The 130,891-nt window shown below is 35.5% G+C and overlaps 4 protein-coding genes, 1 long non-coding RNA gene and 1 other non-coding gene across 16 annotated transcripts; 3 read left to right on the plus strand and 3 right to left on the minus strand.

The window, feature by feature from the left end:
* The first annotated feature begins 18,063 nt into the window (after positions 1-18,063).
* On the plus strand, positions 18,064-52,355 carry TTN1 (ARM repeat superfamily protein). 4 transcript variants are annotated; one of them, XM_020673342.2, is made up of 18 exons: positions 18,064-18,676; positions 25,019-25,566; positions 26,375-26,477; positions 28,525-28,701; positions 28,944-29,114; positions 30,030-30,146; positions 30,299-30,403; positions 42,498-42,668; positions 42,769-42,984; positions 44,434-44,632; positions 45,425-45,622; positions 46,106-46,311; positions 46,531-46,752; positions 46,895-47,464; positions 47,601-47,870; positions 48,548-48,592; positions 48,845-49,018; positions 51,622-52,355. In XM_020673342.2, the coding sequence occupies exons 1-18, from the start codon at positions 18,503-18,505 to the stop codon at positions 51,907-51,909; spliced, it is 3,954 nt and encodes a 1,317-aa protein (XP_020529001.1). In that variant the 5' UTR covers positions 18,064-18,502; the 3' UTR covers positions 51,910-52,355. The 4 variants fall into 4 exon arrangements, with proteins under 4 accessions (XP_020529001.1, XP_006854194.1, XP_020529004.1 ...); XM_006854132.4 differs by lacking the exon at positions 45,425-45,622; XM_020673345.2 differs by lacking the exons at positions 18,064-18,676; positions 25,019-25,566; positions 26,375-26,477 and adding an exon at positions 26,799-26,888.
* A 7,142-nt stretch (positions 52,356-59,497) lies between these two features.
* On the plus strand, positions 59,498-63,896 carry LOC18443952 (uncharacterized protein At4g15970). Of its 8 annotated transcripts, none has more exons than XM_088860851.1 (5): positions 59,498-59,587; positions 59,868-59,947; positions 60,906-61,517; positions 62,392-62,760; positions 63,304-63,896. In XM_088860851.1, exons 3-5 carry the CDS (start codon positions 60,963-60,965, stop codon positions 63,793-63,795), a joined length of 1,416 nt encoding a protein of 471 aa, XP_088716977.1. In that variant the 5' UTR covers positions 59,498-59,587; positions 59,868-59,947; positions 60,906-60,962; the 3' UTR covers positions 63,796-63,896. The 8 variants fall into 8 exon arrangements, with proteins under 8 accessions (XP_088716977.1, XP_088716981.1, XP_011626965.2 ...); XM_088860855.1 differs by having other exon boundaries at positions 59,522-59,587; positions 59,868-59,979; XM_011628663.3 differs by having other exon boundaries at positions 59,559-59,701.
* A 12,262-nt stretch (positions 63,897-76,158) lies between these two features.
* On the minus strand, positions 76,159-93,298 carry LOC18443951 (mechanosensitive ion channel protein 10). The gene is made up of 5 exons (XM_006854130.4): positions 91,846-93,298; positions 88,806-88,929; positions 78,066-78,359; positions 77,017-77,219; positions 76,159-76,720 (listed from the first exon to the last, which is right to left on the minus strand). The coding sequence occupies exons 1-5, from the start codon at positions 93,207-93,209 to the stop codon at positions 76,450-76,452; spliced, it is 2,256 nt and encodes a 751-aa protein (XP_006854192.3). The 5' UTR covers positions 93,210-93,298; the 3' UTR covers positions 76,159-76,449.
* A 12,367-nt stretch (positions 93,299-105,665) lies between these two features.
* On the minus strand, positions 105,666-107,854 carry LOC148782898 (uncharacterized). The gene is made up of 2 exons (XR_016051292.1): positions 107,796-107,854; positions 105,666-106,059 (listed from the first exon to the last, which is right to left on the minus strand). It is a non-coding gene; the product is annotated as an uncharacterized LOC148782898 (long non-coding RNA).
* Positions 107,791-107,875, plus strand: TRNAC-GCA (transfer RNA cysteine (anticodon GCA)). The gene is given in 2 exon segments: positions 107,791-107,827; positions 107,840-107,875. It is a non-coding gene; the product is annotated as a tRNA-Cys (tRNA).
* A 3,890-nt stretch (positions 107,876-111,765) lies between these two features.
* LOC18443948 (putative methyltransferase PMT21) lies at positions 111,766-119,996 on the minus strand. Its single transcript, XM_088860857.1, has 8 exons — positions 119,567-119,996; positions 116,555-116,857; positions 115,612-115,760; positions 115,238-115,433; positions 114,835-115,045; positions 113,414-114,089; positions 113,081-113,158; positions 111,766-112,400 (listed from the first exon to the last, which is right to left on the minus strand). The coding sequence occupies exons 2-8, from the start codon at positions 116,822-116,824 to the stop codon at positions 112,181-112,183; spliced, it is 1,800 nt and encodes a 599-aa protein (XP_088716983.1). The 5' UTR covers positions 116,825-116,857; positions 119,567-119,996; the 3' UTR covers positions 111,766-112,180.
* Between the last annotated feature and the right edge of the window lie 10,895 nt (positions 119,997-130,891).

The following is a 130,891-nucleotide window of genomic DNA, read 5'->3' on the forward strand; positions in this document are numbered from 1 at the left end:
ATAAGATATTGTTTTTATGCTGAAAAACTCTCAATTCAATCATCTCGATCTTATGATGTATTGACATGAGAAAAAATAAGTTCCAAGTCGTGCGTCTTGTAATGTATCATCCATACCATCAATTTTTAAGATTTTCAAGTTCTCATAGATCTGTTTGATCTACACTGTTTTTTAATCCTTAAATTTTTATAATTAGAGAAAAAATTTCATACCATCATTGACATTTCTTATACTGAAATAATATATTTCCGCATTATTTAAAAGTGCGACATATTTTGATTGGTTAGGGCCTCGGTCTTATACAAACCACACCCCTCAATTATATTCGTTCGATGATCGGCTTATTTCGTTGCGTTTGAAAGGTGAGGATGTTTTAGTAATTGAGCTTAAAGGTTGGGATATATCTTGGATATTTTAGAAATTACGACAGCGAAGGCTAGCATGATTAGATAAACTGTTAGCTTGTCGCCACGATGCATATCTTCGTTAGTTGTGTAGACCTGCCGTTCCCCGATATTGTGGGCGAAATTTCGGGACGAAATCACTACGAAATTTGCTCCATCTTTAACTTCGTTTCCAAGTTTCGTGTCAGCTTCATCATTTTGTTGCTATTTGGGAAGTGTAATTTGTATTATTTTTCGGTTTTTTTCTTTTTGGCTTGTTACTGATATTGTTAACTTCGTTTGGAATGCTTTTTATCAACTTCTAGGTAAAAGTTAAATGTAAATTCCAAATCTCTGTGACCTGAAAAACGCGTTGGGCTTGTCATTATTGACCATTTGGTGGTGTTCTTGGGGTAAATATCTGGCTAACCGTGTCCAAGCCCATGGCATCAAGTCCAAGTCCAAGTCCCACCATGGCTCGAGCAAGGCCAGGCCAGCCTCCTACACACCATACAGGAAGAAAGATCAAACACACACAAGGGTTGCCTAGAAAGAATCGTAGTTCATTCTTATTACAAAAGTTCATGTTGGGATAGTTACATAATTTATACCTACTCATGATTGTTACAGCCTGTATACCTACTAAGTCAGGTATATGGGCAGCTCGCCTCTTGCACATGGTTTATGCCTACGCCCGATTGGGTCAAGTAATCTATCGTCCAGCCAACTAAGCCACAACCTGAGTCAGCCTCAATCATTTGTCTACACTACCTTGTTTAAAGTCTCACACTAAAGGCTTTTAGCTGCTAGCCGACATGTGCATACACCACGCATCAATGTTGCACCGTCCACACTTCACACCGAGTCAAGACTGAAATGGCTTGACCTCCATTATACAGATTTGTTGATATAAAGAACTAGCTTACCAACATAGATAGCTAACGCTACTTAAGTAGCATCGTATAGGACTAGCAATGGACTAGTCGGCCCAATCATGCCCTAAAAAACTTGGGCCTGACATGCGGGCTAAGGCCAGTGCCGGCCCAGCCTTACCCACTTTTCACTTATTTTTTCTTTTATTTTTCTTCATTCATCTTGGCTTGCCCAGGCCCTAACGAGTCTAGGGCCAACTCTATGGGGACAAGGGCTAGGCCAAGGCCAACATTGGCCCGGCTCAGTTCTATAACCTTGCCACTTTTAGTAGCACGAGTCTACTTAGGACTAGCGGGACCTCTATAATTGTTATGTTGCTAAGGGGAACCATACATCCCATTTGGCCATACACATTATGCAAAAGGGCTTAATAGCTAGGGCCTCCATGTGGGTCTACCATTGGGGGGTGGCAATGGGTCGGGTCCGGCCGGTCCTGGACTTGGACCTGGACCCAGATCCGAATATTATTTAGGTCCAAATTTTGGACTCATACCCAAACCTGTTAAGTCTCAGGTTTGGTCGGATCTATTGCCACCCTATGACTACGAGCCTTTTTTTTTGTCCTTTTTTATACCATCGTATACCCTATGATTATGAGCTTCATTTTTTGTCAATACCCAATATTGTGACAATATGAACACCTAGTGTGCACATAAAGATACATGATTGCTATCATATACCCTATGACTATGGGTGGACTTAGACCCGAATAGTATTCAAGTCCAAAATTTAGACCCATGCTCGTACCCGAGGTCCGGTATACCCATCGGGTCTCGGGTCTAATCGGGTCTATTTCCACCCCTATCTACCATACTCAACTAGATGTGCCCCCTTATGGGCAATGGAAGGATAACATGTTGACGTGTATACTACCCAATACTTTTTTTTTTGTTGAGTCAGTGGGGAGAGGGCTCTTACGCTTACGTAGCGTTACAGACGGTAAAGCGCTAACCAATTAAGCCTGGGTTCTTTTCCTAAATATACTACCCAATACTTTAAAACACAAAACATGCGAGTGGATCTGTCTGGTTGGTCAATCAACCATCCAACTAAAATTGAAAAAAAATAATAATAATAATAGATAAAAAAGAAGAAGAAGCACAAGAAAAAAAATTACACGGATCCATCTTCCTCATCCTATGATGAGTTTGTTGAATGATTTATTTAAACCAATAAACAATCAAGCAAACATAACATGCATGTAGAATAATTTCGCAACGGGATCGATCTAGTGAGTCATCAAATCTCATATGAATCGATGATTCGCAATTTTTTAGACTCAGTGCCACCCAATTTTCTCTTTCAAATATGGAGTTTTTTATTGTTCTAGTAATTTTGTGAATTTTTTCTCTCTATAAAATAGGCAACTTTGCGGCCTAGATCTCTTAATACTCATATTGGTGAGATATTATACACAATCATCTAATTATTTGTATCCCGAGGAAAAATTTGTTTGGAGAACTTAAATGTATTCATATCAGCAAAGAGCAAATATGAAATTGTGAAAGGAAATTATTCGTTCTGAAAATTATAGAATGGAGTTTTTGTTTAGTGTTCATCACAAAGTTTCATCCCTTTCATCATTTTGTCCGGTTTCACCCCACTTATTTCCAACACAGAAAAAATCAATGTTAAATGTGTAGTGGTGTGAACTTATCATGATGATCTTTGGATTCATAGATAGCAATGCACAAGGGAGGGGGGCTATCACCCTGCCCAACAAGTAGTTAAATTTAGAAAAGTTTATATAGAGTCAGGCTCCAAACAATCAAATTAGAGCTTACCTCAAAAATTTCACTAGAAGAGGTTATTTTGATGCTCAATTATCCTCAAATTGATCATCTCAACATCAATATGCATGGACATATGAAAAAACTAAATTCCAAGTTTTGGAAATAGTGCATCTCGCGGTGCATTTTTTTATCGTCAATTTCCCAATTTTTTAAGGTTTTCATGGATCTGCTTGATTTACACTATTTTTTAAGTTTGAAAGTTTATAATTAGATATGAAAATATATTTTAGGGTATCACAAATATTTGCAGTATTGAAACCATATTTCTCGACAGTCTATGAAGTGTTTTACTTTGATTGTTTAGAACCTCGGCTCTATACAAACCGCACCCTTTAACAAACTTAATATTTTTTATAACAAAAAGAAAGCAAGACAGAAGTATATGTTGTATAAGTTTATTGAAAGGAAATAAAATCTTCAAAAAGTTATAAAGAGAGAGAGAGAGAAAAATGTACTTACTGAGAAAATTATTCTAAGAAATACTTTAGATTTTATTTTGCGAGTTGGACAAGTGATTTGGAGAGCCAAAAATAATGATGGAAATGTTTCCCGCATGTGGGAGAGAAAATATTGAGCGAAGTGTTTTAGTATGACATTGTTTATCTCGCGGACATGACAACGATGAAGTAGGGTGGCAATGGACCCAGACCCTACCTGTACATGCATGGGGTACTTTGAACCCATCGGGTCTGGGTCCGGGTCCGGGTCCGATTATGGGGTCCAGGTCAAGCAGAACATTGTTAGAAAATATCTCCAAGTTGTGGTCTAACAATGGTTACATAAAGGTAACTCCATAAGTGAGTCGATTATCCAATATTAAGTTACGGATAAGTGATAATCATCTTCTCCACTCTCTCTTGAAGATAACTAGATGGGATAGGATAAATGAAATAAATATAATAAATAAAAGATATAAGGTGACGGTCCTCATTTTCCATAATAAAAGTTTCCCATCTAGCTTTGAGGAGAAAAGAGGTGAAGGCCGATCCACTTCTTCAGAGATCAGAACATGAAGTCATTTTTTTATTGTTGGATCATGGAAGGTATGTTTACCCGTCTTGTTTTATTATTGTTTTTCGATAATCATGAACAACGATCCAAGAAAGATTTACATTTCTGTTTCATTATTGGTTTTCGATAATCATGAGAAATGATCCAATTAAGATTTACATGTTTTTTAAGTTCTTAAATCTATAAATTTATAATTTATTTTTACCCGCACCCAACCCGTTGCCACCCCTAGTAGGATGTTATCACATGGATTTAAGAAGTGAGATATTTTCATATTTCAAGTATAGACCACATGGATCACGATTGAAGATAAATGTTTCTCAAGATGTGGAAACCACGTCCTATCACTGTCTTCTACCAAGAAATGAGAAACATAACATTTTCCATGCCTATTAACGAGAAGGACATTCGTACGTCCATAATCACATTTTCTTAAAACAAATCCACGTGATATAATAATAGAGACAAAGTCCATGAAAGCTATGAAATAAATAAGACTATATGCTCATGGAGGAGCAAAATGTGCATTTACTCTCTTTGGTGTAACCCTAACTGGGATTATATTTGGGCAAGGGCCTAGTCAACCTGCCAGCTAACTTTGCAAATCTAATAAATAAAAAACTACTCTAAATTATTTTCTTTTATTTTTATTTATTTATTTTTGCAAGCTTGATTTATAATTTAGTGGTATTTACGATCATTGTATTTGCATCACGATCTTCTTTGTTTTGCAAAATTTTTCAATGCTTTGGCTTATTTAAGTGAGTAAAATTCATGATCTTTATTTTGTGAATCACTTTTATTTATTGTGTTATGCCATATTTTGTTGAGTACGGTACATATTGTAAACAAACAACAATAGACCCTCTCTCTAAAGCTAAACCATATTTATATATTTTTGAAAACCAGTATTGTGTTATGTTGCTTCTTCTCTCCCTAGAATGTTAAGCTTTACGAAGCATGAACTTGTATAAAATAGTTTTCTGCCTCATTTTTCTCTAGGTTTTAGCATCACAACAATGCACACAAAAACTATTCAAGAGAAGTCTTTATTGGGATCCCAACCTATAAAGAATGACAACCTATTGATTTGACGACCAGACAATACTTTTTAAAACACGTTTTAATTGAATTTTGTAGCTCAATTTGTGTGCATTTTAAAACTTGAAACCTAAATGACATCTAAGCTAGAGATTACAAAACTATACAAGCTAGAAAAACTCAATAGAACACATTTTCCAATGTGGAAGAGAAATAATTCTCATCATCTTCCAATATAGATTCAAGCCAACCAATTTTAGAGTCTAATGCTAATGGTCAAGCTAGAAGGCGATTAGATATATGGTCAGAAGATGATAAGATAGCTAGACCACAATGTGAAGTTTTATAGAAGATGACTTGATCAGGGTATTTGCGACTACACTACAGCTCGAAGCATGCTACTACTTATACTGTTTGGATTAGATGTTTATAAAGGATTTGAAGTTGGATATAGCCGGCGGATAAATTAATTTTTTTGTGATAATCAAGTTACTATACTATTAATTAGAAATGTAGATTGGGCAAATACGTTGAAATTAACTATCATTTTATTCATAATATTATTAAAAAGAATGAAATAAATATAACTCATTTCATTCTTTTCAATATGTTGATATGATTGCAAAACCTTCGACAAAGGCATTGAGTGTTCAAATATTTTCAAAGTCATGTGACTTTGATGGGACTTAGGACCATCCACGTTAAAAATCCCAAAGGGGGTTTCTTTTTTGTGCGTTGGCCATGAAAAGAAGAGTCACATTTGTGCAAAAAATCCCATGACGAGACTATGAATGATTTTTTGTTTATGAGATATATAACCACCCTAGCGTAACAAGTCTCTTGACAAGGGTATGCTTGCAAATGCTAAATCTGTCAAGATACACACTTTTTAAGGTATATCAATTTATTCAGCCCTCATGGTTAATTGGGAGATGTTATTACGTGTGCAGCCACAGGGCCTCACATGTGTCATATATTTTTTGATATATCTTAATTGATATCTTTAAAAATGTTTATAAGAATATTCTTTACTATAGAGAATTCCAATGGTTAGTGGATAACTCCCCTGTCTCTTAGATTTGAGAGCTGCTTCTCAAAGATTCCAAGAAGAGTGTTGGAGAACGGCCTATATAAAGTAGGGTTTCATGCCATGAGAAAAATAATATAGAAAGTTATTCTCAATCATTATAGAGAAACTTTCCTTATCGGGGTCTGGTCTGAGTCCATGGGTCCAGGTCCAAAACCCTAGACTCGAGTCAGATCCTGGTCCAAGTCGACCCAACCCAAACATATTTTTACACACACACATATAGGATTGCCTATCAAGAGACAATTTATATTTTATACTTGGAGGTCATAATCATTCTTATCCCTTAAATTTCAAAATAGGTGGTGGTAAGAGTACCATTGAATAGTTCAAAGTTCAAAAAAAAAAAAATTCTTGGACTTCGTGACCCACCCCAAGCCATCAAATTTGATATCTAATGAGTGAGAACGATTGTGACATCCATGCATGATGTGTATGTACATATATTTGAAATATATATTTTTGAATTTTTTCAAAAAAATTTTGTTTGGTTCTAGATTCGCACCTAAAACGGGTTGGGCCCGGGTCCAAGTTTTGGACCCAACAGTTCGGGTTTGGGCCCAAAACCTTGGACCCAAGTTGAGTCCAGGTCTAAGCCAACTGGACCGGACCCGACCCATAGCCACCCGAAGAGAAACCTTGGGCTCTATGTGATATACACTCCACCGACAATGCCTTAAAAAATTGGGAGCCTACCAATCTTTTCCCATCACAGCAGCCAAGCTTTCAGCCATTAGGCCATCTCTCAAGTAAATTTAAGAGTTTTAACCCTTTGAATACCAAATTTTGACACATGGGCGAGTATACATGCTCAAACGGGAGGACATTTTGTAGAAACGAAAAGCAATCCATGAAAACAAGAAAGAAGAAACAAACACAAAAGAAAGAGACAACCAACCACGACGCAAAGATATACGTGGTTCGGCAACGTGCCTACGTCCACGGGAGATTAGAGCTTCTTTATTGACAATGGAGAATAGGGTTACAATTCGCACTCTTCTTCACACCTCTCTGTTTTTTATCTAATTAGAAAGAGATCTGCGTTTTTCCCTTAACCGTAGATGAACCTCCAATCGCAACAATATATATTTGGGACTTGATGTATATCCGTATAAGGGTATTTCGATAATTTATACCATCTATCTGAGACTCGATATCAATCCTCACCACATTTTACAATTACTCCTTTTGGTAAAAAACGTACTCCCCAATATTTCCTAGATATAGAAATTATGGGATCCAAAATATTTTATGGATGTAACGTCTTTGGGATCCACTTCACCAGATTTGTGGAGATTTAAAATTAGATTTTACCAGATTTGCAGAGATTTAAAATTAGATTTGAGTTTTTAAAGACTTGGATATGATGATCCTGAGATTAGATGGTCTCCTTTCAAATCTTCGGATGTTGTTCTTGTCAAGCACATATAAAATGCCCCAAATTTCCCATTTTACTTTTATTGAGATCGATAGACATTATCAAAATTTATAATGCTAAGCCTACTCCCAAGTAAGGCTGAGAATTTAGCTGATTTGAATCCAAAACCTGAATTTGGAACACTATTTGGGTTCGGGTATGGATCTAAGATTTGGATCCGATGGTTCAGATATGGAATCAGGATTTGGATCCAAATAATAACTCATATCGGATATGGGTACAAGTGGATCCGGTTTCTGATCCAACCCAGGTATTCAAATATTATTTATTGTTTTATATAGATACATATATGTTATACAAATTTTTTTTTTTTTTTTATTTTCTAGCTATGAAATAATATATATAATAATTTGTTAGATCTGAATCTGGATCTCATGTATACTTTTATGATATAAATTTGGATCCAATTGGCTTTGGACCTGGATCCAGATCCCATGAATACTTTTTGGATCCGAAACCAGATCTCGGTTGATCTAGACCCGATCTGACCCATTTTCAACCTTACTCCCAAGATCGGGTTATTACCAATTGAGCATATACTAGCAAGAACATGCAATCTTTTGGCCTAACACTATCCATTGTTTGGGCCTATGTACCTTCCGCCTTTATTCTTGTTTCATTTCTTCTAGGTGTGGGCTCCAAATATTAGAACGTTGTGAGGAAGCTTTACTTCCTTATCACCAAGCCAAGATATAGATGCCAAACATCAACTGGTCAACTATGCATACGTTCACACTGAAATCAATGGAATATCTATTTAGTTAGCTTTATCTTTACATGGACCTTTATGCATCTTTTCGAGATATTTCTTGTCGAAAAGATATTCCACAAATAAATTTTTTTCTACGGAATATCTCTTTGTCGAGCTTTTTATCTGTTTAATGTAAAATACGAAAGATAAAAAACTGACTGTTTCTATGAACTTTCATTCAAGTTGCTGTTTGAGATTGGTGCACAGTAATCCTTGGAAGCCATGGTTTACCTTGTGGGAAATTCCTGGAGTTTTGAGTTTTGCAGCAGAACTTTGTTTGCTAGTGAAATTCATACATCAACATTCAAAAAGGAAAAGAAAAAGGGGCACTTTTGAAGTGGAGACTATCTTTAAATTTTAGATGGTTGAAGGCCTTTGATGAACCAATCCTTGGATGGTTGCAGGCCAATGATGAACCTGATCCTCAAATGGCTGCAGTGGATTTAGGTACCTTTTTTTTTTTCAAGAACAAGTACTTACTTTTTATTCACTACTAAATGGGGAACGTACATCGCTTAGAAAATAATAGAAGAAACTTTCAAGGAATCCATAAGTACTCCTTTTTAGCTAAATCATCTAGTATCTCATTCGCCTCGCTGAAAATTAACCATCATTAGAGGCAACAAGTCCATCACCTGCAGCCAAATAGATCTTAACCGTCAATGCGGTTTAGATATATTAAAGCCTCAATTAATGATATTACGAGAGTCCCCTTCAATGGTTAGCGTATTCCCTAAACCTTTCTCCCTCCAAATTAAAAGGCCTAACAACTTGGCAGACAATTCGACATGATTGATTGATACTGTTCCACATGATCCCATCAAAAAAAAATTATTGCACCCACGAATCCCTACACATTGCCCCAAAAAATCAACCTTAGAGACCCTTTGTCATTCCCTAATAATACTAAACCAGCTCCAAACAGTATGAAATTTTCTATTTTTAGTCCTTGAACCTCCATGGATACACCATCAAAAGTCCTTCGATTTCTCTCAAGGCATAACTCCCACATAAAAGCCCCTTAAGATATCCCATATCAACACACCAATTGTTGAGAAGCCGGTCAACGTTAAATGTTTCAGCAAATTAATCAAAGAACCTGGCATAACAGATTTACAATACTTTTACCCAACATCTATTCATGGGTGATTGAGTTAACTATTGTTCTCGTAAAAAAAATTGAGCTATTGGAAAGTGGGGAATGAATCTGAAGGCCAAACGTGCTATTCCGCATAGACGGAAAATTTTTGAAAAGAAGATACCGCAGTCATCTTCGCTATCCACAATGAAATACTGAAAATCCTCCCCATGCACTTACATTGGATGGACACTTATAAAAGATTGTACAGAAGGCAGTAACTCATCTGCTACTGTTTTTTGATCAACATAAACTTTGATGATGTTGGGTTTGAGTACCCTATTTCATACTCCATAGGTTGGATCATGGAATATTTTCCCATAAGATAAATAGTATAGCTCCATCACCTTGCCTAGGGGGCTAATGGTCTACGCAGTAAATAAAGCCACTGTGACATAACCAGCTAACACCCTCAATACAAGTTCCAATTTTATTAATCAAATAATGCCCCAAAACCGAAATAATGGACACCATTTTTAAAAGGGTGAGGTTTGTATAAGGTGGACGCCTTAAATAATCAAAGTATGGCACAACTTGAATTGATATCGACAGATGCAGCTCGAGTATTAAAAATCTCTACGATGGTCTTCTAATCTATTCTCGTATCTAATTATGAAATTTAAAGTTTAAAAAATAGTGTATGTCGAAATGGATAACATTTGAAAATATTAGAAATGGATGGCCTAGATAATACATTACAAGATGCACAGTTTTGAAGACTTCAAATCTTTTTTATATATATATTCATACCAGGGTCGAGATGATCAATTAGAGATTTTTTTTTTATGTAAGTTATTGGAGGATTTTTCAGCTTCAAAAGAACCTCTTTCTATGAGTTTTTGAGGTGCCTCTAATATCTATAGAGGACTTATATAAACTTTTCTAAAATAATAGAAGTAATAATAGTTATTTGGGAAAATATCTTTGAACCTTTTATTTTTGTGTTTCATATCTTCATAGACCTAAAGTTTCAAAATATATCTTGAAGCATAAAAATCCAAAGTTTTATATCTTTTAACTTTTTGAACTAACCTTACTCACTTTAATTCAATTTTTAGCCCAAATAAATCTTAAAAACACAACTTTTTCTAAACCCCTTCTCCCTCTATCTCTCTCTCATGTCTTTCTCCAAACCCCTGTCTCTCTCTTTCCAATTGGGTTGGGTATTTTGTTGGGTGAGTGTGGTCATTAAAGGCCTTATGAGTGCTTGTAAAATGAAATGATATAGTGAACCATGAACTCAGTAGGAGTGTGGTCCCTCGTGAACCATACTAAGCAAATAATGTTTGTTGATACCGGATTGAGCTGATGAGCTAGGCCAGTTGGTTGGGAAAACCTTGTTACTTGGATATAGAAAACTATATGATGAGGGCTTTAATAGGTCATCCCTTGATGAGGTCAGAGTATGCACAGATGAGTGAGTCGAGAGACTGTGTGACCTATGTGTGTGATGATGGCCTCAATGACGAGAGCCAAAGCCTCATCCGCGACTCATCACACGACATACATAATGATAGCCGTTTCAGGAAAATGAACCACCTTTTAGGGTGAAGCTTATGCATGTTCGAGACATACCCATATGCGCCATAAGTGATGTGGTCGCATCAGGTCTACGTGACCTTAGTACGTCTATAAGAGTGAACCTGAAATCCACAAATTGAGATTACGATCCCTTTGCTTATTGATCAGACTTTGGTGACCCTTTAATGAGCCACTGCATAGGCTGTGGGTCATGAGAAACACTGGATCGGTTTGATAAAACAAGTGTAGATCGTGGTCCACAGTTAAAGGTGGAGTGCCCCAGCGTTTATTTATTTAATTCTTAGACCATGTAGAGTATTTTCCCATCTAATGAATTTAGATATTTTTTTTAAATGGTATATGATTTTTAGAAATTTTATAGATCTATGAATATTTTATTTATCAAATTTGGATTTATAAAAATATAAATATTTATTTTAGATTGATTTAGATATTCAAATTTGATTTCATTGGGCCCACCATTGCATGTGGGTGGGGCCCGTGAAGTACCACCTATGGTGGCACAACCCACCCTAATAAAACTTTCCTTGTATTAGTTCAAGCTCTGGCTTGAAGATAAAGCCTTAAAGTGCTTTGGAAATATTTTGCCTTGAAGAAGCTTTCAAAGGATTTTTTGAAAGCATGAGAAGGACTGTGCATAATTTTGATAAGCACTATATTATGAATGTAATTATTTTAATTAATTTCAATTGGTGGGAAAATAGTTTAGGAATGAGGGATAAAGGTTCTAGTACCTTCCATAATGTTGGTGACCCATATATAGAATGAAGGGCTCAAATCTCTCACCCCACAATGTTGAAGGTTGATCGTTGATCCCGTATCATCAGATGGTGGTGATTCGATGTGGAGTGTAATAAGCCTAGTTGAGGTAGCTCTTTTTATTTTTTATCATATTTAATTATGTTGTCTTTATATTCCCAAGCACAATAATTGTAGTTATTTTTTTTGTTTAAAATCAATTGGTTTAGTGGCATAAAGGTTTTTAAGATTTTGGATTTATTAGTTTTATTTTCTTTGAAACAAGAGTTATTGTAATAAGACTACTTGTAAGTGATATTTGCCAAAAAATAAAAATAAAAAATAAAAGCAGAGGCGTGAAAATAAGAAAAAAAAAATAAAAAAATTCCCCCGGCAATATCGCGTTAATTTTTATATCATTGGTATCAGAGCTATTGATATTTGATGTCATTAGTTGTCTTTTATCTTTATTGAGTCTAGATCAAGTTTGAAAATGAGATACAAGAAATAACATTTGTTGTCAAGTAATACACCCACGGTTAAGGATTATTGGAATATTCAAACACCGAAAATGACACTACGCATAATAGGTATTCTGAACTATTTTGAAGCAGTAATATGAATAAGATAATGATGTATTTTTCCATTGCATACCTCAGTTATACTATGTGTCTTTGCTAGTAGGATCTACCTGCAAAATTTTAGTGGGAGATTCAAAGGGAATTGAGAGTTATTGACTCATCAATGAAGGGTGTCAATTTTGACCTTGCAAAATCCATGAATTGTTCATTGAGTTTCACGATTTTTCTTAGCAACTATATGATTTTATTTCCAGCTAAAATTTGACTATTACTCGTAAAATCAAGTATACTTTCAAACATAAATAGTTTCATCAATAAATTCTGGTTTGAAAGATATGGTCTATTTATTGAAGGGTGTGCATTTGCTGTTTTCTGTAACGAAAATTATTTCAATGACTTTGAAGTCATAATTTTATTTTCATTCTTAACATAATGTTTTATGATCCACACTAAGTTTTTAGACTTCTATTATGAGTTTATTATCTAATAAAATTTATTCGAGATATAAATATCTATGGGAAGAGATCAATAAACATTTTGGATTGAAGAGAAGTCATCTTGAATATTTTACAATTTGGTATGTTATTCATTGAGACATGAATAACTATATTTATCAAGCTTACTTAACGAAGTGATATGAGGCTTGTGAAAACATATGTATTACTATTATGTAGCTACTTTCAAATAAAATTGGTTTGAAAGGGAAATTCCATGAGAGTAGAGAGAAAAAATAATTAAATGGTATGATTTAGGGATGGAACTGAGCACTATTTTATATTTTTGAGTCTATTATAAAATAGTTCGGAGATTAATTCTTTATCAGTTGAGAGATATCATATTTTTATCATGGGATGCTCATGTTATATTCTGCCGTAACTTAAAAGATGTGACATGTTAAAGCACATCTTTTGAGTCCTAATTATGGAGACCTTTTTAAGGCTCATTTAAAAATGTTTTATAGTGTATCATGGGTATGGTTTATTCTAGTAAAACTTCAGAAGGATGTAATACAGAAATGGGTAGATGTGACACTCTATATGAAAAGTATTCGATCTGAAAATAATAGAAAGAAAAAAAAACACTAAACCTATAAAAATATATTGGTTTATTCGGGATGAAGAGATACATAGAGAGACTTGGTGGTAATAAATAAACGCTGAAGATCAATGGGATAATTGAATTTGTGATATTTGAAATGATGAGATGAAAAAGATTATTTCTTCACGATGTGAGAAATGGAGAATCCTAGTGCTGAAGAGATGGGTAAAATGATTTATGAAGGCTAAGAATGTCTTTTAAAATTAAATTAGATGATTTGAGAAAAACCTAAGTCTATGAACATGGTTTTGAGAAAACCACATCGTCATGCAAAGTCCACTATGTCTTTATAAAAATCATTTTAAAATGTCTTACTATTATTTAACTATCGCTTGTGAATGCATATATATATATATATATATATATATATATATATATATATATATATATATATATATATATATATATATATATATATATACCGAGTCAATTGTTTTTTTTTATTAAAGAGAAAAACATTGTGTCATGAAGGCATTAATAAAAGTGAGAGAAAAATTATCATGCACTGGTTTTTAAATACCCGTATGCCTTGAGCCATGTTTCTAATTATTTAGAATTCTCGATTACCTAAGACCTTAAACCATAGGGAATGTTGTAAGAATGTCATATTGCTAGGCTTCCTTGACACATGTTGTGTTACTTAAATAACTTGGTTTGTATAAATTTACTACAAAGATTATTAGTATGGTTGAACCTTTGTGGTTTGTGAAGGTTTTGCATATTGTGAAACCAACGGGTATTGAATTACTTATTATACAAGAATGATAATAATGTATATGTTGTATGTGTAATAATTGAGTGAGAATTGCTACAGTCTCACGTTTCTTTTAGCTGCATGGATATTCAGATATATAGATGCAAACTATCTCGTGTATTCAGATGATGCGAAATCTACATTTGCATATTGTTCATGCTTGGAGGTGGTAGAGTTTATTGAAAATAAAAAAGCTGGATGTGGTAGAATTGTCCATCGTGGAGGCAGAGTACGTGGCGTGTTGTTTGGCAGCAATGACGTTGTATGGATTAAGAAATTTCTTAATCAACTTGATTTTTACCCCGAACGTTGTGAGGCAGAAAGGATTTTTTGTGACAACATGGTGGCGATATGCGTGTCAAATGAGCAACGATTCCATAAGAACTCTAAGTATATAAAATATGTTTTTATCATATGAGGAATGAGGTGAAATTGAGAAAGATCCAAATAAACTAAATATTCCTGTGGGAGCACCTGCTAGTATTTGACAGGCCAGTTGTAATAACATACTATAATATTGTTCACCCATGGAACTCAAATGTGTGACGCTGGTTGTATGGCTACAGAAGGAAGCAGCTTGTTTGAAGAACCTACTTGAGCCCATGAACATACGACCCCATGTGATGAGGGTACATAACGAGATTATGCGACAACAGGTCCATGATTCACGATGCGATGTGAAAGATGGACTATAACTACTTTTGGGATGAGATGTGTGCAACAAAGAGAAAAAGGCGTTGCCTCTATAAGTCATTTTGTACAGAGATTGATGACAAAAGTCATGATTAATGTATTGAGAGAGAATAAATGAAAAATACTTGAGAAATATTATAATTGGGAGAGAGAGATAAGGATGAGAGAAAGTGAATAAGAGATAATGTAAGGCCTTCAAAGGGCAAACAGGAAATGTTGAGTGAGTGTGGCCATTAAAAGCCTTATGAGTTCTTGTAACATTAACTCAATGGGAATGTGGTCCCTCATGGACCATACTAAAAAAACAATGTTTGCTGATACTGGACTGTGCTTGATGAGCTAGATCAGTCAATTGGGAAAAACCTATGTTACATGGGCATAGAAAACTATCTGATAAGGGTTCTTATAAGTTATTCATTGATGAGGTAGGAGTATACCCGGATGAGTGAGCGGATGACTGTGGGACTCTTGTGTGTGATGGTGGCTTTCAAAGATGGAGGCCAAAGCTTCATCCACGAGCCATCACACGGCATGCATAATGATAGCTGTTTCGGGAAAGAGAATCACCTTTTAGGGTAATGCTTATGCACATGCGAGAGATACCCTATGCACCGTATGAGCTGTGGTTGTATCAGGTCTATGTGACTTTGGTACGTCTCTAGGGGAGAAACTGAAATCTACAAATAGGTATTACGACCATTTTGCTAATTAGCCAGACTTTGGTGACCCTTTGACGAAGCCCTGCATTGACTTTGGGTCATGATAAATGCTTGATCGGTTTGATAAAGCAAGTGTGGATCGTGGTCCACAGTTGAAGGTGGTGCCCCAATGTTTATTTATTTAATTCTTATACCATATGGATCATTTTCTAATCTAATGAATTTATTTGTGTTTGTTTTAATGATATATGATTTTTATAATTATTATTTTAAATTTTCTAGATATTTGGATATTTTATTTATCAAATTTAGGTTTATAAAAACATATATATATAAAAATATTGATTTTAGATTGATTTAAATATATATTTATTTTAGATTGATTTAAATATTCAAATTTGATTTTATGAATTTTTAAAAATCATATAATTAATTTTAATATTGTATGGGAAACCCAATATGTTAATGAGCCCACCATTGCATATGGGTGGAGCCCATGAAGTACCACCTAGGGTGGCACACCCCACCTTAATGAAACTTTCAATGTGTTAGTTCAAGCTTTGACTTGAAGAGACAACTTTGAAGTGTTTTGGAAATATTTTGCCATGAGGAAGCTTTCAAATGATTTTTGGAAATGATGAGAAGGTTTGGGTGTAATTTAGGTAAGCCCTATAGTATGAATGACATTATTTTATTTAATTGAATGACATTATTTTATTTAATTTGTATTGATGGAAAAATGGTTTAGGAATGATGAATAAAAATTTTAACACCTTCAATGATGTTGATGGCCCATCTATAGAACGCAAGATCAAATATTCATATTTAATCTCACAAGAAGAGGCAAACTAAAGAAAATCCTAAAAAACCCTAATCTTGTTCAAGCACTATAAAAAGTGAGATTGATCCCTACCCAAATATCTACACCTTATATCTTACACTTAATTCCCATCTCTTTCTCATATCCCATAAGGGGGGTTCGCCCCACTTAGAATATCTCTATCTCTCTATTAAGAAAGTTCATCTCTCTCCCTCAAGAGATCAAATGGGGCACACCCTACTCACTCATATATTGATATCTATCTCATGGTGGTTATCTCAACACTCTCATGGTTTCTCATCTCTCATTGGAGTTTTAGACTATAGTTGGAGTTTTAGACTATAGGATTGTGGTAGAAATATAAGTATTTTTCTTAAACTTAGTTGCTAAGGGGATTCACCTAAGGGTTTGAGATTTGTGATAAAGAAGTTCATAGTTTCACTAGAGGGCTTGGCCTAAACTTGCTTTCTTGGTTGAGGTTGAAGGTTAATCGTTGATCACGCGCCATCGGATGATGGTGACTCGGTGTGAGATATAATAAGCTCGGTTGACGTAATCTCCGATACTCTTTTTTTATTTCTTGCCATATTTAATTATATTGTCTTTATATTCTCAAGCACTAGAATTGTGATTATTATTTTTGTTTAAAAAAAATTAGCTTAGTGGCATCGATGTTTTCAAGATGTTAGATTTGTTAGTTTTATTTTATTTGAAGCAAGAGTTATTGCAATAAAAGTACTTGTAAGTGATATTTGGCAAATTAAAAGAAAATAAAGAGTAAAGGGTTGAAAAGAAGAAAAAAAAAAAAAAAAATATCCCTCGGTAAGATCGTATTAGTCATTATTTCACATTTCTCAATCTAAAAAATAGCCCACCCCATCCCAAAAAGCCCATTTTCTAAGAGGCTATAATTTTAGAAAAATATAGGTGAAAGTCGTCGAGGGGGAGCCCAAAAACTTGGCATGTCCTTTAATGATGGATTATTATTGGGTAACCAATAGATCAGAGAGTGATGAGAGAGATATAGTGTAGAGTTTAGTGGGGGGATGAAGCTTTTGGCTTCCCCGTTGGACGAGGTTAGGGAAATGGAGTGGCCAGTACTAGAGGAGGACATTGCTTGTTTCTTCAAGCTCAAGAAGGTTTTCATGCTGGCGAAGCAGCTGTTGAGGATGGGAGCAAGGTTTATCTGGAAAGAGTTCTAATGGTTGTGCATAGCAGCGTTGAGAACATGGTCTCTCTTTTCATAACAGCATTGAGAGAACATAAAATTGAAATTATCTTTGAGTTTTAGGGAACCTTAGTAGAGAGAGAGAAGAGTTTGGGGAAACATAGAAGGGAGAGAGAGCGTGAGAGATAAGGGATAAGGGAGAGAGAGAGAAAAGGGGTTTGGGGAGTCCCTGGGGATAGAGAAAGAGAGAGTGAGAGACATGGCGAAGGGAGAGAGAGAGAGAGGGGGTTCGGGGAGTCGCATGAGAAAGATAAAAGAATAGATGGGTTTAAAAATAGTTGTCTTTTTAATATTTGTTTGGACTAAAATAATAGGGTTAAAATGAGTAAAGTTAATCAGATGGGTTAAAATATATAAAAATTAGAATTTTTACGTGGCTCAAGATATATTTTGAAAGACTAATGTAATAAGAAACCTAACACTCGAGGGTACGAGATCCTCGTTATTTTGATCGGCACTTTTTTTTTTAATGTTATTTTGGTTAGCTCTTCTTTATTTTCCATAAATTGACTAAATACTCGTAAAGTACCTTTCCTGCGTTAATTTCCCTGTTTTTAATTAATTATTTTCCATTATTTTATTTATTTTTTGATTTCAAGTACTTGAAAGAATATTTGTTTTGGAGTCGTCAAATTTTGACTCCTTTACTTGGTACAATTCCTTCGCAAGACAAATTATTTTGAGCGCGGGAAAGAGCCCTTTTTATTTATCCCTCACCCTCAGCTTCACCTCCCCAATGCATATGATATACGCCCATTTTCTCCGCCAAATTTAGAAGTGTTCGAGTCATTATAGTCACTGAAACCAGTCCGCCATGGCTGAAGATCCCCAGATCGTTGCAGAGGAAGATGACGAGCATGAATCAAAGGAGATTGTGGTTCGAAAGTATTTTTTGCAGGAGTGGATAGTACTGAAATCCATTATTGATGATATCATTGAGAATGGGGGATCAACTGATCCTGCTTCAATCAATAAAGCTCGGTCAATTGTGAGTCAAGCTATTAATTTCGCTTTCAGTTATCTTGATTAGTTTTTTGCGAAATGGGATGTCATATTGATTTTGAAGTTACTCCAATCTGAAAGAGAAATGGTCTTGCTTTGATTTCTTTTCATAGTTTAGGGTTTATGCTTGGCAATCTTATTTCTCACCATGTTTCTCCTTGATTACTGCAATGTGAAGTAGGATTTGTTTTGTTCAAATTTTTGGTAATTTAGAGTTTACATGATGTGATACTGGATTTAGTTGCTTGTTTTCTAGATTACTGTAATCGGAGAAAGAAACAGCTGAACTTCAATTTTTTGGCCTTTTAAGGTTTATGTTCAACGCCATGAACAAATTAGGTCACTGTCGAGTATAAGTAAGTTGGAAAGCATATCTGATGTTAAATTAAACTGTAATTCTGGATTTCTCATGGCTCTGATACCACTTGTAGGAAATTTTCCGGGCTCATGGTGGAAAATTTTATGAGCTCTGATACCCCTCAGAATTTTTGAAAAACAATCACTTTGCACTATACAGTACAGAGAGTATGTAATGCATCTTACTTTAATTATACTCTTTACAACATAATCATCATTTATTACACTAATTTATTTTAACATTCATTACCCACTTTAATGCAGTACTCATTCTCTCACTTAACACTCTCTCCAACCACTTCCCACATGTTATTTGACCCACAACTCCTCTTTCTCACCCTACACTTTTTTTTGTTTGGGTAAGTAACTCACCCTACGCTCACTCCAATACTTCATTGCATACTCTCTCAGTACACTCCATTTCTCTCTTTCTCTTTCAGTACACTCCATTTCTCTCTTACTCTCTCACACCGCTCGATGCTCACTTCACTTGATGCCTTACTTCCTAGCACACCCCCTATCATAGGCTGCAAGCATCACCTTTGGCATCTAATAGGTGGACACAATTGTGCCACACAGTGTTTTTAGATTCGACTCTGGCCGAGGACTGGGGTATAGCCAGAGCTGAGTTACTCTAGCGAGTTCGAATGACTCACCCAAGTAGTTATAATCTTTTAAATAGAAAAAAAAAAAGTCTAAAAGAAGAGATAAGGAGGGGGGGCGTTGCCCATGTGCCCAAGAGAGGGAAGGCACATGTCCAAAAGGAGGCCACATCTCTCCTTCCTATTTCTTACGCATTTGAGCCCCCATCTCGTCCCTTCTCTCTCTTCGATCTCCCACTCTCTCTCTTCGATTTTTACCTCAATGTTCTATTTCTCAAATCTCCCTCTCTCTCTCTCACGGAGTAAAAGATGCTTAAGAACTTGACCTCTTTTGAGGCCCGTTGCCTGATTTCTTGGAATTTGCAGAGCTCCGGTGGCTTTAACCTCTCTGACTACAAGAGAGAGGGAGAAGAGAGAGAGAATGAGGGAGAAAGAAGTGAAGGAGAGGGGAGGGGAGGGGAGAGGGGAGGGGAGGGAGGGAGAGTGAGGAAGAGAGAGAGGGAGAAAAAGAGAGAAAGAGAGGGAGAAAGAGAGACAAGGAGGGAGAGATGGAGAGAGATAAGAGGGAGGGAGGGAGGGAGAGAGCTCTTGGCAGAGAGATGGAAGAGGGATGATGCCCCCATTGAGAGAGAGAGAGAGAGATGTTGGATTGAGATAAGGGTCCCTTGGATACAACTCGGCTTTGCAGAAGGCAACCTTGGCCGAGTCTGAGTGGACAAGGCCGAGTCTTAAAACATTGGTGGTGCCACATAATGTGTGTGTCCCTCTTCTAAACTCCCACTAGCTATCAAGGGAGGGAGGTAGTGGCAAAGCTTTTAGAGAGAGGCAGGGGCCAAGCCACGTGTTGGCACCTACTATTCTCAACCTTAACATTGGCTTTCCTTGATAGTCAATATTTTTCAGTCTTTGCTTTTTCTCCTCCTTTTCAACCTTTTCTTGTCCTTTTTTTCTTTGAATTCTACCTCAACCTTCGCCTTCTCTCTATGGTTCTTTTATGGTGCTGTGATTTTCTCCTTCACGGCCTTTTGCCATTTTGCACTTTAATGTGCCTCTTCATATGAGGCCGGTTAATTTACCACGGCCAGTGCAACATCCATGCATCTAGGGTTCGGTCTTCTTATCCTATTTGAGCGTCGTAGTTGTGGCTCTTCAACGACCTCCTTTAGCTAGCTTAGTCGAGCTTCCTCAAGAGTCCTTAGTTGATGGACACACTATCTTTCCATGGGCTGGTGGGTCCTCTCGACGAGGTTAGTAGACTATTATGCATTTATGATTCCTGGCTAGGTTCAACTGCCTCACTGGGCGAGTGGCATCTTCATCTTGAGTCTCTTCGGTTCTTTGGTCTTTGCTCGTCTCCGGTATTTGGTATTTTTGTGGTTTCTGGAGTCCATTAGGATGATGCTGCATCCAACGACTACGTCTCATGATGTATACCATCGGTTGATTGTCAGGGCGCAACACCTCCACCACTTACGTTTGGTGTCATATCATACGCATATGCACCATAACACCTTCTTCTTGAGCTTTCTGTGTAGTTTTTTGGGAATAAGTACATAACATACACAATCGAATAGTTTAAAGTGACTTATAGTGGGTTTGATGTTCTAGAGCTTCTCATATAGTGAGATGAATCCCATCATCGGCTGTGGTAGTCGATTGATGATGTGTGCCATACACTTGGCCTAAAATCTGCTCGGTACATTTTTCTCATGCCAGCCTTCTTCGCATAATTCAATCGATGTGTGTTCTCCTCCATTATCTGTTCATAGACACCAAACCTTTTGGTTGATCTCCCGTCGACTTTTGTTTGCAATTCTTTGAACTTTGGTAAGACCTCTGACTTTTCCTTTCAGTAGGTACACACACACGTACCTCGGATAGTTAAACGTAAGCATCTATCTCATGCCTCTAATCGACGGTTTCTTTACTGGGCCAAATACATTTAAGTGAATAATCTCCAGCAACTTCTTAGCTTGGTACTTTGATTATATGCATGGCTGTCAATAAGCCTATGGAATTGACAGCCTATTGAGGCCCACATGTCCTAGCTCAGCATGTCAAAGATCAGGACTCTTACTTTGTCGGGTCTTTTGTACTTAGGCTAATTCGGCTGCCATTATGTAAACACGCTCCAGTCATCGGCCCTCCATAATAGGCTGGTCCGACAACTTCAAACTTTGGTATTTTCGTCTCATTTGGGCCAAACACAACCAAGTTGCGTGTTGCTATCAATTGTGATATTGACAAAAAGTTCTATTTCATCCTTGGCACATGGTATATGTCTCGTAACTGAGCTTCTCTTGTACTGAATCTAGGTGTACACACAGCCTTGCCAATGTGGGGCAATCGGAAGCCTTGCATTATTGGCAGTAACAACAACTTTTCCTCCCTTGCACTCAGTGTCGAGGAACTTAGCCTTGTCTCCTGTTATATGGTTTGAACACCTTGAATTAACAATTCAATCTCGATTGTAATCGATGATTTCAAATTTGGAGACTGTACTAAGAGCTAGCTCCTGAGGTTCCTCCAATTGCCTTAGTTCAATTGTTTCGATGACTAGTGTCGGCCCTCTTGTAAAGCTTCTTGGATCAGTCGATGAACTTGTTAGTTTGATCTCGTTGGTTATTGCGAAGGATGCCTAAGCATCCCATTCTTCCTCGATCTCACTCTGGAGACTTGTCGCAATCACCGAGTTTCCTTTGGCAGTCCTCTTTTTCTTTGACTAGCAGTTGCGACCGAAGAGGCCCTGTTTGCCCTAATTGTAACACTCGATATCTCTTCAGGATCTCTTTGATCGCTGGTTAGTGTTGATGTTGCTACTCTAGCTCCCCCTTGCTTGGAGCCCTCTCTCCATTGACTGTTCTTCGTGGAATCTCCTTTCTTCTTGATCTATCTGCTCTTCAGAGTGAAGAGCACCTCATCCTCATCTTTCATTAATACACTGGCCATCTGTCTGGCCAAGGCCTCCTGATTCACAGTAGACTTTCTAATTCCAGGAAAGATGGCTGTGTCAACCATCCTCTGATGGCTCTCATGAACCCATTCTATGCGGGTCTCATCCTGGTATTGCTGATCAGTGGTTCCGGATTAAGCTTGGAGATCTCGTTGTAGAGAGATTTTACTTTTGTGAAGTATTGGCTGATTATCATCATCCCTTGGGACAACGATTCTAGTTCATTCTTCAGGATTTGGAGTCAAGCATCATTGGTTTTGGCAAGCAATGTTGCTAATGCATCTCAAGCTTCTTTTGGAGTGGTGGTTTTTTAGAAGTGGTCCAACAATTCCTTTTGAGCTATTGTCTTGAGCATGAACATGGCCTTTCCAGCCTTAATGCACCACCATCGCAACGCTTCTACATTTTTTCTTATGAGTGGGGCAGTATCGCTGCTGCCGACAACCTCCCAGAGGTCTTGTCTTTGTAGGTATAATTCTAGGTACGAATATCAGTCGTTGTAGTTGTGATCATTCAACTTCTTGAGCCCTGAAGTTGCGTTTGCTAGGTCTGCCATCGTGATTGGTGTGGTCGCTCGTCGATCTCTTGCACTAAGAAGCTTGGTCCCTCACCAATTGGTTTCATAGCATCTCATGGCTCACATAAATGGCCCTGATTGAAGCCGCTTTGATACCAAATGTGGGATTTCCCGTCTTAAATACCACTTGTAGGAATTATCCTGGGGCACTGATAACTCATATGGTGAATTTTTTGGGCTCTGATGCCTCCCAAAATTCCTGAAAAATAATCACTTTGCACTACACGCTAGAGAAAGAGAGAAATACATAAAACATCTCACTGTAATTTCACTTATTACGACATAATCAGTACTTTATTTATTACACTCATTTATTACAACATTCATTATCCAAATTAATGCACCACTTATTAATTACACACTCTCTCACTTAACACTCACTCCCTCACCACTTCCCACACATTATTTCACCCACCACTCCTCTTTCACACTCTACACACTCCAACACCTCACTATATACTCTCTCACTACACTCTCTCTATATCTCTTTTACTCTCTCGTGCCGCTTGATGCTCACTTCACTTGATACCTAAATCTCCTAGCACACCCCCTATTTATAGGCTACAAGCACCACCTACGGCATCCAATATGTGGAGACAATTGTGCCCCATAGTGTGTATATAGGTCCCTCTTTCAAAAGCCCACATAGCTCTCAAGGGAGAGAGGCAGTGGTGAAGCTTTTAGAGAGAGGGAGGGGGAAAGCCACATATTGGTTCCTTCATTAGAAAACTGATTGAGAGGTAGTATGTGCTTCGATCTCTCTCAGTAATTTAACGTTACGTTCTTTGCCATGAAAATGCAGCTTTTGATAGATTACCGAGTAGTTTTTTATTCCATTTCCTACTGATGTAATAAATGTAATCAAAACAGTTAAGCAGAAACTAGCTTATGCAGTTTTCAACTACATTTCCTACTACCACAGTGGCTATAATCTGAAGTTGAAATGGCCTTCACTTTTTACTTTTTCCTTTTTATTTTTATTTTGGTAGTCTAGAGTTTATATTTTGTGCTGTGAATAGTTTAACTTATATTTTATCATAAGTAGTTTTTTGATTCCATTTCTGCTATTGATTATAAATTCTCTCATATTCCATTTCATGCCACTATACTAAATCTGAAATTTTTTGGATCTTAAACCTTTTATAATGATAAGGCACGGCATAAGAACAATTGTAAGCTGATTGTTAATTTCATTGTCTGTTACTGAAAGCACTGCAACATGAGATATCCATTGTTGTATAGTCCATTGCTCTAATCGTTTCGTTGTTTGCATAAAGTTTTTATTTGTTAACAGGCTTTGACTGCACAATATCTCCATATCAATTTTGATGTTCAAGGAATGTGTACACATTACTGTACTCAGGCTGATGAATAGACTGAACTTAGTTCTTTAAGTGACAAGGGTTTACCTTCCTTCCTAATTAGGTTATTGTATAATGAACTTACATATTTTTGTAATGAGGTTATATCTCAGTTCTAATTTAGCTTACTATCATTTGTAAGTAGCTTTTTGATTACATTCCTTTTCATTTGTAAGTAGCTTTTTGATTACATTCCCTTCCAATGAAATTACTATTGTCTGAAAAATTTCTGCTGTTATATTCAACTTCCTCCTTTAATTTACACATTGCCTTACAAAAACAATAACTTGGTTATTAATCTTGTTCTCTGTTGCCATCTGTTATGGAATGCAAACCATTCAGTATTTCTTATTCCCATGCTATGATAATGAGGGTTCTCTTATACTTTATTCTATATCTCTGACAGATGTGTATTTATTCCTGTTCTATGAAAATCTTAAGAACAATTTGTAATTTCCTTCTCTCCTTGATCTTGCAGATGGATAAATACCAAGAGCAGGGTCAGCTTTTGGAACCTTATTTGGAGAGAATAGTGTCTCCATTAATGCATATAATCAGGCTCAAAACTCTGGACTTGGGGGCTGCCTCTGATCAAAACCTAGAATTAGTCAAGCCCCTATGCATCATTTTATATACTCTTGTGAATGTTTGTGGATACAAGGCTGTTACCAAATTCTTTCCACACCAGGTCTCTGATCTGGAGCTCGCTGTTTCTCTTCTCGAGAAGTGTCATCATGACACTGCAGCAACTTCTTTACGACAAGAAAGCACAGGAGAAATGGAGACAAAATGTATAATACTACTGTGGCTTTCAATTCTTGTCCTAATTCCTTTTGATATTTCATCTGTGGATACAAGTCTTGCTGAATGTCCCCATAATGGAGATCTTGGACCCTCACCTTTGGTACAGAAAATGTTTGGCTTCTCTAAGGATTATCTCTCAAATGCTGGACCCATGCGTAAGATAGCTGGGTTGCTTCTTTCCAGGCTTCTGACCCGCCCCGACATGCCTAAGATTTTCAATAGGTTTATAACACTTTTTGAATTACTTTTTTTGTTTTTTTGAATTTCAATTTTACTAGTAATTTTTGTTGGGTTCTCTTTCTGAATTTGAGTCACACTTCTCCATCTCAATGCTACTACTTAGAATCAGTTAAACTTTCTCAGTGGCTTAGTTGGATATGAATTCATTTCAAATGAAATGCATGGTTAATTGCTATGTGAAGGTCCACGAGTACATATGTAATGCTATACAACTTTTCCCCATTCTTCATTTCTGCTTTATAATTTATTTTTTACCGTTTCTTGTTTATCAAAAACTATGTGAAAATTTGATGTCCCCATTCCTTACCTAATATGCATTGGGAAGTCACTAATTTTCAAAAGGGATTGTATATTATAAGACCTTTCATTTTTGGTACAAGGGGATCACAATCACTCTTAGTCATTGGATGTAAAATCCGACAGGTGGAAGTGCATCACAACATTCAAGAAATCTTACTTTGGACTTTATGCCCTCCTTAACCACCAGATTTCACTCTAATGGTCAATGATGATTGTGACCTCCTTATATCAAAAGTAAATGGTCTTATTATATACATTTATTTTTCAAAATGCTGAGGGATCTTTCCCTTGTTTTCCTTTTTTTTTTCTTTTCTATCCCTCTTATTAAAGTTGATGTTCTGTCCTTTAAATCACATTGCCTGTAACACAAGAAGTTCCCTTTTTCCTTGATTTACTAGCCAATGTCTTTCTTCTCCATCTGTGTATCCTGCAGAATGGAAGCTGTAATGGATTAATGCAGAAATTGACATGCTTTATTTTGAATTTTCAGTTTCATTCAATGGACAGACGAAGTCCTGTCATCTTTCTCAGATGATGTTGCTGATATATTCATACTCCTTGGTATTCTGGAAGCATTAGCAGCTATTTTCAAGGTTCGATTGTTAGGGTTTTTACTCCATGCCATTTTGATAGTCTAGATTAATTCGAGGAAAAACAAGGGGTGATTTTTGAGAAAGACTAAATATTATCACTTGTATTTAGGTTCCTTTCTTTGCACTATTAAGGCTCCTCAAACAAACCTAAAAACATCATTTAGCTTAAATCTCCTACTTTTCGGTTCAGAGTTGAAAATGGTAGCCACTGTTTTGGCTCAAACTGAAGCATGGCCTCTCCCTTTTGATATCTTGTGCTTCCACTTTTTCTTTTCCATGTTTCATCTTCCTGCTCTGCTGATATTTGATCACATTGTGAAGTTTTCAGCCATGGACCTGTGGTACAATTCAAAAGCCAAGGGCTCCATTGGACTAGACAATTCTTCCAGTCAATAAATTCTTCACTCAATGGTAACATCGTAATCCTGTTTCCATGTGTCTGAGAGGCATCTTTGTCACTTCAGTGTCAATACATACTACTCCATTGCTTTAATTGGGACTCAGTTGTGATGCTTAAAAACTTATTATTCCATGATTTAAACCCTTCAAACTCCCGTAAGATCTTATGAAAATTCTTCACTTATTCCACAGAATCTTGCATGGCGAAATCTCCTCCACGTCTTCTCAATAAGTTGATTCCATAGTCTGGGAACCATGTGGGGGATATAGTGAGCATTGACTGAGTGAAGGGGAACCTGGTGCTACATTTTTATTAGTGGATTGAGTGAAGGGGAACCTAGTGTTACATTTTTATTAGTGGTTGTTTTGGAATCTTTTTGAATGTTTCTGAATCCTGTACCATCAGATTGGAAGCAAAATAAACATTTGGGGCAAAAATTATCACATAATTGGAAGCGTTTGCAGTACAAAGTAATTGAAATATTTCAATTACTCTCAAAAGAGAAGTAATTTGCATTTTTTTTTTCTGAAGTTTATTCTCTTGAAGGGTCTAGGAAACTTATGGATCAATCATTTTGAATGGCGATTTTTTACAATATTTCAAATGTATTTAAAAGATTAGCACATACTGCTTTCATATATTATTATAAACTTGCTAATGGAAATGCAATTTCATTACAGCAGCCATAACTTCTTTTTTATACATACCTGTGCTGTAGTTCCACGTATGATAGTTTTGAAGAATTTTGTTCCCTTCTTGGGATATTTCTGTTTGTTTTCCTGTTTTTTTTTTCTTCTGTTTCTATTTGTTTTGAAAGGAAAACGTCAATGGGAATTTGACTAGAATCAAGAAATTGTAAAAGAGGAACCATGCCTTAATTATCCTACTAGGAGAGCGTGCCTCTTGGATGTGCAGATCCTTGAGGCGCAATCCTGGAGTTAAACAATGTATCCACGATTTAGTTCTTCTCGTCATTTTCAGCATCACATATGCTAAGATGGAGAAATTCAATCTCATAATACCATCCTTTCATAGTTTCCTTATCCTCTTTGAGTGCCTGTCTTTTTATTTTATTTACCTGTGGTCCTTACTCAGATTTCAAATGGTTGCTGATTTATTCTTAGCATTGTGTCGCAAACCTTAACATGCTGTGCTGATTTATTTCTAGCATTAATTTGCGCCTTAATCCTGCACCATTAGTGCTTTTTTCTTTTTTATAAATAATTTGACTGTATAACTTGTGAGCGTATATACTATGCTCTTGCTGGAGCATAGTGTTCATATACTCCTGCGGGCATATGACTTTAGGATTTTTTGAATCTAAAATTTTGAAACGACACGAGCATCATTAGATGATTATTTTCAAAAGAGAAAGTTTGAACTTTAAGTTTTCTAATCCTTAGATCTCACCCTCGAAAATTTGGATGGTCTTTGATCTATCTTGAGACATTCAAGTGGATAGAGAGTGCAATTTGGACTTTTTCCTTTTGAGGTTATTCTATGGGTTGAAGAGGTTACATCCCCAAAATTTGGGATTCTAAAATTGCTGCCATGGGAGCATGAAAACTTTCGGCATCTGTGTTATGATCTTTTCCTCTTACATTTGTTGATGCTTTAGTTTTTAAAGGCATAATACGTCATATGCAGGTTGGTAGTAAGAAGCTTTTACTTGACACTGTTCCCATTATTTGGAAAAACATCTCCATCCTGGTTAAATCTTCAATTGGAGCACGAAGTTCTTTGCTGCGGAAATTCCTGATGAAATTGACACAGCGTTTGGGGCTTGCTTGCTTGCCTCATCGGGCCATATCAAGGCGCTATGTGGTTAGATACTCACTTTCTTCTCTTGTGCATTATCTATTAGGACTGTTTTAATTTTGTTGACATTCACGTTTTCTCCTTAACTTTTATCAGGCAGCTCTATTGCCCTTAATCTCCATTTTCTTTTTGAATTATTTAGCTTTGATAGCAAAGTAAATAATCTGCTAAAGTGATTAGGAATTTGAGCAATTCGAGACCCTAGTCTATGGTTTTATTTTGCATAATGTATTTTTATCTCTGTGCAGGGGAGACACAGTTCTTTGGGGAAAAATCTCTCCTTGAATGTGGATGACGAAAGGGATTCATATGGGTCTGCTCAAGTTAAAAAAGATGAATGCATTGAAGAGGAAGAAATGGATGTTCCAGAAGTTGTTGAGGAAATAATTGAGCAATTGCTGACTGGTTTGAGGGATACGGTAGGGATGAATTGCTGGCCTATTGCTTCTTGTTCTTTTTTTTGAAATAGGATGGAAAAATCAAGTTAGTGGTTGATGTGTTGATTCCTTACAAAATTGTTTGGAATCACAGCTGCAGCACTGGGTCTGGATATGAACTTACCCACTGACGAAGAATGATACTTTTCTATGTTAGCTTCTATGCAATAGAACATAGTTTCGGGTAATAAATACTCCAGACTTGATCATATGTGCAGTTCCAGACTGGCAAGCAGCACATGCATAGGGAGGGATGGAGGGAGGGGGGGATGTTGCATTCTTTATTGACATTTATATAAAGAAGATCGTTATCTAAATCATACCATTGAAATACACATTAATTAATATCTAAGTTCTAATTTTATTCTTTAAATACACGTACAAAATATTTTAATCTAAATTAGATTAGTTTTTTCTATTTTTAGGATATTGACCCCAAAATGGGCTAGTTTTGAACGAGAAATGGGATATTATTTCATAGGACTAATTTTAAACAAAGGTATTTATGAAATAAACATTATGAAATAGGGTTAGTTTTAACCTGAAAGGGGGTCACCCTCCATATCCTAATTTACTATGTCGTACAGATTCCCAAAATATGCATCAATGCGACCTATAGACTTAAATATCATTCATTTGGAACTAGACCGTTAAAACTAATCTGCTAGTAGACAATGCAAAATTTGGTTAAAGAAATGTTGGTTAAGTTTGATTCGAGGTATTTTGTTTGGCTCTGTAATAATATACTTATATTGATACAATGGTAGAAGACTAAAAGGTGACATCAAATATATGGCATAAAAATCGTCGTATGGTTTGGACTGCAATGAATCTCTTATCTGGCTGAGGATCCATCTTACTATGCTATAAGAGTTGCAAAATTGTTTGGTTTTACAGGACACAGTTGTCCGTTGGTCTGCAGCAAAAGGTATTGGGCGCATTACAGGACGCCTAACAGCTGCCCTCTCAGATGAAGTCCTTTCCTCTATATTGGAACTTTTTTCTCCAGGAGAGGTTTACTTCCTAATCGTGCCAGTCCATTGTCGTTTGGTTTTCTAGTCATGGAAATGATGGTCCTTTTACTTCCAAAATTCATTTTCCTTCACTAGAATTGGTTATTTTGTAAGGACAATGCTGGGGATCTTGAATATGTAGTGATGTTGCAGGGTGATGGTTCATGGCATGGAGGCTGCTTGGCATTGGCTGAACTGGCTCGTAGGGGCTTGCTTTTACCAGTCAGTCTTCCTAGAGTGGTTCCTGTTATTGTCAAGGTAACAAAGCTATGTGCTGAGATCTTTGTAGTTAAGTATAGGGAGAGTATGGCATAAGCATGATGTGTATGCCTGTTGATATATATATTTATACATACATACAGAGGCCAGGGTGGTTTTGGCAGGGGTAGGGAGGTGGCATCAAACAGGTGTTGGAGATGACTTTTAATTTGGGGATGGCACATTTATTTGGAACTATGGTTCATCTCGACCGTCTGTCTTGAATACAGACTGTGGATGCCGGACTGTGTACTATGCAGCACACCTATGATGTGTATGCTACAGTTTTCGATTTAATGGTGTTTAACACGTTACTTGTGTAATTGTTTTATTTTCAGTTATTAATGAGTTGTGCATTTTTGTTTTGAATGTATTCAGTTGTTTAAATTCAAATTGCCTGTAAACTATAGTAAACTAAGGTTTGGATGATTTTGTAGTATGCTATATATTCATAAAACTCCTTGGCTGCCTAATAGGCACAACTTTTACCAAATGAGCTGCTGGCCTTGTTGGAGTTTGCATAGAGAGAATATCTTGCTAAACGTTACATGAGTTACTGCAATGACCATCTTGCATGCGCTGGTGTATGCAGTTAGCGTTTGCTTGATGGTAGAACCTTAGGGTCTTTTTCATTTGGAAGCTTGGAGGGAAAATGTGTAAACATTAGTGAACTATCACACTTTGTTTTGAAAATTCTTAAAATTTGACTTGTTGACAGATGGCCATTGGAGACCTCCTTTGCTATGGGCAACCACCAAATTAGATTCAATGAATCATTTTATGAGAGTCCTTGACATATTCTCAATTAGACTTTAGGGGTGGAAAGTAATTTACTCCCGAGCTTGACAAACTAATGAATCATGACTTGCTAACTTGTAAAGATATGTATACATGTACGGATTTGATACTCCCTAGTTTGTGCGTGCTCTAGACTTTGGTGTTGATCTCCACAGGAGCTTTAACCCTTACTCCTTGGTTTTGGTTGCCATTCATACTAATAAAGGAAGTCATATATGGAATTCTGGTGAACTTTCCAGCTCTAGCTTAAGATAATGAAGGTGAATTATTTTATAAATAACTTACTCTGTGTGAAATACTCTATCTAATAGATCACTTTGAAAATCCATGATGTGAGAATGAAGAAATGATTGCTCATAATTTTGGAATATTGCCTGATATTACATGCTTTTGTGTCACATGGACCTGGAAGATCATAAACTTGAAGACTGGAACTACTTGTATGTGGGGGCATCTAACATAGAACTTGTTCTGCTAGATTATAGCTGTAAGACCAGGGGATCATGGTGATGCAGCGAGGAAAGATAAATAAAATTAAAGAATAAGAAAACACGTAACATCATAGAAAATATCCTCTTTTTGGTCTGCATGGGAGTCCACCCAAAAGGTTGAGACTTGAGACATTTGACCATCTCTCTAGGACTGCAAATAAGTCCATCTTAAAAGATCTTGACCTAAATTCAACTCAACTTCTCCATACAGAACAATCACATCTATTCACAATACAAAAAAGCCTAATAGCAAACTGACTTTTAAGAGACCTAAATCTGACTCCTAAGAGACCTAACTTCTAATTTCTTTAGTTTCCCATTGTACCCCTGAATCTCTACAAACAAAAATGACTAAAATGACGCTATGAATAAAAAAACCTAACTCCTAAGTATATCATTCTTTGGGGTTTGAAGAAACTTGATCGTGCTTGTTGTAGTCTTTCATCCTTTAAAGGGCTCTCAAATAATTAGTGGTGTAGTCCCACCTTTTGTCTAGCTATTTTCTTCTATTTAGTCAACCAACTAATAAAACAATTAATGTGGAGCTTGAAGTGGAACTCTAGGAGTTAAAGCTGAATCCTAATTTCTCTTTTGCGCTCAACCACTTCTTCATGCTTTACACCAGGATTGGCTATCGGAATACTTTGTGGTGTTTGATTCATGCTCGGATTAGAGGTCGGATGTTAGACATATTCATTGCATTCTTCTTCCATGCCCTGCTTGAATATGTCAAATGTTTTTAGTATGCTTTCTTGTAAATATTAAAAATTTGATCCACTTACTCCAAAATTGGACCTGTCTTGTCTGCATATGCTTTTGATTGCATCATACTGTATGGATCCTGAGGCTTTGATACCAAATGATGGAGGGAGGAAAGAGAGAGAAAATAATATCAGCAATTAAATAAAAACTGAGAGAAACTACCCTCCCTTGTATCTGCAGGTGAGTCCAGCTTGAAGGTTGTGAGATTTCACCCTCTCTAGTCTTTTAAGGGAGCTCATCCTAAGAATCTTTTTGCAAAAAGTAAACTCAATTCAACTTCACTGTATAAAACAACATAGGAAATGAAAAACCTCAATCGATAGCTCGGCTCCTAAGAAACCTAAATCCTGAATTTTTGATTTCCTATTTTGCACCTGAAGTCTCTACAAACACAAATTACTGAGATAACCCTATAAAAAATATATTAGTTGGTGAGCATGTATCTCAACCTCATGAATTTTGACTCCATGACAACCAATTAGATCCTCATTGTGGAGGCAATTGTTATCACCAAGGTCTTACAATCCTCCTAGACAATACTTTAGCTCCAAATGAATTTTGACAAGTTAGGGCTGAATTTATCCATGGTTGTATTTTAGTTGACTCATGAATTACTGATTATGTGTATGCTTGAATTTCTGAATTTGTTTGTGAATGCGTGGTATTATGATTTGAAATGTATGTCAGTTCCACTTACGGGTAGAGGTTACCATGCCATCACCCATTCGAGTTGCTTCGCTGGTCCAGTCACACAACATTCAAGCATGTTGGTGGTTGTTAATGGGCAATTTACGGCAGTGACATGTTGATCCTATACTTGTGCTATATTTGTTGATGAGTTTGAGGAAAGAGTCACCTTTTCCTTCAACTTCAATGTGATTTGCAGGGTGAGATTATCCAGGCTTGAGTAGCGAGTAGCTTGACATGTAATGGGTCATACGTCATTCAGGGTATTTGGCTCTAGCGTGTGGTCTAATGGTCTCATTCCCTCCCAAGGGGCGCATATCTTTAGGAGGCTGAATGCCCTTGTGATCCTTTGGGGGCTGTGGAGAGTGTTCAATTGTAGGATTATTAGGGTATTGTTGATTAGCCCCTTTGGTAAGAGTCAAAGTCAAAGGCCATTTCATGGGTGATATTGAAGAAATCAATTTCATTGTTAGGACAAGGAATCTTATTGGGAGTTGGAGGGCCTTTGCCCATAGCATGACGATTACTTTGAGACGTTGGCCCAGTGAAAATGACAAACCATATTTGTCATTATGCCAAAAAATTTAGTGTGCTTATTTGGCAATCCCTGCCTAGTGGGAGTTGGATTGTTCTGCTACTGCAAAGGAGTTTCCTCATGGCATACCCTTAGTACATTTGACACACCTGACAGAGATATGAATGTTACAGGAATGAAAATTTGAGCACTTTTTTTTTTGAAGCCTCTTGTGTGGAAGGCTATTCCCTCAAGGTTGTTAGATGGCTAGGCACGACTCTCCCACCTCACGGTGTTAGGCGGGTTTGCTTGCAAAGGCCTGTATTCTGTATCTGCCTTTCCTTTCCTCTGCTTCCCAGAGGCCATTGAGGCAGCAAACGCACTAGCCAAGGGGGGCATTTTCTGTTGTTCATTTATCATAGGACTCTTGCTGTAGTTGCTTCTATTGCTAGCATCCTTTTTGGGCGGCTTGTGTTCTCAACATTGGATGCTGAGAAAGAGAGTTGCGAGTCCTGTTGTGCGACTGTGATCCCAACTGAAAACAGGAGAAGTTTTAACTGAATAACCGTCTACTCCTCACCATTCGTATCTGTCCTTGTGTTCTTGGAATGGATCTTTGAGGCCCATTTGGATGCACAATATGTCATATCAATGAAAACCTTTCTTGCATATGGGGGCAATCATCGCCATGCTAGACGGCCTAAAGCAAGTGACCACCTTCACTGGAAGCACCCAAACCCTTTTAGTGGAGGGAGACTGTAACCATGTCATCTCTTGGCTACCAGGAAAACTCAATCCCCTTGACGGCTAGCTCATTAGTTTGATCGCATTTACTCTCTTTGCTGGGGATTTCGGGTCACATTCAACCTTATTCCAAGGGAGGCCAACACCGTAGCTGACAGTTTGGCCAAATAAGGAGCTTCCATAGTGGCTCAGCCAGCACAGTTTACATCCTAGATCACTCTCATTTCTCTCTCTCATGTCTCCAGCTCTTTTATCTCCTCTCTCGTTTTTCTTTCTTTCTGTCAGTCTAATGAACAGCCTACCTCTCGAGGCAATGTTTTCGTTTTTGGTTTCCTTTACTTTCTCTCTTTACCCCATTATGTAACAGAGAACCTGAGCTTGTAGGTCGCCTTAAAGGGGTATCGTTGGTACTACGCTAATATATTTAATGCTGCAGTTAACTTTTTCCCCGAAAAAAAAACTTTATGGCCAATCCTTTAAAACTCTATTGGTTTTAAGAAAATAGAAGACAAATTGTATGTTTTTCAGTCTTACAGGCGTTTAGGCTGTGTTTATAGAAGAGAAGGGTAAACAAATAGGCTTCTTTGTGTATAGTGTGGTGCACCATGCTGGAACATTAATCGCTCTTTAATGGGTCGATGAAAAAACAGAATTATTCCTAAAATCTCATGCGGCCAAATGGAGCTGAAGCATATCCTTGGGATGCTTGAGTAGTCTTCTGGCTTAGTGTCTTATGTTGATGTGGATCTTTGTGATCCTTGTGGTGGGGCCCCGTCCCAGATTTTGAGCAATGCCTTTACAAGGAACTCCAATAATAACAAGATCAGGAAGTTTGCCACTTGATGATTTGGTTCTTTGCTTTCTGGTGAGTGTACCATTGGACTGGCTATCTGTGTACAACAATTAGAACCTTTTGTTTTGCTTCCATGCCCTAAATCTCATTGTGTACATCGTGCTCTAGTTTGGTTTACTAGAAATTTTACATACACATAACAAGTTCTCTATCTTCATTTTGTGTGAGTTTAGAGAAGGGTTCTGGGCTGAACTCAACACCATAGCCTCCTGCTCTTCCCTCCCCTCTCCTCTTCCCAAGTGATTGCATGGGGATTTCAATATCACCAGATGAGAATTTAAGAAAAAGAAGAGTAGCAAGTGAACCAAGTATTCCTCTCCCGCCGCTGTACCGAACATATGCCCATCTCCTCAGGCCTTTTCCTCCACCTCCTTCTCCTCTACCCTTATCCATTGCCTCCTCACAATCCCCCCCCCGCTCCCACATCTCCTCCGACCCTCCCAGCTTTTTACCCCCTGGCAGAAGTACCCAACCTCCACCGCATTTTCAGCAAAGTCAATTCACCTCTTGCCCAGTCGCTCAAGCATTCCTTCGTCGGAAGCTTTCAACCTCTGAGAGGAGATGTGGGCGGCATCAAACAACAGGATGAAGTTTGTGGGGAGAACCCAACCTCTATTGCTGCAAACTTTTTGGCGGCCTCATCCTTTTCTCTTTCACCTCCGACTCTGCAGCTTCAAGAGCTCTCCAATGGCCTCCGCCAATTGCAAAGGAGCAAATACTTTTGTGCATACACCAAAGAGAAGGTTTGGCTTAGAGCCTTCAACATCGCTCTCCATGCCTGGCCCGTGGATATCTTCAAAATCATTGGGGATGCTTGTGGTGGCTTCATCTCTGTGCATTGGAGGTCCTCCTACAACCTACCTCTCAGCTTTGTCCAGACCGTTGTAGAAACCTTCAACCCCCTTCTCATTTCTTCATCCATCTGGTTAAATCGATGGTCGGTTTTACATCATCCACCGGGCCTGGGTGTCGGCTTCTCCTCCCTTGCCCTGCCACTTTCCGACAGAGCCTCGGACTCACCCTGTGCCCCTCAGGGCTACTCAGCACAATTGGACCACGATTACCTGAGGCCATCATACAAAACCCTATCTCGGCCGTCTAATGAACCATCTTGGGTCACAACCCACGAGACCAGCCTTGGTCTTGACTTCTGTGGTCCAACCTTCTCTTCCTGTAATCCTCACCCATCCTGACACCTCCTCTGCCTTCCCTTCACTTGTGCCACCCTTGTTGGCTCCCACATTCCATTGTGTATGTCAAATCTTTTGCCCTCTCGTGCTCTGCAAGTTCACGTGCCTCTAATCCGCCTGGGCGGCCATGTGGTTCCCTCAGGTACTTCTCGTTATGAAGCCCCTGACTGCCTGTATCCACCTGACGCCCTCCGCTTGTCATGCGTCCTCCCCACCCTTTGATGACCTTCGTCAGGATATCACATCCCATTACTGCCCATGTGGCCCCTTTGTGCACCTAGAAGGATCCTTTCCCCACCCTCATCTTCATCATTCACTGTCTCCCTCTCCTCTTGATCCTCTCTATCCGTTTACTCCTCCCACCCTTAGCCTTTCCTGTTCCTCCCCCCCACCCACTCTTCCACCTCTTATATCTTTTTCCTCGCCTTTGGTGCCTCTCTTGGGCTCGCTTAGCCGCCATTCATCCCAGCCTTCTCCCCTTACAATTGACTCCGAGCCACTAGCGAAAAATTCATCCCTCGAGAAGGTGGGTCTTTCCCTCATCCTCTTCCTCTTCCTCAACCCTCTCTCTCCAAGTAATCCTTCAGCTCCTCCTTCCTAAGGTGACCCTCTCAGTGACTCACCCCTCGAAGAACCTCGTCAGTTAGCGTTGGCCAACGACTTACCCCTTGAAGAACCTTGCATGCCAGCCCCAGGTTTGTTCTTGGTCGACCCCAACCCTTCTTGGGCACGATGTGAATCTCCTCTCCTTCTTATCTCGGCCCCATTCCCCAACTCCCCTCTGCCGTCTCTTTCATGGCCGTCCCCACTTCTCCCTTTGTGGCTGAACCCCTCCCTCCCGACCCCTTCTTCCATCACCTAGGACTGCCTCTCTCCCCCCCACCCCTCTACCCACTTTTTTCTCTCGGCACCTTTGGAACCCCAATCTTCTCCCCACCCCATTCCTATCGTGCACTGTATCCATCTTGTACCTTTGGTGGCAGCAAACTACTACCCGCTTGCACCCCCCCACCCCCAGCTATCTCTTTAGCCTCCTTCCTTCATCCGTCCTTCCCTTTACCCTTCCCCCTTCCTCCGCCTTTGCCTTTGACCTACCTCCCTTCTCTCTCCTTTCCTTTCCCCCTCCCAATCCATGGGCTTACTCCTTACTCCCTCGAGGGGGCTTGCCTCTTGTGTCCCCATTCCTGAGTCTGCTATCTGTGCTCCCCCTTCCCACCCTGACTTCTTTAACCCTCCTCTATCTCCCATCCCTCGTCCCTCCAACCACCACCGACCATCCCTCGCCTCCCCCTTTTCTCTTGCCCTCTCCTCTGTTACCTTGGAAGCCACTCCCTCGACTGCCCTGTTTGGCTTGACTCCTATCCCCGATCCTAGGGGATGCTCTCCCACACCCCCTCTGCTTTGCTACAACTTGTCGACCTCGACAGTCAGCTCCCATTTGGCACCTACGGCTTTGGTGAACTCAACGTTCATTGACAACTGGGATTGGGCACAAGGCAACCTACTCCAGAGGCCATATGAGCTTTCATCACCGTGGATGTAAAGACTAGGTTCAAAGTGAGTAAAAAGGATTGCAAGGAACTATCCAATCTCAAATGTAGCATTAATTATGATCAGGCTAACCCCTTCCTTCTCCTACCACCTCTGTTGCCCAGCCCCACTGGTGCTCTTCGAGAAGGGTGCCTCCCTCCACACCTTTGTCTGCATGAAAGTCCTGACCTGGAACATCTGGGGTCTCGATGACACAGTCAAGCAAAGAATTGTGCATGATTTTTTTTCATAAACAACTTGCCATCTCATTTGGCCCCCATTGAAGCTTGTCGATGGTTAGACAAGTTCGGGCCTCCCCCCTGTCAGTGGGCATCTCTCAATGCTAGAGGGGCCTCGGGAAGGATCTGGGTCATCTAGGACCTCTCTACCCACTCTCATATTCTCTCCCAAACTAGAGCCTTCTCCATTTCGGTGGTCTTCTCAAGAATCTCCAACGACCTTCACTAAAAATTCACAGCTGTATGGCCCAAATTCTAACGCCCTCCATGGCAGCATTTGGGAGGAACTCAATTCTGTAGCCTCGATACCCACCCCTCTCTGGTGCATAGGTGACGATTTTAACGTCACTAGGTGGTCTTTCAAGCGGAACTCTAACCCAGTATCTTTCATGCAATGCTGACCTTTTCAGACTTCATTTCCATGAACTATAACATTGATATTCCTCTTCAAGGCACCCAATTCACTTGGTCGGACCACTTGGCCACCAATATCTCCAAACTCGACTGATATCTCCTCTCTCTCGAATGGGACTTAACCTTTTCGGGGCCCCACTTAAACCCACCTTTGACCATCGTCCCATACTGTTGGATATCATCCCCTCCTTGGGCGCACTAGACCATTCGAGATTTGAATTGTCTTGATTCGAGTTGTCCTCCTTTAAATGCCTTTTCCACTCCTAGTGGTTCTCAGCTTCCACTTGGTCCAAAGCTGGGTTGGCTTCTGCCTTCAGAGGAAACTTCAACACCTAAGGCCCTCCTTAAAGATTGGGCACGCCACCTTCTTGGGAACTTCCGAGAGCAGAAAGAAGCCCTTCTGAAGTCCATACGGTCCTGGGACTCATTGGAAGAGACCCGACCCCTCAACCCTACCGAAAGCACCTTTGGGGAACATGCCAAGTTCGACTACCAGTGTATTCTCTGCAAGGAGGAGATCTTCTGTTGCTAGCGAGCTGCTTAAGTTTAGGGACTCTAACATGGCTTTCTTTCACAAGATTGCCAATTACCCAAGGTAAGACAAATGTATCTCCCAATTAAATGTGGGAAATAAGCTATTCGACCAACCCTCTCAGGTTGAGGAGGCCATCATCAATTACTTCAAGACTCTCTTCTCGGCCGATCAGGGACCTTAGACCTCACATGGCCAACGTTTCTTTCAATTTTATTCTCCCAAACCTAGCCACCTAGCTCAAAAGAGCCCTCTTAGAAGAGGAGATCCTCTCGGCTGTCAAAGTCCTTTGTTACTCGGTAACCATATTCAATCAATTCTGGGAGACCATGCATCCTGACATTACTGCAATGTTCAATGAATTCTCGGAGAGAGGGATTATCCACAAGGCCATGAATACCATTTTTATCGCCCTAATCCCTAAAAAAGAAGGGGCTGAGGAACTCAAGGATTTCAGGCCCATTAGTCTCATTAACCTATAAGATTATGTCCAAGGTCCTCATTTCCAGGTTGAGAAGTGTACTAGGTTGGGTCATTTCCCCTACAGAAGGTGCTTTTGGGACCGACAAATCCTTGATGGTGCCCTCTTGGCACATGAGTATATCCACTCCCATCATCTGGCCAAAATACCTAGGGTGATAATAAAAGCGGATTGAGAAAAGGCATATGATCATGTAGACTGGAACATTGTAGAAGCTATCCTTTCCAGAATGGGGTTCGGTCTTTGCTGGAGATCTTGGATTACAGCTTGCGTCTCCAACCCGTCCTTCTCAGTGATCATCAACGGTACCCCAAAGGGTTTCTTTTCCTCCTCTTGGGGTCTTGGATAAGGCAACCCACTGCCCCTCTTCCTCTTTTCTATAGTCGTTGAGGTATTCGGCAAATCAATCTCGCGAATGTACCAAGGTGGCCTTCTCATTTGGTTCAAGGTTGGCAGACAAGGACGTAAGATCTCTCACCTTCAATGCACCGACAACACCCTCATCTTTTGCGACACCAACCTCTCCAGATCGATGACTTGAGGCTTTTCCTCAAATGCTTCGAGATGGGGGTGGGATTTAGGGTTAATATGGCTAAAACCAAGATGATGGGTATCGACCTATCTTCGAAAACTCTTTCCTCCCCTTTAGACAGATTGGGCTGCACAATAGAAGAGTTGCCCTTCAATTATTTAGGTCTTCCTCTCTGCATTGGACAACCTAAAACTTACCTATGGAGCATATTGTTGACAGAGTCAAGCGAAGGCTCGCTGGCTAGAAGGGAAGATATCTTTCTTCAGCCGGGCGTCTTACCCTCATTAAAGCTACCCTCTCAAACATCCCTATTTTTCAGATGTCTCTGTTTCTCATGCCTGCCTCGGTTGTGGGCCAGCTAGAAGAACTCATGAGGAATTTCCTTTGGGCAAGTGATGGGGGCACTTGATCTCTTGAGCTAGAGTGTGCTCCCCCAACTCTCAAGGGGGCTTGGGCATCCGAAACCTCAGAGCCAACATCCTAGCCCTCTCGGTAAATGGTGGTGGTAGTTTGCCGTGCAGGAGAATCACCTCTGGAAGGAGGTAGTTCGAGACAAATGCCTCTGTCAGACTGACGCTTGGCTACTAGTTGGCAGGGGTGGGTCAAACTGTTCGGGTGCATGGAAGTCCCCTTGTTCAATTGGATCACATTCTCTAAAGAACTTTGACTGTTGACCAGCTTCAAAGAAGAGGTCTCTAGTTACCTAATAGGAGCAATATGTGCATAGAAGAAGAGGAGACTAATGCCCATTTGTTCATCCATTGCTCTATAGCCAGCTCTTTGTGGGGGTACCTACTTCAACCCTGTGGCTGGTCCTGGGTGACTCCATCATCTATTCCTCAACTGGTTGAGGCCTTTCTCTCTCCACCATGAACCAGACAGGGGAGGTTCCTTTGGCATGCAGCGGTCGCGGCTACACTTTGGGTGATCTGGTTGAAGCGCAATAATTGCACATTTAGAGGTGAGAAGTCACACCCACGAGCACTATTTGATAAAGTCAATCTCTCCTCATATTCTGGGCTAAGAACCACAGGCTCTTCAAGCATTGCCCATTCTCGGACTTCCAACTCAATTTGAGGAACTTACTCTTCCTCAGATCAGTTCGTAGATCTCTTTCCTCTCTTTGTAGACTATTGAAACAAGGCCAAGTCAAACTTAACTTTGAGGGTTGCTCTCTCGGCTACCCAGGCCCTGCAGGTATTGCGGACATCTTCAGAGATTCCAGGGGCACTACACTACTTTCTTTCTCCCACTTTGCAGGATTTATGGAATCCATGGTAGCCAAAGCCTTAGTCCTTCTGTGGGACTCTGCTTCTTCAACCCGACATGGGGTGCAACTCTGATAGTTGAGGGGGTTCAAAGAATGTCATAGCTTGGGCTTCTAGATCTTCTCTTTGCCCATGGAGATTGGAGCTTATCTTTGATGAGATTCTCCACCTTTGCAAGGCTATGCACGTGGTTTGGCGGCATACTTCGAGGGAGGCCAATGCTGCAGAAGACACCCTTGCTAAGGAAGGCGCCTCACAGCAGAACTCGCAGGAGACCTTCGAGCATCTTTTTGAGCTCTAGACATCACATTTTGCTTTACTTTATGTACTTGAGCTTCTATAGCATTTTTTGGACCTTGTAAGGGGTTTTTGATACATGAACACCAGTCTGTGTGTGGTTCATTCTTTTTGTACACCTCCCATATCAATACAGTTAACAGTTTCAAAATAGAAAAGAAGAGTAGTCAAATTACCTCCAGCATGGTTGATTTTTCTGATTTTGTGTTTAGAAGCAAACTCGATCGGCCTTCCCCAAATTGTTCATGCCTTACTTGGTCAAATCACAGGGCCAGCCCTACCCTTACCACACTTGAGGTTCCTCATTTCCCTCGAGTGGAAGGGATTCTCAGGAGTCCATTCCAGAACCCTTCCAAACCTACTTGGGATTTCCCATCTTATTAGACGATGAACCTGTCGTTAGTGGTTTAAGACCTTTCAAATTCAAGATGATGCGGCTCGAGTACCATGTGCTTAATTTTCAAACTGTCACATCTAACAAATCTTTTGTAAGTAATTGAAAGAATCAATTTCCTCAAAAAAAGAAAAAAAAAAGTTTGCTCATGGTTTCTTGCAAGTGGTTACTATTTGCCACTGCACTATCTTGGCGAATCAATGCACGAGTCTTCTTCATCGTGAGATTGAGTAATATGGATCAACTTTCATCTTTTCACTTCGATTGAGACTTGGTGCTAAATTAAGAGTTTGATGGCCAAAGATGGTATCCTTTGGGCTTTATATGATTTTATATGGCATCTGACTGCAATTATCTTTGTTCCACAGGCACTACATTATGATGTGAGAAGAGGACCTCATAGTGTTGGGTCGCATGTACGAGATGCGGCTGCCTATGTATGTTGGGCTTTTGGCCGTGCATACTATCATGCTGACATGAAAAGCATCTTGGAACAACTTGCTCCACACCTTTTGACAGTAGCCTGCTATGATCGCGAGGTCTGCCCACTCCTGTTTCTTTTTGTTCATGGTTCCACATTATAGAAACTTGTGCAATTATTCTGAAGAACATAGTTTTCTTTGTTGGACTTATGGTTAGGTTAACTGTAGAAGAGCTGCTGCAGCTGCTTTCCAGGAGAATGTTGGAAGGCAAGGAAGTTTCCCACATGGAATTGACATAGTGAACGCAGCAGATTACTTTTCTCTGTCATCCCGTGTCAACTCCTATCTTCAGGTTGCAGTGTTTATTGCTCAATATACGGAGTATCTCCATGTATTCGTCGATGAACTATTGACCTACAAAATCTGTCATTGGGTATGTTAAACTGCTGCATATTGTTTTTTGTAATCTTGTTATTTGTTACATGCAAACTCATGCTTATGTTATGGATAAAAATTACTCCCTTGCCTACCTGTATTCTATATAATCTTTGTGTAGGAAAAGTTTGTCTCTGCAAATAGCAAATCCCATAAGGCAAGGGCTAACTTTGTGTCAAAATCGTGCTTAGCACTCACTTATTGCTCTGTCACATTCTGAGCGTAATTTGACACAAGTTCAGCCCTTTGTGTATGGCATATTTTTCATTGTTGGTGCCAAATGTCAAGAGCTACCAACGTTAGTGAGAAATAAATAAGAGGAAGACTAGAGCTGCCAACTTTAGCAATCAATGTTACGTGATCTATTGAGATCCAGTGAGAGACAGTACTTGGATTACTTCCTAAGTGTGTAACTTCAAGATCTAGAGTAGAGGCATTCCTTGAGGACCAAAAAATCCTCAAGGAGAGTATGGCATGCCACCTCGGAATGCATGAGAAGTGAGGCATGGCTTCCTTGGACTTTAAAGGCTGGAATTGTATACACTGAATGGATTTGATACCTGTCACATAAGCTAGAATTGCTAATAATTAATCTCATGGACAGCAAATAAAAACGATGCGCCTCAGTACTAATAGTTAAAAGCAAAAGCCACCCATGCATGCTATATTGTGTTAAAGTTGTGTGCAAATGGTATTCTCTCAACACTTTTACTCCCTTACAAGCAAAAGGGATGCACCTCAGTAGTAACAGTAAAAAGCAAAAGCCACCCAAACATGCTATATTGTGTTAAAGGTGTGTGCAAATGGTATGCTCTGAACATTTTTAGTCCCTTACAAGCAGAAGATCCCTAATTGAACTTGCCCAGGTCAGCATTCTGTGATGATCCAGTTCCTTGGATGATGGTGCATATTGGAAGAAATTTCAGAGTTTAGTTTCCGTGGTATGTGTCCCGTCATACATCCTTAGGAGGCTACGGAGACTTGATTCTTTGGTTAGGAAGTTATATAGGAAGCCAATGAAGCTTTTGACTCTTGGTTAGGCTGACAATTTAGGAATACCGTCCCAATCCTTCTCTCTCTCTCTCTCTCTCTCTCTCAATACAAGACCTATCGCTCATGGAATGTGCTATGTGACCCGCCATAGATGTGTTTCTTAAAAATTTTTGAGTGTGCTATACTATATATCTAAACTTGAGAACCATGCAAGAACTCCTTTCTCTTTTCTGTTATATTGTCTCTTATATATTAGTCATGCATTATCTCATACTGTTTACCTTATGCATGCATATGGTATTGAATACAAGATATATGCTTTGTAACATGAACAACAATTCTCATCTGATCCATAGTTTAGTACTGGGTTTGTGGTATTAAGTCAAGTGTTTATATATACTACCATTTCTATTTATTCGGTAAATTAGTATGTTATTTGCATTTTGTTTTGTAGGATAAAGGATTGAGAGAGCTGGCTGCAGCAGCTCTTTCTGCCCTTGTGAAGTATGAACCTGGGTATTTCTGTGATTTTGTTCTTGATAAATTGATCCCTTGCACTCTTTCACTGGATCTAAATATGCGTCATGGTGCAACTCTTGCTGTTGCTGAAATTGTGCTGGCCCTACATCAGTGTGGTGCCATGCTATCTATTGGTGAGTACAATCTATTAAGCTCAGGTAGGGCGGCATACTTTTAAAGTCTTCAAATGGCCCATGTTGGATTGAAGTTGAGTGTAGAATGTACATTACATGCTATAATTAAAGATAGCTATGGCTATTAACCACATGGATTTTCTGCTTCATATCTATAACGATATTTTAGTTTAATATTTGTTTCTTGATATCACAGTTTCATAAAATTTACAAAAAGTTTATGTTTATCTTCTAAGTTCGTTCATTACAACCCTGTAGGATGGTAATGTTTTAGTATCATATATTACCCATTAATTATAAATTCCCGTGAGATATGAGTAGGACCTGTCTCCCCTAGAGTAGTTTTTGTTACACTGACTTATTGATAGCTATAAAAATGCATTATTTATTTGAATGTAAAACTAAGCAATATTTTTACTGCCCTTTACGTCATATCTACTTATTCTGTATAAACTCTTTGCACATTTCAATTTTAAATTCAGCTTGTGCCGCGAATCATTTTTTTTATTGCAATGAAAAAAATACTGTCAGGCTGCTGGAAAACAGATCTGGCTACTAATTGCATCGACTGTAATCTAAAGATTGCCATAATGTGTGACTTATCGTGCTGCTCAGTTGATAACTGATCAAACTATAAGCCAGTGCATCTGCATTTCTCCATGTACATGTGGGACTGTATCATGTGATCAGCTGTTAGCATTTGTTTCACAATATGCATGTTTGTCAATGTCTTCGCCTCAAGGTGTGTACATGTATTTGTGTATACTAATGGTTGTTTGTGTGCTTATGTAGGCACTAGCAAATTTGCCTGCATTTCTCCATGTGCATGGGGGACTGTATCATGTGATCAGGTGTTAGCATTTGTTTCACAATGTGCATGTTTGTCAATGTCTTTGCCTCAGGGCACGTTCATGTATTTGTGTATACTAATGGTTGTTTGTGTGCTTATGTACGCACTAGCAAATTTGCCTCATATATTGGGCTTGACAGGTATGTTATTGTGTTGATGTTGGTACTTTTTGTTGGATGCATTCTTGTGTTGATTTTAGAGGGTGTTTTCATGCATATTTGCATATTATTAGTTTACATGGCCGTATTCTTCTGTTTTCTTCAATCTTGAGGCTAGATTTTGATGTTGTATCAACTAATCTGGCCATCATCTAATACAATTATTCTTGAATCTAAATCTAATTTGGCATGTTGTGTAAAACTAATGTAGCAGCTCTCTTTCACCCGAAAAATACTTTATTGTCATGCTATATGTGCCAGAGTTTTGTGAATGTGGCTTCTGTTTCTGGATTCTTGCTTGTGTCGTTATATCATTTAGGGCCCCTTTTGGCAGACCAATTTGGAAATGGAGGTCTGCTTGGTCCACTCTATTATTCTAGGTTGCTATGGTGTGGGCAATTGTGCTGTTACATTGGGAAAAAGAATTCTATAAATATCCTTATTTTGTTTCTGTCTTCTTTTCAGAAAAACAGAACCGAATTTCAGGCATAGTTCCTGCCATTGAGAAAGCTCGTCTTTATCGTGGAAAGGGTGGAGAGATCATGCGTTCATGCGTTTCCAGGCTCATTGAGTGTACCTCTCTGTCAAATGCATCTTTACCTGAAAAGACAAAAAGAACCTTGCTCGAAACTCTCAACGAGAACTTGAAGCATCCAAATGCACAAATACAGGTATATGGATCTATCTGTTTGTTTGTATCACTCAGATATTTCTTCACTTTTCTGTGTACTCCAAGAGTAGCACCCCCGAGCTCAGAGTGTTGAGTCTGCCTTAATGTTTTGCTTCTTCATACACCTTCTTATGGCAAATGAAAGTTAGTATCCCCCGAGCTCGTATTTACTCTTTAAAAAGTTAGTGCTTAAATTATTCTAGTTCAACCGTATTTGCAGGGTTCTGCCGCTCAAGCATTGAAGTATTTTATTAAAGCCTACATTAGCATGAGTGATAAACTGGGCCAAGATCTAATGTCAAAGTACCTAGCATTATTGGATGATCCTAATATGGCTGCAAGAAGAGGAGCAGCATTGGCTATAAGTGTTTTTCCGTATGAGCTTTTGGTTCGAAATTGGGCAGTTGTGTTGGATAAACTTTGCCCCTCTTGTATGATTCAGGTTTTACTTTCAACATGAAATCTCTTATCTCTTACCGCAAAAAATGAAGATATCCCTTATCTCTTTGTTTCATTGAAGCCTACAATAAGTCTCCCATCAATGTTAGTTTATTTTATTTGAATTTTGTTGCTCCTGTTTGCAGGAAAATCCAGATGACCGAGATGCGGAAGCATGTGTGAATGCTGTTCGAGGATTGGTTTCAGTTTGTGAGACATTGACAGGCACAGGAAGGTCTCCTGTTCTTGATGGTATAGAGGGAGCTAAATCCCTAGATAGATTTATCAAGAATCAAGTGTTCGACACTTTATTTAAGGCTCTTGATGACTATTCTGTAGACAACCGAGGTGATGTAGGTTCTTGGGTGAGGGAGGCTGCGATGGAGGGCCTGGAAAAATGCACTTACATACTTTGTGAGATGCAATCTATGGGTGTTGGGAGTTTAATAGCAGATGTGGCTGAGAGTACTCCAGCGCTATGTGATAGTTCGTTGGGTTCAAATAATGAGGATCATCCTCTTTTTGATGCAAATATTGCAACTATGTTGATTGGTGGCATTGTGAAGCAAGCAGTGGAAAAAATTGATAAGATAAGAGAAACAGCTGGAAAGATTCTCCAAAGGATCCTCTACAGTAAAGAACCTTTTGTGCCATGCATTGTACATAGGGACAAACTGGAAGCAATCATACCAAACAGTGAAAATTTGAACTGGGGGGTGAGCATACTGAACTTTTTTACCACAATCCTTGCATATTTATGGCTATGGTTGAAAATAGACATCTTCACCTTTGTCATTTCACTTTTGAGTAGCTTCACCCTCTTATTTGAACTTGCCTTCCAATTCATTGTAGGCACCTAATGTTTCATATCCACGCATGGTACACCTACTTCAGTTTCCTTGTTACAGCAAAGCCTTTCTTTCTGGTCTAGTTATTTCAGTTGGGGGCTTGGCAGATTCATTACGAAAGGCATCACTTGCTGCCTTGCTCGAGTATCTTGAGGTTTCGGAACTAGATAATTGTGAGAGGAAAATTGAAAAGGATCACATGTTGTGCAATGATTTACTTTGGGTTCTTCAGCAATACAGGAAATGTGACAGGGTGATCATACCCACTCTAAAGGTGAAGTTATCTTTTGTACCAAAATTTGTTTTGGTTTTAAATAAGGGAAAGTATACCCTAGGCAGCCTTTATATACGGTGCTGGTACAAGGGTGTCCATTGTCTACACTCAATAATGGATGGTGGAGATTAATTGTGATGTTTAGTGTTCATCAATCTTCACCTTCTGCAATTGGGAACTCATGGTGGATGTCCCAGCTGTGCACCATATACGATAAACAACCTCTGTTTATAAATATTCCTTCCCTTGGAACATAAAAATGGTTGAACTTTAGAATTTTATCAAATTATCAGCATAAAAATTATCAATTTCGGATAATTAATATATATATATATATATATATATATATATATATATATATATATATATATATATATATATTATTACTATTATTATTATTATTATTTATTTATTTTAATAGCTTTTCTTTTTTTGTATAGCTTCTCAAGATAGTTATATAGACTTTATATGACTATTTGAAAGTCATATTGACTGTCAACATGGTCATTCAAATATTTATTGGATAGCTTCTCAACATATGACTATCGACTTTCATGTATGGTTTCTAAAATTACATGGTTGTCTGCTTTTCTTCGTGATGCTTTTAGTGTTGCTTTTGCTTGTCTCTTCATCTCTTCTATCTATGTAATATTTATGCCCACAAAATTCTTTTTCAGACTATTGAAATTCTCCTCAACAAAATGAGCTTCCTTCAAGTTGAGGTGAGTTTACCATTTAAATTAGTTTATTTTTCCATTGAATTCTATGGTTGATTTTGTGTCATCTCGTAAGTCTGGTTGGAAATGTTTCCTTACATGTAATAATAATAAAAATCTTGCACATTGGTTATAAAATCAATCGTGGGGGATCTGAGGATGATCTAAAAAATTAGAACAATCTATTTCTGCTATACTCCCATTACATTTCATTTCTGCTTTTTGGCTTAAATGCTGACAACTGGTTGCCATGCCCAGGGTTTTCTGGCTGGTGTTTTGGATTCTTTGGCAGTTGAGTTGAAGGGAACAAAAGACTTTACAAAACTATACACAGGAATTTCAATTCTTGGATGCATTGCTTCTCTGGAGGATTCCATAAACTCACATGCATTCTCTCAACTTGCATCCTTTCTTGTCCATCGCTATCCAAAGGTACAAACAATCTGTCTTATTTCTATAGATATTAGTAACATGTCCAGCTAATCGTATATCCTTCTCTCTCTCTATCTAATGTTTATTGGTCATGGTTTTGGTGAGTCAGCCGACTCACCTATTGCTGTGCTGTCCTTTGTCTATCTAACGTCCATCTCTAAGATGGATGTCAAAAACTGTTACATCCACTAAAAGTTAAATTGGATAGTGAAGAAAGGAATTCAAAAAATAACATTTATGTTTATCGAAAGAGAAAAATTCTAAATATAGATCATTGTCATGGTTGAGATTATCGAACCCTAAATTCTTGGATTGAAAATACATCTTTGAGATATATTTTATAGGGAGACCGCAAATAAATACCAACTCACCAAACACTTTTCCATGTTTATTTTTCTTAAAAAATTGTATTGCCACTCTGCCATTCTCTCTTTCTCTCTCTCTCTCTCTCCCCACACCCACACGCACATATACACAGTTTTTAATATTTTTTGGGTAAATAAATTGCTTTTTTTTTTTCGAAAAAAGTGTATAGTGACAACTAATATTCTTAAGATCGGACCGGCCATCGAACCGGTGAGGGCTTTGGTCTAGTTAAAATTGGTCCAACCACTGGTCGAACCCGTTGTACCGATTTTAAAAAAAAGAAAGAAATGTTGATATAATAATATAATATATAAAATGTATTAAAAAATTTTCCCACCCTTATTTAGCTGGTCTGATTGGCCAATACCAATCAAATATTGGTTTTGACCGGTTCTCGATCAAATCCAATTTTTACCTTTGACTAAACCGACCAAGGCTGGTTGGCGTTCTGATCAGTCGGAGCACCAGTTTGGTTTGGTTTTGATAACTATGATGAGAACCTTTAGTACAAAAAGTCACAAACACCCCAAGTCATTAGATGTGAAGTTGGGTGGCTCAGGTTTCAGCTTTGACTGCTGGTCAAAGTATAAGAAAGTTGTACCTCTCTCTTTCTGTAACTCTTAACTGGTGTGTCCTCTCCCTCTGAGTGTCATTTTTGTTTGCTGAACTTCTTTTTCAACATCTGAATGCATATTCCTACAAAAATCTAAAGCATTTGTTTCCTTCTCACTGTTTTGTTATACAGGCTCATTGGTAGGTTATATAAACCATAGCAGTTATGTTAAACTTCTATTGTTAATTTTGCTTTTGTCAAATTTGGAAATATCCTCAAGATTCAATTTACTCCGCTTAGGCTTGGGACTAGGCCATGCCTCAGCTGATTAATTCCGGCGAGTCCAAGTGGATTTGCCCAAGTAGTGTATGAGCCCAAAAAGGAGCTAGAATATCTATCTATCTATCTATCTATATATATATATATATATATATATATATATATATATATATATATATATATATATATAAATTGTTTACAAATAAAGAAACAATAAAAAGCACACCTAGCTATAAACAACATCAAAAGTCCAAAAATGTTATAAAAAAAAGATGGAATTTGGAAAGAATTGATTTATAGCTGGAAACAATTAAAAAAAATTTAGAAAAGAGGAATAGCAAAATATATCATATGATAAGAAGAGAAATGACACTATGAGACCCTCCCACACCCACGTGAGTAGGATCCCAAAGGATCACCATTAAGTTTGACACAGATATCTATAAAAGTTATCACATGGGAGTGGGACTTGACTTTTCTAGTGATCTATGCCAAATTTGATGGTGATCATTTGGGGTCCTACTGACATGGGTATGGGAGGGTCTCATAGGATCATTACTCTGATAAAAATATTCACAATTTATCATAAAAAATGAAAAATATATATAAAGCATTTTTACATTGATTTTGAAGAAAATGTAGTTTTTATGATTTTTTTAATGAGTACTTTTAATACTTGAGAACTCGCTCGGCAAGGTGCCATGTACGGTCTACTCAGCCGAGATTTAAAACCATAATTATCTTATGGATGAGTCATCTAGTTAAGTTTTTCATCTTGTCCTTTCTTTGGTCTGACTTGTGAGACGTTTAACTGGTGCCACACTCATCTCAAAAATACCTGAAAAATTGGTTCCAATATTCAATTATAACAGTGAAACTCAAAAGAACTCTCTCTCTCTGTCTCTCTCCATGGCAAGGCCAGTAATGCTAGGTAGATAACTTAGGATCTTAGTTCCAACTCACAGGATGGTTAGACCCCAATATGACTCTGGCATTTCCCCTGAGTAAGTTATATATGCCATGAGAGAGAGAGAGAGAGAGAGAGAGATTAGTGTATGTTTATAATTAGAACAATTGTTTCATGCTGGCTGGACTGCATTTCTACAATGTGCGGTTCAGAGGTATAAAGCATTCATCTTAAAGATGGATGCAAATAGGTGGTCCATCTAAAAACAATTGTAACTAACGGTCCAAGTGTTTTTTTAATATAATTATTATTTTTAGTTTTTAAAATTTATTTTATTTTTTATAATCATGATCTCCATGTTAAAGATTACATATTCTCTAAAAATTAGGATCAAATTATATTTAAAAAATATATTTATTGTCAAGCCCGCATTTCAACAATATGTGGTGCTGCCCGCATGCTAACCATGTCCGTATAATTATACGGTTAATTATTCAGATAAGGAAGGCTTGCGCAGACCAGGTATACCTCTTACTGCTCCAAAATGGATCACAAATGATGGAGGAAGACAAGTTAGATGAGGCCCTTACTATCATCCTTGAAACTTGTTGGGAGGGTGGGCTTGAAGAAGCCAAGCTTCAACGGCTAAGATTCTCCGAGATCGCCCATTTACAGGATCAGACTGTCGAGGTTGAACCCAGGAAGAAAGTGGACAAGGCTGAGAAAATGGCGATGCTGGATGAGAATGAGTCATATTCTTCTTTAGTTGGCTCTACTGGGTTCTAAATCTGCACATTGTGCCAGTTGGAAGGATCGACGGTATTGATTTTCCGATGGTCAGCAGCCTTAAGATTTGGGTCGTCTGTCTGGTAGGTCTGATGAATGATGGGCCTGTTGTTTCTGATGGGTAATGTGGTTTTTGATCCTAGGCTATGAAACTCTCCTTTTGTTGTTTGTGTTTGTTTAATTCTTTTTATTGACTTTGTATTATGGAGTGCGGGTGGAAGATTGGATGAACGGATGGAGGATGCAGATATTTCTCTGTTGTCATCCCTTCTTGATTCAGAAACCTGTAAGGTAAGATGAGAGAGAGAGAGAGAGAGAGAGAGAGAGAGAGAGAGAGAGAGTTAGTTGCTGCTACCTCATGAAAACAGAGGCGCTTTGCATGCATTTTGTGGCTTACTGCCTGTATCACGTCTTAATTTTATAAGGGAAATTAATCAAACTAACTGTAACATATGGACTATACATTTTATCCTACTCCATCTTATTGTCAACCGCCATGTCTTGATTTGTTTTTTGGAAATTTATCAAATCACTCGATAGCGATTGACAAACAGACCATTTACTTGTTGATATTCAATGCTAATTATTGGGAAAGCATACAAAGAGCCCATTTTTTAAAAAAAAACGGCTTGTTGACTGGATCATCCATCTTGAAAATTAGGTGGTGGATTGACGATTTGGATCGGAAAATTAGCTGATCGGCAGGATTCAGCCTTGAAACAATTTACAAAAAAAACCAATTTTTTTTTTAAATCTTTCTTTTTTGGGGTTTTTTCAAAAAAATAATAGTATTGAATTATAGTTTTAATTGTTTTATGGAAAATACGTAAATATTGAAAATTTCTCTTGTCAGATTATTCGTGGTTCATTAATATCTCCTCAGTCAATAATTCATTTCGCTATCAATAAATATGTGACACCCCGTTCGACTCTAGAATTATTTCTTGTGCAATCTGAATCAATTCAAAATATATAAAGAATATATTCTTGTGATATTTTATATTTGGGCATGTTACTATTCTCCTTTGGGAGAGTAGTTTACTTCTACTCACACGGCTAAACTACTTATTTGGGAGGATTTTTTCAATCTGAAATTTTATAGAAAATCATTCTTAAAAAAAAAAATTTAATTTTTTTTAGCACTTGGATGGTTTCTATTTTTATAATTGCATGGATAGTACAATTAGAAATTTTTTATTGATTTTAATCTATGAAGAAGTCATATTCCAAAAAGTTGAGGTTCTAAAATTAACCTTAGGTAGGGGCTTAAGCACACAGGAATGGGTGCCTCAACCATAAGAGGACGGGTGTGCACCCCACGGTGGCATTAAATTATATAATAAAAAATGAGGAAAAGAGTTAGAAAGTAATTTTTAGGGCGATGGCCCATCGCTATTACGGTTGACGAAAAAAAGTTTAATGTTTTTTTAATTCCTCTTCTTACAGAAAAGTTTTAATTTATTTTTTAAATCATCTCAACCAATAAAATTTAATTTATTTATTTTTTAAAAATTGGTTGGTTCACATAGAACCATCTGATTTTTTGATAGAATCAGGCATTCGTTTGTCATAGAATTCGTTGGTCAATAGGGAGAATCGGTCAGTTCGACATATTTTAAAGGATCCAGATCAACTTAACTGATTTCTGATTTGGATAAGTCGGTTTCGATATAAATTACTTATTTTTTAAACACTCATTTTAATACATTGGTCACAATTATTTTTGTCTATCATATTTTAAATAAGATGGTTGTGAGTGTACCATTAATTAAGCCCAAGTTCAAATGTTTTTTTTCTAGAACTATGACACACTCAAGCCATCCACTTTGATATCTAATGGCTGGTGTCAATTGTGACATCCTTGTATAAAAAATAAATAACTTTATATTATACAATATTATATTAAATAATACCAAAAAAAGAGAAAAAATGGTTGATTTGATCAATGTAAAAAAACACATTTGTCTCTTTCAGAAAGGGGTTGAGGTGGTGGTGGTAGCATCCTACCCAATCACCACATTATGGGTTCCATTCTTTCCACTAACAAACCATATTCCTTCCACTAACACCATGTTATTAACACCTTCAAAAATCAAATTCCTAATCTATTTAGAAACAAAAAACAGGTAGGGCCTGAATTGCCTCAAAAAAAACAAAAAAACCCCTTAATGCTCATGCAACAAAAAAAACCCCTTGGCCTATTTGGCGGTGTCATATGAGTTCCCCAACACTTTTTTCTTGTGAATCAGATATTTCCCTCTTTCTAAAACCATAATCCTAAATAACCCATCAGATTTTATAGGAAGAAAATGGATGTTTGCCTCTATTACCTTGGCAATGAAGTTCATCAGATGAGAGAGACAACGAGGGTTCAAGGTAGGGGGAAAGAGAGGGGAGTGGATGAGGTGAAGAAGAGAAAAAAAAGTGGGGAAGATTTTCTTGGGTTTCGATCAAGGGATTATTAGAAGAAATAAAAATGATAAACATCATCATCATCATTAGAACTTTATCCAAAATGTTTGGGGTCGGCTACATGAATCATGTTATGTCATTATGCTATAGCAAGAGTCATACCCTCAATACGACCATAAATCCTCTTATCTTTTGAGAATAATTTTGGCAATAAAAAAAGTGTAAAAGGGGTTAAATATCTTTTTTTTTTTTTACTTAGCGGGGGATCTTCCATAAACTAGAGGAATATTTGGGATTATGATTTTAGAGATGGGGCATACATATTTTTTTTCCTTTTTTGGCCAATGAGAAACCAAATTGTTAATTTAAGGCTAGTTGGGATGAAAATGCCCAACAAGGTAGAAGACTCAATTCAAAACATACCAAATGACAAACTTGTTTCTCACTTACTAAAAAAACCCCAAATCCATCCCCTCTTTTTACCATTCAATATGATATCAAGACCTAGTTTTCTCCATAGTAAAAAAACATGTCAAAACAAACATTTGATAAGTTTTGTTCAGTTTTGATGGGTTCAACCAATCAAATAAACTAGGTAACCTTTTTTTTTTCCTAAAATATTACTTATTTTTGAATAATTGTATATGTTTTTCATGTATATTTTTGAAATCGCATCCAATCGATTCGACTAACAATCTGATCAGTTTTAATTGGATCAAACATTTCATTGGTTTTGTGGGCTGCTCCACCATGTTAGCATCTTCCGAAAGCTTGTATGATTCCTTTGTTTGGTTTTTTCCGTAGGCTTACTTCAATTGGGGGTAGGAAGGTTGGCTTCTCCTTTCATGAACCCGTTCTTGGCCTAACCGCCAATTTTTCCCCTTGATACGTCCGTTTAACATTTAGGAAAATGTTTTGATAGGCTGCAGCTCTATCAAAATAAGTAAAGACTCACCTAAAACTCAATGAAAATTGCAATTCTAATGTCATAAAACCTTCAAATCGATCATCTCGGCCTTGACTATTATAGTTATGAGAAAAATCAAGATTTCAGGCCCTAAAATTAATGTACATTGTAACCAGTGATTTAAGAAATATAGAGTCGACATGGAATTGCCTGATCCGACTCAGGAATCGGTCGCCCCAATCTGGTTCTGCATATATTTAGGAAAACGATTGATTCTAGAAGGGAACCGATGGTTCTAATATAGTAAAACAACAATTCTCTACAGTAAAACGGTGATCAGGAATGCCGATTCACCAATCCGGACTGGTTTTTTGGACAATTAAGTGGTTTTTCGCGTTTTTCGCCGGTTCACTATTTTTTCTGTACAGTAAAACAACAATCAGATAGACGATTCACCGATCTAGATTAGTTTTTGAGGTGCCCTATTCAAGCCACTGATCTGTTTTTTAAATTACTGATTGTAACACCTTATCTAGAATATCCATTTTGCCCTGAAAATAAGTGTTTATGGATCAACAAGGTCTGTACTAATTTTTTAGCTTTAAATTTTATAGTTCGCAATTGATTTTAGGACCATAAAGGACATTTCAAATGTGCAAAGTGCTTTAGAGACGAGAATTTGACTTTGATAAAGCTCCGACCTTATGGACCGCATTCTAACACTGATTGCCATTATGAAAACGCAGTGTACGATATGGTTTTTAAAGTTTCGATAGCTCTGCATGCGGTCGTACTTGGGTGTATAGATAGATGCACTTTGAATGTGAACTGAAAAACTGCAAGAGGGGATTTACCAAGTGGGAGAGATAACCAGGAAGAGGGGTTAAAGGGGGACCATTATTGATTATCAGGGTTCACAGATCCTATTTAATATGGAGAGAGACATAGTGGGGGAGTAATACTGATTGTTAATGGCTTCTGTGATAGCTAAGAGAGAAGGCTTTTTCTATTTAATGTGCGTGAGAAGGGAGAGGAAGGGGGGAGAGCATTTTATATAAGGAATATAGAAAAGGTTAGAATCGGTTGTGATGGGTCTCTTTATAAAAAAATTTTTATTATTTTTTATATATAAAGATTATTTTAATAGGTAGTGTAATTATTAAGTAAAGATAAATTAATTTTTTATTTTAAAAGTACATTGATATGAAACAGTATTTGTAAAATACCTTTATTATTTGGTAGGAATTTAAACTTTCTTTCTTTATGCAAATGATAAAAAGTATGGTATTTAGTACATTTTAACTTGAAGAACAAGATACCACAAAAAACAAATTTTTTTAATAAAAAACCATATAATTAGCAAATCTACAGTTCGCAACTCATTTTATCATTAACCTATGTATTATGAAGGGTTGTGAATTGTAGATTATCCCTTTTTTGGTTTGTGAAAAAATCATGTACACCATTCTCTCAATTTAAGACTATTTCTTAGGCTTCCAAATAGGCTATGTGACCGATTCATCCCGGGGGATCAATCTTTGAGAACAGAAAATTTTCCTTTGAATAAATATAACTAATTGCATAGAGATCAGATAGTCATGTATAAGTATTTAAGAATTATTTTTTTGAAATAGTCATTTGGTAATTAACCAGTGGATCCGAACTTTCATATCTAAAAAGCCCCCCTTAAAAACATGTTATGCGGACCCCTTTTTCTATTGAATGTGTACTACAAGAGAAACCAGAAGTTTTGAATAATATGGTTCTTATTGCAAACTTATATCCAAAAAAAAAAAAAGGTATTTATTGCAAGAGGATAAAATTCCACAACTCCTTTTGGAAATTAGGTGCCTATGGCTATAAATAGATCAGCATTTTAGATCCATCAATCATAGGACTAAACACCTATAAACATTTATGGCTTGTACATTTTGTGATACTTTATTTTAGTGCCCAAAAATAATATTCCAAATCTATCATATGTTTTCCATTGCGTGTTGGATAAGTCCTATATTTTAGAGTGTATGACTTTGATCCATTATAATGTTTTTATGAGTCGACCAACTCATCTATTTATACGAATCCTCCCTCTGAAAATTCGTTTTAAAGATAGATTTTGAATCATCCGAAAATTCTAGGGATTGACAATCTATACCATAGCGAAACATAAATATATTAAAAAAAAATGTAACTTTAACAAGAAATAATAGTATTTTTTATACATTTTTTTAGGTTGTTGATTTGTGGGTTTTGGTGGGATGGCTACCTTTCTGCATCCATCTCTAAGATGGATGTTAGATGCATAAAAGGGAATCATGTACAAAAATGAATCAATTATTTAAGTGGGACAAAAATCTAATTTTTCACTTGATTATTCATTTATATGTTAAAAATATGGGTGTGGTTTGTAGAAGGTTGCAACCTTAAACAATTAAAGGAAGGTGCACCTTCAAACCTTGTCATGAGATGTAATTTTGACGTCGAAAATTCTTAAAAGGGTGCAAGAATCTATTTTTATCTTTAATTATAAAAATTTAAACTCTAAAAATGGTTCAAATCAATCAGATCTATAAACACATAAATTTTTTGAAAATAGATGGTCTAATAATATATTGCAAGATATACTATTTTAAACAATTAAAATATCTTTTCTTCTACATATTTACACATCTTGACGTCGAGATGATCAATTGAACATTTTACCAACATCAAAACAACCTTTTTTCTTCTTTTTTTTGAGAATTTTAAAAGTACACTTTATTTTATATTTTAAAGTGGTCAACCTTATACAAAGTATTTCCTAGAAAGACAGTATGGTGATGCCGACCTGCCACTAATATGGCCTAGCCCCCAATAAAACATTGCCAGGGGGATCATTTTTATCAGCAAATTTCTCTCCTGCTTCACTTATAAACAATTTTCTTTTTTAAAGAAACACGTCTTTTAATACTTAAATAGACAATGGTTTAGAGTTATTGACCTTGAGGGAAATGGACTTGGATCATTACTTCATTAAAAATTCAAATTATATATATATATATATACATTTTTTTTTTTGATAGAATTGATCTTGAGGAGGTTAAGGAATCTGGAGATTTTATTTGTAAAAAAAAGAATGTGGTGTTTTTCAAATATCTATATAGAAATTCATCACCTAACAATAACACCAATACGTGGCCCTTTGTAATACTTAATATGAATTATTAATCTGGTGTTTTTCAAATTTCTATATAGAAATTCATCACCTAACAGTAACATTAACACGTGGCCGTTTGCCAATATCAAATTATAAATTATTAATAGCGACCACCAAAACCACGTCGTTAAGTCTCGAGCCTTGAATAAAAAACCATTCGGACAATACGGCTTAATATGAGACAACAACAAATGCCAAAATATATTTTACTCCCGTGGGAGTATAGTGCTCATTTACTCCCTCAACTAAATCTCTATCTTGAGGTTCTCAAATCTTGGGGATGTAACCTTTTCATCGAGGGATTAACCTCAATAATTTTTTTGACTAAGGGTGCGGTTTGTATTAGACTGAGACTTTAAACAATTAAAATAAGGCGCACCTTTAAATAGTATCGACGAATATAGTTTCAATACTGGAAATCTTTGTAATAGCTTTAAATTTTATTTTCATCTATAATTATAAAATTTAAAGCTTCAAAAAATTATATAGATCTAACATATCTATAAAAACTTAGAAATATCGAAAATTGACAGTCAAAAATTACATTACAAGATGCTCTATTTTCAAAAACTTGAAATCTATTTTTACTTAATGTCTACTCATCTTGAGGTCGAGATGATCAATTTGAGGATTTTTGAGCATCAAAACAACCTCTTCTAGTGAAATTTTTTCGGTGTGCCTTAATTTGATTGTTTAGAGCCTCGTACTTATATAAACGTTTTTTTTTGTTTTTAATTGTACCCTCTATACACATAAAAAAAAACAAAAAAAAATTTGAGATTGAATTGATACAATCCAATTTTTAGATGGTGAGATCTCCAGGTTAGACCTCAAATTTCAAATTGTTTTGACGAGAATAATAATCGAGTGGTTTTTAAGTGGTTCCCAAAATTTCAAATTGAAAAAATCATCCGAGATCTTTCAAACCAAGGAAGTAGAAGTAAACTGTGCTCCCGAGGGAGCATAGTTGCGCGACAGAGGGGTGTTATCGTTATTCCATGAGAAACCAGGGGCATAGTACACTCATACGTTCCCAAAAAGTAGGGGCATATCAGGAAATTTGGACCCGTAAATTATGGAGCGTTCACTTGCAAACCGACAACTATTTAAACGACCGAAATTCACATCGTTTTCTGCAAAAATGAAATAAATGTGAAGACACGGTGATTTAAAACTTTAAACCCCAAAAGAACCCTAGATTTATATTCAAAAGTTCTTTTCTAAGAGTATTTGAAGGGTTTTGATCTGGTTTTATTTTATAAGCTTGCCATTGTGAGGTCTATATAAAGCTTTTATCTTCTAAAACTGTCCACCACAAACTTTTTAAACTTTACCTTTGATTTTAGGATTCATATGCCCAGCATTGGAAGATTTTGTGTTTTTTTTGGTTTGAAATCTTACGATTAGAACGTATTTGAAACTTTTCTTTGGTTTTGTTTTCAGAGGCTTTCTGTTGCAGTGGTGATTGATGCTTTTCTCTGTATATTTGGGAGCTCGTACTGTGAGGCGTTTGAAGTTTTGAGGTGGTTTAACTTCGTTATCTATCCTTGATCTAGTATGTGAAGCTTTAATCTGGTTTGTTAGCTTTGGAATAGAAGGTGTTTAAAGCTCACATCTTGTTTTATCTTCAGTAGCTCTGTACTGTAAGGAATTGAATCAGATTATGAAATGTTCACTGTTTATTGAACAATGGGAGTTCCTTGACTGCTTTGCCACAAATGTTTTTTGAAAGAAACATTGGAAGCAACAAAAATGTAGAAGGCTTGTTTGATTCCCTTTTAAGAGTTCATGTTATTGTTGGGTGACATGACTTTTCAAGAATCTAATTTAGGAATGAAGGATATGTCAAGAAACAATGAAACTTTATAATAATGTTAGCAACAATAGAAAAAATGAATTGTCTGTAATGAGTTTACAAGAATTTTGAAGCGTTTATGGTTATGCAGTTTTTTGCTGAACGTTAAGTTGCATGTAGCTAGGGAATTTTCATGTCATTTTAGTTGTTATTCTGATCTAAAGGTCTCATTAAACCGGGCCTTTTTGGAAACTACTGCAACAAAAGCCATCTGGTACTTTCTTCACCTTCCAATATTTTTTCCAAACAAGAAAAGATGGTTTTTCTTAGTTTAAAGCTTATTAGAAGCTTCATTGTTTCTTTGATGTTCTGAGCAAATTGCTTGATTATTCTTCCTGTTTTACCAATATTTTTGTCAGCAGCTTGTTTAATCATATGTTCTTTTCTTCACATTTGCAATTTATGTACTTACAGATCAAAACAAATACCCCTGTACTTTATTTGTGATATGTGTGGAGTGATCACTTTATGTAGTTCTCTATTTTTCAGACATATATGAGAAAATTTCAAATTTCCGTTTTTTTTGTGCGTGTGTGTGTTCTTTGTTCAAGAAAAGCATTCCTTTCCATTGAAAATTCAAAGTCCTTGGATCTTCTTTATTCTCATATATTCTTATTTTGACACAGAGATGATTCTATGCACCATTAGTGAATTGCCAATGCCCTAAGAGCCTTTCTATCATTATGAAGTCTTCTCGTATAAATCAGACGTACAATTTGAGAGATGTATATACTGTTCTATTATGGGTGGGTATTCTGGTTTTTGCTCTGGGCACCATTTTGAGCCAATACTTTTCTACATTCAACCAGTTTACTTCAGAAGCAGGCAAACTTGGCAAACCTACTGGAAATTTCTCCACCGAAGTTTCAGTGCAAAACATTTCAGGGGACACTATGCTTAAGAATGAGCTCCCGAGTGAAGCAATTGACATTGATACACCAGTAATTCGACCACATAATTTGAACCAGACAATTGAACCTCTTGTTTTGGCACCAGTTGTTGCATCAAATGAATCGGAAGGATCTGAATCAAAAGATTCACATGGCAAAGGGGCAGGGATGGTTTTGCCTCTTATTGCAAGTACTACGGCTAAAAATAACCCAGTTACTGATGCTTCAGCACCGTATGCAAAGGACCCAGCTCTGGCGCCTTCTTTCTTATCAGATAAGAAAGAGTTTCTTTCTTATCAGATAAATATCTCTAGCCCTGCTCCGGCGCCTGCTTTAGTTAGAAAACAAGTATGTTTTAAAATCCTTACCTCCTCTCAATAGGGTGTACTGTTTTGATATATTTTGCTTTCTTGCTGGTTTACCAGTAATATGAATGTGCACAAACATGAATCTAATCATAGTACAAAATAACATATTTTGTGCAGTGGGAAAGTGTACTATAGTCCATCGGAATCATTGTTGTCCGATAAAATAAAGAATGGTGATGGAGAGAACAAGTTACCCTCACCATTTGGGTCCATTTCTGGTTATGCCCACTCTCTCACCATTACCCTATGAACCATTGCATTGGATGGTGATGTTCCAGATGGACAATGGTTTTTTATAGTCTATTGGATTATAATATACATTCCATAGAATAATTTTTATCTGTTTCGGTCACACCAGCTTCATATCAGTGAATGCGTGCTCCTTCCCTATGGTAAAAGAAAAATATTAATGTATACGTGCTCTTATCCTATGGTTACAGTAAACATATAGAGGCTTGGCTTGCTATTAGTCGTTAATTATGAATGTTTCTGAGAAGCTCTTCTTTACTTATTACAATTAGCTCTTAAACCCCCCCCCCCCCCCCATTTTCTTCCATTTTCTTTAGTATAGGTCATCCATGTGCCATAGAGTCGGACCCTAGGTTTTCTTAAGCCTCTTATGTTGTTCATGCTAGTCTAGGGTCCTTGGGTTAACCCTCAAGGTCATTGCGATGGAAACATGTACAAATAAATTTTTCTCCTAATTTTTCAAGGTGCTCATTTCTTATTTTTAAAATAAGAAAATAAGAGTTTTTATATTTTCTAATTTAGATTTTTTTGTTGGAAATAGCCTGCAAAGTTGCTTATTTCCTTGTGACAAAAAACTTTCTAATTTCTTTTTTTGGACTTTGTAGGAAACCAAAGTGCTTGACAAACTGGACACTGTTCTGGAGAGAACTGCAGATAAGAACAAAACAGTGATCATCACTGCTCTAAATGGGGCCTGGGCAGAAGAGAATACCATGATTGATCTCTTTTTGGAGAGCTTTCATATTGGTGAGGGTACAGAGATACTTTTAAATCATCTTCTTATTGTTGCTTTGGATGCAAAGGCATATAAACGTTGCTTGAAGATCCATCATAACTGTTACACTTTGAGAACCCGGGGTATTGATTTCACGGCTGAGAAAGTATACATGAGTGAAGATTATCTTAAAATGATGTGGAGGAGATTAGGATTCCTTGGGGATATATTACGCCGTGGTTATAGCTTTGTTTTCTCTGTAAGTTATAGCATTTAGTATCTTTTTCTCTGCATCAGTGCACCATTTTTGCCAGAATTCTTAAATTTAAAGGTTTAGACAATAAAAAAGGTAAATTTTTCAAAAGACCCAGTAGAGATGAACTATTTAACATGTTGCCCATTTGTAACTATTCCAACTCACGACCACCTTTATTTTTTATGGGTATTTTGAAATTTAATCAAAAGATACTGGTAAAGTGTTAAATTAGGTCTCCAAAGTGTACACACCTTGCTAAAAGTGTTAAATTAAGTCTATGATAGGATAATTCGATAAATTTTCCAAAAAAAAAAATAATTCTTATTGAACTTTTCCTTCTGCCCTTTTCCATCTCTCCTGTACACACCTTGCTAGAAGCACTGGACCAACTCCAGTTGTACCAGACAGAAGATTTCATCTCTACATCTCTTTATACAGTTCAAGATTTTTTTTTTAAAGTATCAAAATAAAAGGAGTCCTTTTCTTAATCGATTAGCAGAAGTAAATGGGGAATTAAGAATTGTGTTCTTTCGTTTCAATTTACAGGATGCTGATATCATGTGGCTACGAAACCCATTTTGGAGATTCTCTCCAGATGCCGACATCCAAATTGCTAGTGATATGTTTAATGGCAACCCTGAGGACGTCTCCAACTTGCCCAATGGTGGATTCAAATTTGTGCGCTCGAATGAACGTACCATCGCCTTCTATAAGTATTGGTATATGTCTAGATACCTTTACCCAGGCGAAAATGAACAAACGGTTCTTAATATAGTTAAGATGAAGAGTAGCTTTGGGAGGAGAAACATGAAGTTTTTGTTCATGGATACTAAGTATTTTGGTGGGTATTGTGAGAGGAGTCAATACTTGGCTGATGTTTATACCATGCATGCTAACTGTTGCAAAGGCCTTAGAGCAAAGCTTGTTGATCTCAGGGTGACTTTGGATGAGTGGAAGGCATATAAGAGTAACTTTACTGAGGGTGCAAGTTGGTCCCCCCCAAAGGCTTGCCCTCTGTCATGGTCAGTCCCTCCTTAAGGCCTGCCGCACGCATGGTAAGCCTTGTGGTTGTATTTTTATATATTTTAACTATTTGTATTGCTCGTCTTTAAAATAAGAAAAGCAGTTTTCTTTTTGTTGATTTTGTACTTTATGCCCTGTTAGATGGAAAATTTGGAATGTCTCATTGAAATAGATTTTTTTATTTCAGGCCAGTCTTGCATCTAGCTTTTAAAATCTCACTGACAAATATCTCAAATAAATTGTCGACTTATTCCAAAGAAAAAAAAACTCCAATAAATTTATTTTAACCTAATGTTGTCACGATCAGTTTCAGACTGGTTTTAATCCTAGCACTAACTATTAAAAAAAAAAAAATGTGTAAAAGCTACTACATTGGATTGTGCACTTTGTTATTTTAAATTTCAATCATATTAACTTATTTTAATAAGAAATTATTCCATAATAACAATATGAGTCCCAGTGGATATCCTATAATTTCCCAATAAATGAGATAAATTCTGTAATATTACTATAGTACTCCCTCCAATAATATCGTGATAATGATAATGTGTCACTAAGGTTAAAACTTGTCTTTCATACCAGATAAATATTGACTGACCATGCAATTATTTGTGTTGTGAGTTTTCGAACTATTAACGAGTTTTGGACATATTACCAAGACTCTGGATCGTTCATTGATTTCTTGATTGAGTTAAGTCAGCCACATTTTAAGAAACTTTGGATTATATTTGAGCTTTTATATTCACCTCATTCGAAACGTTTGGCTTTTTGGTTATTTAGTATTAGAAAGAAGCATTATGATTTTTCGATTTCCTATGTTCCCAAAATTGGAATTTACATATCATGATGTGCTTGGGTGGGAATAACAGTGTCTTATGGGCACTCGATTGGGGTAAAGACCTCGTCATTTTTTGTGTTAGAGAAACCAAGAAATGGGAAGGCATGCTGTAATCCTGATGATCATGCTAATAATCTATTTGATGTCTTCATTGTCTAATCAATGGGTTGGGCGGTGGAGCGAGACTGGGACATACAATTTAGTCGGTAACATAGATAGGACCTACTCTCTGTTCACCAGCCAGCCCATATGGAGATGAGCCCTACGAAGAGGGTTTCGAGGGTAAAATATTGGAAATAGCCACCATTTAACATACCCGTTACGGCTATTCAATATAGTTAAAAACGTTTGACAATCATATATCATTGATTTTGAGGTTTATAGTAGCTGATATATTTCACACTGGTGCTATGAATTCTGTTATATCCATTTTGTATTTTCTTAAATGTACATTACAACTTATTTCTGGAATATATTAGTGAATAGCATCACTACTTTATCTATTTATTAACTTTTATTATATCTGATACTTTTTAAATAATGCCCATTAAACTATTCTGGTAAAAAACCTAATTACCTTATATTTTCCCATTGTGAACCCTGAAATATCGGCCACATATTCTGCTGGTTTGTTCCCCAACCCCCAGCCCACGTGCCGATATTTTGAATCATACCTATTATTTATTATTTAGTTTTTGAAATTTTGATTATCTAGTTCTTAATCATGAGTGAAGTACCCCTTCCCCTTAAAAATAGTATGGTGCCATTGATGATTTAGTTGTCATCAGCTAACAAAACACTGCTGGGTATTTGTGTTTTATGATATTAATTAATAGATTAATCAAATATAGTATGTGGTCATAAAGCGCTAGTTTTCTTTATGGGAGGGCTTAAGATTGATTCTCTGGGGGAGGGATCATTGTGTGAGTCTCATTTGTGGCCTACAAATATGGGGTTGTGTGGTGCCTACTGTACCAATGCACGATGTAGGTACATGGCATTGTATTTCTGAGTAGAGGGCTCACATTAAAAATGTACACTTTTTGCACTTTGGGGACCCCACTTCCAAATTTTCTAATTTTTCTTGAGATCCTGCTCAACTCGAATGAGCTGTTTGTTGCTTAGGGTGTCCAGGCTGTCCTGCTCAAATCATAAATGTATTCTTGTTGCATCAAATAATAAATTAAAGGGAAAATATTATTTCAGGGATCAAAACCCTTTACAAAATTGTTAAGGGGGACAAACGATCTCAATCGATGTTGGGGGGTTTACTTTGTAACTTTAACTTAGATTTGCTTTATAATTTTAACTTACTTAGGTTCCTCTTCAAAAAAAAATTTAACTTACATATGCTTTATAATTTGAACTTACTTAGACTCCTCTTCAAAAAAATAATTTTAAAAAGCTGAAATTATCTTCAGGGTTGCAAATTTGAGAATAACAGCAATTCAGTAATTTGCCCCCCACCTTGCACAAAGAAGGATACTGCTGTCATTTGGTTGGAGCCTTTTAAGTGCGCCAAATTATAAAAACGCGCTTGCGTGTTTAGGGTTTCCAACTTTGATACATCGTAATATGAGCATTTAAGGATTTTTGTTTTTTGGACGCACTTGTGTGAAATGAAATTTAAATAAACCTTCTAATGTTAATTGAGATGTTTGGAAGTATAAAGAAATGTATACCATAAAGACCATTAATTTTTGGCACAATCATTAACCTTCGTTATATATGAAATTGGGTTGATTGGGGTAATATCATTCCCTCAGCATAAAGTCTAAAATAATGTTTCTCGAATTATGTGACATGTTTTAAGCTATCAGATTGGGTGCAGTTGCAGTTGGCACACGGGCGCCCCCGTAGGTGTACAGGTATGGTGCCCTTCAAATTTTATCATGATATATAATTTTGATGTAAAATGTTATTAGGATTATCTCAAAATCTATTTTTATATCTAATTATAAAATTTTAAATTTCAAAAATGGTTAAAATCAAGTTGATCTATAAACATATGAAAATCTTGAAAATGGATGGTGTAGATAATATGTTGTAAAATGCACTATTTTTTAGACTTAAAATCTTTTTATTTTTCATAGTCATATCAATCAAAGGGTTTTCCAACATTAAAACTACTTTTTCCGATGGATTTTTGAGGGGCATCCGTTGTTCTACATTATAAGGTAGCATCATTATATAAACTTTTTCCTACTAGATTTCACATCTGAGGGCTAGAGCCATAGTGATCTCTATGTACAAAAAATGTATAATCCATACAATCCTCAATAATTTTTCAATCAACAATTGTTTAAATCAATGGTTTAAAAAGCGGATCGATGACTCCGATCGGGCACCTCAAAAATCGATTCGGATCGGTGAATCGGTAATTCGGATCGGGAATCGGCTAAATCGATCAGATTAAAGCTTCAAAAAAATCCAAAAAAATTATTAAAATTCATTATAAATATTGTTTTTTAGGAATTCCATAAGAAATGAGAGTACTCCATTAAGAATTTTTATTTCTTTGTATGAATATGCGAATATTGATATGTTCTTTCCCTGCATGAACTACTATTTACAATTTAATTTACATCACACAAAAGGATAAACATAGAATTATCATGGAATAAGTATATCAACATGCATTGACTACAATAAAGCATACAATTAGTAACATATGATCTAAAAATAAAATGACAGACGACGTCGTTCTTCTTCTTGGTCACGCTGGTGTCATTGATTGAATTCGTTTGACAATTCATTGATTCAATCTAAAAACGAATCATCGATATTAGCAGGCGTTTGACTATACCCAAATCCCTGAGTGTTAGTGTTCTGTTGTGTTCCCAATCCAAAATCCCCAAAGCTTGTCCATCTTTCATGCTCACCTACATTGTCGTGCTCATCCTTACCATGTTGCTGTTGAGACTCGATATGTGAATAATATGGTTGGGATAGGGTGGCCTCAGAATCATCATCTCTCTCATTTTCCCTTAGACCTCCTTCCCACTCTCCCTCATTAGGTGCAATATCACTGACATCTCAGACAAATTATGGATACGTTGGCCGACTGCTTCTTTTTTCATGCTGTTCATCACGTTCTTCAAGATCTTCCTCACCGATAGCTTCAAGAAACGCTCTCTTGTGCAACACTGGCTTCTCCTCTTCTACTACCTATTGGTCTGCTGTGTCTGTGACAAATATTGTGTCTAAGTCTATCGGCCCATAGTCTTCAAGCTTCCTTCTTATTTATCGCTCTCGGAGGTTTAAGTTGTAATGAACGTAGACTAGTTCATGAAGCTTCTCTGAAGCGAGTCGATTTCTCCTAATAGTGTGCAACCATTGGAACGTACTCTAGTTGCGCTCACAGCCAGTAGCAGAACATTTCTGGGAGAGCACCTTGATTGATATCCTCTTTAGGTGAGGTGCATCAATACCATATATCTCTCACCATTCAGCTGGATTAAAATACAAAAAGCATTGTAAGGACAATAACAATTCATAAGATTAAATATATGAATGAAAAAAATATTAGCTAGGGGATAACCTGGATCCATCTTAGTTCGAGAATTCCTAGCAAGTCTAGTTCCGAAGGATCCTATAGCATCCCTATACATAGCAAGCTAAAACAAATATATTTCGTTTTAGTGCATTATTTCTTACAAATATAACAACTCAATGAAGTTCTTACCCAAACATTAAATAATACCTCTTGTATTGCTGTTACTTGGTTTCGATGGCTTCTCTCCAACCTTGCAATAATGTATCTAATCCCTTCTATAATCTTGTAGGGATGTTCAGGTGTCAAATAGAAAAATTTTGGGTTGAAATACTAACCTAGAAAATATATAGATAGAAAAATGTCATTTACAATTTCATAAAAAAATGATTTAAAATGAAACATTCTAATGATATAAATATATATTTACCAGCATAATGAATTGGACGTCCAAATTTGGTGTTCCACCTCTTTTTTATAATCTTGATCACTTTGCTAGCAAAACTACACTTCTCCCCATTAGCTGATTTCGCCCTCTCGATACTTTGATGCCCATGGTAGCTTTCTTGTCAGCATCCACCATTCTTAACACCGTGACCAAAGGGGCAGTGGCCTCTACGGCACTGGAACATCGAGACCAGAACCTCCTATTTGAGACTATGTCATCCACTTTTATACCGGTACTGGACTTCGAGAGGCTATCATTTAACCACTCTTCACAGGTAAACAATCTCTTTAATGCATCTTCAGATTCTTGAATGGAGTCTACAACTAAGTAATTAGTCGCAAAGCGAGTTATGGCAGGCCTGATTATCTTTTTTTCTTAGAGTGTTCTCTAAACAGAAATAAAATTTTAGAGTGGTTGTATATATATCATAACACCAACCTTACTTCCTCTAGAGTCTCCTTCACAATTTTGATCTCATCGATCTCCTCTAACATAAGATCGATGCTGTGTACAGCATACAGGTCCATACTAGATGCTTCCTCTTATCCATCAACTTGCTGCTTGCATAAACACATGCATGCGCATTGTCCATAATAAACTGGACTACATGATCTCCCACCTCCTCCACTATCTGATTATATAGTTGTACGTAGAAGTTTGCTTCTTTTTTCGTCCTGATACGTCTTTGCTAGACAAAAAAGCTGTACCTTTTGGGGAATAGGCCAATAAGCTTAAAAACTCATTTTTGCTAACTTTATTCAACTAACCATCACTCATGAGAATAATGCCTGTCCTTGGCCAACTCTGTTTATATTCTTCAATTTACTTTGTAACTTCCTCCACCTCTTCATCTAATATTGGCCCACTGAGCTCATATGCCGTCGGGGGTTTTACCCTGGGCCCGACTCTCTGGATTGCACTGACCATAGGTGGAAAATATGGGCTATTGGTTGCATGAAAAGTAATCCCTTTATCGTAGAACCATTTACCAACATATCTCCCCAACATGTTTCTTGTACCTTTAACAATGCCTTCTAGGGTCATATGTTGTGACTTAGGCTTTGAGAGAAATAGGTCTATACGACTATAACCTGCAATACTGGCACTCCTAGATAAGATAAGAACTATTTCTTCAACGTTTGATTCTTATTGACACATACTACCACCCACCCCTCTACATGCTCGACCTGGACCCGCCATGTATGTCTAAGCTGGGCTCGCTATACATGTCTGAGCTAGACCCACCATGCATATCTGAGCTAGACCCACCATGCATGCCTATGTCAAAACCACCGGGCATTCTAAACCCACGTTCCCTCTGATATTGTTCATGTAAACTCATTTTTGTGGCCATCTTCAGGTCATTATTATATTGCTCTTCTAGGTCATTATTATATTGCTCTTCTGGATCATTCATGTTTGATGGCGTATATAAACTAGCTCTCTCCTCATTCATCTTATGTTTGACAATTTTTTTACATTTGTTAGCCTTAAGAAATATCGCCATCTATTTTTTTACATTATTAGGGACACTACTGCATGCAAAAACATCTCCTTTAACCCCTGCCAAGTCTTGCTTGAACCTCTGTACCCCACTACTTATCACTCTTTGACAGTAATTACAAATAATTTTATCTTTTTTGTTGGGATCAAGTCTGACCCCATGTTGTCATGCAGGGTCTTCTGCAGATATTGACATGATTTAATTGTTTTAATATGTAAAAAGTTAAAAATCAACCTGACAGTTCAACAAGAAAAATAATCACCATGTGTAGTGATAATATGTTGGGGTAGTTCATGTAGTTGTATTTGTTGTTATTTGTTATTGCAAAATACTTCTATTGACAATAATATTTTCGTACATATCAATTACAAACATACAAGATAATAAAATACAAAATGCAAGTTCCAAACATGGCTACAACTCAATTATCAAGAGCATACATTTTTTGCATTAAAAAATTAATAATAAAATTGAAAAAATGTAAGACAATATAATTGTCATATATGCCACGATTTTTTTACAATGATATTCACTTTAATTCCTCACGATAATACAATCTAACAACATGTATTTTTTGCGTTCAAATTTAAAAAATTGAAAATACATTTTTAATGCAAAACTACATTAAAAATATAATACAGTTTTGCATTAGAAATATAATAACTTGTTTGTTTTTGCATAAATATTCTATCAACATGCATTTTTTTCAACAAAAACTTTAACAATAAAAATTAAAAATATGGTTTAATACCTCATGATAATCAAAACCTGATCACTATTTTCACATCTTTTCGGAAAATCACGATTTTTCAAAAAAAATTGATCATGTCCTTAAAAAAAACATTTTTTCACAGAACCACCTAACATCAGTCATTCCAACTCAAAAATGCATTAATAACAAATTAAAAAAATACAGTTTTGTATTAGAAATATAATAACATGTATGTTTTTTGCATAAATATTCTATCAACATGCAATTTTTTCAACAAAAACTTTAACAATAAAAATTTAAAAATATGGTTTAATACCTCATGATAATCAAAACCTAGTCACTATTTTTACATCTTTTCGGAAAATCACGATTTTTCAAAAAAAATCGATCATGTACTAAAAAAAAAACAACAATTCTTCATAGAGCCACCTAACATCAGTCATTCCAACTCAAAAATGCATTAACAACAAATTTAAAAAAAAACAGTTTTGCATTAAAATATAATAACATGCATTTTTTTGCATAAATAATCTATCAACATACAATTTTTTCAACAAAAACTTTAACAATAAAAATTAAAAATGTGGTTTAATACCTCATGATAATCAATACCTGGTCACTATTTTCACATCTTTTCGAAAAATCACAATTTTTCAAAAAAAATCGATCATGTATAAAAAAAAAACAAATAAAAACAGTTCTTCACAGAGCCACCTAACATCAGTCATTCCAACTCAAAAATGCATTAACAACAAATTAAAAAAACTACAGTTTTGCATTAAAAATATAGTAACATGTATTTTTTTGCATAAATAATCTATCAACATACAATTTTTTCAACAAAAACTTTAACAATAAAAATTAAAAATATGGTTTAATACCTCATGATAATCAAAACCTGGTCACGATTTTCACATATTTTAGGAAGATCATCATTTTTCAAAAAATTCGATCATGGATAATAATAAAAAAAAAACAGCAAACTCAAACAATAAAAATTTAAAATACGATTTAATACCTCATGATAATCAAAACCTTGTCACGATATTCACATCTTTTGGAAAATCACAAATTTTCAAAAAATTCGATTATGGATTACAACAAAAAAAAAAAAAAAAAAAAAAAAAAAATCTGTTCTTCACAGAGCCACCTTACATCAGCCATTTCAACTAAAAAATCCACCTCCAAACGAATAAATTACAGCCAGTTGAGTATATGTTTTGATAAACAACAATATAAGGAATCAAAACCCTAAATTATGAACACATTATCATTAATAAATCAAATCAAATCGATTAAATTGAGCAAAAAAAAAAAAACGCGGTTCTTCATAGACAACAGTCATTGAATCTTAAAAATGAAGCTCCAATTGGATAAATCATATCAAATTGAATACATCTGATTATAAACAAGACTATAACGATTAAAAACCCTAAAAATCTAACACATTATTTGTAATATATCGTCAACAATAGATCGAAAGGCAGAAAAAAAAAAAAAAAACAGCAGGAATTTTTTTTCACAGACATCACTGTGTTTTTCTAAAAAATCAGGTTGTAATTGAGTAAATTAAATAAAATTGAATATGGTAAATGATAAAAGACACGATAAAGATGTAAAACTCTACAAATTTAACTGATTATTTTCAAAATATGGACTGAAATTGATCAAATGGCGGGGAAAAAAAAAAAACGTAGAGTTCTTACCTAGTTTTGTGAACCCATGGCTTCAATATCCAAATTACTCTGTTTTTCTCAAAGATTATCACAAATTCGTAACAAAATTTTTTGATGAACACATTTACGATCAATATGCCTCAAAATTTTCACAGATTCATGCCCTATTTGGCATGAAACAAAAGGAAAAGCGGAAATCTTAAAACCCGCAACTTTCATGATCTAAAAAAATGAAATTTCTCCACCATTTAATCCATGAAAAGGCTGAAAAAAACTGCATAAAGCTTGAATATTAGATCACATGGCATAAAAAAGAAAAAAAATGGTCAAAAAATGACAAAATTTGAAGAAACCCGTGAAGAACACTGTGCAGCCCGTGTTCTTCACGGGACTCGCCGATTCCGTACAGTGAATCGGCGAGTCACTGTACATAATCCCACGGTTCTCTCTGGAACCAGGCGATTCCGTGTATTATGTTGGAACCAGCACGTCCTGTGCCTATTCCCTAGTCGAACCGGGTGAGTCCAGTTCGGCTCGACGTTTTTTTAAACCCTGGTTTAAATAAAAGGACACGGTTTCTACAAGTCCATGTAGAAATGAGTCACCTCTTAAAAATCTATTTTTAAGATGGATTTTTGGACCTAATTATTAAGGACATGTAATCTCTAACATGGAGATTATGAATATAATTTTTTTTAAAAAATTAAAAATAATAATTCTATTAAAAACACATTTGGGCTATTAGTTTCAATTATTTTTAGATGGACCATCTATGCGATCCCGGAAACAGTTTTCCTAAACAAAATATAAGAAAGTTTAGCCTCACCACGATCGGCTAGATGGGAAGCTCTCATCTCGACACGTGTTAATTGTCTATTTGCTTGTTTTGAGTTATTAAAGACATCCCACTTCATCTTTAGTTACTTTTGAGTGCTTATGATGATAGCCTTCCCATCCAAACAAACTTTGTAATTAAAGATGAGAATAAAAGACACCGACGCCTTCATGTCTTCTCTTTGGGTTCAATGACTTTCCATCCTTGTCCATATGTTGATTTGACAATAATAGAATTTTATTTGATAAAGAAGTAAAAACTTTTTCTTTGGACATTATAATAGTGGGATTGGAGGGTGGGACATTATGTTCAGATATCCATCCCTAACCCCAAGTCCTTAACCCCATTCCGAACCGTGATTGAACTTAAGGAAGGCGGTGGCCTTGTAGGATCAAATAAATCATTGTGTATCTTTATTTTATAAACAAATGGGGCTGCAGCCTGTTAAAATATATAAAGCCTCAACTCATAATTCGTCAAAAATTACAACTCAAGCATCGATCATCTCAGCTTGAAGATATTACTTGTGAAATAGAAAAAGATTCTAAGCTTTAAAGATTGTGTATATTATAACAAATTATCTAAACTGTCCATTTCACCTTAAAATAAGTGTTTAGAAATTCGCAAGATCTGTACCATTTTTTAGTTCAAAATTTTATTTTTGATGTTGGAAATTGACTTAAATCTATCATGAGGATTTTTCTCGCTCAAAGTACTTTCTAGACGAGGATTTGATGTGAGGCTTTATTTTGTTTTCTATAAGCCTAGACCTTATAGAAACTTCATCTATTTTTAATGGGTTATGTTTGGGTGCTTACACTTATACACTTAATTTTTAAAATTGGTAAATTTTGTGATACTCTTAAACCCTTAAGACCTCACTATCATGTGATCCCTATCATGTGATCTAGAATCCTACAAGACTATTGTGTTAATAATAAATCAAGTAAAAATAGCAAAATAACTTATTTTTACCTATTTTTTGGTAGGTAATATTACAAAAATACAACTCCTAATTTTGGTTAGATTTGGGCTCCATTTGACCCCCCAAAATGGAAATTTGGCTTGCAAATCTGATTAAAATTCGTATATATCCATTTTAGTATGATTTGAGCTTTTATATAAACACATTTTGTAACCCATTTAGAGATAGACTTTAACCCATAGGCCAAGAAACCTGAGAAAAACCTAGACCTAGGAAAACCCTAGTCTTAAGCCACTTATAGGCCTTAGATCAAGAAATCCATCCAATCAAGCCAAGGCCTGGTCAAAACCTAAGAGAGACAAATAGCACGCACGACATAAACTCAACCGGTCCTGATGCAGACAAGGCCTCGAAGCCTCGGGAGTCCTTACTTTTTCTTGTGTTTCTTTTATTTTTGTTTATTTTATTAGAATTAAATTAGTTTTTATTGCTTTTTACATAGTATTCCGTATTTCGGATCAATGCTGGCTTTGCCACTGATATGATAACGGATTTGTTCACTTATGAGTAGATCTTACCTCAGATCTGAATTTGATTGTCCCACTTTCTATCACACTTTTTAAAAAATTAGTTTGTAGTGTTCAGATATGAGGGATCTTCTTCTGAAGATCTCTTCGATTTGCATCGTAAACAACACGATTGAGCATTTTATAATTGTACTCAACCAATTATGGACACTTTTAGAGCCTTGTTTTGTAATATAATATTTTTTTAATAAAAGTATTTTTGGTCATTATGAGGGGTGTGATATCATCCACATAGTGCATTAAATGCCACTAGTGTGCTTTATATGAGAGATGTCACACCCCATGTGCGTAATATCACATTCTTCCTAATGACAAAAATGCTTTTACGAAAAAATGCTCTATGTATAAAACAAAGGTATATAAGTGTCTAAATTTTGTTGAGTACAATTATAAATTACTTTATAGTGTGAACACCCTGAAATAACCCTTTTTAAATTTGTCAAACAGAAAAATATGTAAAGAGATTATTTAGTTTTTGCCCAAAGAGATTACAATTATATTTGTCCCTCCAATTTCAAATTAGATAGTTGTAAAAGTATCATTGACTAGACTCAAAGTTCAAAAAAAAATTCTCAATGACTCAACCCAAGCCATCCAATTTGATATCTAATGGCTATGAGTAAATTGACCTCCTTGTAACAAAGATTAATGGCCTCATAGTACACAATCACGGTTTAAGGTCTTCTTTTAACCGAACTGACATAATAGGTCTTCTTTTAACCAAACCGACATGGTCTTTGTTGAGCCGATATCAAAATTAAGGCTCATACTTCTTCGAGTAAAACTAAGTTTCAACAAAGACATGCTATAAATTTTTGGTCGGATTGGAGTGATAACCTAGTTACTAAAATGAGGCACACGGAAAACTAAATGAAGACCTGAGCCTATAACTTAGATTTGGAGGTATGAGATGAACTCGCTTTCTTCAAAGTATTGAAATGCACCCTTGTATTCACAAGCTTATTTCATTCACATGCTTATTTCATTATGTGGATGTTTTGCACGAGGCTTGTTTCTCATTTATTCTTCAAAGTTCAAACAAAAAGGAAGAGAAAGCATCTATTTAAACATGCTTCTGACTCTTCGATGTGAGAATATACCCAAAACAAAATCCATAAAATACCTTGTTTTCAAACACTTTCTCAAAGTTAGGACAATTGAGAAATATCCAATTTTATTTTTGAAATTTAAAACATGTCCATATGTTTCATATTTAAACATAGTGTATTTAAAACATGTCCATATGTTCCATCTAGATCGGCGATCCCAATCGGAAACTGCCAAGTTTTAAAACACTGCTTTAAAAATAGTGTATTTCGTAATATATTATAGTGTTTATAGATGAAAAGTTGTACACAAATTTTGAAGCTTCAAATTTCAGGGGCAGTACTAAAAAAATACTTCCAATAATGTTTGGTGGTTCGCCGAAACACAACCCTATATTCTAGACTAAAAGCACGCAGACTTTCATTTCCTTACTCAACAATTCTCTAGGCTTTCAAACAACTGACCAAAAACACAGTGAAGCAAAGTCATAAACCAACTTTTAACAGACCAACAACCTTCTGAAGGGCTGACCACCTTCTCATATGTCAATAAACACTGCTGCACTGATGGATCAGAACCATAGAATCCATGCCAAGAGAGTTGTTCAGCCGTTGGATTCAACTAGTGTAATAGAAGAGGGATGTTGATTTAGGCAAACCTCTTGTGGTAAGAGGTTATATATTATTTCATGTTTCTCGAAGATCCTTTTGAGTTCGAGATAAAGGTCGGATTTACGGCTGATCTTGTCGATATAGTTTTGGTAGTTCATGGTGTGGGTGAGGTAGACAGCCATATTCATCTTATTGACATTTTCTATCGCCGTCACCGCTACCGTGTGCTTCGACTGCCAGTGCTTGGGCTTGCTTTGTATGTAACTGCAGCCCAAAACATGTGCTGTTATATTTATGTTGTCTACTGTTTGAATCAAAACAGCTCACTCTCTCTCTCTCCATGCACATAACATACACGTATGTCATTTTAATGAAAAAAATATTCTTACTTATTTTATAGCTATGGAATAAAAAAAAATTAAAATAATTTTAATACGTCACACCGCTTTCTGAATATAACTTATATAAGGTTTTATGCGCTCTTAATAATACAAGGAATACACACACATCTTGATGAACAAGAAAGGAAAAAATGGGAGCCCAGTGAAAATAGTACTCACTTATGAATCTGGTCCTTGAGGATATTGATTTTCTCCAAGGGAGTGTGAACATCAATAGCGAACTCAACAGTGTCAGACATGTTTGGGCTTCTGTAGAAATTGCTGATGGGCTTTGTCAAGAGCACTGAATTCGGATAATATATCTTCTCATTGTCAAACCTCAGGAACACTGTTGATAGAATATTCATCTCCTCCACTATCATCTGCCATCACAAACCCTTGACTCTCTTATTTGATTCATTGCAGCTTTCAATTTCATAATTCATAATTCATAATTCATAATTCAGATTGGGTTAGGGACTATGTTCCTTTTGGTGGTTAAAATTGTAACATTCATGATCTCTTTATATGTCAAAAAGAACTGTTGTGAAGCCATTTTGTTATTTGTGAAAACTAATTAAGTAGCTAATCCAAATAGAAAGCAATCTAACAAAATGATGTGTGTTTGAGTGAGAGATAAAAATGGAGTGTCTATGACTGCAAAATGTGGCAATTTCCCTTTAAAAGATCGTATTACCCTTAGTGCTCTTAGGCGAGACTTACAACTTGTAACATTTCTTTTGGGGTAGTTAAGTTGGTTGGAAACCAGTATTTCAAGATTACAACAAGAAGTTGAGTTATGAGCCAAGCTAAAATTAATATTGGCACATTTATTGTAAGTTTTCCATGCTATAGGACATTGAAATTTCATTCCCAACTTTCAACCATTTCCCCTACAAACCCACCTGCTTACTGTTGATCCAATCAAGGCTCGAGCATCGATTCTCCACAACAGGGTGGTTAGCTAGAAATAACAACAAAATATAGGTGTAGATCACAAAATTTAATAACTATTGATATTATGATAATAATAAGAAGTCGACCTCAATTAGTTGGAAAAAGACTTTGATGATGATGACTCTGATGATAATAAGAACAACAAGAGTAATTATATAAATTTATGAAGCAAACAAATAAACAACAACAACAACAATAACTTGCAACAAACAACAAGAACAAGAACAATAATAGTACTAATAATAATAATTCGAAAGCGGATAGATGCTTACTTGAACTCCGTCGATAACACAACGGTCACCTACATCAAACGGATGCATGACAAACACAAAGATGATGGCTTCGAAGATGGTCTTGCAGGTGTTGTTAAACATGAAGCCCACAACCAGTAACTGCGAAGAAACAAACAATATCACCTTGGATGTGGCCACCCCAATCACCAGTAAGAACTCTATTATGATGATCACGACAACCACACAACTCGCAAGCTTGTGGAGCTGGTGCACCGCTGTCTTTGCATCAGTTAGGGAGTTGGCAAGGGCTTTGCGCTCCATGTGACCTTTTACCTGACATATAGACGGGGGTATTTTGGTTATTTGGGATCATCGGTCATTAGTTTATTTTAGACAAAGACCTGGTTTAAATGATGCGATTCTTAAAAATCTATTTTTGAGATGGATATTTGGATTTAATTTTTAAGGACATGTAATCTCTAACATGGAGATCACATGAAAAAATAAATAAATTTTAAAAATTAAAAATAATAATTCTATTAAAAAAACATGTGAACTGCATATGTAGAAATGTGGTCCAGCCCGTAGGAATCAATTTTCCTTTAGACCATGTCGTTAGTTTGGTATGTGAGAAGGTATTCTCTTGGGAATGGGGTTGGGCATCTACGATTAGGGGAGCAGATGGCTCAACATAATGTCCTAACATTCATTCCCACCGTTAACATATAAAAAACAAAAAAAACAAAAAAAAAAAGAAAAAAAAAAAGAGAGAGAGATATGGAGAAGGCATTCTCTTTGTTTGTGAATGGTGTTTAGGTGATTGGAGTTGTTTTATTAAATGAAGCATAGAAGACAAACTTAAATGAAGACAACTGAAGACACATAAGACAATAGAGGCATATGGAGGAAATTTACATGAAGGCACATCTAAGCAAAAAGCAGACATAAGGAAAGCACACCATGACTGACTAGGCTAAGAGGCCCTGAGAAGCTCCAGCCTTAAAACACATTTTAAGAGGTCTTATATAGGCAACGGATTTCAAATCCGGACTTCAAAGAAAAAAAATAAAAAGGACATCAGTCCGACATGATCTAGTGGATCCATGTAGGTACAGTATAAAGTAATACAGTGTAAAGTGGGTACAGTAACATCATCTGATACAGTGACAGCTGGTAGTGAGAATAGTGACAGCATCTAGGAGTAATGACAACATCTTATGATGAAAAGACAGGTTTTCCGACCGGTGGAAAGTTTAGAGAAGACATCATCCTTATCCTTCAGTCTGTGTCATAGACTAGTGGTAGTCCATCAGTGTCGTAGCTTGGTGAGGAATGACTTGAGGGACTGTGAGACGGTCCAATGTAAGAGTTATCACTAGAACTAGTGTCAATCTGTCCTTCAGGAGGAGGATGATCAACTAACTAGAGGTATAGTTGGTGAAGAAGGGCAACACCAAGGGGAGTTTCATCGTTCCATACTGTGGTTCCTGCAAAGATATCCAAAGGAATCCATTCTGGCTGGACTCTGTTAATGTAGCACATAAGAATTTTTAATTCTTTTCATTGTTCTGTCTAGAACATCCAATAATTTAGGAGATTAGAATCATACCATCCAATGGTTTAGATATAGGGATATTGGGCAATGAAGGTATATTCTAGAAAATATTGAGGTTGTAGATCTAGAAGGAAGACTATGATGCGATAGGGTTTGTGATAATAATCAAAAGACTGAATCCATTGATCATAATGATAATGTTTTAAAAATAATTTATAAAAGTTGAAGGCTCTTGGGTTTGGGTGTACATACTTACTCCATTGTAAGAAATGACAATGTCTTATATGAGACAGTAATTTCCTAACATGAAAATTGAAGCAGATATGGTGGATTTGGGTAAGGTACCAAAAGAAACAAAGGGCTTCTTTAGGCATGTTATAATAGTATCTGGTTTGGAATAAAGATAAAAATGGGTATTTTGGATGGCATCGAATTCCTTGAAAACATTCTCCATGATTCCTGATCAAAATTTCATACATTTTTTGTTGCATGAATTCATTACATGCTTCTATTGTTTTGTTAGGAATGAGATCATTAATTTCTTCAGGAACTTCTCTTTCTTTTTCTTCAATTCCGATTATGGATCCCAAAATGAGATAATTTGGAAAGAATTTTCTTCAGGTTTTTTTCTTGAGAACATATCAGCCATAACATTGTTTTTTCCAAGAATATGTTTGACTTTAAAATTCTATTGAGAAAACCAATTTGCCCATCTGAGTAACTATGGGTTCGGAAGAATCTTGTTTTTGAATTTTAACATATTCGAAAAACTTGACATATCCATTTCTACCAAAAAAAAATGGGCACCCGAACTGAACAATATATTACCATAGCCTTGCCCAACAACTTATTTCCCCAATGGATTAAGGATGGTTATACACATGTTCACTTTGGAGCCATTAAGCTTGCTTTAACTTTCCATGGAAGAAAAGGTATGGAAGCAGTTTCTCGAATTGCTTTGTTAGATTCTAGGTTTTTAGAATACCGGCATGCATGTATTGGAACTGTGCAAACAACCCTAAATGCCGGAACTATATTTGTTACCTTCTTTCCAAATTTTAATATCCCCATCAAAGATCCTCACCTAAGCTCAGTCTTTAAAGTTCAATTGCAAATCACAAGCAACAGACAAATTGAAACAGCCACTGTAGCTACACTCCATTATCAAATGGTGTATAGATTACAGAATCATGCCTTTGACATGGTTATTCATCTTTCTCCAAAGCAGGAAAACAAAGCCTTGTTTATAAAAGTAGATAACAATTCCCAACCCGTCTGTCATTATATTCCTAGACAAATCTTTAGAGAAAGACTGTTGGATTTGATTCCATCTACCTGGGTGACAAATTATAAAAATATGCAAAATCAAGGAAGGCCTCTTTAACAAACTGATTCCAGGATGACCAGAAATCCAAATGGAACAGTAAGAATAGATTTTCAAAATCAGCAGGAAACTGAGCAAAACAGAGAGATATTTCCAACTCAGTTTCATGGATTATTGGAAAAGGTTCCTATTGTCGTTTTTGATAAAAAAGGAAACCCAATTTATGAACAAAAAACAGCTGACGGACACCATTGGTTTGATGTTTGCAACTGTGATTCATGCTTTGAAGACCAGAATAATTTCCCAGAGGAAAAAAGAAAGAAAGAGAGCAAGGAAAAGAAAAAGAAAACATCACAGCAGAAGTTGCATGAAAGATATATGAATGGTGACCCTTATGTTGGATTACTTGGTCAATGTGCAGAAAAGTGGAACTACTATGTTTTATATGGTAGTCCCAAAGATGAACCCAAACCTCAGATTTCAAAAATCATCCCTTCAGGATGGGATGATCTAGACAAAAACAACATACCAAGTTGTTTAGCTTTTGACCCACAGAGTTCAAGCTATACCACAAATTTTCCCCCCTTACATGATTTCAAAAGACCACAAGAAAATGAAAAACATGTTTGGAAAATTAAAACTCCCACTATGAGAGACTCGAATGGAATGCAGAAATTCATATCACCTGCAGAAGCTAGTCTGAATTGGCAAGCTGAGAATGCCAAATCTCAGAATTTAGCCTTGCTTAGAATTGAAGAAAATATAATGCAATGTCTACTCAAGTACAGGCATTAGCCAGCTTGATTCACCAGTTGAAAGAAAGAATTCAACTCTTACATGAAGAGTTAATGAACATTTTGTACACAGTTAAGGACGTCAATGAATTGTCTGATTTACTGGTACAAAAGGAGCAAGAAAAAGCTAATTTGGAAAAACAACCGCAAAGTTTGCAAAATGACCTTTGGAAGTCCCAACACCAGTTCCAGACACAATATTAGACCTCTTCTCAACCCTCCGGCTATCACCCTCTTTTACCCATGCCAACTTTTCAAACATACCCCTCTTTAAGAAACCCAAACCCATTTCCTCCAACTAGAACTGTTTACCCTCCAACTGGTTTAATTCCCCCAAGAAACTACAACTTTAGACCTTTGAGAACATTTGAAGTTGAAAGACAACTCCCTGAGCATTTGATATTTCCACATTTAAAAAAGAGACAAAACCCAAATGTCCCATCTTCATCTTCATATCCTATACCAAGTTCTCAACCAGCCTCAATGACAGTGGTTACACAGATTCCCCAGACATCCACTCAACCAAAAAATGAAACTTAGATGATTCAGAATTCTGATACAAAATCTGATGTCATTGTTTCAGATGTTACAGCCTCTTCTGTCTCAATTCCCATGACCATCCATTTTGATGATTCCAATCATATGAGTTCTTTTCTAAAGAACTTAACAAACCCATCAGAAGTCAATCTCCAAGACGAAGCTAGTTCTACAGATGAATCTGAAGAATTCTCTTCTACCTCTATTGATTCTGAATCATTACTGATGATGAATCCTCCAGAACCACAACCTGAACCTGACCCAAATATAAAACAGCCTGAAGAAGTTAGACCTCCAAACTACCAAGAACCGCAACCAAACCCCTCCTATGGTGATACCTCCGAAGGCTTTACAATAGATGATATTCGACCATCCAAGTGGAATGATCGATTCAGAGAATCCAAGGATGGATGTTTGCTGAAATGATAAATCCAACAAACACGTTATCCCAAACAATCTTGAAAGTTATTGTCAAACTAAGATGATGTCTTTTTTACTGGTACTTAAGCCTCGGTGAGTATAGACAAATCCAATTGTGAAACAGTGAGTCAGTATTCGATTTCCTGAACTACATGGTTTCTGAGTTTTCTGGCCCAGTAAAGCATGAACAGATTGTAGCAAAAGAAGAATTTTTTCAATTGAAATGTTGCTCTTTCAAAAGACGAAGACCTTGAAAAACATTTTGCTATGGTGGGATTGACGATGTTAATCTAAAGCAATTTTATCTTGAATCTATACCCCCAACTCTAGGCAAAGAGGCCACAAAAACAATGGAAAATCAAGGACTTACAATTCAAAACACCACTTTTGATGAACTATATCAATATGTTCTTCATGCACTGGAAAGGCTTTGCAATCAAGTTGATTTTGTCAAAAAAATGCAGAAGAATAAACATTTGTTAGGAAAATAATGTGAGAAACCTTATCTCAAAATCAAATGTAATTTAGAAAAGCTTTGCCAATGTCCAAAACCTCTGAAGAAAGACAAGCCTTTTAAACAAAAGAGGCACAAAAAGAAATTTAAGAAATTTAAGTTTCTTCGAACATCAAGATTTCATGATTCCAGACACAAGAAAGGAAACAGATGTTTTGTTTGTGGACAAAAGGGACATTTTGCAAAAAATTGTCCTAATCAGAAGAAAAAGAAAAAGATTATTCATCTCCTTTCACAAGTAATGAATGAAGAAATTGAAGATGATTTAGAATCAATTTTCTCTTTAGATGATGAGCAGTCCCCAGAAACATTATTATCCATTGCATATTATTCATAAGAAAATGAAGTCAATGAAATATGCAAAACAGACTCCTCAGAGATTTTGTTACCACAAGAAAATAAAACAGACATAGCTAGTTTACCCCTGCAGCCTTCACCAATAGCCATGGTTCAAATACTCCCAGAACACTATGCTAAACCAATGTCAATCACTGCTTTTTTTGATACAGGTGCATCTGCTAGTATTTAAAACCAGATTTACTGCCACACAGTTTTGAGAACCATGCCACCCGACCTTTAGAGCTGCTAATGGAGAAAAATTTACCATAAACCAGATCAGCAAACCCATTTTGATTAAACTTTTCCCCAAACTTATAATCCAACACAAACTGTTAGGATCCTATTTACCCAACAAGGAACTTTTGCTTGGTTTTGATTTTCTTCACCAGGTAAAACTTCAATGGACCCACAAAGGACTACACTACAAATCCTTGACTTTACCCTGAATTGCATCCATAGACCAGAAACCAAGCCTTGAAACTGTTAAACAAAAAATTTTGACAAACTGTTGTGCTAATTCCCATACTGAGTTTCTAAAAAAATGTACAAATCCTCTGTGGAGAAACCATAACTTTGATGTCAAATTACCTTTTAAGAAGAATGAGGATATAGACCCTACAAAAGCTTCACACAGAGGTTTAAATCTAGACCTTTTGGAACAAGCTAAACTGGAAATCCAAGAGTTGATAAAGGAACAATTAATTGAACCTACAAGTTTACCTTGGGCTTGTGAAGCCTTTTATGTAAATAAAAAAGCAGAACAAATTCGACGAAAACTCAGATTCGTCATCAATCCTTAAATAATTTTTTTGCTGATGATAAATTTCTTCTGCCAAACTAAACAACAATGTTTTCTCAAATTTCAAATGTACACATCTTTTCTAAATTTGATTTAAAATCAGGATTTTGGCAAATAAGAATTCACCCAGATGACCGTCCCAAAACAGCTTTTTGTTTACCAAATTACCACTTTCAATGGATAGTCATGCCTTTTGGTTTGAAAAATGCTCCAACATATTTTCAAAAAGTTTTAAGCCACATCTTTGAACCAACTTCAAAACAGGCTCTAGTAGACATAGATGACATACTCCTTGTCTCCTTAGATATCATGAGTCATATCATATTATTGTAAAAATTCTATTCCATTTGTTGTGAATATGGAATAATGCTCTCTGAAAAAAAATGTCTTTGCTACTACAAATATTGATTTTCTTGGAATGCATTTCCAGAACGGAAAATACAAACTACAGCCTCACGTAGCAAAACATGTGTTAGAGTTTCCTAATACTCTTCCCACTATAAAACAAATCCAACAGTTTTTAGGCATTGTAAATTACATGTCCCCTTTCATTCCTAAGCTTTCTCTATTCACCAGCCCTCTTTATCTTCTTCTAAAGAAAAAAGCACCACCATGGACATACAAACAAACTGAGTGTGTTTTTAAACTCAAAGATTTATCTCAAAATCTTCCCCCTTTAAAAATCCCTTCTGATGGAAAACGGATTTTACAAACTGATGCTTCAGATGAATTTTGGGCATGCATTTTGATTGAAGAGAAGGAAAAAATAAGAATGGTTTGTGGATACAAAAGTGGAAAGTTCAAAGAATCTAAACAACATTATCACTCTACATTCAAAGAAATTCTGGCCGTAAAAAGAGGAATTGAAAAATTCCAATTTCATCTCATAGGCCATTGTTTTTTGGTAGAAATTGATGTCAAGTTTTCTGAATATGTTAAAATTCAAAAACAAGATTCTTCCCAACCCATAGTGACTCAGATGGGCAAATTGGTTTTCTCAATAGAATTTTGAAGTCAAACATATTCTTGAAAAAAACAATATTATGGCTAATATGTTCTCAAGAAAAAAACCTGAAAAAAATTCTTTCCAAATTATCCCATTTTTGGGATCCATAATCAGAATTGAAGAAGAAGAAAGAGAAGTTCCTGAAGAAATTTATGATCTCATTCTCAACAAAACAATGGAAGCGCGTAATGAATTCATGCAACAAAAAATGCATGAAATTCTGATCAGGAATCATGAAGAATGTTTTCAAGAAATTCGATGCCATCCAAAATACCTATTTTTATCTTTATTCCAAACCAGACACTATTATAACATGTCTAAAGAAGCCCTTTGTTTCTTTTGGTACCTTACCCAAAACCACCATATCTGCTTCAATTTTCATGTTAGGAAATTACTGTCTTAATAAGACATTGTCATTTCTTACAATGGAGTAAGTATGTACACCCAAACCCAAGAGCCTTCAACTTTTATAAATTCCTTTTAAAACATTATCATTATGATCAATGGATTCAGTCTTTTGATTATTATCACAAACCCTATCTCATCATAGCCTTCCATCTAGATCTACAACCTTAATATTTTCCAGAACATACCTCCATTACCCAATATCCCCATATCCAAACCATTGAATGGTATGATTCTAATGTCCTAAATTATCGGATGTTCCAGACAGAACAATGGAAAGAATTAAAAATTCTTATGTGCTACATTAACAGAGTCCAGTCAGAATGGATTCCTTTAGAAATCTTTGCAGGAACCATAGTATGGAATGATGAAACTCCCCTTGGTGCTACCCCTCTCCACCAACTATAGCTCTGGTTAGCTGATCATCCTCCTCTTGAAGGATAGATTGACACTAGATCTCGTGACAACTCTTACATTGGACCCTCTCACAGTCCCTCAAGTCATTCCTCACCAAGCTACGACTCTGATGGACTACCACTAGCCTATGACATAGACTGAAGGATAAGGATGATGTCTTCTCTAAACTTTTCCACCAGTCGGAAAACCTGTCTTTTCATCACAAGATGTTGTCACTATTCCCAGATGCTGTCACTATTTCCACTACCAGATGATGTTTCTGTACCCACTTTACACTGTATTACTTTATACCAGCTGTCACTGTACCAGATGATGTTACTATACCCACATGGATCCACTAAATCATGTCGGACAGGTATCCTTTTTATTTTTTTCTTTGAAGTCCGGATTTGAAATCCGTTGCCTATATAAGGCCTCTTAGGATGTGTTTTAAGGCAAGAGCCTCTCAGCCTAGTCAGTCATGGTGTGCTTTACTTATGCCTGCTTTTTGCTTTGGTGTGTCTTCATGTAAATTTCCTCCATATCAGGTATTTTATAAATGCCTCTATTATCTTATGTGTCTTCAATTGTTTTCATTTAAGTTTGTTTTCTATGCTTCATTTAATCATACCAGAGTCAAGTTAAAGAAATCCACGTTACTATTTTGACTGGGTTAACATTCTATTCATACTGAGATTAGTATGCTCTATGTCTGCCTAGCTGGTCTAGTTAGTCATGGTGTGCTTCATATAGGGAAAGCTTTATATAGGCCACTATGTATAGGAAATTAATATACCTCACCCTTTTAGTCACTTGAGTTGAATGGATGGCTATGATAGCTTCGACCATAATGTCACAAGTCAACCCCTAACTATTTGATATAGATCTGATATCTTATAGTGTTCTATTTTTCTTTTTCTTTTTCTTTTTTTCTACAAATCATATGAATATGAAATTTGGCAAGTGTCATCATCGCAATAGAGTGCACTTAAAAAAAATATTTTAAAAGTAAAATAATAAAATGAACGAATTACTCTTAAAATTTTCAAGGGTATCATCATCATCATAGCCTATTCCCAATTAATTGGATCGGCTACATAAATCTTGGTCCGCCATTCTGCTCTAATAAAGGTCATACCCTCAATGAGGCCATAAATCCCCATGTCTTTCCGAACTACTTCCAACCACGTCTTTTTGAGCCTACCCATTGCCCTTTTAAGTCATTCCACTTGAACTAACTCGTACCTCCTAACATGTACTACACTTGGTCTGTGCCACACATGTCTAGCTGACTTAAGCCTAATCTCTCTCATCTTATCACCTATTGGTGCCACATATAAATTCTCCTGAATAAATTCATTTTGAATTCTATACCTTCTTGTCTTGTCACTCATCTATCTCAACTCTCATAGATATCTGATTTGTTTTGAAAAATTAAAGTAAAATAGTATTTAGGCGAGACATTGTGATTGAAATCATCCTAGCCATCCATTCAAATTGGCTAGGAGAGGGGTGGCATATATAAATTCCTTATACCTAGTGTCATATAGAAAACTTTCTCCTTGATTAATTGGTAATCTTAGTTATTAAGGATAACGAGGGGCAAGTTAATTTGGACGCGTATCTTGTTATTCCCACCCTAAAAATCCATACATGTTCACCGGTGCTAATCGCAAATCATGGGTGCAATTAGCAATCCTTCTTCATTTCGGAAATATAAAAGAGTAATATGTCATTTTCAAGAGCATGGGGTTTCTATGAGTCAGTCGATTCACACTGTACCTATGAAGGCCCTCATTAAATCATCTTAAAAATGGATTTGGTTAAGATAATCAAGAACATGATAAATAAATAAAGATTTTGATAGTTAAAATACGAGTGTTTTGAAAAACATTCTACATGTATAAGCTCTGTAAATTTTTTACAACGTCAATCATAAAAATGGACGTTGCGGAGTCAGCGGGTGCAAGGGCTCTTACACCACCCGCGGACTCACGAACGGCTTTTCCTTTTCAAAATATTAAAAAGGTGATCTTCCACGAGTGCATGGTAATTCTGTAAGTGAATAATTTGATGGTGTATTACTTGTCTCCATCACTGAATGTGAAAGATAGTAATTGATTTAAAGCAATCGCATAGTCAGTAGTACCTACTAAGTGAATAATTTGGTTGGCCAATGTTTGCAAACTCGGCAGGTCGAACTCGGACCTGGACGGTCAAATCTGAATCGAGTTTGGTGGTCTTGGCAGGATATTTTAAAAAATAAATAAAAAATATTATATAAAATCCTCAAAAAATAAGGAATTTATTTACAGTGCGTTTTTTAATATATTTTTTATCGTTTTGGTAAAGATTGGAAAGTGTTTTGGTTATGAATATTTATTTTTATATTTTTCCATCTTTAAAAAAAAAAATTAATAAAATTCCCCTAGACACAATATAAATTTTTAAAATTCATTTTTTCATTATTTTTCAATTCCATTTGAATGTGTTTGTTTAATCATACTTTAAATATATATTTTTATATTTTTTAACTGTTTGGACCGGCTAATTAGACCAGTTTACCAGTTACTTGGAGCCGACTCGTGGCCGGATTTGAAGGTTGGTTCGATTTTTGGAACACTGATTTGGTCTATGCTGCGTGGGACCCCAAGCAACTCACTCATTAAATAGTGGTAAATGACACTTACCACCCAATTTCTGAAAGCTGATTGTTTTATCTTCCCACTTTCTTCAGCCCCCTCAAAAAGGGGAAATATGATGCAGACATCGTCTTTCTCCAAGAACTTCAACAGATCTTCCATCTCAATATACCTACAATTCAATATCGACCCATGTTCAAAATTCTCTCTAATGAAGATAGCATATATCATATCCCCCATTATCAATAGCAAATCACACACTCATAAATAGTAATATCTATTCAAATAATTGAATTGTTCAAATATAAATTCAATGTGTATGGATGAATGAACCGAAAATAAGGGTGAGGTTTTCATAAGGACATGGCTATATGGAAACTTGGTAAATTTTGAAGAACTAAAATGAATGGTCAAGAAAAGTGTTACAAGATGGATAATTATTTAGAACTTGATATCAATGTTTTATTTCTGATCATTGATGTAGATACGATCGATTTGTAAAGTTTCCAGCGTCTGAACTTATTTTTCCGGAAATTTATAAAAAGTTATAAATACCCCACAAGAGCATACTTGCTAAACATTTTATCCACTACTACTTTTTAAATCACACCACTAACCCCAATACTATTTTTTTTTACATCAACCCCTAAATACAAAAATAACATTTTTAAGGATGAAAATACCCCAAGTAAACCCATGTTCCTTTCTATCTCTTCACTATCTCTCACGGCTTTTAAATTTTTAGAGAGTTTCTATCTCTACAACTTAAAATTTTAGATAACTTGAAATTTGAGATAGTCTTTCTTTCTGAAAATTTACGTTAATTCTCTCTAAAACTTTAAATAATTTTTTCTCTCTAAAAATTTTGAGATAGTTTCTCTTTCAAATAACGACACAGTTTCTATGCGGCCAGCCTGCATAGTGTAGAAATATGGGCTTGACAATGAATATATTTTTTAAATATAATTTGATCATAATTTTAAGAGTCTATAATTAAAAAAACATTTGGACCGTTGGTTACAATTGTTTTTAGATGGATCACCTTACATCCATCTTTAAATTTAAAGATGGATGCTTTATACCTTTGGACCGCATATTACATAAATCCGGTCCAGCCCGTATGAAACAATTTTCCTTCAAATAATTTTGATATAGTTTCTCTATAAAAACTTGAAATTCGAGATAGCTTCCCTTGTAAAACTTTTTAGATTTTCTCTCTCTAAAATATCAGTTTTCGACTTTCTTGATAGAAACTATCTTAAATACATTAGGGATATTTTCATCTTTAAAAAATTACCTTTTTACTTAAGGAGTAGATGCAAAAATAAATACTTTTTTTTATTAGGTTGCGGTTAAAAAGTATTGTGGGTAGCATGCATACAAAGTATAGTACAAAGTGTATCTATAATTTTCCCTAAAATTTAACGACCTCTTGTGGACCGATCTCTCTTGATGCCAAACTTATAAAATCACAAAAATAAGGCCTTGATAAGATTTCAAAAAGCAAGACACATGAAAGAAAAAAGCCTCAAATTAAAGTTTGCATAAAAAAATAAGGGAAAGGTTTCTATACTTTTCCTACAATATAGAAGATCTATGCTTCCCCTACCATCCAGCCATCCAATTTTGATAGAGAGAGCTACTCACCGTTTGATTTTTAGATCCGACGTCTCAAAGTATTTTATATTTTGTTTTTTTAATAAAAATTGTATGAATATTAAATTTGTTACGTGCCATCTTCTCATTGGGGCACACCTATAAAAAATATTAAAAATAATTTTTTGATAAAATATAATGACCAAAATACCCTTTGAAATTTTCAAGGGTATTTTTATCATTTTATTTTATTCGAAATATTTCTTTTATATTTTTCATTAGTGCGAGTTTAATAGAGGATTGAACGTACAAAATTTGGTGTCAAAATAGTTTGTAGAAACAAATTTAAAAATAAAAAGGTATAGAGATGTGACATTGTGATTGGGACGATCTTAGCCCTCCATTCAAAATGGAAGGATCGGATAAAAAGAAATATATAAATTTTATGATGTAAAAAAAGCACAGAAAGCTAAAAAAAACAAAAGACGAGAGAGACGAGACAATGATTTATGGAACCTTAGTTTTGGCAAAGGGACAAAAACCAGCAACATAAATAATTCAAGGGGCAGGTTTCCTCCATTAAACTTGTCGTATTAAGCTTATCTACAAATAAACACGTCATTCAGCTAATTAAATAAATAAAATTAAAATAATGGAACCTCCAACAAGAAGTCTAAATTATATACAGTAATAGTAATAGTAATAATAATAATAATAATAATATATTAACGACTTACTTAAATAGATTTGCTAGCCAACTTCCATGGAGTTGGTGAACATTATTGACAGTAACAAAATGTTTGGGGCACAAGATTCCCTAAATCTTTGGTAATTGCTAATGATTAATTTAGCGGTAGACATTGCTATTTAAGGGGAAACCATGAAATACGAATGAAGCATGAAATCTTAAAAGAGTAAAATAAAGTTGAATAGAGATATAATTCAGGATATTTTACAATAGGAAAAAGTTTCTATAATTGCGGAGCTTTAAACAATCACAGGCCAAAAATTTCAGGTTTTTTTTTTTTTATGCCCAAATATTTTCAAATGGATCATCTTGACCTCAAGATGCATGGTCATGAGAAAAACACGGATTTCAAGTTTTGGAAATTGCCTCAAGATGTATGGGCATGAAAAAAAAATGGATTTCAAGTTTTGGTTATAATGCGTCATTCTTGGACAGTCAAGTTTCAAGTTTTTGTGGATATGGATCTACACTATTTTTGAAGCTTTAAATTTTATAATTAGAGATGAAAATATATTTTAAAGCTATTATAAAGATTTGGAGTATTGAAACTACATTTTTCAACATATTTGAAAGTAAGTGCGTTTTACTTTTAGGCTCTATACAAACCGCATCTTTATTAAAATGAGGTAGAGTTACATTTATTTAAAATTGATTTTCAAAAAAAATAAATTTGGTTATACGATTGTTAGAAAAAGATGAGATGAGATGAGATGAGATGAGATGAGAGTGAGGAGCAGAACTTACTTCTCCCCAGGCTTGGCAACATTCTCAAAGATCCTCTGCGCCTCTGCCTTGGCCTCCTTCTCGCTCCTCGCCTCCTCCTCCGACTTACTGAACTCTCTCATCATCTCGTCCACTGCATTCGACACTGACCCCAATCTGCCGGTGGTGATCACTGAGTTCACCATCCTCTTCATGCTCCATGCCGAAACATTCCCCTTCTTCAACCTCTTCAATCTTTCCGCGTCCACCTTAAAAGTATTCTCACTGTCACTCCTCTTCTTCCTCTTCATCTCCTCCATGACCACTCGCCTAAAGCTGGCTCGGGGATTCCCTCTATCCTGTCGACCGGAGACTTCATCGAGAGGGGGGCCTGCTAATGACTCTAACACATGGTGGTAGTAGAGAGAGATCTTGATCCTCTCAAAGAAGGTGTTAACATGAAAACCAGAGGCCAGGAGCTTGACTAATAGGATCTTAATTAGCCATGTAATTGCAGCTATAGAGCCAGCAATCAAGGCCTTGGACACAAACACTAAAAGCCTATGGCTCCTCCTATCCATGTCCACCTTTGAATCAAAGACCAATGACCAAGCCAAGAGCACAATACCTAACCAGACAATATTTTGGACACTCTTCCTAAGGCCATAGACAAAGTACAAGAGCCTAATTCTAAGCATGAAATTTCTTTCAATCGAGAACACAAGAAGACTGATCAACCAGCCTGAGAAGAGCCTACCACAAAAGATCACCATCATCATCACACACCATTTCCATATCTTCAATCCCCAAAGGGACTCTCTCTTCAAGGGCTTAATAGTTAGGCTTGTGATCAAACAAGTCATGATGGTAACAAAAGAGACCCACTCTACTAAAACTCTCCATCCTGGCTTACACTTCTTTTCCTTATACTTCCCTGGTAGATCCTCATCCTTGAATGTGTCTTCCTCCTCGTCGCCGCCGACCTCTGACCGTCGAGATGATCCGGGATCGAAGCCGGAGTTCTCCATGGCCTTTGTGGGCGCTTGAGGGCTGTAGTCTGTGAGCCTAGACTTGGGTCTTGACAATGCCACACTGGTTAAGGTTTTGCTATTTAATAAAGATTTTAAACGTTGGTTTTCATTTGGATTTCTAGTGGAATTTGGGTTTATGGGGGGTTTTGCATATGGGTTACTGGTGGGGTTGGCCATAATGGGTTTGGGGATGTTGGGTTTTGAGCTTTGGACCTCTAAGGCAGGCATTGAGTGCTTTTCTTCCTTCGGGGCCTCCTCTTTGAGACGGTTTGAATCTGTGGTTTTGGGGTCTGTGTTCCTTGATTCCATTTGCAGGACTACCTGATCTTCTTTAGGTTTGTCTGGGGTTTGGGGAGAGGGGTGGTTCAGGGCCATGAAAGGAAGTGGAGCTCTTCTTCTCTCTCTCTCTCTCTCTGGCCTAGTTCAGGGATTAAAGGGTTCTCTCTTTTTCCCTCTCCTCTCTCAAAAGTATGAACCACTGTTCAGATCATAATGAAGTCTCATTTTCGCACATGGACTATATTTATGTGAAATAGATATTAACATGAAAAGTTCCGATACTATGATCCCGCGAGAGCAAACTATTCTTCTACTCCCTCACACAAAATACTTCTTTAAAAATATTATTTTCGATTCAAATTTTTGGGAACCACATAATAATTATTGGAATATTATTTTCAAAGAAAAAATTTTGAATTTTAAGTTTCTTAAGATTTAGATATAGCTCTTAAAAAATTAGACATCTTTATTCAATCTTGACGTTTTTTTTTTTTTTCTATAGTACATAAAAATTTAATTTTGGAATTGTTTTTTGGAAATTCATTTTGGAGTTATAGTTATTACATCCCTAGATCTAAAAGGAACTCCTAGCATGCGTTAGACCTATAGGAGTAAATAAATAATACACTCTTGTAGGACTAGGAAATCGTTTGGGTAAAGTGAAAAGCACGTACCTTTGACTAAAGAGTAATGCAACCATACGACACGATAAGAAATGACGTGGACTCCTTAATGCCTTGTGCATGATAAAGCTTAAGAAATGATGTGGACTCCTTAATGCCTTGTGCATGATAAAGCTTATGAATGTGCATCACAAAAAATTGGGATATTTTTTGAGAAAAGTATAGAATGAGGCTATTTACTAATGATTTAAGTGGTCACGATTAATTTAGATTTTTGATCATTAAATGCGAAATTGGGTGATTGTATTTTTTCAATAAATCAAGCTCGAACTTTAAAAAAAATTAAATTAAATTTTATGACACGTTTAGACTATTAAATTTTGCATGAAATCGTTGTGCTAAATAAATACAACTATATTGTACCAAAAATAAATAATCTCATTCCTTATATTCAAACAAAAAAAAATTCAACAACACTCTAATAAAATGGCACTAGAAACACGACAGTCATGCTAAAACAAAGCAAATTGGAACGCTTTTCAGTACGGTGTACAGCAGTAGTGTGTACTCTTTCGGAACCAAAAGGGAAATTAACTTTTTTATTAACTTTTTTTTTTTTTTTTTTGGGAAAAAGTTGTTTATACGTTGGTCCCTTGAGGCATAAACCGACGATCTAAATATGAATAAGATGAATGTGACTAATGGTCCCTTCAAGGAAAAGGTTTTATTTTTCATTTCTAGCATTAACTTAGGTCTATTAATAGGAGCACAAGCACAAGATTGCAAAGAGTTGCAAAAAAAAGAGAGGTAAAAATTAATATCTCAAATATTTCCTTTTAATATATATCATGTTAGCTTTTTCTTCTTCTTTTTTTTTAGCACGTTAGTGATGTTTATGGTAGATATTGTATATTTCTTAAAAATTAGGATCAAGGGTTATTTCATTATTAAGGGGGCCGCATTTGTATATATTGGCCTGAGGACTCCTAGAAACATTATCCCTTATTGGGTATATGTAAAAGCAAATTTTAAAACTTGTTAGGGACACTGACTCTGGTTTGGCCCGAGTTCGAGTAATTCAGCCGAGTTATATGTCTAAGAAAAAAAATTGGGAAAAATTCAGAAAATGAAAAGTTGGTAAAAATAATTAAAAATCAGTAAAAAGTAAAATAAGTACTCAAATTTTTGTGAACAATTTATAAAAGAAAGGTGAATTATTGAAAATTTTCATTTATATAATGAATATTTTAAAAAAATAAAAATAGAGTAAATAACACGAAAAAAGTTCCAAAGTATAAAAAAATTATAATAAATAAAATATATTTATAAATCATATATTAAATTTTTAACAAAATTAATGAGTTTTTAATAAGTTTTAGCAAGTGCAAGTTGGCCCCTAGGAATTCGCCTTGGCCGAGGCCGAGTAGGCTCATCCGACTCCCTGAATACTGAATAAAAGATCGCCAATCCATTTGGCATTGAGGGTTAAATGGGAATCCATGGCGTTCTTGAAAGGATAATATTTGTATAAGGTTGCAATCTTAAATGTAGGATTAAAGGTGCACTTCAAAAATCGATTGGAAAAAGCTATTTTAATACTAAAAAACTCATTAATCGGTTATTTTGACATCGAGATGTATAAATAAGAAAGGAAAAAAAAAAGACTTTGAGTCTCATAAATAGTGCATCTTGCAATACATAGTCTGGACCAGCGTTTTAAAAAACGTCGAGTCGAACCGGACTCGCCCGGTTCGACTCGGAAATCGTGAAAAGGGGACCGGATCGCCTAAAAATCGGAAATTGTTCGGTTCTAGAGAGAACCGGATGATTCTGTACAGTGAATCGTCGATTCACTGTACGGAATGGGCGAGTCCGAACAGTGAATCGGCGATTCCGTACGGAATTTTTTTTTTTTTTTTGTTTGTAATCCATGATAGATTTTTTTGTAATACTTGATCGATTTTTTTGTAATCCATGATCGAATTGTTTTTGTTTTTTTGTAATCCATGATCGAATTTTTTGGTTTTTTGTAACCCATAATAGAATTTTTTGTAATCCATGATCGAAATGTTTGTTTTCTTTTCTTGTAATCCATGATCGATTTTTTTATTTATTTTTTTTTTTTTGTAACCCATGATAGAATTTTTTGTAATCCATGATCGAATGTTTTGTAATACATGATCGAAATGTTTGTTTTTTTTTTGTAATCCATGATCGAAATGTTTGTTTTTTTTTTTGTAATCCATGATTGAATTTTTTGTTTTTTGCTTTTTTTGTAACCCATGATAGAGTTTTTTGTAATCCATGATTGAATTTTTTGTAATCCATGATCGAACTATTTTTTTCTTTTTTTGTAATCCACGATTGAATTTTTTGTTTTTTTTTGTTTGTTTTTTTTGTTTGTTTTTTTTTGTAATCCATGATCGAATTTTATGTAATCCATGATCGAATTTTATGTAATCCATGATTGAATTTTTTGAAAATTTGTGATTTTTTTTGTTTAATCCATGATCGAATTTTTTTTTGTAATCCATGATAGAATTTTTTGAAAATTTGTGATTTTTTTTTTAATCCATGATCGATTTTTTTGAAAATTTGTTTTTTTTTTTTTAATCCATATTATTCAAAGAGAAAACGAGAGAGATGATGATTCTGAGGCCACCCTATCCCAGCCATATTATTCACATATCGAGTCCCAACAGCAACAGTGTAGGGATGAGCACGAAATACTGTAAATTAAATGCTGAATGGTGGTTCATGCAGGAAAATAACATATCAATATTCGCATATTCATTCAAAAACATGAAAATTCTTAATGAAGTACCCTCATTTTTTATTGAATTCCTAAAAACCAATATTTATAATGAATTTTAATAATTTTTTCGAATTTTTTTTAAGCTCTATTATGACCGATTCACCCGATTCCAGATCCGGATCGCCGATTCGCCGATCCGAATCGGTTTTTTAGAAGCCCGATCCGGGTCACCGATCCGTTTTTTAAACCATTGGTCCGGACCATCTATTTTCGCGATTTTCATATGTTTATAGACCTACTTTATTTTAACTATTTTTGGAGTTCAAAATTTTATAATTAGAAATGAAAACATATTTTCACATAATCCTAAGAATTTTTTACACCAAAATTATTTGTTTTGATAAAATATGGAGGTGCACTTTAATTGGATTGTTTAAAATTGCAACCTTATAAAAACCACACCCATATATGTTTTCCAAAATAATGATAAAAAGATAGCGTGCAGTTGGCAAACGGGTGCTTCCGTACGTGTAGAGGTAAGGTGCACCTTCAAATTTCATCATGGTGTATAATTTTGATGTAAAATGTTCTTAGGATTATCTCGAAATTTATATTTTTATCTAATTATAAAATTTTAAATTTCAAAAATAGTTAAAATCAAGTAGAGAACATATAAAACTATTGAAAATAGACGGTGTAAATAATTTGTTGTAAAATGCATTATTTTTTAAACTTAAAATCATTTTATTTTTCATCATAATACGTCTCGATGTCAAGATTACCGGTCAAAGGGTTTTTCAACATTAAAAGTACGTTTTCTCATGGACTTTGGAAGGGTATATGTAGTTCTACATTATAAGGTGGCATCCTAAACATAAAAGGGTGCCATTTGTATGAGCCTAGGCTCTAAACAATTGAATTAGAGCTTACCTTTAAATAGTATAGAAAAATATTGGTTCAATATTAAAAATCTTTATGATAACCTTAAAGTCTATTTTTATTCTTATTTATAAAATTTAAATCTTAAAAAATAGTGTAGATCGATAGGTCGAAGAGAATCTTGAAAATTGATGGTCCAAAAATTTATTACAAAATACACTATTTTCAAAACTTGAAATTCATTTTTTTCTCATATCCATATATCTTGATATCAAGATGATCAATTTGAGTATATTTGCACATCAACACCTCTTCTAGTTAAATATTTTAGGTAGGCCCTAATTTGATTGTTTAAAACCCCAGCTCTATATAAAGTTTTCCCAACATAAAAAACATTTAAGGCCGAGAGCTCCAATAATTGTAGCTAGATGGAGACCTTGACGGGCAAAAAGCTGGACACGTACTCGTCCCTGATATGTCGAGTCCAGAATGGCTTTTCAATAAATTAACACATTTTTTATTTTTGAAAATTTAAGTACATTTGTAATATGGAAAAAGTTTATATATAAGGTGTGAATCTTATATTGTACAAATAAACTGCACCTAAAAACCTATTAGAGGAGGTTGTTCCAATGCTGGAACAACCCTGAACTCAGTCATCTCAACCTTGACATTCAGCGACATGAAAAAAATGGGATTTTTAGTCCTAAAAACAGTTCATCTTCTAATATATTATCTCGATAGTTCACTTTCAACATTTTTAAGTGTTTATAAATCTGCTTAAACGACACCATTTTTAGAACTTTAAATTTCATAATTAGAAAAAAAATAGATGTTCATATCATTGCAAGACTTTGCAGCACCGAAACTACATTTTTTACATAGTTTTGATGTATAACTCACTTCAATAGTATGCAGTTGACACCTTATAAAAACCTCAGCCTCCTATCACTTGTATTTTTTATGTACATGTGCCCATCTAGCATGTTAAATGAAAACGTTTATACAAGCTGTCAACCTTGTACATAGAAGTAAGGAAGGTGCACCATAAAATCCCATCTTAAGAAGATTTTTCATCGTTAGAAAATTCTTTAATTGATTATCTTAACCTCAATATATATATATATATATATATATATGGAAAATCGATTTTCAAGTCCTAAAAATAATGTATCTTGTAACACTTATTTAGACCATCTTATTTCAAGATTTTCACATTCTTATAGATCTGATGTATTTGCACCATTTTCGTAGCTTTTAGTTTTATTATAAAGGGTGAAAAATAAAATTTTCGGCCATGATAAGAGTTTTGGCACTGACATACATCTTTCACTGGGATGAGTGGATTGCTTTCGCAAAACGTAGGGTCGTTAAAATATAGTTTATTGCTTGAGGGTTCCGCTAAACATTCTTTTCAACAATGTATTTACCTTACTTTTGGGATTGTCGATAAAGAGATCGTTTTTTTGTTGTACATGGAGGTTACAATCATTTTCACTCATTAGATAGCAAATTGGATAGTTTAGGATGAGGCATGAAGTTCGAGAATTGTTTATTTGGAACTGTATCTATTGATCAACACTCTTACACTTACCCATTTTGAAATTTAAGGGACAAAATTGATTGTGACATCCATATGGAGAGTTAAATGATCTCTTTGTAGACAATCCCCTTTGATAATATGAATAGATTCTATGTTTGCATTGCCTCCTCTCACCCCTAGCAATAGACCGTTACCAAAAAAAAAAAAAGGAGCAAGGAAAACAAAAAAAACTCTTTAACCTGTAGACCAATCTCAAAAAAAGAAAAGGCAAATATCCTGACAAAGTAATATCCTAAAATTAAATAGTTTAATTTTTGGATGATCAGATGTAAATGTCTAGAACTCAAATTTTCTTTTTCATTTTAAATAACTATATGGTGCTGTTGGATATATTTCAAAAATTTTAAAATATTTATTTTTCATGGAAAAGTAAGTGTACACTATGAAAAAAAGGTTCATTATTTTTTTTATTTTATTTTTTAATATAATGGAAGTTGATATGTTATGTTGAGACATCAACCTCCCTAAAGCTGACTATCCTTTTTCGATCGAAAAGCATAATCAGCCTCCCAGCTGTTGCTCCCTTGGTCGCATGATAGCATGACATACAGCATTAATTACATAGAAAGATATTCACAAAATTGGATTCAAGAACATGAGTATAATAGGTTAGATTCCTTCTCATTTGGCCACGGTATTTTTTTTGACTTGAAATTTGGTGAGATAAGATAATTTTTTTTTATTTTTTATAAATAAATAAAAAATCTTCTGCTGACAATAAAATTAAAACGTCATATTGTGTACCTATGATTTGGACCATTTAGTGATATATTCCCAGATAATGCAAAAGTTGAGCTTATGATGAACACAAATTGTGGATTTGTGGCCCAATTTGAATGGACGAAAAGATGTGGCACTTAGCGCCAACTACGTAAGTCTGATTTCATCTGGTGCTGGTGAATTACACGTGCAAGGCATGACTGAAAAGGGTAAAACCGTAAAACTTAAGCTTTCATTTCGTTCTCTCGCATCGAGTACTCATCACTCACACGTGCAAAAAGTTGAAATGACACGAGTGGATAGTGGGTGTATCTTTTCCTCCAAAAGAAAATAAGATTAAGACCTAATGGATATTTAATTACCAAAAAGAGATACCTGCGTCGATTTTTTAAAATAAATTTAATTATTCATTATTGTCATCATTATCTTAACCTTACTTCATTTATTCGAGGTCTATTATACGAGTTCTGTACCTGCATTGTATTCTATCAAGGATTGCATTGTATTCTATCAAGGATCATACTCCATGTGTAAATTTATAAGTGACCACATCTTTTCTCATTACTTTCATTTATATTTTTTTTTAATCTCCCAAGGCAACATAAGTACTTTTTGGATGATTTTTGTCGGACAAGCATTTAAATTTTTTTATTTCGGGTTTTATCTACCTATCAAAAAATTAGTCCATATTTGCGTAATTTTGAAACGTTATTTTTCCAGGCATTTAAAGCTTTTACATTGTTTTTATTTTATTTTATTTTTTTATGGTGGTAGTTGGGAGGTTGAGGCGGTTATCACCCTAGAAACTTGGGGTCTTGAAAGCAGTCCTAGACAAGTTTTACTCGAAAGAGAGAATTAAAAACAAGAAAATTTTTATATAAGGTTGAAGCCCTAAATAACCAAATTAAGGCGCACCTCAACAATATACTAAAAGAAGTTTTTTCGATGCTAAAAAACCCTCAAATCCAATCATCTTGACCTTGGGATTTTATATATATTTATTTATTTATTTATGAAAAATTTTCATGTTAGCCTAGGGGCTAACAGGAAGATATGAGCCTAACTGCCCAAATTGAATCTGAGCTAATCTGATGATCACTGATGCCTGATAGCATTTGAATTTTAATTTGTTTTTCTATAAATTCAAATCACTTAAAAGTTTAGCCGTATGTTCATAAAAAATAGGTGAATCTTCAAAAAATATCAAAACAATATTTTACATGAAAAAAATTGATCCAAATACCCCTGTAAAGTTTCAGGGGTATTTTGGTCAATTTTGTGTCTACGGATTATTGTTTTTATATTTTTATTAGGTGTGGCTTGATGAGAAGAATACATTCCTAAAATTTCAAGTGATTTGGATTTGTAAAAGAAAAACTAAAATTCAAACACGAAATGAGGTCGTGACCGTTAGATCGGACTAGATTCAATCTGGGCAGTTCTGCTCATATCTTCCTGTTAGCCCTTGGGCTAACAGTAGTATCTTCCTATATATATATATATATATATATATATATGGCTTCAAGTACTGGAATAGTACATCTCATAATGCATTATCTAGACCGTCAATTTTCAAGATATTTTACTGGTTATAGATATGTCTGACGTACATTATTTTCGAAGCTTTAAATTTTATAACTAGATATGAAAATAACTTTGTAGGTCACCATAAATATCTTTGGTACTGAATCGACATCATTGACACTATTTGAAAGTGCGCCTTACTTTGATTATTCATGCCCACAACTTTGTACAAACCCCACCCTTAAAAATATGGTCCCATTGGAGAGTCTAATCGCTTTTGCTTTATTTTGTCATGTGCTATTTTTTATTTTGGTCCCATTGGGGCCTTGGGGCCATATGTTCCACTCCAAAATTTAAGATATGCTCCTGCGAGAGTAGGGTTATTAATGGGCCTAGCCGGGCTCCCCTACATAATATTGGGTTGGGGGGGCCCAGTCTTGAGCCCAACTTGCGAACAGTCTAAACAACAGGAACTTATAATCATTTTCTTTAGTTTTATATGTCTTCAGTAATTCCAATTTTGAGAAAACAATCAGAAACTTTTTTGGGGGGAAACTTCCATGTAAAAACTTTTTGTTGTAAAAACTTCCATGTAAAAACAGTTATGGTGACGGGATATTGACTTTTTTATCTTGCATATTACAAGATATTAAATTTTTTATATTGAATTTTTTATTTTGTAGGTTTACAATTGTATGATATTTGTTTTATAAAAGACAAGAATTGTAATTCTATTAAACTAAAGTAACTTTATTAATGGGATACTGATTTACCCTTTATGGATATAAGCACTATTGCCGAACAATGTATACATCTTTTTTTTTTTTTCTCTCTTTTTTCACTATTTCCTTTATTGTAAATTCTATTTACTTGCCTTCCATTTACATAACCTTGGTGCTTGCACCTTGCCCTATCTTCTACCTTGCATCGCCATTCACTTTGCAAAGAATTATTTTTGGTTTGCAAGAGTTAGCAAACTGCTTTGAGGCAATTGAGGCCGACGACTTTATCGTTTTTTTTTTTTGTTTTTTTGGGTGTGCAAGTGGCCTTCTTCGAAGGTGAGAGAAAGTCCAGATCTTTTTAATTGCTTTGGATAATGTGCTTACCTCGTTGAATAATTATTTGGTATGCAAATTGTTACATGGCCTCCTTGTTTGCACATTATTTTGTGCGTATTTAAGCTCAAAATACTTCTATGCAATATTTGTAAGATTTAGTTTGAAGAAAACCAACAAGTTATTGGCTATTTTTAGAGGGAGAAACAAAAATTCTCATTGGGGTTTTTTGGTTGTTTTGTGTCTTTTAGAGAGAGAAACAAAAATTGCTATTAGCTTATTAAGTCAGTTTTCTGGTTTCTTTTATTTATTTGAAATGGCAGATTCATAATCTAACTCCAATATGAAACAAATATCATACACTTGTAATCCCACGAAATAGAAATCTCAATATCGGGAACTTAATATCTTGTAACATACAAAATACAAAACTCAATATCTGGAGTTGCCATAACTATCAACAAGCATGCATAGTATGTGGAAGCAAGTGGTTCACCCACTCCATTGATCAAAATACCACTTGGGAAGATTTTTTCAATTTGAATATTTTAGAACCACATAAGAATCACTAGATGATTACTTTTGAAAGAAAAATTGAAAATGAATTTTATAATCTTTACGTCTCACCTTCAAATTGAATAGTCTGTTTTCAATCTTGAAACATCATATTTTTCAAGTCAATAGAGTGTACATCATCATTATTGTCAAAATCTTTTTCCAACGAATTATGTTCGGCTACAAGTAATGAAAAAAAATATAAATCTTTTTCCAACGAATTATGTTCGGCTACAAGTAATGGAAAAAAATATAAAAACTAATGGCCTCACTCATGTTCGGCTACAAGTAATGAAAAAAAATATAAAGACTAATGGGCTCACTCATGATATAATATGTAATAGCATGTCGGAATCCCTGTTCCGACCAAGTGAATCGAGTGTAGAATTTGAAAAATGTTTTATTGATGTTTGTATGTGAATTGATAGATTACATCGCAAAATTTGATTGAATTTTGCTGTGGTAGTATGCATACAACCCGAGGGAGTAAAAAATCTTTTTGCTTTTATGTTTCTTATAGATAAGTAATGAAAACGTGAGCCCCTATCTTGCTTATGGTGGGCCCTCATTCAAAAGAAAGAGTGATCGTGATCGTGACCGTGACAGAGTGTTCATGCAGTAAAAAGGACAGTTCATGCACTGAAAAGCTTGCTCGTTTCTTTTGAGAAAAACTCTCTCTCTCTCTCTCTCATAAAAGTTGCCATTATAATCTTCACAACCATCACCACTGAACCTCCATCAAATTTTAATAAAAAAACTCCCATTCGAGGTGGTTTCCAGACTGTTTTCTTGCCCTACTTTCTCTTTGCTATGAATCTACTGTCTTTTAATCATTTCAACAACACATGTTATTTTAAAATCTTGAGCCGTGTTGGTGAATTATTAGGGTCAAAACACTGGTTTTTCTCGCCATTAATGAAGCTCTCTCAGCGGTATCCAGTTTTCCAATCGCGTCCGAGATGAAAGAGGGAACCAAGAAGCAACTATGAAATTTAAGTAGAATTAATCAGTATCATTTAGGGTCAGAATTCCCTAAGGAAACCTTAGTTTTGGAAATTGAGAAAACCCAAGGTTTCTTCAATATCAAACTAAGCATGATTCGAACAGGCAACAAATAATTAGAAGCCTCAAATTATTATACAAAATCAATAAAGCACTCAAAAAATTCGGTTTACTTTTGAAGTTTGATTTTGTAACAATACATTTTTTAAAAGGAAAAAGTTTATGTAAGATTGCAATTTTAAGATGTAGAATTAAAGATGCACCTAAAAAATCCATTGGAAAATGTTGTTTTAATGTTGAAAAAACCTCTAATTGATCATCTCGACGTCGAGATATATTAAAATAACAGAAAAAAAGATTTTGAGTCACAAAAATAGTGCATCTTGGAACACATTATATAAACCGTCAATTTTCAAGATTTTCATATATTTGTAGATCTACTTGATTTGAACCATTTTGAGGTTTAAAATTTTATATTTAGATATGAAAATAGATTTTCAGATAATCTTAATAATTTTTTACACCAAATTTACATGATATGATAAAATTTTGGGGGTGCGCCTTAATTGGATTGTTCAAGGTTTGCAACCGTACAGAAACCACACCCTTCTTTAAAAGTTAGTTAAAAAAATTCCTAATCACCCCTATTTAAGTTTGGAAACCCGAATATACAATGTATTATAGGAAGTTGGCACAACTTTAGTGGCTCTGATCAAATTATGAAAACATCTTTAGCTATTTAGAGTTGGGAAAAGGAAACTGCTAAATAACAAAAGTACCCTTAGTTCCTTATAGTTTGGCCTTTTGCCAGCCCAATGTTCCCAATCATGATCAATTAGGGGTATTTCTATGTTTCTCCTCGATCAGGATTTAAGAATTTTCTTATACGCAGAGAGAAGAATCCTGAATTTTGGATCTCACTGAAATTGTGTATTGCAAGAAACAAAATTTGCTAGTACAAATCATAACACGAACATGAGAAATAAAGCATAAGAATGTATGCATTGAGCCCACACATCACAGTCTTAGTTATAGACGACTTAACTAGGCACTTACGAGATGAGGTCCCATGGTGCATGTTATTCGCGGATGACATAGTTTTGATTTATCAGCCCGAAGCATCAACACAAAATTAGAACTTTTGAGGAATACTCTAGAACTTAAATGACTTTAAAATTAGCCGGCCTAAGATAGAGTTTAAAGAATGCAAGTCTAGTAATAATAAGAATAGAGACAAGAAAGTAGTTAAGATTGATGACCAATAAATACCAAAAAGAATGTATTTTTGATATCTTAGGTCAATAATCCAGAAACATAGAGAGATTGAGAAGGATGTCGCATATAGAACTAGAGCTAAATGGGCAAAGTGAAGATGTACACCCAGAGTTTTATATGATCGCTGCATTTTAATGAAGCTGAAGGGCAAGTTCTGCGAAACCAATTGTACTTTATGGTGTGGAATGTTGGACGATCAAAAAACCACATACCCATAAAATGAATGCAGTTGAGATGGATGAGTGGCAAGACAAGAAAAGATATAGTTCGAAATAAATACAATAGGAAGAATTTAAGTGTGACACCAATAGTTTATAAGACAAGAGAAAATAGAATTAGGTGGGCTGGTCATTTGTGGTGCATATCAGTATGGGCAAAGGATAGGCCCAAAAGGATATGATTGGAAGTAGTAAGAAAAGATAGGAGGACTTATGACATCACTGAAGGTATGACCTTTAATAGAGTAGAATTACGAACCATGATTCATGTAGTTGACCCTAACAAGTTGGGAAAAGATTTAATATGATGATGATGAACGATAACACCACAAGAATACAAAGATTTACATGATTAACTCCAAAAGGATATATTCATGAGGAACAAGGTAAAGAAATTCCCTAAACAATGATGATTACAATATTTAGTAAAAATACCAATCTTCTAAAAAATAGCAATTGATCAAGATGACTGATCCCTTTCTTCTCTCTTCTCTCGAAGTATACTAAATAAGAACACGATTAGTATCTTACCTGTTTGAGGCTTTCTCTTTTGTCTTCCTCACTTCATGAGGATCTCTCTTGGCTTCCTTCTTTCTTCAAGAGAATATCTCTTGGCTTCGTCTTTTAAAAGGTTCGTTCTCTTAGCTTCCTTCATCGAGAAGATTACTCATTCTTGAACCATGCACACAAAACCAACTTACATCAAGGCAAGGCCTTATACAGGCTTTCTTGTACTCCTGGCTTGACCAACAAGCAACCCATATAGATATTAATTCCCTAAAATTTTAATTTGCATTTGCAAAAGATAGGAAACAATATCAATCAAGTTTATATAAGATATGAATAAACCTAATAATGTATATCATTATTTTATTCAAGTCTTTATTTAGAAAATAACCTTCTATTGCACCAATTGGCCACGGAAACCGGCCATGTGCCCGGAACTAGTCCGGTTCACTGGTCCAAGTCGGGCGGGTATTGGCTGGGCAAAAAATGTGTTAATTTAAAAAAAATACAAAAAAGTCCAAAAAATAAAAATGTATTTTTAAAACTAAGAAAATAACATATAAATGAGGTTAAAAATAGTAAAAAAAAAAAAAAAAAAAGAATATTGAAAAATCAGTTTATGACTTGAGTTATTTTCAAAATAATCCATAAAAGATAAAAAATGTATAAATAAATATTTATGAATGAAATATTTTCTAACCTTTGCCAAAATGATAAAACACATAAAAAAAAATTATAAATATATTTTTTATTTTTTGGATTTTTTTTATAATTTTTTAATTTTTTTTAATATTCTTGAGTTGGACATCCAATTCAATGATAATCAGGCTCACCAGGTTGGCAAGCCCGAGTTACCCGGGTGAGTCCTTCGATTAATTGAACTCTGTAAGTGATCATTCACATATGGTTGCTGGAACAACTTTGATTAACTCGGTCTAAATCATATTTTTACAATTAGATTGTTAAAATAATGCTCAAATTGCTATTCTTGACATATTCAACCCAATTTTTCTTAAACCCCTCATATTTTGAGCATTTGATATCCATGAAAAAGATTTTAATCCAAGATATATAATAACGTTTTGAGTTAGGATAAATAGGCAAGAAGTGAGGAATAACAACTTAAATGCCGGATTTCAAAAAATATATTTTTTATAGAGCTGAAAATAGTTAGAACTCGAGAGAGTTTTCTAAATTCTTGGCTCTCAAAAATAGACTCCCCCAATTGTTCTGACACGATGATGTACTGATTTCGAGCTGAAAACAGTCTAAGGATGGAGGGCATTCCCCTTTGGATTCCAAGTCGAACAACGTTTTTCTTGAACATTCAGATATTGAAGGGTGCACAAATACCCTCCAGTTTAGGTCTAAAGGCCATAAAGTAACTTTGTTTTTTTATTTTTTTTACAATCATATTGAGGTAGAAATTTGATAACATTAAATCATCTTTAGTGCAATCAATAAAATTCATCAATTTATCCTAATTATTTGGAGTTGGCTAGCGTAATCAACAAAAAAATTAAATTTATTTTGAACAAAAAATTGATCAAGATACCCGCATAACTTTCAAGATATTTAGGCCCATTTTTTCTTCAAAATATTTTTTTATTATTTTTATTCAATGCGCTCTATAAAAACGTATTTACATCCCAAATTTAAGCCAAAAATAATATGTAAATAAAACGAAAAAATTGAACAACAAAATCAATTTCTAGTCATTGAAGTTGGCATATGATTTCCCACCAGTTTATACCCATGATCATACTCGAGATCTATACGTCAGTTGCTTTTATCTAAGATAAAAGTATTAAATAAAAATAAAAATTTAAATAAAAAAATAAATTTCTAGCCATTGAAATTGGAATGATTTCCCATCAGTTTATACCCATTACCTTGTTTGAGATCTAAACGACAGTTGTTGTTTATGTAATATAAAAATATTCACATAAATTATTCACAAACCGACCTTGGCTCAGTTGGTAGAGCGGAGGACTGCAGTGGTGCAGAGTAATCCTTAGGTCGCTGGTTTGAATCCGGCAGGTCTGATTCTTTGCTCTTTATTGGTTTTATTTTTCTTCTTCTTGTCTTTTATCATTTTCCCATTCGTGCCCTTTTAACTCTTCCAATTGCCCACCCGTGTCCTTTTTATCTCGTTTTAAGCATGAAACTTTCCTACGGTTTATGTGAATTTCAGGGCATGTACTATGCGTCCATACTGTGCACCTCCTCCTTCACTCAAAACATCTACTTAAGGGAACTTTTTAGTCTAAATCTTTGGAAAAAGTATAATAATTACTATAATATCTTTTTTTGAAAGAAAAACTTTGAATTTTAAGATTTGTGACGGTTAGATCTAGCCCTTCAAAGATTTGATAGTCTTTATTCAATCTTGAGGAATAAATTTTTTTTAGTTCATAAGCGGTTTTTTTTTTTATTTTTTTTATTTTGTCGAGATTATTCTAGGAGTAAAGGTCACATATCCAAAATTTGAGAATCAAAAAGTATCCATAGCATGTATTTTGCTTGAGGGAGAAAATGGACAATATCCTCCCATGGGTGAAGGAAATCTTACGGCTTTTACTTTACCATTTAAGGAACTTTAGGCTGATTTGGAGGATTATAAATCACTATACCATTTGTTTTTTTATACAAGGACGTCACAAGCACTTTTAGCTATTAAATGTAAAATTTTATTTTATTTTGGATTTTGTATCTAAACAATGGCACATCTTCAACTACCTGATTTCAATTCTAACCATTAATGAAGATTCTGACTTCCTTGTATAAAAAATAAATAGTCTCATTGTATAAATTTTCCTAATTTGAACATCTTCTTTCGGGGTAGGTTAGGTACCCACTCAAATGGCATCATCGTTTGCTTTCTTCGTCCTCTAATTGTAACTCTTTTTGTTCATTTCCATCTCCAAAGAGAAGCATTGTTCATTCTATTTTCTCTATACTTTATAGCTTTTTTATTGCAATAGACTTGAGCCATTTGCATAAAATTGAAAACCGATACACAGCCTGCATATATATTAAAAAAAAAAAAAAAAAAAGGGCTGCAAAATAGCAAATAAGAAGCGTATGACACACATAAAACCAACAAATACAAAGACAACTACATGATTAAAGACACACAATCCAATATATATAAAGAGAGACATAATGCAACATACATATAAGAGACCTAGAATACTATACGGCACCCACACACACAAAACCAATGCAATTTTCAATTGAATAATTCATATAAATTAGAAAAAAGACACTTAAAGCTGAGAACAATCACACGAATGGCAGAAGCGCACAGGCGTGTATCTTTCCATCTTTTATACATGGAAGGAACATATAAAAAGTTTCTCTATAGTACTTATGGGAAAAAAGTTTCTCTATAGTACTTATGGGAAAGTATAGAATGAGACCATTTATCTTTGGTACAAGGTTAGCCATTAATACTGATTATTGCGGCAATTCAAGCTCAAACTTCAAAAGAAATATTCTCAAACTTTGTGACACATCCAAGCCATCAAACTTCACATTGGATGGTTGTAAGTAATTGTGACCATCTTGTATCAAAGGTAATTGTCTCATTGTATACAATTCCAATATTTTATTACAAAGAGGTTGCAATTACTCGTAAAGTCTTGATTTAGTTAAAAAGTCTTGGATTTTCAAAATTTCTGGAATATTCAGATAAAACCAACTAATTTGATTAATCCAGTATTTTTTGGAAAAGGTCCTCACCATCCCGGGCCCATTTGGTCACACGATGTGTGGCCCGACATGCATCCGTGTGCGACATAAGCCGCCTTACATGGCCCGAGGTGCCATGTAGTGTGCGACCAAGCCGGCTGTATTTTGGTAAATTGTCTTCTTGGCACCTATGCTGCTCCAACTTTTGATCCATAGGCTCGTTTTAAACGATTCTTGGACCATTGGAAAGCTCTCGAGATCTACTATGATCTGGGATAGGTTTCAAACAGTTTTCGATAATTTAACTGGGTTGATATGTACTGGGGTCCATTAGGCCTTGTATAGTCCTTAGGGTTCAGAATCTAGGTTTAAGATTTCCCTTAGCCAGAATTTTAAAGGGGAGTATCTACACTTGTACTAAAAGTAAATGAAAATTGTTTAATGTGGGTTGCTACATATGCAGTCCAGAAAGTGTAAAGCATCCATCTTAAAGATAGATGCAAGTAGGTGTTCTATCTAAAAACAATGGAAACTAATAGGCCAAATGTTTCCTTATTAGAATTATTATTTTTAGTTGTTAAAATTTATTTATTTATTCATGTTCATGAACTCCGTGTTAGAGATTACATGTCCTTAAAAATTAAGCCTCAAAATCCATCTCAAAAATATATTTATTAAGAAGTGTAGGCTTGGCCACATAGAAACCACGTCCTAAAGTAAATAGTTTCTTTATATACTTTTCCATAAAAAACATAAAAAAGAAAACATGTGATAATACAAAATATTTTGGCTTTTATCGCATTCCAGAAAGAAGGGACGATTTGGATTGACAGAACCGTCCATCGACACATTTTACCCCATATTTTTCAGGCATAGTCAAGTTTTATTTTTTTTATTTGAAACGCCTACATGACAGTGTCATGTTGGCTCCATTGGACTGCTATTAATTCTTTAATTAAAATTACAAACATGAAAAACTCTGGCGATCATTGCAACTTTCCCTCTATTATTGAAGGGAACTGTACAATTTTTTTTTAGTCCAAATCTTTTTCATGATCTTTGAAGTGACTAAAGATGATCTAAAAGCTTTTCTCCCCTTCTTTATGGGTGCTTGTTGATAGTGGACTGTTGAACTTGAACCATGTGATATGTCCTAATGAAAAGACTTTTCTAAAAAGTTCAGAAACTTTTACAGTGTAGACATGGGCCTAGAATTAGTTTCTCTCCTGCGCTCCTCAGTTGTTAGTGCAAGCAAGAGGCACAAGCAAGGTAAATAATCTCAAAATGGCAACATACATAAATAATCCTTAACATTTGGGGATCAGAATTAATTTTTCATTGAAGTTGAAATAAATTAACATAGTAGAGAATCTTCTTACATAAATCCGAGATGTTAGCTCTTTCATTTAGATAAAGATTTTACCAAAGGGAAACTCTAATTTTCTAAATAAATTTCCTATTATATATCTCCAAATAAATCACCAACGGAAATGCTTATTGAGGGAAGAAATGTAAATTCAATTGGATCAGAAAGTAAAATGATTAAAGTTCCACTGTGTAATATTTCCTTCAGTAATAAGTATAAAGCTCGATTTGTAATATATCCTTCAGTAATAAGTATAAAACTCGATTCGTAAAATAAGTATAAAACTCAATAAGTATAAAACTCGATTCGTAAAATAAGTATAAAACTCGATTCGTTGAATGTCATGAGTCCCTACTCTTTAATATGGCTGGATACTTTAATTATGTAGGATAGATATTTAATTCATCCAACTCCACCCCCTGGTAACCGTGTTCATGTTCCTACCCTTAAATAAATTCTAATTATGTGGAAAAAAATAATCGAGTTCAAATGTCATCTCATCTTTCCCTTACAGTGAACTCCGAATTCAAGATATACGGCAATGCCCTCACACAGCAAATTCGGAATCCAACATATCAAGGGATTGGATTTCACGGATTCAGGTGTTTATGATTGCATCGCTAAGGACCATCTGATCTTTCCCTGAATTTCTGATATGAGTTTTTTTCAAGCCTTCAGCATATGTCTATCTTTTCCGATGTTTTACTAAGTTTCTATGGAATCCCACCATCTGGGTGTTCAGATTTACATGACCACTTATCAAACTACTCAAAAATAATAATTATCCTTGGTTACCAACTTATGAACTCGTAAGATTTTCATCTCTTGAAGATCTCCGAGAAATTTCTTGCAACTAAAATCCAAAAGCTATAGAAAAGAATCACAATGAAAACTGATATATTCATTACACCTTCAGATCAGCCCTTAAGCTGAAACCCAAAAACAACATTACCGTAGAAGCCATTGAACCCTTGAGCATCCCAAATTATACGAAAAAAATAAGGTCCCAACTTGAGCATCCCTTGAGTTCTTACAAAGAATACAAGAAGAAACTAGAATGTAATGAATCAAATTATTTTTAAAAATATATTAATCTGTAGGACGTCTTGTCGTCTTTGGCATCTTCCATCTCCAAGAATTTTAACAAATTGGTGTACGCCAAATGCTGGCAGAGGGGGCCAGTTGCTGTCTCTCTTGGGTTATGTCTCTCTCTCTCTCTCCCTCTCCCTCTCTTGTAGTGTTAATGGGTTGGAATCCCCCCATCTCATGGTGAGTATGAGAAAACATATCTTTCATTGAACCTGTTTTGACGAATACCACAGTTTCTTTTGACAGATCAAGATCTTCTCCTTCTCCATGCCATACTCTGTGTCTTTCTTTTGGCAACTCCATCTCATACCCTTGGTAATGCTCAAAATTGAGTTCATAAAGTAGTCCGCCTCATGAATTAACGCATAACCATTAGGTCTCAGGATCCTATCCATCTCCAGTAAGACATACTTCATCTCACACCTATTAGCAAATTAGCAGATCAATACTTGGCATTTTATATAAATCGTTAAAAAAGTAGGATAATTTTTATACTAATGCATGCAGAAAATTTGTGGATTAAACACAATGAATGCTTCCATGCATACATGCCTACCTACATGTATTCAGACAACTATGCATCAGCACAGCCACAAAAATGAACACATGCTAGCCGGATAACGTTTTAGGCTTAAGGTTGATACTTGTAGAGAGAGAGTCTGATAATCATAAGGTTCATATTGGAATATTCAGATGCATATGATGACATCAGTGAGTCGATCATGGTATCAGAAAACCATTAGTCACTGATTTATTCCCAGTAAAAAGGACAAGGTCACTATATCCTTATCAACGAAAAAGAGTCTCCAACTCTAGCATCATTTTGAAATTGTATCATATAAATACTCATGTCACCCCAAATATATAATTCTATTTCAATCTTGTTTCCCAATTGATATTCATACTTAACTATGTAAATGAATGAAATTTAGTCTTTCTACAAATTTACAACTAACAATCATGGCATAAATTCAGTAAGCTCATGAGCAGTACAAACTCAGATCTAAGTGAAGAATATTAGGCTCTGTTTTGATGGTTTTATAAAGTAGGTGCATATTCATACTTTTAACCAAAAATAGAGAAGTATGTGTTAGAAAAATCACCTGTGACTTTCAGAAGTGAAGAGCCCATCAAGATGCAAGAGGTCATACGTCCGAGGATATGTAGAAAATGCCTCACACCTGCACAAAAAGTAGCGGCTAGGTTATCAACAACCTCATCAAATATAATTCATTCTCTTTTGGGAGAATAAACTCCAATTCTTAGACCCCAAGAAAAATCCAAATCAAACCCCATGAAATATTTGGCTCCTCCCTTGACCATTGAGCCGACAGATAAATCCTAACTTAATACAATAATTAAAATCTCACCAAAAGTCAAAAAAGAAGAGGGAAACTCAACAAAGATGGACCAAAATCAGTAGCATGTAATCTCACCAATCATGATAAGTTCCGATCAATCCCCTATCGTACACCACCCCAAGTGAGTTCACTGAATATGAAGACACCACATTCATAACCCATATTGGATCCCCTATAAGAGCAGCTGCAAAGCCACCATATAGAGTATTCATGTCCATAACATTTCTTATCTGATCGGTTCCAAGAGCCGGTAACAAAGTCTTGTAATGCTTCACTCTCACTTTCCACTTTGAATTATCACGCTTAAATGCTCCAGCGCTCCCACCTGATACAGTGCCGACACGCTCCGGAGGAGTATGAAGACGCTCTGGCCATTTTGGGGTTGATTTTAACGCCATCTTTTTGAGGTATTTGTTTGGAACAACAAGGCAAGGCCTGAGTGGAACATACCATGCAGCATCTGGTTCAGTTCCATCATCACATTTAGGCGGATACGCATCAGGTGTATTGTGCTTAGAATAGCATTCATTATCGGAGGCTTTCTGCCAAACTGAGATATCATTTTTGTTATTGTATAATTTGAAGCACATGCTTGTTAGAAGGTCTTGGAGATTATCGTAGTCAGCTTTTTGCTCTTCGATGGTCGTGTTCCAACCTCGCCATCGGTTTGGGTAGTTCACAGGTGGGCCTGAGAGGACCCAGAAGCCACCGGGCCGCAGTATTCGATGAATCTCGAGTAGATATACTCCACCTGAAACAAATGATAGTCCACAATTTGAGATCATGGTTTTATTCTATTTTTGTTGTGGGTGACCTTAATTTATTTTGCTCAATGTAAAGGATGACATTTGCATAATAACAAATAGCATCCACACTCTTGGATATGTATGGGACATAGCATGTACACTATTAGATATTTGATAGGGGTAGTGTAGCATCACCCAATGGGCTATGGTGCCTAAGCTACATTCCTTCATCCATTCCAATGAACGAGTGGTTGAAGATTGAGTGTGCGTGGACATTCCAGTTAATCTCCAACCATCTATCGGAAGGAACAGACAGTTGATCTAGCGTTGGAGTAAAATACATCATAATCCAATAGTAGGCTATTGTACACTTTTTCTATGTTGGGATAGATCTGGAAATGCGTTCAAAAGGAACACACAAACTCCAGAATTTCCTTTCTTATTAGCACTGGTCACGAAGAGGTAAAAACCAGAAACAAAGAAAACCTCTAACTAACGAGAACTTTTGTTCAAACTTTTATGCGATTCAAAAGGAGTTTGAATCTCACAATCCCAAAAAACAATAAAAGAATTTTGGTGATGAAAAGTTTATTCTAAACCATATATATTGTTTCAGGAGTAGCATTTGATGAAATCATCATCCTGCATTCCAACAAATATTATTAACAACAACAACATATAAGTTTACGAAAAATAAGAATGACATTAATGACACAATAGTAACAAGATTTGGAGGGACGAGGTCAGTACCGAATTCTGTCCATGGGATGAGACATCTTGAGCAATGAGCGATGTCAAACGAATTGGACGGAAAAGGAAGGCGCTGCGTAGATATAATGCCCAAAATTGCTGGGATGCCACGTTCCAATGCGAATTGAACTTGCGCTTCATGATTATCTCTTGGCGCTAGGGACACAGTCAAGATTCCTCTGTCTAGCAAATCCCCTCCCCAGCTAGCGACCTGTAGAAGATTTCTTACAATATTAATTCTATTGCCATAATGAATACAAGTAACAAATGGGTGATCAAGCCTGTGAGGTTTCCCTCTTAGATGACATACCAACATAGTTAATTTAAGTACTTTTTAAGTGTTGGAGAGAGAGAGAGAGAGAGAGAGAGAGAGAGAGAGGACCAAGATATGGCTAAAACTCACCCCACAACCAGTGTCAAGAGCAGTTCGGATGGTCCCATCTTTCATTCCAGGGATCAACTTCTGCATTAAATCCACGTATACTCCTACGCCTCTGGGAAACATGGTACCACCACCAGGAAAGAAAAACTTTTCCCCTTCTTTGTGTAGCCAGTGCTGATTGGATTTCTGGTTGTTAATCCAGTCATAAGGAACATTCCTGCAACAAGTTCAAATGAAATCTTTGGCTCCAAATGAGAACAAGAATAATCACTATATGTTAAGGTGATCTCTCTATGGAAGATGAAGGTCTGAGTGAAACGAATACTAACAAGCTGCTAATGTAGTTCAAAGTTCAAGCAATAACACGAAACATGATACAAATATTCTCAATTTACCTGTACCAACACTCATTTCTGCTCTTGGGCCATTTAATCGGTGGTTTATACCCATCAGGTGGGGGGACTAGGCATTCTTTTCTTTCAAATGCTGGAGGGCAATGGCGTTCCATTAAGGATAATCGGTGAGCACTAAATTTCCTCCATCTCTGTTTGCAAGAGAGAGAGAGAGAGAGCGAGTATAGTAGTATGAGATATATCTTCACGAACATAATCATCAATTAAACTCAAAGTACCTGTTTCTCGAGAAAACACTATACTAATTAATCATGTATCCATCCATGCATCGATAGCATGATAATATTTAAGTATACCATAGTCAATAAGAAGGAATAAAATACCAATTTGTAACCTATACATGTACACACACACAATTGTGTCCAATTGAGGCTGGTGTCATTGTGGAAACTGATAAGGTAGCAGGTTATATATAGTACACACACACAATTGTGTCCAACTGAGTCTAGTGGCATTGTGGAGAGTGGAAACTGATAAGGTAGAAGGTTTTTCCTAGCCATATTCAAGTAGTTACATCCCAGAATCTTTTCCATGGTTCTTTGCATATTTTCTATTAAGTTTTTGAAGCCTAGAACCCTTAGGGCGCATTTGTTTTTTGGAAGACGGAGTTTTAGAAACTGTGTTTTCCAGGGAAGTGGGATACTGCAAGTTCTATGGTCACAGTATCCTTAAATAAAAACTAGCACTTCCCTATTATCAAACAGGGAAGCGCTACAGTACTAGAAGACATGGTTTCCAAAATCACGTCTTCTACAAAACAAACACGCCATTAGGGATCTCTACTTTCAAAGATAATTATAATTTCAAAAGATTCTTTCCTAAACAAATAAAACGACACAACTATCTTTAGATCAAAAACTTTGTCTGGATTTCTTCAAACCAACTCAAAGATCCTTCATCCCCGCCACAATGAATTTGTCAATACCTTTGGATCAGTGCATGGAGTGTAGTCTTGAAATTTAATGCCACACTCTGGGAAAGTGACCGTCTTAGTTTGAGAAGAGAGAGGCGCAACTTTCAATGGAGAGGTCAAAGCCAAAGCCAAGTCGGTCCCTAGTAACTTGTGCTTTTCTGAGCAAAAGATGCCACCCAGATAAAATGAAAGACCGCAGAGTAAGACAAGCATCAGAGTCAAAGGGACCATCCGTGACCACCTATCAGGATAAGAACCAGGCTTAAAGTCTTTGTCCTTCATTTTCTTTTTCTCTTTTGGCTACAAATCAAATACCTGCAAAAAAAGGATCAAAAGGTTAAAACTGACCAAACTAGCTGCTGTCACATGCTTTACATTTCATACATGAACAGTAATACAAGTCACAAATATAAACATTCATATGTCTGTGTGTTGCACTTGGGCATAAAATGTGAAATACCAGAACTATGATGTATAGATGCCTAATCTCATAATGATCAAAATGACGATATAAAAAAACCACAAGAAGGCATAGTAGCTGTAAATTGCTAACATGCATGTGCAAATATCTGAGACAAATAGAAACATAACATCTGTATTAAGATCTGATTCCTGAGAATTTAAAAAGCAGGACCATAAGAGGCCCCTCAATTTGCACAGGCATACACAGGGAGACACACACACATGCACAGAGAGAAAGAGACAGAGAGAGAGCTTGATGATCCTTGGAACAATTGCAAGCAATTCCTATTCTAAGAGCATTGCCATTCTGCTTTCCTTGGAACAATTGCAGGCAATTCGTATTCTAAGTGCATTGCCGTGTTGCTTTCCTTGTAAATCTCTCTCTCTCTCTCTCTCTCTCTCTCTCTCTCACACACACACACACACACACACACACACACACACAGATGTTTTAGTTATTTTTTAAGAAATTAGTCTTGTTTTAACAAGCTATACAAGTGTAAAACAATTAGTAATTAACACAAAATAGTGACCAAATAAATTGAGCTATACTAAGTCACTAAACCAGTAGGAGAAAGTGAAGAAAACCAAAGAACGCCAAATGGAAACCAGACTGCAAATACCACTGAAACAACTCAAACTTGCAATCCAGGGAATTTCCTCAGAACGGTATCAATGATAACTGGATATATGAACAATTCCTTATTCATATATGCTCATAATTTCATGGAATTCATGGAAATGACATTGACAGAGAAAATATCAGAAAAGCACATATTAATATTCAAATTATTTGTCCTTCTTGCTCTATTTTAATTACTGATCTTGAATTTACTTGAACAGATGACATGAAACAAATAGTAATGAGGCAAGCCAGTCTAAAACTGGTAGAAACAGAACAAAATTCTTATAAATTAGTCCTTGCAATTCTGTTTTTTCAGCCATTCTTCAACTACTGAACAATTAAGTAACAAATAATAATGATAATGATAAGCAATAACAACAAATAATAATAATGCATTCAAGTGTGTTCTTTCCACAAATGTGATCCCAGAGGTTCCAAAAGAAAAAGGAGGAAAGTTTTTATCAAAATCCAAAAAGAAAAAATGCCCAACACAATTTCAATTAGTATTTAAGGATTGGTTTGAACCAGATCTGACATATATCAAGTAAATTTTCACCACCTAGTCTGCTAATTCTAACTGATCCTTCAAATTTCCATAAAGCTACTGAAAACAATGAACTGTCTATTAGAAAAGAAAATAGAAAATGACGAAGAGACGAATATTGCCCTCTTGCAGATTATCAGCAAAGAAATCAAACCCATTTTCATATTTTCCGCAGTATTTATCGATTTGAATGTCAACCCCACCATTTCCACACAAAGCTGCAAACCCCCCACCCCACCGTGCATGCACACACACATATGCAGAGAAAGAGAGAGGAGGTTATTTATTTATTTATTTATTTTGGGGGGGGGGAGAGAGAGAGAGAGAGAGAGAGAGAGAGCAATGCATCAAGAACCTAACAAAAATTACAATTTTCCTTATTGGATTGATTTTTGTGGAATGACCTTATTCCACATTAACTATAGAACAGTTTGAAGCCAATCTAATTCATATGAAAACTTAATTTCCCCCCATTTCATAGTCGTTATTCCAACACACTTTCATCAAGAATTCATTCAAACCCAAAAAAGATGAAACGAAAAGTAAAAAGAAAAAAGAAAACAAAACAACATTTCATCAAGAATTCAATCAAACCCAAAAAAGATGAAACGGAAAGTAAAAAGAAAAAATAAAAGATAAGAGAAATGAAGAGACCAGAGAAGAAGAAAAACAAGAGAACTACCAGAATCGAAATAGAAAACAAAAAATTGAAATTTCCCATCAAGTTAATCCGCATTTTTAACATTAAAAAAAGAAAAAATATTCCTCTCCAAGATTAACTCCTCTTAATTTCCTCTGTCTCATGAACTGTCCAATAAATTTGATCCCATCAACCCACCCAGCTCATTTTTGAAAAGAATCAACCCACCCAACTCAACAAACAAAGAAAATCTTCACAAAAGGAAAAGAAAGAACAGAGAGATACTATCATCCCTGCTCCATAAAACAATAACATTTTGATTAATAAAAGTAAAACATCAGCAACGCAAGATATCATGTTTCTCCAAATACATTTAGATTTTGAGGTGAACATTTAAAATGCTAAAATGCAGGACAACATGTTTTTCCATTTGCATTTAATTTTGGGATGTTCATTTAAGCAGACCTCTTTCTTTCTGTTTTTGAGAAACTACCAGACCTCTTTCATATCAACCCTCAAAGTTTTCCATCATAATTCTCCATGAAAACTTCATCACCACAATTTTCATGAAAATCCGATCAAACCCATAAAAGGAAAAACCAGTATTAAAGCAACATCATCAATACAACATGATATCCTTACCAAAATTATAGTAAGAACCTGTAGCCACAAGAAGTACTAGATCTAACAAGCAAAAACAAAGATAATGCTAAAAATAAGAATTTGAAAGAGAACCCCGGCCAAGATAAGTACCTCAAAACCAGGTACCCCTGAGTCTCTTTCTTGCACTCTCTCTTTCTTTCCTTTAAATTCTCTCTCTTGGGTTGCTGACCCAAGAGACTTAAAGGCTGCAGAGAGAGGAAGCGAGAGTTATCAGCTGAGATATCTGTTGCACTTTTAAAGCCAGGACTAATCAATCAATGGCCAAATGCCTTTTTTTTTTAATAAAAACGTTTTTACGTATGAAAAATTCGAAGAAATACGTGGCATCCTAAACATAACCGGAAATGGCCAGATCTCCCTTCATTTTCAAGTAAAAGTCGTCGAGATCTTAAAATCTAGAATCTAGGTGTACCTCCAAAATCTATCGAAACAAGGGTTTTTTTTGTGTTAAAAATATTTAATTAGGGATCGAGTTTGTATAGGACCTACACTCTAAACAATCAAATTAGAGTTTACTTTCAAATAGTATCGAGAAATACGATTTTAACATTGGAAATTTTTGTAATAGCATTAGAATATATTTTTATTTTTACTTATAAATTTTAAAGCTTCAAAAATAGTGTAGATCAACTGATCTATGAAAACTTGAAACTATTGAAAACAAAATACATTATTTCTAAAACTTGAAATCTATTTTTTTCTCATGTCCATGAATCTTGATGTCGAGATGATCAATTCCAGGATATTTGGACATCAAAACAATCTCTTCTAGTGAAAATTTTTGAGGTAGGTTTTAATTTGATTGTTTAGAGCCCCGGCTCTATATAAACTTTTCCCTTTAATTAATCATCTCAACATACAGATATGGAGAAAATATGAGCTTTTTTCATGAGTGTATAGACCTGATGGATTTGAATTGGAGTTAAAAATTTTATAATTCAAGATAAAAATAGATTACCTCACTTTCTAAGAATTTTTTACACCAAAATTGCATCTCATGACTATTTTGCAAGCGGACATTACTTTGATTGTTTTAAAAAATTTCGACACCAAAATTGATAAATTTTGCAAGTGCACCTTACTTTGATTGTTTTAAAGTTGCAATCTTATGCAAACCGCCCAACAAATGATCCTCGTTTATAAGATGTTTTACAAATACAATAATAAGATATTTTTATTTTTATTTTATTTTCTTGATTAATTTTAAATATCTTGGTTATTATTTTGGGTGCTTGTAGGTCATAAGAACAAGAGTTTAGGAATGTTTGAGTCATTTTCTCATACACGGATTCGAGAGACCTTTGTCGGTGGAATGTGAATGTTCTTTTACCTGGTCTTCTCCCTGGAATTTATTTACTACAAAACCGGAGTTACAAATATTGTTTGTTTTGAATTCAAATGGAATGGATAAGATTCTAATTATTCAAATTAAACCAACAAATGTGTGCCCCAAAATCCAAGATCTTAACAAAAGCCTTTTGGATATATATATATATATTTTTTAATTTAAAATTCTAACAGTATGGTGTTTTCGCTAGTGTTTTTCCTTGACTGTTATCCAAATTAAACCGATAAATGTGTGCCCCAAAATCCAAGATCTTAACAAAATCCTTTTGGAAACTGTTTTTCTTTTTTAAAATTTAAAATTCTAACAGAAGTTGTGTTTGACTGTTTTCGCTAGTGTTTTTTCCTCAAATGCCTTAATTTTCTTGGTATTTTACCCTTAAATTGGCGGCTTTTTAAATGCTTTAAAAAGAGCTGCATATTTATTTTATGTGCTTCAAGGGCAAATAGATGGGATTTTTTATTTTTCTTAGAAGATCAAAGCCTTTGGTTCATTTTGTCTTATAGTAAATATGTATTCATGAATTTTAATGTTCTCTTTCGGCCATGACAATGGGAGAAATATGCCCTTTGTTGAAAGAGATAAGGAATCTGACTTTCCCTTATCTTTATTTCTATGCGGCCAAGCCCATATATGTAGAAATGCGGGCCTCATGATAAATTTATTTTTGAGACTGATTTTAAGACTTACTTTTTAAAGACATGCAATCTCTAACATGGAGATCATGAATATGAAAAAATAAATAAATTTTAAAAATATATAATTAATAATTCTAGTAATAAACCATTTGTACCATTCGTTTTCATTGTTTTTAGATAGAACACCTACTTGCATCTATTTTTAAGTTGGATGGACCGCATATATAGAAATGGGTTTAGAACGCATGAAACAATTTTCCTTTTGATAAACTCTGTAACAAATATGCTTCAATTTCTTACCAGGTGTGGTTTGTATAAGGACGCAACCTTAAACAATCAAAGTAAGGTGGACCTTCAAATTTTATGTATTGATGTCCAAAATTATTAAGATGGCCTTAGAGTCTATTTTTATCTTTAATTATAAATTTTAAACTTTAAAAAATGGTGCAAATCAAGTAGATCAAAATTGCATGAAAAATAGACGGTCTAAATAATATGCTGCAAGATGCACTATTTTTTCCACTCGACATTATATATATATATATATATAAAAGGCTTTTGTGAGCCAATGAGCTCACAAGAAAAAATGAGCCCAATGGTTCAGATTGAATCTAGGTCGATCTAACGATCACGGATGCTCGATAGTATTTCAATTTTAATTTTTTTCTACAAATCCAAATCACTTGAAATTTTAGACTTGTGTTGATAAAAAATAGATGAATTTTTTAAAAATATTAAAAAAATATTTACATAAAAAAAAATGACAAAAATACTTCCATAAATTTTTGAAAGTATTTTGATCATTTTTAATTTTACGAATTATCTTTTTAATATTTTTATTAGGTGCTGCTCGATGAGAAGAATATTCACATAAAATTTCAAGTGATTTAGATTTGTAATATATATATATATATATATTAATTAGAGAATTTACTAAATCAAAACAGCCCTTTTGAATGGATTTTTAAAGTACATCTCAATTCTATAATTTAAGGTTGTAACTTGTAACCGTTACCTCGTCGTTCTATTTTTCTTTTTATTTTTATTTTTCTTTTTGGAAAACAAATTTCAAAATCATATTTTTAAGGTGTTTCCGGCATTCGATTGAAGGGAAGGGTATCGGTGATTGTTCCCCTCTCGCGCTTAATAATATCTCATTTACGCCGCATTGCCCTTGGCCTTGCCCATGCCCATAGAGACGGAGAGAGGGAGAGACGCTTATTATGTTGTTAGTGTTCCCACCGTCTTGTCTATGACTTTCTACAACAAAATAAAAAATAAATTAAAAGTAAAAAGTACCACAAGTTCCCCCCAATTTACTAAAATGACTTTTTACAACAAAATAAAAAATAAATTAAAAGTAAAAAGTACCACAAGTTCCCCCCAATTTACTAAAATGAACAAAGTCCCCTTGTATATCTTTTGAAAAATGGAATGAGAAAATGTTTTATGGTCTAAGAAGGGTGAGGAAGTGGGCTGTGTTAGATTGATAAACAAATATAGCACTTTACCAGAACTCGAAGAACCAGGTTTATATACGGCCAGCCCCCGCATGTGTAGAAATACAGGCCTCTTAATAAATCTATTTTTGAGATGAATTTTAAGACTTAGTTTTTAATGACATGTAATCTTTAAAATGGAGATCATGAATATGAATAAATAAATAAATAAAATTTAAAAATTAGAAATAATAATTTTAATAAAAACATTTGAACAGTTACTTTCTATTGTTTTTAGATGGAATACCTATTTGCACCCATCTTTAAGGTTGATGCTTTACACTTTTTAGATTGTATATATCGAAATGCAGTCCAGGCCGCATGAAATAATTTTCCAAACTTGAACTCTAAATCTATATTAAATACTCAATCAATATAAAACCTTATCAAAACTTTCTATGTTATCTGCCTATGTCATAACGTTTCTCGTGTTGGAAATAATGAAAAAAAATATGAAAACTTTGACCTCATTGAATGTATGGCTTTTGATAAAGCAGAACGACAAAACATAATTTATATAATTGTATCTCTTGCTAAAACAAAATAATGAAACATAATTTATATAGCCGAATCCAAATAACTAGAAAAGTTCTTTGATCATGAAATTGCACGTCAATGCCTTTCGATATTTGTACACATTTGGATATCCATAAAATTATTTCCTTGCTAATGTAACCAAACTTGGAACATCTTTGTCAAAAATTAGGCAGGACTTCATGGTCAATTCGGGAAACTTTCGTGACGACGAAATTTAGTGACAATCGGCAATAATTCTTGACTAATTTGGATGACGTTTTACTAAATTTGGCACGAGGCTCCGGATTATAGGCCGAAATTTCGTCGATTTTTTCAATCCAATAAATACTTTTCACCGATGGTTTAAAAACCGGATCGGTGACCCGGATCGGGCTTTTCAAAAACCGATCCGGATCGGCTAATCGGCGATCCGGATCGGCGAATCGGCGATCCGGATCGGAATCGGATGAATCGGTCAGAATAAAACTTCAAAAAAATCCGAAAAAATTATTAAAATTCATTATAAATATTAGTTTTTAGGAATTCAATAAAAAATGAGGGTACTCCATTAAGAATTTTCATGTTTTTGAATGAATATGCGAATATTGATATGTTCTTTCCCTGCATGAACCGCCATTCAGCATTTAATTTACAGTATTTCGTGCTCATCCCTACACTGTTGCTGTTGGGACTCGATATGTGAATAATATGGCTGGGATAGGGTGGCCTCAGAATCATCATCTCTCTCGTTTTCTCTTTGAATAATATGGATTAAAAAAAAAAAAAAACAAATTTTCAAAAAAATCTATCATGGATTAAAAAAAAAATCACAAATTTTCAAAAAATTCTATCATGGATTACAAAAAAAAATTCGATCATGGATTAAACAAAAAAAATCACAAATTTTCAAAAAATTCAATCATGGATTACATAAAATTCGATCATGGATTACATAAAATTCGATCATGGATTACATAAAATTCGATCATGGATTACAAAAAAAAACAAACAAAAAAAACAAAAAATTCAATCGTGGATTACAAAAAAAGAAAAAAATAGTTCGATCATGGATTACAAAAAATTCAATCATGGATTACAAAAAACTCTATCATGGGTTACAAAAAAAGCAAAAAACAAAAAATTCAATCATGGATTAAAAAAAAACAAACAAACATTTCAATCATGGATTACAAAAAAAAAACAAACATTTCGATCATATATTACAAAACATTCGATCATGGATTACAAAAAATTCTATCATGGGTTACAAAAAAAAAAAAAAAAACAAAAAAATCGCTCATGGATTACAAGAAAAGAAAACAAACATTTCGATCATGGATTACAAAAAATTCTATTATGGGTTACAAAAAACCAAAAAATTCGATCATGGATTACAAAAAAAATCTATCATGGATTACCAAAAAAAAAAAAAAAAAAAATTCCGTACGGAATCGCCGATTCACTGTTCGGACTCGCCGATTCCGTACAGTGAATCGGCGATTCACTGTACAGAATCGTCCGGTTCTCTCTAGAACCAGTTCCGATTTTTGAGCGATCCAGTTCCTTTTTCACTATTTCCGAGTCGAACCGGGCGAGTCCGATTCGACTCGGCGTTTTTTAAAACGCTGCTTTTCACCGTGAACTTTATGGATCGCCAATATTTCAACCGACACCCCTCCTTGGATATTTTTTTATCCTCACCAACTTTGACTTGACAAACTGGCATGCACTCTTTTGTTTGTCACTACTCAAAGAAAAAAGCAAATAATTTTATACTAAAATAGTAACCAAAGTTAGATCTCATTAAGAGATAGAAATTTAAATTGGACAGTAGTGAGGAGCTTGTGTCTAGTCAAAATTAGTTTAATCGTTGGTTAAATCGGTTAGATTTGATTTTAGGAAGGAAAAAAAAATAAATATATATATATATATATATATATATATATATATATAATATTTTAAAATATAAAACATAATAAAAGATTTGTCTAATTTTATTTAGATGGTCGAACCGCTTAAAACCGATCCGACAATAATTTTCATCAGTTTTCAACAAAACTCGATTTCTCTCTTAAATCAGTCGATTTCTCTCTTAAATCAGACCGACCAAAGTAGCAATTAACGTTCCAATTGATTGGACAACCCGTTTGGTTCAATCTTGATAACCATACTAGGTGTACGCCCCATTGTGTACTTCCTTTGGATCACAAAATTCGAGAAAATAATCTTCAATGAACTCATGAGTCTTCTCCAAATAATAGACGAAGCAGCAACGAGCAACTCTAATACAATAATTTATGAATTTCTAAAACCAGAGTCCAAAGTCCAAAGTCCAAACCACCAGACTAAGTCACCATACACTATCGATGAATTCAAGTTTTTCTCCTCTTTTTTTTTTTTTTCTCAAAGTTCAAAACTTAGACCAGAGTATTGGGTCCCTCAAGTCCTTGACATTGTGCCAAAAGCTCAAACCCACTTGGATGGGTTTCTCAAAACCATGTCGACATATTTTAGCTAGATTACGTTAGGTTGGACAAATCCATTGGAAAATTTTCCCACAAATATCTAAAGAATGATTACATCCCAAGACATTATATTTGTAGTGATTATTCTTATGCATATTTTTTCTATTTATATTTTGGGGGATTTAGATGACATTTGATTTTTTGAGGAGTAGATTATCTTATATTAAATTAGTTTTCCATGCATTATATTATTGTTCATTGTTTGGTACATATAGTATAATTAAATTATTTAACTCTTTTGGTTATTCCAATTAGTAAATTCTCTCTAAAAACACGTGATTTTCAACAAATTATTTTCAATAAAAGTAAAAACAGCTTTCCAAAAATATTTACATATAAAACTGGCCATAATTTTATTACATATAATTTTATGACAGATATTGTCAAACAATAAATAATTCATTATCTATGCAGAATGTGTTTATTTAAGATGTTTTCCCTCTCTTATTGGTTGTAACATTTGACTGATTAATAAAACTTTAGTAACATTGTCAAAAAAAAAAAAAAAAATTTATTATCAATTTTATTGAAATAGTAAATTAATAATAATAACAAGTAATACCAAACAAGCGCTTAGAGTATGGAAAACCCTTTTTTACTTAGAGATCTTGGGTTTTTTTCCTCATTATTTGTGGTTAAGGCTTAAGGGTTTGTACAAAGGGAAGAAAGGGTAGTTTGTGATTTCAAAATAAATTGTTAGAATTGTGAATTACCCACAAAATAATTTAAGCATTGTAATCTCTTAATCTCTTTTGATTAATAAAATGATGGAATATTGTCAAAAATAAAAAAACAAAAAAAAAACAAAAAAACAAAAAAACAAAAACAAAAAGAAGAAAAGAAAAATTGTTAGAATTGGAGCCTTTTGACTATATTTTCCCCTTAGATAAAGGGTGTTGTAATTTCCTCAAAAAGCTGCCGAACCCTAGAGTTGCTTTATTGGGCGATTTATTCTTTGCTTGTTGTCACAAACTTTCATATTCACTTGAAAGCGAGACGCCCCAACTAACACCAACTGTTCACTAAAGAAAAAGCACTGAAAGGTACAAGAAGAAAAAAGCAAAATCCCCTAACCTTTTTCAATTATCTTAAGGGGTAAGGTTTGTATAGAGCCGAGGCTCTAAACAATCAAATTCGAGCCCACCTTCAAATAGTAACAAAAAATGTGGTTTCAATATTGGAAATATTTGTGATAGCTTTAAAATATATTTTTATCTTTAATCATAAAATTTAAAGTTTCAAAAATAGTGTAGAAGATCAAGCAGATCTATGAAAGCTTGAAAATTGACGATCCAAAAATGCATTACAAGATGCACTATTTCCAAAACTTGAAATCTATTTTTTTTTTCTCGTGTCCATGCATCTTGATGTCGAGATGATCAATTTGAGGGTATTTAGATATCACAACAACCTCTTATAGTAAAATTTTTGAGATCGACTCTAATTTGATTGTTTAGAGCCTAAGCTTTATATAAACATTTTTCTTATCTTAAAATCCACTAGATTTCGGCAAAGTTGCGTTGAAATTTGAGGGAAGCGACAACTATTTTCTTAAAAATGTGATACGTTTTTCAGTTCTCTGGATTTTCAATAGATCATGACAAATCTATCCCTGATTTTCATTAGTGATTACCTTCTTTTAATTCATGAGTTCATTAATTTTTGGCAATTTTTCGGTGTTGGATATGTGAATAATGGCGCACAAAGATTATTTCAACCCGTCACCTTTTAAATTGGGCGGGTGGAAGCAAGAGTGTCGTCTTTTAAGTATATCAGATTATCAATTTTCAAGATTTTTCAAGTATCCATAGATCTGCTCAATCTGCATTTTTAAAACTTTAAATTTTAAAGTTCGATATGAAAATAAAGTTTCAAAGCCATTACAAAGGTTTTCAGCGCCAAAAAATATATTCCGACACCTTACTTTGAATGTTTGGGGCCTCAGGCCATACAAACCACAGGCTTCTATAAAATCCCCAGTATAAAAGGTTCTTAGAAAATCCTTCAATAAAGAATAGGGAGTGTACGGTATATTTTTCAAAAGCTGGGGACATTTGGTTAATTTTGGGAAGATGTAAGATGTCTTTTGGTTGGGGAAGGTTCGACGCGGTTGCCAAATGGTGGCATTTGAAGCTCTAAAACATTAATGAATTGTAAAATAAGAAATGTACTCCTCCTTACTTTTATATTAATTATTCCAAAATAGGAAATGTACTTCTCCTTACTTTTATATTAATTATTCCCCATACGCATAAACGTGAAGGTACGTTTACGTTTATTTATTTATAAACCGACACCCATCGGTCCTCCATTCATCTCTCTCTCTCTTAATACGAAAGAGAGAGAGAGCGCACTTCACGGGGGACTCTGGCTTTAAATTTCAATAGTGGATGCCACATACACTATCAAAGGGCGGGTTTGTACAACGGCTAAAAAATACCCTTTCTGACTGTCAAAGGGCGAAGGGTTTGTTCTAGAGAGGGAGGAGGACTCAGAGGTAAGCCAGGGCTGGGAACGGTCTAGGCGAGCCTAAAACCGTGCCCCGACGAAACAACAGGGTAGGCCTTGCTTGGGCTTAAAAATTTAGTTTTGGGGATAACAAGGCCGGAGTTCAACCCGAGCAGCAAAAAATGTGGAACTAGACAAGGCCTTGGATTTGGACCTGATTGGGCTGGGTCCGGCTTGGATCATTAGGGTCTGGTCGAGTCCACGTCCAAGCCTGCCAAACCCAATCCGATCCTAATTAATAGCATAATATACATTAAATACTTATATGTATTTTATTTATAGACCACTAGCGACCCCCAATTGACTTGGAACATAATTGGGTTCGGGTCTAATTTAGATTGGGTCCAGGTCAAGGTTGACCTTGACCCGACCCGACATCGATCCGGGACATGCCTACCCTAATAGAACGCGAGTGAGAGAGAGCTGAGGTGTAGTTAAACCTTGGGGTGCATCTTTTGAGTAGGGTAGGGCAAGTTTGTCGGTCATACAGCCAAAGGAAATATTATTCTTTAAGTTTGGACCAAACTAAGGTGAAATCGGAATGATTTATTAAATGAAAAATATGCAGGTTTCAATGATTTCACATGCCATCTCCTCCCACACAGACCCAACCCTCTGTCCTTTACTTCAAAAACAATCATACAGCGGAGAAAACCACGAGCAAATATTAATGCCTGAGATCAACGCGATGCGACTACGTTAGGCCGAATTCACACATTTTTATCATTTATCATTTCATCACAAACTCACACGTAAGATTAATCGCTAGCAAACACAGTACCACAGGGTTAAAAAATGGCGCAGTGCACCCATTAAGAAAGACTATCTCATAGTTTATATAATAAACTACATTGTCGACCTCCATTTACATTCGCTTTTTGTGCTTTGATTTTTAAAATTTTGAGCCTCTTAGTTGTGCATCAACACCCTTATCATGATCTTTTTACAATATTTCAGTGATAGAGTCTAGAGAGTTTCCATAATGGAGATTCATCGCATCAATAACCTTGCCGACTTTTGACAGTTGCAAGACTATTGGTAACCTTCTAGGCTCATTGCTTTCTTCATGCTCTGGAGGGTCATCTGGTAAGTGATAGGTCAAGGGGATTACTATGATCAATTGTTCATCTTCCTCATCTGCCATTTTCTTAAGTTCTACTTTTTCCAAATATTGCTGAAAGACATTTCCATCCAAGGGTTTAACATTTTCCTCCTCTTCCAAGTTGTAATCAATCAAGAAGTACTGGTTAGGCTCCAAAGTATTAGTTTTCTTTAGGGATTTCATAGGTTTGAAGTTACTCTTTTCATTAGAATCTTCTTCTCGTACGCCATGGCCACAGAGATACTTTCTTTGCATTTTGCCGATGCAAGGGATAGTTGGGGATGGTTAAGGAGGCCATAAAAAAACACACGTACGCCATGGCAACAGAGATATTTTCTTTGCATTTTGCCAATGCAAGGGATAGTGGGGGATGGTTAAGGCGGCCATCAAAAAACACACTAGACATTGGCCCCATGGGAGACTCTGCTTCATGATGGTGGACCTGAGATTTCACTAAATGCACCACCATTTCCAATACTGGATAGTGTCCTTCCACACACATGTCCCCAACACAGTTAGGTCGATCTTTGAATACAACAAATTTATTTTGAATAGAGATGGGAGCTGATTTTTCATTTGAATTTTGAGATATAACATTCAAGTTTTTGTTGGCATCATACTTTACTATCCACTGCCGAACAATGTGTTTCCCGATGAAAGTGGTTCTTGATTGCGATGAACGGCCAAGATTACTCCAAGATGCAATCCTAGAATAATTTACCATTTCATTTCATCCTAAACTCACACATAAGATTAATGGCTATATTACTCCTCAGTGAGGCGATGCGATGAGTCAATTTTACAACTAACTTTCACTCTTGGAATAATAAGTAGAGATTAGGGGTGGCAATGGGCCGGGCAGCCCTGCTCTAAAAAATAGGGCCCGGGCCACAAACTGTGGCTCATGGTCCAAGCTAAGGCCATTACCGTCCTAACACTATTTTTTTTCTTATATTTTACTTTATTTGTTTTTGGCCCGGTCCTGTCCTAACAGGGACAAGGCTTAGCCTAGGCTGGCCCTATAGGGAACAAAGATCAAACCGGGCCGGTCTAGCCATGGCCCAAGCAGGGCCCATTGCCACCCTTAGCGGAGAATTATGGATAAGGTAAAATAATTTTTACTAATTCCTTTTTACCATAAAAAAAACTTGCCAAATAAGCACGCAACCTTGAAGTTCCTTTGTGGTCTAATGTTGTCACATGCATATTCTCATCTCTCTCTTTCCATGTAGCTGAAAATATCATGGTCATTCTAATAGTAGAATGGGAATCCATGGATAAT

The sequence above is a fragment of the Amborella trichopoda genome, chromosome 3 (genome assembly GCF_054954075.1).
Source record: "Amborella trichopoda isolate Santa Cruz 75 chromosome 3, AtrichopodaSantaCruz75HAP2 v2.0, whole genome shotgun sequence".
Classification (NCBI taxonomy): Eukaryota; Viridiplantae; Streptophyta; class Magnoliopsida; order Amborellales; family Amborellaceae; genus Amborella; species Amborella trichopoda.

Excerpts from the sequence above, each read along its gene's own strand:
- TTN1 (XM_020673342.2), top strand. The coding sequence starts at position 18,503 with ATGGCTGAAGATCCCCAGATCGTTGCAGAGGAAGATGACGAGCATGAA. Across the intron at positions 29,115-30,029 it reads TGACTGGTTTGAGGGATACG|GACACAGTTGTCCGTTGGTC; the intron begins GTAGGGATGAAT and ends TTGGTTTTACAG. Across the intron at positions 42,985-44,433 it reads CCTACAAAATCTGTCATTGG|GATAAAGGATTGAGAGAGCT; the intron begins GTATGTTAAACT and ends TTTGTTTTGTAG.
- LOC18443952 (XM_088860851.1), top strand. The coding sequence starts at position 60,963 with ATGAAGTCTTCTCGTATAAATCAGACGTACAATTTGAGAGATGTATAT. Across the intron at positions 61,518-62,391 it reads CTGCTTTAGTTAGAAAACAA|GAAACCAAAGTGCTTGACAA; the intron begins GTATGTTTTAAA and ends TGGACTTTGTAG. Across the intron at positions 62,761-63,303 it reads GTTATAGCTTTGTTTTCTCT|GATGCTGATATCATGTGGCT; the intron begins GTAAGTTATAGC and ends TTCAATTTACAG.
- LOC18443951 (XM_006854130.4), bottom strand. The coding sequence starts at position 93,209 with ATGGCCCTGAACCACCCCTCTCCCCAAACCCCAGACAAACCTAAAGAA. Across the intron at positions 88,930-91,845 it reads GTTGCCAAGCCTGGGGAGAA|GTATATTGAGATGGAAGATC; the intron begins GTAAGTTCTGCT and ends ATTGAATTGTAG. Across the intron at positions 76,721-77,016 it reads CTCAAGGACCAGATTCATAA|TTACATACAAAGCAAGCCCA; the intron begins GTGAGTACTATT and ends TTTGGGCTGCAG.
- LOC18443948 (XM_088860857.1), bottom strand. The coding sequence starts at position 116,824 with ATGAAGGACAAAGACTTTAAGCCTGGTTCTTATCCTGATAGGTGGTCA. Across the intron at positions 115,434-115,611 it reads AGAAATGAGTGTTGGTACAG|GAATGTTCCTTATGACTGGA; the intron begins GTAAATTGAGAA and ends AACTTGTTGCAG. Across the intron at positions 113,159-113,413 it reads ATCGGAACTTATCATGATTG|GTGTGAGGCATTTTCTACAT; the intron begins GTGAGATTACAT and ends CTTTTTGTGCAG.